This window comes from Nannobrachium achirus (genome assembly GCF_963921795.1).
Source record: "Nannobrachium achirus genome assembly, chromosome: 16".
Taxonomy (NCBI): Eukaryota; Metazoa; Chordata; class Actinopteri; order Myctophiformes; family Myctophidae; genus Nannobrachium; species Nannobrachium achirus.
Genome location: NC_137823.1, coordinates 25,396,242 through 25,540,420, shown reverse-complemented (window position 1 = coordinate 25,540,420; position 144,179 = coordinate 25,396,242). Strand labels below are relative to the sequence as shown.

Here is a 144,179-nt window from a genome sequence, read left to right as displayed (position 1 = left end):
ACTCCTCAGAATGACCTCTTGAACCACGTACGCCCTGAGGCTCAACCCACACTGGCCTTAAGAAAGGTCAAACGCTTCCAGGAAACTAGAGAGATTGATCACACTAAGGGAACTGAACTGGTTGTTTGTCACTGAAAGTATTTCCTCAAGTCAAGCTTCTCAAACAGTTAGGTCCTGACTGTCTGACTGACTTACACTGACTGTGGTCCTTTCAGGGAATTTAGACTTCTCAGAAATACCTCTTGCCTTAAACTAAAGGCTAGTACACAATACAAGATATCCGATTATGCTCTCGCCGACCACTTTTGGCGCAGACATGGGCTGCGATTAGCAGCACTGTGAGAAACGAGTAGTGAGCATTAGGGCATTCACCAAATATTCGAATATTCGAATAGTCGAATATCAAAGTCACTATTCAATGTTGTTCACCAAAGTCGAATATTCGCTTATTTGATTTTTTTAATTGTTTTCTCTTTAAAAAAGATATAGTTTTTAAAGCTTGGCTAGATAGGAAGTCATAAGAATGAGTTGTCAATGCCCCTGGTGGATGAATTTGTTAATGCTCTATACCAGGGCTTCTCAAACCTTTTTAGGCTGTGACCCCCAAAATATTTGAACTGGGGACCCCACCCTGACAAGCACTTGGAATTGTAGGTATTACATTTAATGTGACTCGGTTCCCGCAGATAAATATTGTGAAAATAGCAGATCTACATGCTCACAACGCCTCGCAACGCGAGGCGTTGTGAGCATGTAGATCGGCTATTTTCACAAAGTTCGCCTCTTGCTGACTTAATATTTGACAGTTTGGCCAGTCCTGTCGAATATTCGACTATTCGAATACTTTGAGGTCGAATAATTCGAATTCTAAAAATCACTATTCGTGAATGCCCTAGTGAGCATCAGTTTCAACCTATGAGACAACAGTAGCAGCCGATCCTGCTTTTCTTGTGTCCATGTGTTATTATTGTGTTGTCCATTTTATATTTCCATCAAAACCAAAACAAACAGCAGAGACGATAACAGGATGGCTCCAAAGAAAGCGACGCAGAAAACTAAAAATGTACAACATAACAACACATGGAACACAAGGCGCATCCAAGAAAAGGAGGATCGACTGGTTGACATCTGGCAGAGACGTAATCCTCAGTTGGGTATATCATTCCAACTTTATTATCTGGTTTTAACACAACTCTCTGAGTTTCACACAAACTCCCAGCAGCGCACTGAGTGTGAGCACATGCACCAAAGCATCACCTCTCAACCAATCCCTGAGCGTCATGCTGCTAATATCGATTACCCAACAATAGTCCCTCCCAATGACCAGGAACACAAAACTAAAATAGCTCGCCAGCGGGGTCTTCAACAGGGGGTCCGGGACCCCATCCTCAGAGTTACTACAGGGGGTCCTCCAAATCTTTGTGTGATAGAAACTTCTTTTCCTCCTTTTTTATATTAACCACTTGAACCTAGCGTCCATATTTCTGAGAACTTTGGCCAAAAATAGCAGATCTACAAGCTCAGCGCGAGGCATTGTGAGCTTGTAGATCGGCTATTTCCGGCAAAGAGCTTTGGTATAGAGGGGGAAAAGAGCAGACTAAGTACAGAGTGAAAGGTCAAGTTTTATAAGTATTGACGGTTCAAGTCTGAAAACTCAAATTGACATGAATTCAAAATACACTGATGATTGTGCTGTCAAAAGATGAAACTATGGAATCTATGAAGAGGTTGTGGGGGTCCTTGCTTCATCTCTCTCTCAACTAAGGGGTCCTTGGCCTGAAAACATTGAAGACCCCTGCTCTAATAGACCCCCAGGTGTGGTTATAATAAGCAAATATGTCTTCCTGTGTATTTTTGGTTACTTCCTGAAAGCTGAAAGCCTCTGAGTCAAAAGGCCCAATTGAAATACATAGATATAATGACATCATAAGATTATTCCCTCCCCTTTTCACCATTCAGCAATATATGTGGGTGTGAGTAACTTCTGGGTCACCACCCACCTGAAAACCAGGTATACTTAATGAACAGTGGGTGTGGCCACATAAAAACAATTTTAACACTTTCTGTACACTTTTTTGGGGAAAAGGATTCTCCAAGTATAATCAATGATATGTTGTAGGGGGGAGAAAATCACAGCACAATGTCTTTAAGTTACTTTAGCCTAGCCCTAGCTGACAGGAAAACGAGACAAAAGCCCCAGAAAACGACACTCACCGACACCACAGAGAGGTTCTCTGGTGAACGAGCAGCACATGGAGACATTATTTCTGCTTTATGCGCGGTCGTAAACACAATGACAGGCAGCGGTGTCCAACTTCACATCGCAGCATCCACTGGGACCTGCATGGTGAAACAATCACAAACCATGAAGTCTATAATTTATATACTGTACTTCTCCCGTGTTTCCCAAACATAGTTATCAGAAATTAAACACATATCATAAATATCAGGAACTTAAAGGAGAAAAAAGAAATAGGAAAAAATATGTTCAAAAATAGTTAAAATAGCAGATCTACAAGCTCATGTGTCACAATGCGATGTGTTGTGAGCTTGTAAATGAGCTAATTTCACTCTTTTTGAAATGTTTGGGAAACCCATAGGGATACTCTATTGTGCCAGGAGTCACTTGCAGAAAATAATTGATCTACAAGCTCACAGCTTGTAGGTTGGTGGGATTCAAATAAGGAAATTGCTTGCTTGTGGAGACAAAACAAAGTGGAACCTTAATTTAAAGTGCTGGGGTATGAACAAGGCACATGTATTTTTACTATAGTACATTACAACAACAAGGCAGTTAAAAGACAATCAACATTAACCCTTGAATGAAACGCCAGGGTTCCCGAGGCTATTAACCCTGGCATCTCTAATGTGGCCATATCATTCATTTTAGGCAAACAGGGCTTAATTAATTAATTGCCAGATGTGTTTCTACTACTTTTTTTTCTAAGTAAAAAAAATCCAAGATTCAAAATTGATTTAAAAGTACAAAAGTATAGAAAGTCATTATGCAGAATGTCCCATTTCACAAGTTTTCAAATGTCAAAAATGATTTAGAGAATAGCAGATCTACAAGCTCACAATGCGTTGCCATGCATTATTGTGAGCTTCTAGATCTGCTATTTTCAAATAGCAAAAATGTATTTAGGGCTGAAGTGGAGAACTATAGAAGAAATAGCCTAATTTGGGAGTAAAAGTATAATATTTGCCTCTGAGATGTAGAGGAGTAGAGGTAAAAGTAGGCCTACTGAAAATTGGAAATACTCCAGTAAAGTAAAAGTATAGTCTACCTCAACATTTCAGTAGGCTACTTGAGTAAATTACTTTAATAGTTAGCCTACTTTACACCACTGCCAGACTATGGAACAATATGGCTTCTTCTAGTAACTCCTATTCAGAGACTTTTATTAACCACTTGAACCCCAGCATTCTGTGGCGTCAGTTCAGAAAAAGCTAAGGTATGGCAACATGACTGGTGACACCAGTCATGTTGCCATACCTTAGCATAGCAACAGGCATGATTATTTTAAGAAGTACGTTTTATTTTTTTCCCAGTTTATACGGTTTCTTGGGCTGGATATGGCAGCCTGGAACGGTTGTTCAAGTGCAGCTAAACTTGGCATGTTAGCAATGTGCTACAATTAACAATAATGCATTGCACCTGTGCAGCTGACCTGCGGAACCTGGGAATACCATTCTGTCAAGATGGAGAGAATACAAGTGCGGAGAATATAGTTAAAATACCTTGTTGAAGTGAACATTTTGTTAAATTTTGAATTTGTAGTTATTCTACTGTACCCCCATCATAAACCAAAAATAGCCAATCTGGCAATCTACAAACTCGGCTATTCTGCTATTTCTATATTTGTTTGGCAAAAAGGTTTTGGTACAGAAAGCATCAATCAAATGCAAAATTTAACAAAATGGTCACTTTAACAAGGTATTATAATTATATTCTCCACACCTTTATTCTCCCCATCTTGACAGAATGGTATATTCCGAGGTTCCGCAGGTCAGCTGCACAGGTGCAATTCATTATTGTTAATTGTGGCACGTTTACTATGTTATGTTTATGTCAAGTTTAGACGCTTGAACAACCGTTCTAGACTGCCAAATCCAGCCCAAGAAACCATAGACATTTTGGGGGGGAAAAATAGAATGTACTTCTTAAAATAAATGTATCATGCCTGTTGCTAAGGTATGGCAACATGACTGGTGAAGGCGCGCGTGCAAGACACCAGTCATGTTGTCAACTTGTCATATACCTTACCTTTTTCTGAACTGACGCCACTGAGTGCCTACTTTCTTTCCAATAGTTTAAATGAAGCACAATGTTTGCTGAAAACTTCGTGCGTAATGACGCACATGGCCTGTGACTGTGACTACATGACCCCATGGTCGGATAACCAATAAATGTATCAATTCTCTAAATAAATATTGACTTATTTTAACTTGCCTTGTTCCACAGAGCAGTTTATTTGGTGAGAATTGCACGTGTAGATGACACTGAGTGGAGCGGACCAATTGGATTATCCTCGCAGCTCGCACTGAGCGCTGGACACTTGCGAGTTGGACCCGCCTGTGAAACATGCACGGCTGTAATCAATCAAACATTTTAATAACGTTGTCATTAACCCATATATAAATACCAACCAACGCTGTTTGGACTCAGAAATACACCACCGGTGCCGGTTAGGCTATATTTAAGATGGGAATGAAACCAGTAGGTCTACCAGTCGCATTTACATGTAGAAAAGGTTAATATTATAGGGCAGGCTACGCACACAATACAACACAACAAACGCACAAACACGCACACGCACAGAAGTCCGAGCAGCAATGTGACCCGAGCTGACCGGAGGTTGTGGGCATGAGTGTCATCTGTGTCATCTGTGTGTGTGTGTGTGTGTGTGTGTGTGTGTGTGTGTGTGTGTGTGTGTGTGTGTGTGTGTGTGTGTGTGTGTGTGTGTGTGTGTGTGTGTGTGTGTGTGTGTGTGTGTGTGTATGCGTCGAGCGTGTGTGTGTGTGTGTGTGTGTGTGTGTGTGTGTGTGTGTGTAAGCGTCGAGCGCCGTCTAGTGAGTTCACGTGGCTATGGCACATGGCACAAGGTTCACTTCCCATGCAGTTGAACTGAGTCAGCGCAGCAGCAGCAGCTACACTGGAATATAAATAGGGTTAGTTGTAGGTGTATTCTTTTCATTTCCAACACAGCTCTGTCCAGCCAGCTGTCCCAAAGTGTTTTATTCTATGATTTAAATACTAGCCTATATGATCCAAGCTTATATTCAATCATCCATTGTTGTAGCCTATATCATGAGCAGTCGTGCACGATTAACAAAAGGGATAAACTATGGTTAAACAGTTTGCCTTGAAAGTTAAGTAGTTCACACATAGATCTGAAAACAATTATCTCTCTCTCTCTCTCTCTCTCTCTCTCTCTCTCTCTCTCTCCAGATAGAGAGTGGTCTGGAGTTGACGGGAGGTAAATCCCCACCATGTGAGTGGGCGGCGCGGCGCTCCGGAACAGGCGTGTTTCCTCCCCTCCTCTCATTCAAACGCAGCTGTGCGTATAAAAAGAGCACCTCTCGGCGTCACACCAGATTCTCTCCAATGGCTAGAGGAGGCGAAGACGGATCCACTTGTCTCCTATAATAAGAAGCGCTCCCCCCCTCTCTCTCTCGCAGCCGGCAGGCATCATCCATCCCATCCCATCCCATCCCCATCCTCCTCCGTGCAGTGCAGTGCAGTGCAGTGCAGTGATGCAGGACTCCGGCGGGGTGCAGACGGCCAGAGCCCTGAAGCAGGCTGCCCTGTGCCTGATGCTGCTGCCCCGCTTCCTCCTGGCCGCCACCATGCTCTGGCTCCTGGACTTCTTGTGCATCCGCAGGAAGCTGCTGCTGAGGATGAGCGGAGGCGGCGGACCCCCGGAGGAGCACCAACCCGCGGAGAAGAAGAGGGACCCCCTGGCCCTGGAGGAGGACCCCCCGGTGTGCGTGTCGGACTCCAACAGGATGTTCACGCTGGAGTCGCTGCGCGCCGTGTGGTACGGCCAGAAGCTGGACTTCTTCAAGGCGGCGCGCCTCGGCGGCGCGGCGCCCAACACCGAGGTGGTGCTGGTGCAGGACAGGCGACGGGTGCGCATCCTGGACTGCATCAGGGGCCGCCGGCCGCTCATCCTCAACTTCGGCAGCTCCTCCTGACCGCCGTTCATGACGCGCCTGGCGGCGTTCCGGCGCGTCGCCAGCCAGTACGCGGACATCGCGGACTCCCTGCTGGTGTACATCGAGGAGGCGCATCCGTCGGACGGCTGGGTGAGCTCGGACGCGCCGTACCAGATCCCCCGGCACCGCTGCCTGGAGGACCGGCTGAGCGCCGCGCGGCTGATGCTGTCCGAGGTGCCGGGCAGCAGCGTGGTGGTGGACGCCATGGACAACCCGTCCAACGCCGCGTACGGAGCCTACTTTGAGAGACTTTACATCTTGCGGGACGAGACGGTGGTCTACCAGGGCGGCCGCGGGCCCGAGGGCTACCGCATTTCAGAGCTCAGAAACTGGCTGGAGCAATACAGGAACGATCTGACCAACTCACAGACGGCCGTTCTCCATGTCTAGGTTATTTTTTCTTTTTTTTTAAGCTGCCTGCAGCATGGCCCGTTTCATGCTTCGGTGGCAAAACTCAAACTGTCCAGATGCTGCTACGAACTGTCAACACGAGTCGACACCTTTTATTTTATTGTATTTTATATTCATATGTCAAATGTATAAATACCAGTCATTTTTAAAGACTGTCATGTCATATCATATGCTCATGCCATTAGGCTACTCTCCGATGGACAACAAGTCTTAGAAGAATCATTTCAAACTGTGCAGAATTTCACTTCTATATCGGTATATTTAATTTGTGATCACTTTATTTTTATACTGTGCGCGTGAGCGTCTGATTGTGTGTGTGTGTGTGTGTGTGTGTGTGTGTGTGTGTGTGTGTGTGTGTGTGCGCGTGCATGCGTGCGTGCGTGCGCGTGTGTGCAGGTTTAACAACATCTTTAACTCCAGTGAGTGATGAAGTTCGGTTTTTAAAAGGTTGCAGCCAGAAAACCGATACTGATGTAATTATACTGGAGCAGGGATGATGTTAAACTGGGGGATCCTCCCTCACGATCAACCGCCAAACGCCCTGTAGCCTATAGGCCTACTTATAAAGATGTATATTTCATTGAACAAATGTTTTTTTTGTTGTTTGTTTTATTTTGGTTTGTTTTTTAATAAATGTCAAACATTGTTGAATTAATCTCGACCAGTGGCGTCAGTTCAGAAAAAGGTAAGGTATGGCAAGACACCAGTCATGATGCCATACCTTAGCAACAGGCATGATACATTTATTTTTAAGAAGTACATTCTATTTTTTTCCCCAAACATTTCTATGGTTTCTTGGGCTGGATATGGCAGTTTGGAACAGTTGTTCAAGTGGGGCTAAACTTGGCATAATATAGTAAAGGTGCCACAATCAACAATAATGAATTGCACCTGTGCAGCTGACCTGCGGAACCTGGGAATATACCATTCTGTCAAGATGGGGAGAATAAAAGTGTGGAGAATATACTTATAATAATAAAAATAAAAATTAGCATTTGTAGTTATTTTAATGTAATTTAACAACATAACAAGCACAGCTAGATAAAGAGACATTCATGGATTTATATTTTAAAGTAACTTGTATTCTCCCCCCTGCCATACCACCCAGGGTATGGCAGCTGCATACCCCTGCCATACCCAATTGACACCCCTGATCTCGTCTCGACTCCTCCAGAGATGGTATAACTGCTTCTGACCCCCCCCCCCCCTTTCTGCTGAGAATGAGCTTGTTAATTAGTATTCAGGAAGGAAGGAAATTAGATATTTTCTTGTCTGAGCTGCTCGTCTGAACAGAAAACAAGGATAGACTATAAACTACTTAGGTTTATAGCCTGTTATCTGTGCTCTCATTCCCACAGGAGTGCTGTTGCCTCCTGTTGGATAACAAGTCATCTTGAGGTGATCAACCACAAAATGTTGCCTTTTATAGGCTACTAATAATATTCATATTGTGATCATGATTTCAAGATGATCACTGATTCAGTGAGTCATATAAGTGAGTCATTGCATAAGTGACTGAGTCAGTCACTTATCCAAATATCACTTGTCTTCATGTTTATTTTTAGCATCTTTTTCTGACTAAATTGCTTTGCAATGAAATGGTGGGATTAATTATTACTGATTGGCGTGACACATGAAAATCTACATTAACGTGGCTCATCTTAACCAGTGTTTTCATTTGTTTTTTTCTGAAATCAGATTTCTTTTGGTAAAACCGGATGTCAGGTTTCACTCCAATTAGTCCCCTAATATAAGGGCTCTTTTCAGAATGCCTGTGTGGGGGGTTGGAGAAACTGATAAAAGAATAGACAACCTTGAATGGACTTCGTGTGCACCATGCTAACTTCAATGACCCCCATAACTTGAGTATCGTTGTTGTTGGGCAGAAACTTCTTATCTCCAAATATTCAAATGCTTTTTCATTATTTAATTAATTCCCTATACTTGATCATACCACAGCATCACACAAAAGCATCAAAAGTAGCAGATCCACAAGCTGGAAAGGACGCGCTTTGAGCTTGTAGATCTGCCACTTTTGCTCTTTTTGAATTTGAATCCTGAAAAGTAACAGTTTCGGACCTGAGTTTTACACCCGACAGAGACGACATACATGTATACAAATGTCTACATCTGTACACTCTCAGAGTTACAGACATGTAAGGGTAAACGTGGAACCCCCTCAGTGAACGCTAAGGGTCCCTGAACCCGAGCGTGAGAACCACGGTTTTTAAATTAAATGTCATTCATGTAAGCCAGGGTTCCCCAATAGGCGGCCCGCGGGGGGCTACTGTCTGGCCCCCACCAACCCCAGGAATAATGGTGGTATAAGAGCAGCAACAAAACTAGTATATCATTGTCGGGTGGAAAACCCGTATCTCAAAATGTGTACGTTCTTTCGCAAAGTAAAGCTCTGCTTTATCAAACAAGGCCGTCGCACAAAAGTTGTGAAAACAGCCGATCTACAAGCACACACAACGCCTCGCGGTGCGAGGCGTTGTGTGCTTGTAGATCGGCTGTTTTCACTAGTGTAAGCCATTTTTAAAATGATAAATTCAAAACTAACGGTTTTTGACATACAAGATTTTCACGGGACAACGACGATATCTGAACTGTCATTGGAGTAGCGGGAACGCCACCGTCGCCCCCTGCAATGTTGTGGCCCTCGGCTTGGTACCCTAGACATAATTCGGCCCTTGGGGAAAACTAATTGGGGAACCCTGATGTAAGCTTTGACCTGCAGAGCAGACGAGAGAGTACAGCAGAGAACTCTCAAATGTCTTCAATCACAGGTTCTCAAACATTTTCATGTCACCGACCCCCATCTGAAATTATTTTGTGGTTCCACAACACAAGAGAATTTAGTGTTGCTAAACTTCTTTTCAAAATTACTCTTTTCAGAATTCTTACAAGATCTTTCTAAATAGGCCGAAAAATAGAACTGTGTTAAAGTTGTTATATTGTTCCTCATTAAGCTGAGGACCCTGGACCGCACTTTGAGAAAGACTGGCTTGAGTTAAAATCGTTATATACAATCGTTACGTATGAATACACTAGGGTTCCCCTGGGTTCATTTAACTCTGAGACTGAGCGTAAAGATTGACCCAAATGAGGTTTTCTTATTAGCTCAACACATTTCTTTGCGTATTGATTTGTCAATCTTTGAGACATATGGCAAACAGAAGATCAATGGAGGAGGTCGATATGTTTGCTAAAACATGATCTTTGTAAGCCTTCCAAACACACACTTTGATATATAGCCATTAGCTTGACGTGGAAACATATAGGGGTCAATGATGTGTCTAGACATGCTGTAGGGAGCATCCATTATGTATGCCAAAGATATAATGCTTAATGGACTGATCATTAAACAAACATGACACAGCCTGAGCTAGGTAGACATGTACTGTATGTGTATGGCTCCACGTTTGACGTCTATAACAAATTATGTTTGAGTGTGGGAGTTACTGAGAGAGAGAGAGAGAGAGAGAGCTAAAGGTCCTTTGTACATTTAGAAAGCGTTTCTTATCTTAAATGCATCTGTTTTTTTACTACTTTAATTTTAGGAACTGGCCCTTATCAAATCACGCACGCACGCACGCGCGCGCGCACACACACACACACACACACACACACACACACACACACACACACACATGGTTATGTATTGTCTATTTTCGCTTGTACAAGTCACAAACCAAGTACAGTATGTAGCCAATGTAGGCACTAGCAGGGTTAATGCATGTGGCATATGTTGAACAGCATGCACTGTATATGTGCACACATATGCACCACTCACACACACACACACACATGCACCAGACATACACATGCACTCACACATGCAAAGACAATATGCAAATGCACATACAAATAAACACGCACACACACACGCGCACGCACGCGCACACACACACACACACACACACACACACACACACACACACACACACACACACACACACACACACACACACACACACACACCACGAAGCAGGACAGACATGATAGACATGTGCTAGACATGTTATGTATAATCCAACATTATAATCACATTGTCCACTAAACCTAAATGTATCTGGCTGTGTGTGTGTGTGTGTGTGTGTGTGTGTGTGTGTGTGCGCGTGTGTGTGTGTGTGTGTGTGTGTGTGTGCGTGTGTGTGTGTGTGTGTGTGTGTGTGTGTGTGTGTGTGTGTGTGTGTGTGTGTGTGTGTGTGTGTGTGTGTGTGTGTGTGTGTGTACATCCTGTACAGTGAGGTATCAGCTAACCTGCTGTATAGTCATAACATGAATGCGTCATGTCTCCAGATCTGGGCACCCGATCCCTGATAGCACAGCAGCAACGTGTATGTGTGTGTGTGTGTGTGTGTGTGTGTGTGTGTGTGTGTGTGTGTGTGTGTGTGTGTGTGTACGTGTGTACGTGCGTACATGTTCATTGTTTAATCGTCACGTGATTCAGGTAGACCTCATAGGGCCATGATTGATTCAGATGCGAAGATCTGAGTCTTACGTTTTAAAAGTGACCCACAGACGGCATTATAATCCATGGCTAGTGTTTGCTGCTGTAGGCCTAATTAATTTGGACCATTGGAGTGAACAGAGTTGTCACGACTCTCTCTTTACATGGCTCTGGCTGTGTGGAAACACCAAAATGTCTGTAAATGGTGCATTTATATACAGTAGTGTTTCTATCCAAGGCGCTTTATATAGATTATGCATTAAATACATTCACCCACAAATTCACGTACCGATGGCGGAGGAAACCATGCAAGGCACCAACCTGCATGCTCACCGGGAGCAACTTGGGGTTCAGAGTCTTGCTCACTCAGGGGGAGCACGGATTCGCTCTGGGAACCCTTCTGGAACCCTTTGCTCTCTAATGACGGTTCCTCTACCCCTGAGCCATGCAGAATTAGGTGGTCATAGGTCAAAGTCCAAGATCACTGTGTGTCCATTAAATTCCTTCAAAGTTTTCATTCACTGCATCATCTGCATGCACTAAATATGAGTCTGGACAGACTTGTTGGCATCATATTAAGTTTTTTCTACTTCTCTTTCACTCTGTATACCGTGACCATATTTTCAGCCGCTCAAACCGGTGCGTGAACAACTGTTGCCTAAAACCGGGACCCTCAAAGCAATGCACACGTTACCGTGCATGTGTTGTGCATGCCCATTCACTTTGTTCGTGCACGCGCACATACGCACCGCAGGGTTGCATACAGGCAGTGATTGATTGGCAAACACAGCCTCAGCATTGAATTCAGACACGCAATGTATTTGTTTGTTCATGTTTTCTGATTGGTTAGGTGAGCAGGTTTTCATGAAAAGAACATGATAAATGTTTATGCAACCAATGAAAACAGCTAGGCTACTATTATTTTAATTCTGCCAAAAACTGGGACAATTTTGTAGTGCACTGATTCTTGAGAGTCGGGACAAAAGACTTTCTGAAAAACTTTTTTTGAAAATTCCCACTATGTTGATGAAAGTTATATATTCACAAAGATAAAGATCTGAGCTATTTAACCATGTAAAGGTGCAGGCTGTAGGTTAAAAAACCTTTTTAACAAATTCACATGTTTACCTTAAACACTTGATTTGTGGCAACTCCGTCAGACACAATATAAACTATAAAATGTATAATTATTCTAGCCCAACAAGATTCTTATGTTCCTGATATATGTTGTAATAGTGTTTAGTTACTCTGATATGCAAAGAAAAATAATATATAAACTTCAGACTTAATTTCACACTGTTTTGAATAGGCTACACAGATTTCAAAAGATTTGCATATTCAAACTTTATCTTTTATTTTGCCATTATAGAAAGGAATTCTCTAAGCAAATAAGACACAAGATGATGTAGATCTGATGATCCTTTATTACTTAAACAACAAAAACTGAAGAAATAATTAGTTTTTTCGCTATAAAATAACAAAAACATACAAATGACGGAGTTGACGGGAAAGTGACGGAGTTGACAAAATTGTATTATATTTCAAATTAATGAACAAATATTTTTTTAAACAGGTGAAGGTGAAAATATATTAAGAAATAACAAAAAACTGAAGAAATAATTAGTTTTTTTGCTATAAAATAACAAAAACATACAAATGACGGAGTTGACGGGAAAGTGACGGAGTTGACAAAATTGTATTATATTTCAAATTAATGAACAAATATTTTTTTAAACAGGTGAAGGTGAAAATATATTAAGAAATAACAAAAAACTGAAGAAATAATTAGTTTTTTCGCTATAAAATAACAAAAACATACAAATGACGGAGTTGACGGGAAAGTGACGGAGTTGACAAAATTGTATTATATTTCAAATTAATGAACAAATATTTTTTTAAACAGGTGAAGGTGAAAATATATTAAGAAAAAAACAAACATTAAATAAGCCATTTTAAACTACTACAAAATGCACCGTTTACAATGAAAATATTGTATATGAATTTCTAATTAATGACCTTTTAGGCAGGTGAAGGTGACAATAGATATGATATACAGAAATTTCCTTGTCTTATAATGAACATATTCAACTGTAATAAACAAACAGTTCACCATTTTAAACTATTACAAATAGCACTGTTTCAAAAAATAAATAAGTACATAAATTAATAAACAAACAGATAAATAAACAAATAAACAAATAAATAAAAAGGAAAACAGAAGCCCTCCATTCTTCTCCATCCTCTTCTGTGGTTCTGTGGGTTTAGGGTTACGGTAGAGTTAGGGTTACAGTAGGGTTAGGTTTAGGGTCAGGGTTAGGATTGGGGTTACAGTAGGATTAGGGTTCCAGTAAGGTTGCAGTAGGGTTCCAGTGGTGTTACAGTAGGGTTACAGTGGGGTTACAGTGGGGTTACAGTAGGGTTATAGTGGGGTTACAGGGGGGTTATAGTGGGGTTACAGTGGGGTTACAGCGGGGGTTACAGTGGCGTTTAGGGTTACATTAGGGTAACAGTAGGGTTAGATCAGTTCAATAGTATACACTGCACCTTTAAGATTTTACATCAATCAATCAATCAATCAAACAATCAATAAATCAATCATGTGGACAAGTGATATTTAACACATGTGCTGGAGAGTTAATAATAGGCAGATAAAATCAGCAGACCAAACCCTGTCCATGCTCTACGAATCATAATTATGGTATATTGTAAAATAATGTTTTATGCATGTTAATATGCAGATAAAACCCTACAATAACATTGTACTCCTTTAATATGTTTGAAAATAGTATAATATTAGCACATTATGAGGTTATTGGTGGATTTGTCAACTCTGTCAGTTTACATGACAACTCCGTCAGCCATAAAAAATGACGGAGTTGACGCTGACGGAGTTGACAAAATGGCATGTTTGTTCCCTCTGCAGAAAAGACACAGCAGCTAGCCAGCTAGTTTTTTGGCTAATGCTAGCTGTCTCCATGATCTCACTGAAATACTTTCATTAAATCCACTATGGTTTATAAAATGTATCATAACAGATACACGGAGTTGACATACTCCAGCTGTGACCATGGGAAAATGTACAATGTTCGTCTAAAATATCAAAAAATGTTTAACTTACCTAACCATGTGTGGTGTTGCTGTATTCGCTAGATCCAGGTGAATGAAAAAGGGTCCTCAGGAATATTGCTGACCATGCTATTGTCTGATTTAATGCGGTTTATGAAAAGAATACACGGAGTTGACAGAAACAGAGGACACAACTTTGATAGGAGCATTTCCATGGAAAATATTTCCGGATGTTCATGGCATGCATTGTTTTGTATATATATAACCCTTATCTTTGATTTGATACAAATGTTTTCACAATTATAGAGGTTTTTAAAGTTTTTTGGGGCTGGTGAATACTGTGACCCTATGCTGAGGACAAGAGAAATAACATGGGCGGTCTAACCACTGGTCATACATTCAAACAAATATCCCCCCAAAAAATAATGATCTATGCCAAAACATAACATCAGTATTCAGAATTCCTCTAGATCTAACTTTCTGAGTATGTCAATTATTATTAATTAATGTATTTTTGATATAAATAAGACTTTTCTATGTGGGACATGTTTTGTCCCGACTCTCAAGAATCAAAACTTGAATGATGAAAACGAACATAACTAGTGTTTTAGAGATATTTGTTGGGACACCTGGACACGCAGCTTGAAAAGTCTGGTCATCCTAAGTCTCTGTATTCTCTTTCATAATCAACTTTGTACATCTAATTTGTGAATTAGTACAAATACGTAAGAGATGTGGGGTGGCCATAGCTGAATGGTTAGTGAGCCTGCCAAGCACACCAGAAATAACGGAAGTACAATCCTAGCTCTCAGCAATGTGTCGAAGTGTCTCTGAGCAAGACACCGAACCCCCAACTGCTCCCCCTCCACATTCCTCTGTGGGCAGCACTCAGCTGGGTGAAGTTGAAAACTGAAGTTACCCCGTGGGATAACAGCGTAAATAATGCTTTTCTGTATTGTTGTATATTGAACCTATTGCATCACTATGCATGCTGTTCACGTGATGCACTAGGGTGTACATAAAATAGTCATGGATTATCTTAACCTGAGGAAAAAAACATTGTAATTTGCTTGTGTGTTTTTTTTGCACAGTAAAATGGTAGCAGCAAAGCAGACTGAAGGAAACAGGCCCAAGCTGGCCGACCGCCAAACTCAAGTAACTTGAGTGACTTTTTCTTCAGTTTAGTTTGGTGTGATTGGATAAATGTCAGCCAGGGAGTCACTCTGTCGTCACCGTGTGCCACCAGGGTGGCATCTGCTACCCTGGGGTCACCAAGGCAACGGTTGTTGCTATGAGATTGATTTTATCTGGAGATCTTCCCAGATAGAGATATGTCAACGGTGGGTCGTCTGCTCTCACTGACACAAGACTCACAGGACAAATTAAGTACTCTCTCACGCACGTGCGTGCGTGCACACACACACACACACACACACACACACACACACACACACACACACACACACACACACACACACACACACACACACACACACACACACACACACACACACACACACACACACACACACAATGGACACCACTGTCTCTCAACCAGTGGTTTTTGGCATAATTGCAGGTGGTCCATGGGAAATTCTTTTTCAAAGTTTAAATATTTATATTGTAAAATGTCGAAATGATATTCCATCAGATTTTAATAGGTGTACTGTGGGGGAAAAGCTTGAAATGAAGGACTTAATATACGTATATATACTGTAGTTGATGCCAAGTGTCACACACTGAAAATAGTGTCACACACTGAAAATAGTGTCACACTGGGACGATATTTGTAGCCTGATTTCAGACACAGAGAGTCCACTCTGAGAGTGGGCGGGGTCTATGGTCTGGAACCAGGCAACGATATTTGTGACCTTGTAGATCTGCTATATTCGGTGTGCGACACTATCATACAAGATCATTTACTTGAGTAAAAGTACTAACGTATTGGCATCATGTACTTAAAGTACCAAAAGTAAAAGTACTCATGCAGAATGTCACATTTCACAGTTTGACAAAATATTTCACTAGTAAGAGACCACACCTCTAAAGTTTAACAGTTTATTGAACCCTAGCCTGCATGGGATCGCTTCCAATTTCTGGCTTTTGATCCGGTCGGGACTCGGGAGTGGATGACATCTTACGTCATTTTGTATTCAAAGCGGACTACACTGTGGCCGGAACTACCAACCGGAATCAGTTTAACCCAGTTGTGCGCATGTGCTAACAGGGTTAAAACTGATTCCGGTTTGGTAGTTCCGGCCAAAGTGTAGTCCGTTTTGAATACAAAATGACGTAAGATGTCATCCACTCCCGACCGGATCAACCAACCTGTTTAGTAAACGAATACCAGGCTGAGGCGAGGTTAATTGAACCCAAGGTAGGGCGAGACTCAGGGTGTGGGTGTAGTCTCAGGAGTTGACAGTCATCGTTGCTCTATAGCCTACTCAGGGAGCAGTTGGTCGTCTCTGCTCCGTCACTGCCTGCCTGGATTCAAGGAGAGACAGAAGGAAGAAGAGCAAGATTCGAGGAGGTAGCAGGAGGTTTGGGTGGAGGAGGACAATGAACTTGAAAGCAGAAATAGATGATCTACAAGAGCAGTGCTCACAACCCATGTTTGGTCTGTCCTGAAGCAGAACTGAACACACAAGTTACTTGGTTGAGAGATGAGATCACAGGTGTAAATAGAGTAGTGATCCTACCTGGTTCGCGTTTTTCTTCCCTTTTTCATATTGCGTCATATAAGAACTGTGTTCCAATTATAAACAAATTATCTCAGCGGTTTGACTCATATGGATATGAAGAATCAACTGATGGTGAGAAAACGTTAATGTCACTGTCGCCGAATTTTATATTTTCACTAAAAACAGGCTTTATCAAATATGAGTGACTGACTATCATAAACCATACAGAGCCACCTCGCCGACAATATCGCAAAGACTGTTTGTTTATTTTTGGACCGCAATGCTTATATGAGACGATTTTAAGATGACTCAATGTTATTCTCCATAGAGAATTACTTTCTTGGAACCGGGGGATGAGCGAGTCACGTCATGACTTCGTTACTCTATATAGTGTGGTGATTGCAACATGGATGGGCTGTGGTGAGTGGAGGCAGGTGAAGTGGATATGATGAGTAATTGTGAATGGGGAGCGTATAATGAGTGAAGGCGGGAAGTGATTGAGAACAGGGAGCGGCCGTGATGATAAGCAGAGGTGGTCTCCACTCCTGAACCTGCGTTGTGATCTGGTAGATACAGTAGATGAAAATGTATATCTACCAGCTCACAAGCTTGTAGATAATAGCTGAAGTAGCCTACGATGTAAGGCTGAAGTGGTTTGTTTTGTAATAATCTTGATCTACAAAGTACTGTAAAGTAAAAGTGGAATATTTGCCTCTGATATTGGAGTAAAAGTAAAAAAGAATGAAAATTGGAAATACAGTGAAGTAAAAGTACCTCAAAATTGTAACTTGGTACAATGTGTGATGTCATCAAGTTGTACTTTACAATACAAACCCCAAAATCAATCCTCCAGTTCTAGGCAACACAGAAGGGGGGGGGGGGGACTTTTTTTCTATTTCCACACAACTCCTCTAAGGTATATTAATGACACAGTTCAATATTGAAAATGGGTGGTCTTCCCCTTTAAGAGGGTTCCAGGTGGTCCCCAGCTAAATGTTGAAGAGTTGGTAACCCATGTGCGCACGTAGAGATTTTTGTGGTGATCTAAATTTGGCCTATTGTTAAACAAGAAGTCAACACAATTAGAGAATGTAGAACTAGTAAGACGCCTCAGGTGACAAGCGACCCCGCCCTTTAGGGTAACTGGTCCGATATTCGATATACATCAGACCAGTTACCCATATATGGCAAATGTCCAATAATCAACCTTATGTCACTACTTTACACTGGTGTGGCTTCTGTATTGCATGGATGCTGCTACACATACACACAGTCACCAGTGGAATGAAATTGAGTCTCTGAACTCCGCCTGCATGTGGTGGAGGAGGAGATTGATCCCCCCCGTCCCCCTCCTCCCGTCAGGGGCGTCACAAGGGGGAGGAAAGTGGGACTGAGTTACTAGGGCCCAAGGTGGAGGGGCCTTTATTATTGAATGCTTTAGCTATTGAAAAATATTAGATACACAAGCTCACAGCACGGCACCGAGTGCCGCGATGCGAGCTTGTAGATCTGCTATTTTTTAAAAGTCATGAAAATGTGTGCAAATCTTTGAATACATCTACTTTTTAAGTGAACATTTGTAACAAAATTTTTGCTTCTGGGGGGTCCCTGGAACTAAATATTTTGAGATGGGGGTCTGTGGCCAAATACATATCATTTTGGGGGTCCTTCACATGAAAATGTTTGAGCACCACTGACATAGAAACATAGGTTTTTCAAAAAACCTTAGAAGGATTTGAAATATTCAAAGACTTGCAAGAATTTTCACGATTTTTCAAAAATAGCAGATCTGCAAGCTCGCAGCGCGGCACTCGGTGCAGCGCTGTGAGCTTGTATATCTGCTATTTTTCATTAGTTAAAGCCCGCAATGAATCCTTGTACCCAGGGCCCAGAATTTGGTGTGACACCCCTGCCCCCCGTCCCCCTCCTCCCCCTCCTGCCCTGTGGGCTCCCTGCCCAGCGCTCAGCGGTTTCCCAGAGTGACGCACTTGTCCCTGAGTTTATGATTTGTGACGCGGTTCAGTCGGCGGCGGATAGGGAATACCAGCCGTCTGCCAGCTGTCTGTGTCTGACAGGGTTATACCTCACGACAGGGTTATGCACCTCATGCCAGCCTTGTTTATATTGTGATGTATGAGTTGTGAGATGAACATATAGCTGAGCCGATCTACAAGCTCACAACGAGGCTTCTGCAGCGTTGTAGTGAGCTTGTAGATTGTCTGTTTTCCTTTGTGTGCGTACACAGCCCCGCCGTATGATGGAGGATAGATTAGACGTTAGCGTGGCCATGAAAAATAATCACATTATTGTCTAGGACACTGTCACTGTGTGTGTGTGTGTGCGTGTGTGTGTGTGTGTGTGTGTGTGTATTGTGTCAGCATCACCAAATATAGAAAAATGACAAAGCCTGTGTGTGTGTGTGTGTGTGTGTGTGTGTGTGTGTGTGTGTGTGTGTGTGTGTGCGTGCATGCGTGCGTGTGTTCATGTGTGCATATGTGCTACAATCTTGTGTCAGCATCACCAAATATAGAAAAATAGACACATAGACAAAGCCTGTGTGTGCATGCGTGCGTGTGTGTGTGTGCATATACAGTATGCATTCATGTGTGTGTGTGTGTGTGTGTGTGTGTGTGTGTGTGTGTGTGTGTGTGTGTGCGCGCGCGCACACGTGTGCGCCCATGTGTAGCATGGACACAATAGATGTGTGTGTGTGCTCATGTTACATGGATGTTCAGAACTCTTTGCTTGCACACAAACCAGATGGCTGAACATCCTCTGTCTCTCAACAGAGACACGTCACTGTCTGTGTCCTTTCCCAATTATACACATTAATGTCTAATTATCTAATTATTTCATTACCTCACAGGCAGCACACTTGGTAGTTCAATGGAGGTTGGGCGCTTAAATACATTTGCATCCCTATTCTGAGGCTAACATTTGGCAAAAACATAGGCAATCTACTGTACAAGCATGCCTATTTGGCAATTCAGTTCAGAGAGAAAACCGGAGAGGGCCTAGTATGGTATATCGTCATTGTTGGGCAGAAACCTCGTATCTCCAAGTTTCACATTTGTAAATCTTTTCGCTAAGTAAAGCCCTGCTTCATCATACAAGGCCGTCGCGCAGGTAGTGAAAACAGCAGATCTACAAGCACACAACGCCTCGCGGTGCGAGGCGTTGTGTGCTTGTAGATCGGCTGTTTTCACTAGTTTAAATCATTTTTAAAATGATAAATGCAAAACGAAGAGTTTCGGACATACAAGGTTTCCACCCGACAACGAAGATATCTAATTAGTCATGGGAACCAACGGTTCCTGAACCATGTGGCCCATAGATCAGAGGCCTACAGTATATCCTGTTTTGATGTACAAGCAGTGTTGCAATGGTCCAGTCACGCGTACAAACATGACCCAAGTACCCCCAATCCAACCCTTGTTGCAGAGTGCCAATTAGGAAGGCACTGGGTCCCGTATATAGTCTTTGTTATGACCCGGACGGACGGGTAATTGAACCCCAACCCGACCTCCTCCCAAACTCAGAGCAGACACTTATCTAACCACAAGGCACTGAGCGGGTGTATAGCAGCACAGTGTATAGCCCTGAGAGAATCTAAGACTATAGGGTTTAAGTGGTCAAACGTCATTCTATTTTAAAGGGACTTCGTAGCTTTTTAATCATGACACTTTCTTTTATTTCATTTTAAAGCAGTAGGCGTTTTGTAATCAGTTTCGGCATCAAATGGCTGCTCAGATGGAGCTCGACTGGTAGCCTGAGATCCAGGGTCGTATTTCAATTAGCCTACGTATAGCCACGTCAGGAAGTGACTGGACTTTTACATTGAAACACTGGCCACAGACCAGAAGCCGCAGGTCCGTTTCCCCCGTTTGTGCACGCAGATAAGAGGTTGTGAACAGTGCAGACTGTGTAGCGAATGAGGGGGAAAAAAGCAGAACGTAGCGAAACAGTCTGGATCCCAGGCTACTCAACTGATAATTACCACGCATGTGCAGCGTCATTTCTGAGTTTCACGCAAGCACTAGGCCTGATTTACACTGCAGCCAAATCCAGCCTGAATCAGATCTGTGTCACATCCAGATTGGAATCTGATTGGTTTAAATGGTCACATGGTCACATGGAACCAATACGATTCCAATCTGGATGTTGCACAGATCTGATTCAGGCTGGATATGGCTGCAGTGTAAATCAGGCCTAGGTATCAGAATCACAACTTTATTGTCACATCCACAGGTTTACAGGTGTAAACAGGTGGGTGTTAGTTTTTGTTGTTGTTATTTTCAGAAAAAGAAAATACGGTAAGAGTGGGGGAAAGGGAGAGCAAGAAGAAAAAGGGGGAAAAAAAGTTTGGAAACCTCACGTCTAAAACCTTTCAGAATTAAAATTCTAAAATAACGAAAACAGCAGATCTCTACAATGTGCTATTTTTGCTCATTTTGTGTGACATTGTAGTACAATGACGTATGGGCCATTCATTTACAAAACAAAACATAAAAAGCCTTTTCTGCCCAAACGATATCTACCTAGTGTAATCCAGCTGGTAAGCAGTATATCTACATTAGATACACATAGTGTAATCCAGCTGGTATACAGAATATCGTCATTGTCGGGTGGAAACCTTGTATCTCCAAGTTTCAAATGTGTCCGTTCTTTCGCAAAGTAAAGCCCTGCTTCATCATAAAAGGCCGTCACACAAAAGTAGTGAAAACAGCAGATCTACAAGCACACAACGCCTCGCGGTGCGAGGCGTTGTGTGCTTGTAGATCGGCTGTTTTCACTAGTTTAAATCATTTTTAAAATGATAAATGCAAAACGAATGGTTTTGGACATACAAGGTTTTCACCCGACATCGGCGATATCTACATTAGATACACATAGTGTAATCCAGCTGGTAAGCAGAATATCTACATTAGATACACATAGTGTAATCCAGCTGGTATACAGAATATCTACATTAGATACACATAGTGTAATCCAGTTGGTTAGCAGAATATCTACATTAGATACACATAGTGTAATCCAGTTGGTAAGCAGAATATCTACATTAGATACACATAGTGTAATCCAGCTGGTATACAGAATATCTACATTAGATACACATAGTGTAATCCAGCTGGTAAGCAGAATATCTACTTTAGATACACATAGTGTAATCCAGCTGGTATACAGAATATCTACCTTAGATACAGTACAGTAGCCTATATCCCGTCAGCACTCAGATTGAGACAGACAGGACACACAGTACGTTGGCACCATGCCAGGGAAGTGGAGAAGGCAGTTGTCCTGCTATATAGTGATTTGGGTACGTCGCCAGGCAACTGAAATAAACGGTGGTTTCTGTTGCAGTGCAGGACCTCCGTCACTCAGACACACAATACATAGTACACCAACAATACATAGATAGACACATAGAAATACAATACAGTGCACATACAATGAGCAGCACTGTATATACATTACAGACACATAGACACTTGGATAGACACACAGACACACGCATACACACTTTGATAGACACACATGACACATAGACATACAATACAGTACACAAACAAAGAGCAGCACTGTACATACAGTACACAACGTACTACTGTCAGTGTTGCCAGATACTGCGAGAGAAATAAGCAAACGGGTCTATGAGAACAAACCCAAAAGAAGCGACGAACACATGAGCACTTTAAACGTGTATGCATTGGCTATTTGAAAAGGGTGATCGGCAAGCTTGCGAGCTTGCAGATGTACATCTATTTTCGAACAAAACGAGAAAAAAAGGCTAAATATTTTGAAGGTTTTTCGAAACAGTTTCACAACACAAATCTTGTACAAGGGTCACTGGCACATATTATTATTCGATTGGGGGGGTTTGACAAATACATATTAATTTGGGGACAACATTTAGGATTAGGAAACAAAGCCAAATGTGACTCAAAGGCGACTTTACAGAGAAACAAGCCCAACGTCGCTTATAATAAGCAGGCAAGGCAACATTGCATACTTTATATACAGTCACTTTATGCTCAAGGGAACATAGGGGCCAACAGTTAACATAGGAATGAGTAATAAGAAGCAATAGACAGTAGAGAAGGAAACAATACAATGATTGTTGGTCACTGGAGATGGGGAGGTAACCTGTACAGGTTGAGGGGTTAGACCTGTCCCTCTCTGGTGCGTCACAAGGGGGGGTGGGAAGTGGGATTGAGTTACTAGGGCCCAAGGTGGAGGGGCCTGAAATCATTTTTTTTATACTTTAGCTATTGAAAAATAGCAGATATACAAGCTCACAGCGTGGCACCGAGTGCCGCGCTGCAAGCTTGTAGATCTGCTATTTTTTAAAAGTCGTGAAAATGTGTGCAAACATTTGTAACTCAAATTTTGCTTGTGGGGAGGTCCCTGGAACTGAATATTTTGAGATGGGGGTCTGTGGCCAAATACATATCATTTTGGGGGTCCTTGACATGAAAAGGTTTGAGCACCACTGACATAGAACATAGGTTTTTCAAAAAACCTTAGAAGGATTTGAAATATCCAAAGACTTTTCACAATTTTTCAAAAATAGCAGATCTACAAGCTCGCAGCGCGGCAGGCACCGAGTGCCGCGCTGTGAGCTTGTATATCTGCTATTTCTCAATAGTTAAAGCACAAAATGTGAGTGAATCCTTGTACCCAGGGCCCAGAATTTGGTGCGACACCTCTGGTCCCTCTCAGTACATTATTTATTGTGAAAATACAATGGCAGTTTTTGTTGCATCACTAATCTCCGGTGTATTTAAACAAACTGCATGGTGTCTCCATAGACAAAGTGTACAGTACCCCAGTACTTGAGCCTGGTTACAAAGCAGATTTTACAACATTTGTCTTGGAAATGTACTGAAGTGAAAGTCTCCAAAACTACAAATACAAAGGTAAAGTACAGAACCTACTCGAGTCAAAAGGTATAGGCCTACTTAAATAAATGTATGAGTATGAGTAAACCTAACCCAACTTTAAACAATGACATTCATTTGAGGAGGGGCCATGACCATTCGAGGAGCCATTTTTGAGGCCCCTCGACCACTGGTTTAAAAAAAAAAGAAAAGAAAAAGAAAAAACATTTAGGAAGCAAGCCCAAAAAATGCACTTTAGAAACAAGCCCAGAACCACTTTCCTCTCCTCCTGAGGTTTCTCTTACTCCTGTCGTGTGACAAAAAATGCATTTGTAGCACCTTTGCTGGGCAGAACGCCAAACCTGTGCCCTGTCCCTCCTCTCCAACACCCTCTCTCTAGCACTTTCATTTCATTCCATGCTCCATCAACTTTTATCACCCTGGATGATACGCATATGAGTGGGTCAGCCTTCCCCCTGAAAAGATGCTTCTCATCCTCAAAGACTGATCACATCCACATTGACCATGACAGACAGACAGGACATCAGGTTCATCACATGCTGATTACATAAGTATATAATAAGGCTAAATATTGAGAAAATACTATGAAAATAGCTGATCTTCAAGCTCTGAACCATTTCAGGCCAGGACCCAGCAAATAATCATATTTGAACTGGTGATCCCCCAAATAGGCTAATCATATTTGAGTTGAGGCATGTAGTTTGATTCGGTTCCACAGATAAATATTGTGAAAATAAATATTGTGAAGCAAATCTATAAGCTCACAACGCCTCACGTTACATGGCATTGTGAGCTTGTAGATCAGCTATTTCAAAAATGTTGCCTCTTTCTTGTATTTTGATCAGTTTTAATAGCATAGTTTGTTGATTACTTTCTTTACATTTCCCCCCTTTTTTAAAGGTATTAAAAAGGTCTTAAAAGTACTCAAATTGTCACTTGACCGTCATCTGGGGACCCCCTCAAGATCACGTGGAGACCCCCCTGGGGGTCCCGACCCACAGATTAAGAACCTCTGCTCTATCAGACAGTTAGTCAATCAATTAATTGAAAATCAACATATTTCCTGTGTCCTTCCCAAAAAGAGCCTGCCGTGTATCCAGAGAGCTACTATGAAAACCTCCACCGGCTGTCTGCCAGTCAGTCCCTCGGTCTGTCCATCACGCCGCCACGTCACACTTTTGGCCCTACTCTTATCTCCAGGAACGTTGCCCCTATCCATGCCAAACTTTGCACACACACTCCTTGGCTGGCAAACCACAACCTCTGCCCCCGATTTCTCACATGCCCCTCTTCTAGCGCCACCATGAGGCTGCTTTTTGCAGACGGTCGCTTATCCCCCGATTAGGGAATCTTACTGGTACCATGTCTGACATAACAGAGGCCACATTCTCATAATATAATTCGGTTTAGTCGTGCGAATGGGAGGGGTGAAGTTGCCACATTCTTGCATATTTAATTGCTACGTTTGCGCTCGCACTGCACGTTGTCATCCGAAACAATCGTCCATGTCTGTCCACGGGACATGTATGTATCCAAGCTGCATAATAATGCCTCCTCCGGCTCCATCTCCCTGTGTTTATTCATTCTTCAAGTTCAACTCACAATGTAACCGCAGGACCCCAGCAAAATTGCGGCGCATCTGCGGTCGACGGTCGTAAACGGGCGATCAAAAAAAGAAAACCAGCGGCGGCCGGAGGGACTCGCAAAATCTACCAGCAATAAACCAGACAGCAAATACTTTTGATATACGATTAAGAGGAGGACATCAACGTCCCCCCCCCCCCTCTCTCTCTCTCTCTCTCTCTCTCTCGCTCTCTCGCTCTCTCTCTCTCTGCCCCTCGTCTTGCCCTCCGCAGCTCCGCTGGCTCCCTCTCTGCGCTCCGCGCAAGCGTCTCCATTTGGACATGATTTTGGCACAGAGAGGGCGAGAGACCCACACATCGGCCTATATTATATTAGGCCTATGCTAATATATGATATACAAGTGACTCCAGTGGCACTTTCCTTTTATCTAACTGTGAGCACCTCACAAATAATACACTATGTGCGATCGAGGGAGCGGTGATCAGAAATTAAATCAATGAGTGGAGAGGGCGGCCAGAATGATCAGACATCTAATGATAGCGGACGGTCTGGAGGGGGATTTCCTTTTATAAATAACTATGGATTTAACCCGCACATGGCTCTGCTCTATATAGCCTACCACAATGTTTCATTGCCTGTATTTAAGACGGATGGATTCACACCAACAGGGAAGCGTTTGCGGTAGCGCATCGAAACCACCGTTTTTTTGTGGATTTGCATTCGTTTCTTTTATTCGAAAAAGAATACGGATGCGTCTTCACACATGCCCAACCGTTGTGTATTTTCCAACAATACGTTATAGGATTCGTTTTAATCGTAATAAAACGTGCCTGTGTGAATGCCGCCAGAGTCTCAGTGCCAGCAGACAGTTATCTAATCAGACACAGAGCAGAAGACACTACCGTGTGTTTCCTGCAGCAAGTCACATTCATTTATATAAACATCACCTGCTGCAGCTGATGTGACATTTCCGTGGCTGGGAGTCATAAGCCTGATTTATCCCCATTACTGAGGCCGATTCTATACAAACGTCTTCAAAACCAGTTTAGTGTGGTTGCCTACAGGGCTACAGGGTTAAAAACAGTTTCAAAGGCCCAGACCACTGGCCTAGCGGTTCGAGTTCGGGCACTTAGGCTAAAATGTAACCTGACAGACCGGATCGAGTCCCGTTCCTGACAATCTTTACATCTCTCTCTCCCTGTTTCCTGTCCATCTCCACTGTAAACTATTAAATAAAGGCAGAAAAGCCCCCCAAAATGTATATACAAAATATATCCACCTGTTTCCGCAAGACTTTACTGTAGCATTATCTGCGGGACACTTCCGGTTAACAGCAGACATACAAGCTCACGTCGCGTCGCAGATGCAACCGTTGTGAGCTTGTATAGATCACACTCGGCTGCGACGCCGGAAATGCCGCTCGCCGCTCACCTTCTGCGCAATGCACGATGGGATGTTGGAAAGTTGTGGATATGTGATTAAAATACCCAGATCAGAATACAATTAAAGAGGTGGTGCCATAGTTTTGTCCTTTTTCTGTTTTTGCGACCGTAGGTCGCACTTACTACAGAAAGCTGCTCGAGGTGTCCGTGCGTCCGTCAGTCAGTCCGTCACACCTCACACGTCACACTTTTGCCCTGCTCATATCTCGGCCACCGTTGGCCCGATCCATGCCAAAATTTCCACACAAACTCCTTGCCTGCCAAACTACAACCTCCAAGGACCCCCAGAGTTCCAGGGACCCCCAGGTCCCTGGGGGACCCCCAGGTGTAAAAAAAAATACCAAATGTGCAAAAATTACCAAATGACCACCCCAACGGGGCTGCTCACGGGGAATTCCCGGGGACCACCCACTCCTGGTGCTCCAGAAAGGATGCAAAAATGGTGGCGCCCCCAGTGGAGGACCCCCTGCCACTGCAGCTCACATAAAATGCCGTAACTCGGGCTAGGAGCGTCCGGGAGAGCCGGGGCCGGTACCTAATCGTCCGCCAAGGCAACGCGGACACCCCACCCCTCATTTCTCACATGGCCCTCTTCTAGCGCCACCTACAGGCCGATTTTTAAAACACATTTTTGGCCACTGCTCCTACAGTTTTGGCCCTCAAATCACGGAAATCACTACACAGTATGTCTACACTCATGTCATCAACATGGATCCGGAAGTTTTTGGAAAAACAAATTTTTGCCCTATTTGTGGAGATAAGTGACCTACGGTCGCTTATCTCCCGATTAGGGAGTCTTACTGGTGTATGTGTCTATGAAGTTAACATTACTCTAATAGACCGCGGGTGGGGTTATAATGAGCAAATTCCCACTTCCTGAAAGCTGAGAGCCTCTGAGTCAAAAGGCCCAACTGAAAAACACTGAGTTAATGACATCATATAATCAACCTCTCCCCCTTTACCATACACCCAACACTGTGGGTGAGGCAAACTTCAGCTGGGTCACCACTCACCTGGCAACGAGGTAAAAACCACATAAAAACATAATTGCAACCGTCAGGTCGCACTTACTATCAAAACCTCCACAAACAGTGAGTCAGTCAGTCAGTCCGTCCGTCCGTCCGTCCGTCCGTCCATCCGTCAGTCTGTCTGTCACACGTCACACTATTGCCCTGCTCATATCTCCGCAACCGTTGCCCCGATCCATGCCAAATTTTGCACACACACTCCTTGCCTGCCAAACTACAACCTCCAAGGACCCCCGGAGCTCCAGGTCCCTGGGGGACCCCCAGATGTAAAAAATGACCAAATGTGCAAAAATGACCAAATGAACACCCCAACGGGGCTGCTCACGGGGAATTCCCGGGGACCACCGACTCCTGGTGCTCCAGAACGGATGCCAAAGTGGTGGCGCCCCAACTGCAGCTCACATAAAATGCCGTAACTCGGGCTAGGAGCGTCCGGGAGAGCCGGGGCCAGTACCTATTCGTCCGCCAAGGCAACGCGGAGACCCCACCCCTCATTTCTCACATGGCCCTCTTCTAACGCCACCATGAGGCCGATTCTTGCAAAACACATTTTTGGACACTGCTCCTACAGATTTTGCCCTAAAATCACACAAATCGGTACACACTATGTCTACACTCATGTCATCAACATGGATCTGTCCCATATAGCGCCACCATCAGGCCGATTTTTTCAAACACATTTTTGGACACTGCTCCTACAGATTTTGCCCTAAAATCACGCAAATCGGTACACAGTATGTCTACACTCATCTCATCAATATGGATGTCCCATATAGCGCCACCATCAGGCCGATTTTTTGAACCACATTTTTGGACACTGCTCCTACACATTTTGCCCTAAAATCACGCTGCGACCTAACGGTCGCTTATCTCCCGATTAGGGAGTCTTACTGGTTTTAACACTTTCTGTACACTTTTTTTTTAAAAATCTTCCTCCTAGTATAATCATAAAAACCGATCATCATGTTTTAGGGGGGGGGGGGGGGGGGGGGGCATCTTCAAGGCAATAATACCACAGTTCATAGCAGTCTTATAGCCTGCATGGCGAGGAAACTGTTCCTCAGTTCCATGCTTTGTGCTGGCTCTGAGCCTCCGATAGCTCTTCCCTGATGGTGATTGTTTGAATAGACTGTTATGGTGGTGTGTGGGGTCTTTAATGAAGCTCAGGAGGATTGTATATACAGTAGTGTATATGTCTGTATACAATAATATTTATTGACAGTGTCTCCTGTTTCGGCACTGGGCAGGAATGATTGTATAGGGTGTATATACATCTGTTCTGCACAGAAACAGCTGGAAAGGGTCTGTCGAGGCAGAACTCAGGGAAAAAAGAAGAACATCTTGGAAGGAAGCAGAGAAGATTAGGGGTGTCCCACTAAATTCTGAGCCCTGGGTACAAGGATTCACTGCGGCCCCCCATGAATGTTCTTCATAGGGGGAGGGGGTTTATTTAGACTGGGAACGCATTATTACGCATTATTTCGTGCTTTAACCATTGGAAAATAGCAGATATACAAGATCACTGCGAGCTTGTAGATCTGCTATTTTTGAAAAATCATGAAAATTTGTCTTTGAAAATGTCAGTTGTTTCTGTCAGTGGTCCTCTGACTTTTTCATGTGAAGCCCCAAAATGATATGTATTTGGCCACGGACCCCCATCTCAAAATATTTAGTTCCAGGGACCCCCCAGAAGCAAAATTTGAGTTCAAAATGTTTGCTTAAAAATACATAAAAGATTTGCACACATTTTCACAACTTTTCAATAGCAGATCTACAAGCTTGCAGCACGGCACTTGGTGCCACGCTGTGAGCTTGTATATCTGCTATTTTTCAATAGCTAAAGTATAAACTAATTAAGGCCCCTCCACATTGGGCCCTAGTAACCCAGTCCCACTTTTCCCCACCTTGTCCCCCCCAAAGAGCAATATACATCTGTTTACTTTATTCATATTTGATTGTGGGTGTCCTTACAGTGATGTTATTCTTATGAACCTATAGAATAATTAATTGTTTACAAACATTGTGACTGCATGGACACACTAGGCATCCGTTTCTCACATTCTGCACAATAAGTACTTTCATTATTGGTACTTTAAGTATTATTTTGATGGCAATACTTTTGTGTTTTTACTCAAGTACATTTTGAATACGGTAATTCTACTTGTAACAGAGTTTAATCTACATTGCCGTAATGATATATTTTATACTTAAGCAAAACATGTGAGTTGGCTACTTCTTCCATTCCATCACTGTAAATGATGCATTACTCCAATGACCAGCCTATACACAACCCGATCAGCAAAGCACACTCTGATTAATTAGACCAAACACACCATTTACACTAAGATTTGGCAGCATGGATTGATTGCATTTCTACTGTGTGTTTGTGTGTGCATGTTTATGAGTGCTTTGTGCGAGCTTGTGTGTAACGCTGGAATTTGATTAGGCCTAATCAATTCAGTTATTGTAATCCTGAACTTGTTTGACAGATATCAAAAGATGATTGTGTTACCGGTATATTTATCTGCTGATCACACTGAGCACTATAACTATAATATATTTTTTGGTTGAGTGGATGGCAAAGCTCACACTATATTAAAAAAAGATGGTGAACAAGTTATAGTTACAGGAGTTATAGCTCCTCCTGGCACCCAAACTGTGGAATAAACTCCCTGTTGCACTTAGAACTATACAGACTCACTTCCTAGCTTCCGCCATGCACTGAAGACTCACCTCTTCAGACTCCACCTAAACCCATAGCACTACTGTAACATAACACTCCCCTTCCCTCGATGTCCACACATGAAGCTAGATAGCATTTTTTTTAGGTTTTAGACTTTATTTTTTATAGGTGTGTGGTCTACCTATGTTATTATATATTTTTCTAGATTGATATTCCTATGCATTTGTTGTATTGTTGTTGATGTACTGACATATTATCTTGCTTATAATATAGATGCATTACCTGCTTATTGTAAGTCGCTTTGGATTAAAAGCGTCTGCTAAAATGCCTAAACTGTAAACTGTAGTTATCTTTATAGTTCTAGTGCTCAGTGTGAACGGCACTTTACATTTTAACTGTTAATGTTTGAGATTTTTTTCAATGAAGTAAGTAACTTACACCATCAGGTGCCAAACCTCATTTTCTTGTGATAATGATTATTCATTATTCAAAAGTTAATCACAGATATGACTACGATTAAATACTATAACTATAGGCTGTTTTAGCATAATATAGCAAATTGTAGAACATATGTTTTCAATCTAGTGCAGTTAAACTACATCTTGTCCTTAAAAATCGAACCTCTGTTCGAAGTGGAGCTGTGTGTGTGTGTGTGTGTGTGTGTGTGTGTGTGTGTGTGTGTGTGTGTGTGTGTGTGTGTATTGCAGTTGATGCTCAGGGCAGGCTAGACTCAACAGCACCTCTCTGGTCACCCAGGGTTACTACATACAGGCTACATACAGACCCACAGACCCACACACCCACATACCCACATACCTACACACACGGCCACGTATAGGGAGCTTGTGTTCCACACAGCTCCAAAAACGTGCATGCAAATGCTTGACACTCTGCATAATCATACACGTGCCACACGCCCTGTGTGGCACAGCTGCTGCTGATCAACTGAACATCCTGCTTGTTTACATGACAGCAAAAAGATGTGAGCCCATCTCTCCGTTTCTCTGCCCGTAGACAGATTTATACGTCGTCGCATGACGAAAATAGTCGATCTATAAGCTCACAAAGCCTCGCAGGTCAGCTATTTTCAGCGTGTGACACCATTGTATAATGGAGCATAAATGATCCACAATAGTGTATACTTCATTGCCCGGGGTCCCCTAGGGGCCTGGTCCCCTCCTTTTGCCCTCTACACCAAATCTTTGTAGAAGATAGCCAATGTCTGCCTTAATTTCTTGCCAATTGTTCGCCTATTATTAGTGTGGTTTAACCAGACTATAGTAGGCTACTTGTCCGACTTTCTTCCATCTTTCTGGATAAACTTTATTTTGCCACGCTACTCCTCCGGCAGTTTTGGTGGCACCAGCACTTGGGCCTTAAGTCAAATTGAAAGCAGCTTCCTTCGGGACTCGTTTGCTTGCATTTTGCTAAGAGATACGTTATATTGTATAGTTTAATTTATTAATTTATTAGTGAATTCATTTTCTCTATTGACTTGAATGGGAAAATGCTAAAATGTAGCTTTTCCCAAATATGGAGATGACTGACACAGATGTCTTTCTAGTTACATGCCCATGCTAGATGTGGTTAAGCATCTCTCTCTCTCGCTCTCTCTCTCTCTCTCTCTATAATCTGTTGACCCGGGGAGAGCACATTTTGGGGCGAGTGTAGGCCTGCTGTATCCGAAATACATCTTTCTCTCTCTCTCTCTCTCTCTCTTTCTTTCTTTCTCGCTCAGTTTTTTCCTCCCAAAAGTAAAATGACCAGCTGTGCAATCAGGAAACACATTCTGTTAAAACTAAATTACATTGTTTTGTATTCAGTGGGTTGAATAATCCAGAGGGTTTAACCGTCTGTGTGTCAGGTTAAAGCTTGTGTCACTGCTACTCACTGACCTGCACTCACCTGTTACACATGTAACTGCACCTACATGTATAGGGACCATGATGGACAAAGAATAGAGTGCGATCAAGAACAAGAACACAGCAATTTGGTGCCACACTGGTGGCACAATCTCAAACAAGTCCATGGCCTACAGGTAGTCAGGTCCATTTGACATAACAGAGAGTCCAATATGCCGAAAAAGGGGACAGGGAGAATAATGCATAATAATTATATCGAGCCCTACTTTCATACATAACGCTGTCGCTGTCGGGTGGAAACCTTGTATGTCCAAAACAGTTAGTGTTCAGAAGAGTGGACAAAAGGAACCTGTGTTCTAAAGGATCCAGCGTAAGCATTTGTTAATTCTTTTCTTTGGTTTATAAAACCTGCAGACAGACAAGCTCACAGCAGTTTTGAGCTTGTAGATCTCCTATCAGTGCACATATATGTTCCACGATCTACTTGCATGAATAAATAAATGAACTACAATGGTCAGTAGTGAGATAACTTATCTGTTTTTATTTTTTGCATTCCTATAGCCAATAATTTTGTGGTCAGTAGAGACTCCGGAGAGTCCACTGGTGATCAAATTATTGGCTTAATTTTTGTGACAAAAAAATCAAAAATATTTTTTATTGGGTGAACAATAACTTTAGGTTGATGTTCAATAATTTCAACACGTTTTACTGTGGTAAATTAGTGATATTTATAAGACACTGGTTGCCAAACTGGGAACTGGGGTCAGTAAACAAAACAAGTGTAGCCTATACAGGGTACAATTAAAAATGTAACACCAAATTGTCAAATATTATGATGCAAAAACATTGTGGAAAAAAGCTGATCTAAAAGCTCACAACACCTCGCATTCAGTGCAAGGCCCAGTTCGAACAGGGATATTTTGGGGGGCCTGGAAAAAGTCTGGGAACCCTTGATATAAGATACTTCAGATACTTCTGTTCATCTCCGTGCCAGCATATGCACTAGCCCCTGAACAGTGTCTCTTTCTGCAGCTCCCTGCGGGCCTGGTCGGTGGATGAACGTAGGCTCTCATCACAGAACACTCACCCACCTCTCAGAGACCAAATGCTCATGTGCTCTATTATTGAGTGGTGGTGGAGAGAGAGACAGACAGAGAGAGAGAGAGAGAGAGAGAGAGAGAGAGAGAGAGAGAGAGAGAGAGAGAGAGAGAGACTAACACACATATTTATATTTATTTCGTATAATAGCACTCGCCCCAAAATAGGCTCGCCCCAAGTCTAGTCCGGCAATCTCAGAACAGTCGGGGGGGGGGGGGGGGGGGGGGAACTGAGTTACCGCCGGGGCCCAAAAGGTGGAGGGACCTTAATTATTTTATACTTTAACTATTGAAAAATAGCAGATCTACAAGCTCACAGCGCGGCACCGAGTGCCGCGCTGCGAGCTTGTAGATCTGCTATTTTTGAAAAGTTGTGAAAATGTGTGCAAATCTTTGATTTTTCAAAGATTTTGAGATGGGGGTACATATCATTTTGGGGGTCCTTCACATGAAAAAGTTTGAGCACCACTGACAGGTTTTTCAAAAGACCTTAGAAGGATTTGAAATATTCAAAGACTTTCATGATTTTCATGATTTTTCAAAAATAGCAGATCTACAAGCTCGCAGCGCGGCATTCGGTGCCGCGCTGTGAGCTTGTATATATGCTATTTTTCAATAGTTAAATAGTTAAAACTTCAGTTTGACCTTGTGTGTCCCTGGCTGACACATCACCAGTTACATGTCCCTGCTCCTGCATGTAAGCTTTCACAGTGACCATGATGTCCCCGAACCCTACTTTTCAGTTCAGTTTAATTTGTTTTCAGCATCTTTGAACAAAGAACAGACTGCAATCAAGGACAAGAACACCGCAATTTGGTGCCACAATCTCAAATAAGTCCATGGCCTATACAGGTAGTCAGGTCCATTTGACATAACAGAGTCCAGAAAAGAGGACAGGAAGAATAATGAATAACTACTGCATACGTAACGCTAACATTGACAAAAAGAACCCAATGGATCCATTGTAAGCGTTTGATAATACTTTTCATTGGTTTATAAAACCCACAGACCGACAAGCTGTCTTGTCTGTCTGAGTTTTGAACGCCTATCAGGCCCGGATCTACCATGGGCACGTGCCCAGGGGCCCCTTGGCATCGGGGAGCCCTCCACGTACAGTGGTAAAAAAATAAAATGAAGCCAAGTCAACTGTTTCAAACTCGTCCAGGCCGTGCACTGGCGCAGTGCCAACTGTTGCAGAAAATGTTATAGGACCTATATGCCTACTGTGTCATTGTGTTCTAACGGGCGTCCAGTGACGGGCTGCCGCCGCAGTGCCAGTGAAAAACAGAAATAAATCTCGGAAAAACAAGTGAAAAAAAAGGAGAACATTTTGCACACACATGGGGGACCCCTTGGAGCTTCAGTGCCCAGGGGCCCACAGAGGTGTAAATCCAGCCCTGGCGCCTATTTTGTGTGACACTGTAGTTCAGCCACCCCCACCCACACCACCCCCAGTAATAATGGTGGTATAAGAGCAGCAACAACACTAGTATATCGTCATCGGGTGGAAATCTTGTATGTCCAAATTTGTATGTTCTTTCGCAAAGTAAAGCCCTGCTTCATCATACAAGATCATCGCACACAAGTAGTGAAAACAGCAGATCTACAAGCACACAACGCCGCGTTGTGTGCTTGTAGATCGGCTGTTTTCACTAGTTAAAATCATTTTTAAAATGATAAATTCAAAACGAACGGTTTTGGACATACAAGCTTTTCACCTGACAACAACGATATCTGAACTGTCTCCCCCTTCAATGTTGTGGCCCTCGGCTTGGACATAATTCGGCCCTTGGGGAAAACTAATTGGGGAACCCTGCTGTAGTTAGTATGACGAAGTAGGGCATCGTCTTCGCATTGGGTTCTGTGAAGCTGTTATTTATTTTTCCCGAATTGTTTCCACCCAGTGTGGAATACAATACATGTAGATCTCACCAGAGTATGAGCAGGCGGGTATCTCTGTTGGTCTGCCTATGTGAGACTACTGTAATAGCCGGCCACGCTGAAGTATAATGTAATAACAATAATAGATGCTAGGGAGAGGAGAGGAGAGGAGAGGAGAGGAGGAGACCAACTGAGCAATAGACACGTCTATTAGACGTTGGTCTAAAATTGGTCTAATAGAGGTATAGATTTGAAAGTTTTTTAGACGGCTAAGCTTAGACTAGACGTTATTTCAACGGCTATATAGACGCGGTCTATTTATATACGTCTATTAGACGTCTAAAATATAGACTGTCTAATCTAATCAACGTCTAGTCTAAGCTTAGACGTCTAAAAAACTTTCAAATCTAGACGTATATTAGACGTATTTTAGACGAACGAGCCTTTAGAGGTATATTAGACGTCTAATAGACCGAAAATGTTTAGGGGAGAGGAGAGGAGAGGAGAGGATAAAGTGGTATCGCTGCGAGGGTGAAGGTATGAGTCATCACGGCTGCTAGTTCCTCCGTTGAACCATTCATCCAGGAGCTGAGGAACTATGCTGAGTCACACACGCACGCGCACGCACACACAGAGAGAGTTATAAAGTATTGCAGCTGCAGCTGAAAGCCTTTTTCCCTAAAATCCTGATTGGACGGAGGAGGAGTCACAGTGGGGTCGACGCTCAAACTTTTGAGCCCTGTTTCCATGGTGATTGGGTTCTGACATCTCTCCCGCAGGGTGACGAGATGTTTTTGGATACATCTCGTATTTCTTTTCCTGCCGACCTCGCACCGGCCACTCTGTGGGTCGGTTCTGGTATTCTTGTATTTTGTTTTACTGAATATTTTAGGTTAGAAATAACTTTAGAGTTAGGCATAGTTAAGGTTGAGTTAAGGTTGAGGTTAAGATTAGGAAGAGGTAAGATTAGGAAGAGGTGGGGGCACGGTGGCGCAGTGGTTAGCGCTTCGCCTCACAGCTAGAAGGTCCTGGGTCCTCCCTCCGCGTCATCAGCGGCCACACCCTAGGTGGGGTTGGCGATAGGGCCTTTCTGTGTGGAGCCCATGATTACATATGCAATTGGCATTGGGTGAAAATGGGTTACAAAATCGTGGGATAAAAATTATTATTAAAAAAAATAAAAAAATAAAGATTAGGAAGAGGGTTAGGTTTTGGCACCGTTGCACTGAGGTTACGGTTAGGAAAAAGGTTAGGTTTAACCACTTATAGGCATAGTTTACAGAGGTTACGTTTAGGAATACCAGGCAGAGACCATTCTACCATCACTCGCCGGATAGACGCCCGGGGCGACTGTGTTTTAGGGGCGAGCTTTCTGGTATTCCCCAGCAAGACTCCAGCCCTGGAGCTGGATGGGTGTGACCAACTGCCCAGCTAGATGCTGGGCAGTGAGAGAGAACCACTTAGAGCAGGGGTCTTCAATGTTTTCAGGCCAAGGACCCCTTAGTTGAGAGAGAGATGAAGCAGGGACCCCCTACAACCTTTTTCCATATAGTTTCATCTTTTGACAGCACAATCATCGTGTTGCAGATTAAACCTTTTCATAGATTTCATAGACATAGGGAGGGATGCTAGGGTTCAAGTGGTTAAAGTAAAAAGAACAGTTCCTATCACACAAAGTTCTGGCTGACCCCCCACCTCTGTAGTAACTGTGAGGACCCCCTGTTGAAGACCCCTGACTTAAACCCTATATTCACTTCATTAACCGGGGTCCCCCAGGCGTATATACAAGGCCCCCTAATTGTTTTCCATCTGCACCAAATATCTACAAAGCTGGTTGCGACGCGGTGTGTGAGCTTGTTGTTGCTGTCTGTGTGTGAAATGATCGATCTACCCCCAGAGGAGAGAGATGCTAGAGTTCATGCGAGAGAGAGAGAGAGCAACACGATAACATTTCAGCTGTTCACTCTAACGATTACCTCAGCTCTCAGAGCAGGAAAACCTTACAGAGAAAGAAAGAGAAAGCGTAATAAGTGAGTGACAGATACAGACTTATTACAGTATGTGTATATTGTGGTAAAGGTAACAGGATAGGTGGGAACCAACCCATTTAGAACGGGTACACATTATTGTGTATCATTATTTTCTGCTTTAACTATTGAAAAATAGCAGATATACAAGCTCACAGCGCTGCACTCAGCTTGTATATCTGCTACTTTTCACTGGTTAAAGCATTCAATAATTCTAGGCCTAAGGAGAATACCACTATTTTTCAACATTGAACGATGTCATGATATACCTTTGACCTGTTGTGTGGAAATCAGATTAGTATTTATTTTTTGGTGGAAATGTCGATGTGTGTCCCTGAACAAGACTCTTAATTGCTCCCAGAGCGCCGTAGAATCCAATGGCTGCTCACTGCTTCTAGTTGTTATAAGAAGGGTAAAAGCAGAGGACGATTTTCACGTACTGTATATGTATATATTCATATAATGTGACAAAAAGAAAGTGAGGACTATCTTGTAGATCAGCCATTTTCACTATTTTTGAAATGCTCAAAATAAGGCCTTCAGGTTGATAGTGGTTAATCTTTCCATTTTCCACTTTCCATTTTCAGAGACGCATCGCGGGGGCCGTCAAAGGAATGTTTCTTATTGGATGATTGGGAGGCGATGGTGTTGATGTGAGACAGTGAGTTAATTGTCTAACAAACTCAGTAATTAACTAGAAAAATATTGTTCCTTCGAAACAATTGTGGGCTCGCTTCAAGCCAGAAAACAATGGCTATAAAAGCACAAAATGTCAAGATCGCAGGCAGTGCTCTCTTTGACGTTACTGACGTCAAAGATTGGTCCATTTTGTTCCAAAAATGTGTTATGCAAAAGTTGACCCGCTGGTGGCGCTATAACAGGCCAATGTGAGAAGGTTGGTATCTGTTCCTTGACCTATTGGGAATGTGCTTGCAAGATTTCACGCACATCCCAGGCTGTGTTCATGATTTGAGGTGTTTTTGGCTTTGGATACTTTATCGCTGCTTGCAGCTATATTTATTATTATTATTTTATAATTTCTTTGTGTGCACTTCATAGGCATGTTAGATAAAGGTCCTTAGATTGCGTGTAGAATGTTTCATGCAAATTGCAAAAAAAATCCTAGAATAAAAACGGGTTTAAGTGTTTTACAAACTGCTCAAAATTATATAGCGCCCCCCTTTGGCCATTTGGGGTAAGATTAGTTTCAGTGATATTTGAACTAACCCTCTACACTATTTTGTCATGAAAATGTGACTTTGCATGTATGTTTTAGAGGCAGAAGAATAATTTGCATAAAAATGCAATATTGTTTGAATTATTTAAAAAAGCATGTTTCAATGTTAAAGAAATCCGATCTGACAGATCTTTAGATATCGGTCCAAAGTTCACGTAAAAAAAGTTTTGTGCACGTGACGCGAAAATTCCAGATTAAAAGCGGGTTTACGCGTTTTACGAACTGCTCAAATTGGCGGAAAATCGAAGGGCGGAGCTTACTTAACAACGACACAGATGTCTTCCGCTTGAGTCAAAGCACGCGTGTAACAAGTTGCATGTCTTCAAACGAAACGAGTCATGACTTATGCCCGTTTGAAGTTTGAATTTTCAGACGCTTCATATAGCGCCCCCCTTTGGCCGATTGGAATAAAATTGGTTTCAGTGATACTTTGACTAACCCTCCACATCTTTGCCAAATGCCATGAACGTGTAACTTTGCATGTATGATTTAGAGGCCGAAGAATAATTTCCATAAAACCGCAATATTGATTGAATTATTAAAAAATTATATTTCACTTTAAAAAAAATCTGGTTGATCAATCTGACCGTATTGGTCCAAAGTTCATGTGAAAAAGGTTTTGTGCACTTGACGCGAAAATCCCAGGAGGAGATAGATTTTTACTGTTTTTCATATACTTCCGAATTGTGGGAGACCTAAAGGTCAGAGGTCAAAAGTTAGAGGGTAAAAGTTGTTCGGCATGAGGAGACGCATAAGTGTATACAGGTTTCATGGCTGTATGTATAACACAGCATGAGCTATACCTGTTCAAAGATCGCACTTTCGAAGGCTTCCTACAGCGCCACCATTTGGCCGATTGCTATAAAAAATAATAGCACACTTCGCCACTGTAAACTGAACACATTGATGTTTTTATTTTCATTTTCTCACTAAGTATGTAGGAGTAGAAAGGAACCGAAATCCCGTCTACTGTTGATTGCCTGCCTGATAGATAAACTAGAAAAATATTGTTCCTTCGAAACAATTGTGGGCTCGCTTCAAGCCGGAAAACAATGGCTATAAAAGCACAAAATGTCAAGATCGCAGGCAGTGCTCTCTTTGACGTTACTGACGTCAAAGATTGGTCCATTTTGTTCCAAAAATGTGTTGTGCAAAAGTTGACCCGCTGGTGGCGCTATAACAGGCCAATGTGAGAAGGTTGGTATCTGTTCCTTGACCTATTGGGAATGTGCTTGCAAGATTTCACGCACATCCCAGGCTGTGTTCATGATTTGAGGTGTTTTTGGCTTTGGACACTTTATCGCTGCTTGCAGCTATATTTATTATTATTATTTTATAATTTTTTGTGTGCACTTCATAGGCATGTTAGATAAAGGTCCTTAGATTGCGTGTAGAATGTTTCATGCAAATTGCAAAAAAAATCCTAGAATAAAAACGGGTTTAAGCGTTTTACAAACTGCTCAAAATTATATAGCGCCCCCCTTTGGCCATTTGGGGTAAGATTGGTTTCAGTGATATTTGAACTAACCCTCTACACTATTTTGTCATGAAAATGTGACTTTGCTTGTATGTTTTAGAGGCAGAAGAATAATTTGCATAAAAATGCAATATTGTTTGAATTATTTAAAAAAGCATGTTTCAATGTTAAAGAAATCCGATCTGACAGATCTTTAGATATCGGTCCAAAGTTCATGTAAAAAAATGTTTTGTGCACGTGACGCGAAAATTCCAGAATAAAAGCGGGTTTACGCGTTTTACAAACTGCTCAAAGTGGCGGAAAATCGAAGGGCGGAGCTTACTTAACAACGACACAGATGTCTTCCGCTTGAGTCAAAGCACGCGTGTAACAAGTTGCATGTCTTCAAACGAAACGAGTCATGACTTATGCCCGTTTGAAGTTTGAATTTTCAAACGCTTCGTATAGCGCCCCCCTTTGGCCGATTGGAATAAAATTGGTTTCAGTGATACTTTGACTAACCCTCCACATCTTTGCCAAATGCCATGAACGTGTAACTTTGCATGTATGATTTAGAGGCCGAAGAATAATTTGCATAAAACCGCAATATTGATTGAATTATTAAAAAATTATATTTCACTTTAAAAAAAATCTGGTTGATCAATCTGACCGTATTGGTCCAAAGTTCATGTGAAAAAAGTTTTGTGCACTTGACGCGAAAATCCCAGGAGGAGATAGATTTTTACTGTTTTTCATATAATTCCGAATTGTGGGAGACCTAAAGGTCAGAGGTCAAAAGTTAGAGGGTAAAGGTTGTTCGGCATGAGGAGACGCATACGTGTATACAGGTTTCATGCCTGTACCTCAAACACAGCATGAGCTATACCTGTTCAAAGTTCGCACTTTCGAAGGCTTCGTGCAGCGCCACCATTTGGCCGATTGCTATAAAAAATAATAGCGCACTTCGCCACTGTAAACTGAACACATTGATGTTTTTATTTTCATTTTCTCACTAAGTATGTAGGAGTAGAAAGGAACCGAAGTTCCCGTCTACTGTCTGACTGACTGACTGACTGATAGATAAATAATGACAATATCTAAAGTGTGCTCGCCTTATAGGCGAGCCCACAACTAGAAAGGGGTGCTCCGTGCAGCGCCTATCACCACCAGGCTTGGTTGCCTTCCCAGAGCTGTGTATGTCGTGGGTTGTCAGGTTTGTGATGAAGCTGCTGGGGAAAACCATAAGACTGCTGAACTCCAGTAGTGGGAAAAGTACTAAAAGTATCAATACTGCAAACTAGAAACACTTTGTTACAAGTAAAAGTTCAAAAAAGTTCAAATTTGACTTGGAGTAGAAGTAAAAGTATTATTAAATAGTAAAATAGTAAATAAAGTAAATTGGAAATACTCCAGTTAAAAAATTAAAAACGCGAAATTGTACTTAAGTACAGTACTTGAATAAATGTATTTAGTTACAGTACTTTACACCACTGCTGAACTCTCACACACACACACACACACACACACACACACACACACACACACACACACACACACACACACACACACACACACACACACACACACACACACACACACACACACACACACACACACACACACACACACACACACACACACACACACACACACACACACACACACACCTTGGCCAGTGATTGGAATATTTTCTTTATCTTTTACTTGCATTGTTGAGGAAAGTCCAAGCATTTCAGAGACTGGTCCTGGCTGTATTGTTGGCCTGGCTGATGGGACTCTCCATCTGGAACCTATCTATCAATTCCACCATCTACGGCATACATGGGCAACTGGCGGCCCGGGGGCCACATGCGGCCCTCACCTTCACTTAATGCGGCCCGCAGGTCAATACCGGAATACTGATATATTATTGATTTCAGCTGTTACAATTCCAAACATGATCTGCTTTAATTACGTCAGTCTATATTAGTAGCTTAATGACTAACTAGTATAGTAGTATTACAATGTATTTTTTATGTCCAATGTATTTGTATTTAGGTTCATAAAGTTAACATGAGTATATAACTAAATGTGTTTGAAATTAAATCAAAATGTTATATTTCAGGATTCCAACTAAAAAAATAACTAAAAATAATTCAGGTGTACAATTTAAAAGAAGCGATCTACAAGCTCAAAACGCATCGCAGCGCTGCTATTTTTACTTCTTTTGTATGAGATACTAGAATGACAAAGTAGGACGTAGTAATATGCTATGTGGCCCTCTGGAGTGAAGGTGGAAATATAGTGGCCCTCACCATCATCAAAGTTGCCCACCCCTGATCTACGGTATATCCTCATGAAACCAGTCACGCGTCATTCTTATAGCGTTAAATCTACATACTGTCGGGCAAGGGTTCCCAAACTTTTCAGGCCACGACCCACCAAAACAATGATATTTGAACTAGGACCCCCACCCTGACAGGTAAACGGAATCTCAAAACACGCTTGCCCTCATTCTTTTCCACCGGCCGTGTGAAAATAGCCAATCTACAAGCTTGGAGATCAGCTATTTTTCACAATTTTCTTATATTATTTGACAATTTGGCCAATGTTTGACTAGTTTTGATTGTATAGTTTGTTGATTACTTTTGATGCAGTAATGGCCTTTTTTCCATTTCATTTTGTATTAAAAGGGTCTTAAAATTGTCCCTAAACTGTCCTGCCCCTCCCAAAATCACGTGGAGACCCCGTCCCGACCCACAGGTTGAGAACCACTGCTCTACACCTAGAGAGGGGTAGTGTTGGGCTGCATGGGCTACTCAAGAGTTTGCAATCACACTAGTCAGTGTGTGCATTTCCTCGCTGCACCTGGGGTGGCAGGGGTCATCGCCATGTTGGCTTGTGGTGGACAATTTTGTTAAAGTTCTATTTTTTGACACAGACATATAAAGTGACCAGGCAATAATGTTAAACACATAAAGCCATTCACACATAAAGCCTGAATGGCCAATTCCAGTGGTCCGCCGGAACGGTGGTCCAAAGAAATTGCCCGTGAGCCACCCCGTTATAGAGGGGTCTTTTTTTCGGCTACACAGGAGGCGGTGCGCCGCCGCCAGGGGGTCCCCGGAGCTCCGCGATACTCCCAGGGGTCCCCGGAGGTGGTCCGCGAACTTGGGCCACTCGGCCATCCCAGGCAGAGGCCCCAAAGTCGGATGGGAGTGGAGCGGCGGCCAAGTCTGTAACTCTGAGTGTACAAATGGACATTTGGTTCCATGTGTCCACTCTCAGAGTTATGGGGTCCTTGCACTAAAAACATTTGAGAACCACTAGTACTAGTAGTACTATAACGTGCCTAGTGTCTAAGTAAATCAGTGTCATACATATTCTGAAGAAAACCTGGATCTGACGTTCAGTAATTGGGTCTTATGATGAAAATAAGAACATTATAAATGGTGTGTAAAACAGAAAATCTAGAATTTGCCATGGACACATTTGTCCATGTACAGACATATTGATGACCCTTGTGGGGTGGTCCTGGTGCCAGAAACTGACTGTTCACTCTGGCTACTATCTGGCCTACGGCAGCGTGTAGTGGATCATCCAATCCTCAGGCCTTAAGCAGGGACATGCTGGGCCCCTGATTCAGCCCGAGAAAAAGATTTGGAGAGGCCCTCATTGCGTGCTATAGAGAGAGATCTCTCTCTATAGCACTGCTGCTACTCAAAGATTTGTGACAAAGTGACAAGCCAGTGGGCCAATTACATGAGTTATATTTCGTCGTTGTCGGGTGGAAACCTTGTATGTCCAAAACCGTTTGTTTTGTATTTATCATTTCAAAAATGATATAAACTAGTGAAAACAGCCGACCTACAAGCACACAACGCCTCGCACCGCCTCGCACCGCGAGGCGTTGTGTGCTTGTAGATCTTTTGTGCGACGGCCTTGTCCCGCTTTTCCCAATGGCCAGCACGTCCCTGGCCTTAAGACTCCTGAACTCAACAAAGTAATAGAAACTGTAACAGGATTGCGGCTTACGGACTACCACAGATTCCGCTCACGTTTTGTGCTGCCATTTCTGTATTTTGGCATTTTCAGTAAGTCCAACTGTCTGACCTTTAATGCCAACACTGCAGCCACAGTCTGCACCCTGTGCTGTTTATATACTGTACATAACAATTAGTCTATCAAATAGAAAGATAAACTGTAAAGGATTTTTAGAAGTTGGCTATACAGTATAGTTTATGCAGAATTATATAAAGATTGTTTATTTTGCCTATTTGAATGGCTACTTTGTTTGTTCCCTTTAGTATAATGTATCATTTTTTGTATCGTTTTATTTGATATTTTGCTACCCACACTGTTAAGTTTGAAGTACAAGAACTGAAATGACTAGAATGCTACAAGCTGTATTATGAGATGATGAATGTAGGCTACTGTAGATAGTCAGCTGATCTCAGTCAGTTAAATCTTCAAATTTAAAACCTCACATTTTCCCATGTTCAACTTAGGTAACCGTGCAGGTAGGTAGTCGGCAAAGAACGGATACTACAAATATTTGAATATTAAGCCAGCCCCAGATATCCAATTAGTACAAAAATAGGCTACTGAACGTACAGTAGCTACTGTATGTTGATGCTTTTGGTAGTTTTGTCAACCTGCATTACTTCAGTAATTCACAAGATGGCGCCAGAGGATTCTATAGAGTAGAGTGGACCAACCAGGGCCAAAAGGGTCTAATGACCAGGAGACCTTGAGGGCATTTTAAAAGGACTTAAAAGTGTATCTAGTGGTGGACAAAGTACTCAACCCCAGTACTTGAGTCAGTATAGATAGTATAGATACTCAACAAGTAAAGGATGCTCAGTAAAATGTGTACGGTAATTGGGTTAAAGTACTGGAGTATTCGCTTTTAAAGATACTTACATTAGGCCTGGGCCACAGGGTAGTGGTATAGGAACATAGGCTGGTAATCCAGCCCTTGCAGCGTTGCAGGTTCGAGTCCCGATCCTGATGACCTTTGCTACGTGTCGCCCCCCCCATCTCTCTTCCGTTTCCTGTCAGCCTACCTGTACACCTATCAAAAAGGCAGAAAAAGCCAAAAAAAAAAAAAAAAAGAGAAAAAAAAAAAAGAAAACTTACATCATGTATTAAAAATATAAGATCTACAAAGATTGGCTATTTGAAATATGGCCCAAGTGGTTAATTCATATTAAATGTACTTTTTCATGGAGTGAACGTATCCAAAAATACAAATACTCAAGTAATGTACGATAGTAATTTACTTCGATACTGTCCACCACTGGCGGATGATCTGTGTAGTCTTCAAAAAGGGGTCCTCAGAGTAACTACAGGGGGTCCGCCAAATATTAGTCATTGGGAACATTAGCCGAAAATAGCAGATCTCACAACGCCTCGCACTGCAAGGCGTTGTGAGTTTGTAGATCTTCTATTTTCAGAGAGTTGGTGTAGATGGAAAAAAGAGCAGACCAAGTACAGAGCCAAAGGTGAAGTTGACTACGGTAAATATTGAGGTTTAAAAAGTCTGAAAATACATATTACCTTGAATCCAACATCTATAACTATTAATTTACCGAATGTCTGTCTGTCCGTCCGCCGTCTGTCCGCATGCTGACATCACTGATATTAAACAGTGTCGCCACCATGGTAACAGCCGCATGCTGAAACAATGTGCAAATAATGTCTGAGACTCAATCAATATTACGTGAAATGCATGCCAAATTTGGGAAATATTACAGTGCGCAATATTGGACGCTACAATAGCGCAAGTGTCCCACAACAACGCAATGCAGTAGCTGCGACATACTGCACATGCCATGCAGCGACCAATCCTCTGGCATAAAACCAATGACATGTCCAACTGCTATTCAGTCATGAAATGAAGTAATGAAGAAACAAGTGACCAAATTTGGAGATGACTGACATCACTACAGTGCCCAAATCTGGAGATGACATCACAGACTGGCCTGGAGCCCTGACAGGGAACGCATGAAAGGGACACAGACAGACAGACAGACAGACAGACAGACGGATACAACGGGTATTGCACAACTGGACGTCAATGGTGACTTTTCTGCCCAACGGGCACCGGTCTGGGTTCTCCAACATTACTTCTGAGACTCCTCAGGGACATTCAATAACTGTTGACAACACTCGTATACTGTGCACTAGGGCATTCACGCATAGTGATTTTTAGTATTCGAATTATTCGACCTCAAAGTATTCGAATAGTCGAATATTCTACAGGATTTGCCAAACTGGCCAAACTGTCAAATATAAGTTAAGCAAGAGGCGAACATTGTGAAAATAGCCGATCTACATGCTCACAACGCCTCGCGCTGCGAGGCGTTGTGAGCATGTAGATCTGCTATTTTCACAATATGTATTTGCAGAACCGAGTCACATTAAATGTAATACCTACAACTCATTCTTATGACTTCCTATCTAGCCAAGCTTTATAAACTATATATTTTAAGAGAGAAAAAAAAAGTGAATATTCGACTTCGGTGAACAACATCGAATAGTGACTTTGTGCACTCATATACTGTGCAAATCACCAGGCACAGGTCTAGTATTAATAGAAAAGATCATGTGCAAAGAAATCAAACCAAAAACATTGAAGACCCCTGTGTAGAGCAAATAAGTACCGAGAGGAACCAGTTTGAACAATTCGGTCCAATAACGAGACACACAAATGTTTTTTAGGATGAAAATATAAAACTCACATGTTCTCTTTATTTACTGTATATAGATAGATGTACACCACTGGAGATTTGGATAAAAGCACACAGAAAAAAGCTAAACGTATGTTGAATCTCAACACATATGTCTGCCCGGTAGCTGCAAACAAAAACAGAAAACGTCATGTTACAAATCGATTAAAAATTTAAAATAAAAACTATCCAAATTCTATGCGGTTTCTAAATGCAAAAAAAAAAAAGCCACATGTGTTGAAGTTTGTGTCATACCATCTATCTGCAGTAATCTGTACACGGGGGGGCTATTTCTTTTGTAGAAAATATGGAAATCTACCATGTAATAATAGATATAACATAAAATAATAGTACATAATATGTACAATATTAGATGAAGCCATTTAGTACAAGACAGTATACTAAAGGACACTTGCAATAATCATTCTTTCAAAAGGAAAAAAAAAGAAAGAAAAAAGCTTATGTAAAATGAAAGAGCTCCATCAAAGCTACAGTATTATTATTATTAAAGCCATTAAATGAAGAACAGACTCTAATGGGACTCTGATGACAGCCGTGTAAATGTGACAATAACAGCACATCACCAGTCCCAGAGGATGGAGAAATACTGAGGATCGAAGGGAACTACCGTTTTGTTTTTCGTCAAATCAGTGAACGAGTCGCTGCTATTATGGGCTGTGGTTTTGGTAAAATATATAACAAAAAAAAATTAAACTTAAGTTAACGGTTAAATGTTATTAAGACATGACAATAAAGAGTGGAAAAAAACGTAAAATAAAAAACAAATAAAATAGGAAGCAGGAAAACCAATGAGATTTTCGCGTGGGATTATTTACAATTTGCACATTCAGCGGAGAGACACTGACAGAGAAGCTTCTTGCAGGCAATGACCACAAAAATAAACGGAGGGAGAAAACCTTGCGAGTATCCAGTAGGACTTTCAACGGACGTCCAAAGAAAAAAACACTCTGTAACTGGTGGGGTTTTGCTGGGATGGCTTGGGAGAGGGGGCATACAGCCAAGGTGTGCAGGTCTGACGGGCGGTAAGTTTAGTATACTCCATCACACGACAGTGTCACCTGCCAAAAGAGTCTATACGAGCTAATAAATCCGCACTTTTTTGGGGGTGAGCAACACTGTCATCCTATGGCGTAAATTGGGGTTCAGGGAGATGGATGTAAAGAACAAATACAAGAGGGTCAGGGATGTACAACGGATGCGTTGAGAGATTGATTGCCTCTCCCACGGAGACTAGGGCTGCGTCCGAAGATTCCATACCAACATACTATTTAGTATGCCGAATTGTCGGGGTAGACTCAATCAACATTACGTGAAATGCATGCCAAATTTGGGAAATATTACAGTGCGCAAAACTGGACACTACAATAGTGTAAGTGTCCCAAAACGCAATGCAATCCAATCCTCTGGCATAAAACCAATGACATGCCCAGCAATAGTTTAACTGCTATACAGTCATGAAATGGGAACATGTGTGTAGTGCCTCTGCTTTGACACAAGATGGGGCACTTTCCCAACAATCTGTATGGTCTGATTAGTAAGTCTGAAATTAAATATAGTGTATGCACTTAAAAGTATGTTGAAAAATGGCATACTGATTAGTATGAAGCATGTGAATCTGGACGCAGTGTAGCTCTTTAAAACGTATTGATAGGCACACACACAGCAAGGGGGGGAGGTGGAGCTGCCCTCCCCCGCTTTCACAACACAACAGACAGCATCGAGGATTTTCCAAATCGTTTTTTTACTCGTTTTAGTTGCGTTCTCTTCAAGTTTCACCAGGAAGTGCTTCTTTGCTGAAGTGGTCAGAGGGCGTGGGTTAAAGTCCTCTCCTCGTCTCTTAAACGTCACCACTACACATCTTGTTTTGTTGGTTTTAAACAAGGCTGGTCAAAGCGTCTCAGATGCACTCTGCTAGTTAACGAGGTGAGTGTACCCACTAACGAGGAGCTCCAATCCATGGGGTGGGCCCCGTTCGGAAACCAACGTTGGATTCTAAACAGGAGCTGCTCTTCTCTTCTACCCTCTGCTGAGCCAATACCTCCCTCCCCCCCTTCCTCCCCCCCATTGTACAGTTAAAAGGCACTGTGAACTGAAAGGCTTGTGTACAACTTCTTCAAAAGCAAAAGCATACCTCACCACTTAAGCCATCTGATCTCTTAACTAGCTAGTTGGGAAAGGGTTCTCTGCTTGAGAAGAGGAGATAAGTCGTCACCGGGAAACCTGCCTCCTCGGCTCGGCTCAACGTAACGCTGTGCTACTGAGCAAGGCAGTCAGTCAGTCAGTCAGTGGGAGGTTGTTAACACTGGCTACACGTCTCTGTTCCCGTTAACACTCAACCTAAAGGACAAGGTACGGCGACTCTCTCATAAGTATGACACTGAGCTGGAGTGTGTACTAACACAACTTGAATGGCAGGCATGTACACAACGGGTGACCAGATAATGACCCCAATGGATTCAAAAGCGTGAATGTTGTCTCCTTGACAAAATACCCTCTCATATTTAACCACTCAACAGACACCAGTGAAGCAGGGGGAGATTAAACCTGACGACAAAGTAATTGTTTGAGCCCCCCACCCCTACACACTCTCACACACGTTCGCTCGCTCGCTCACACGCACACACAGCAAATTATTGCCTACAGTTTTGTACAGATCAAAACAAGTTGGAAATTAAGTTAAATTTTAAATCCTACAAGCGCCATTTAAAAACTAAAAAGGTGATTGACAGAGAAAGTAGAAGTTGGCACCAAGCCTACGGTTCTCCATTTGAACCTATAGAACCTGGACCTCCATCAGACCATCGGTACCTGATTAACAGAACCACGTCTGACACCTCGGTCCAATTGAAAGTTCCAGCAGTTCTAAAGAGTGATGTCCAAGGGACCGCCTCAAGGGTTTCTTGACACTGAGAGGGTTCCAAATGGACCCTTACAGGTCTGTAACCCTTGTGTGTGTGTAAAATGGAACCAAATGGACCCGTTACAAGGTCCATTTGGCAGGGATACTCGAAATTAAAACATTTTGAGAACCACAGAGTCAGATCTACGAATATTCAGCAGAAGACAAAAGAAACCGATATCTTATCAATAACAGCAACAAAGATGAAAGCGTTTGTAATATTCATACCCAGACTTTACAAACAGGAAATTCATATTTAACTGATTGCCCCCTGCGTCACTTTGACCCATATTCAATTCAGCTAAATCTCTCTAGTACAATCGGGGAATTTTCTTTGGCTATTAAGTCTACATACTTAGTAAAAGCGACCCATGTGTTTCTGACTGATTGCTGATTGGCAACGAAAGGGATTTTATTTATTTTCCTTTAACACCCAAATAACTTTGGGAATTTACTAAAACATCTTATAAATTAGGTTAACATGGAGATGTCTATAAAGGCTGTTGGTTAAACAATTAATACAAAATATAATTATACTACAGTTAGGTCCGATTTAGCATTTTTATTGGCTGAGTGGCATTCTCTTATAAGTGCCAATGTTTCATGAAAACATCACTCGGAACATATGCACTGTTTACTAATCAAAACCTCCACCACCTGTAACTTTTGCATTTTAAAGTGTCTAAAATCCTACATACTATACGAGCTAATATAGTCGTGTTATTGGAACTTTGGTGTAGTTCCAATAATACGCTCCAGGTGGTGCTATACAAAGACACACACCATCAGCATAGACTGATGCTCTATGACACTACAAGTGTATCCTTGTTTAAATAGCATCACTGCCGGACAGAAACCTTGTATCGCCGCTATATCATTTTTACATTCATTAGTTTATACTCGCATGACTGTGTCACGCAATATTTATGAAATGGTTTAATTATGATAGCTTTTGCCTATAATACGTATAATGGGCAACATACATATACCAGTGGTGAGAAGTGGTTAAATTCTATCTGTGGGTTTTATAAAAATTTACCAATGAAAGTTTGTGACACAAGCTTATGACATTGGATATAGTGGAACACAGGTTCTTAAAGTAACAGTTTTGGACATACAAGGTTTCTACCTGACAGACGAAATAAAATAATGCTGTGTAAAACGGGCGTTTCAAAAGAGACGCTCGCACGTTTAGAATAAATAACGTCTGAATGAAGTTTACTTTCCATTCTGTTTTCAATTAGAACCAAATGCCTTCATCATTTCAACAGGTTAACTTTCTGTATATAACGTGCCAGGGGAATCTAACCTGTGGTGATTTGGTCACTAGCTTGGCTGCACTTTCCTGAAATAGCAGTCGGTTAAATATTCAGTCACGTTTTGTACAGACCCAGGTATGAAAACATAAACAGCTGTCTTGTTGTCACTGTGGGGAATGATGATAACATAGCTGAATTTAAAATAACGTTTTAAACTTCACTTTTTAAAAGTGACGTTTCTTTTTAAAACCACTACACTTGGTTGTGAGGATCCCCAAAGGTTATACATTAGGGCCTCTCTTGTTTTCATTGTACACTAAATATCTTAGCTGACAAGAGTAAGCTCACAAGCTGGTTGTGAGCTGGTAGACCAGCTATTTTGCCAAATGTTAAGACCCAGAAGAGGGACGACATACTGTAGGGTTCAAGTGGTTCAAGCTCAAAGTGAGGTTTGATTTGGGCGACATCTGTTGAAGAGGAGGCAGAAGAGAGACCACTCACATAGAGGACAGTAAACAGAAGACCTGAGAGATGACTACATCCCAACAACATGAACGACAAGATATAAAGAGAGAGAGAGATAAGAGAGAGGCGGGGGAGACAGACAATTAAAAAAAAGAAAGACTACCATTCGTTGAGGGGGGTTTCAGGGTAAAGGGCGTAGTTCTGATCATGCAACAGTCCAGAACTACTGACATCTTTACTGGACAATGACTAGGTGTGTGTGCGTGTGTGTGTGTGTGTGTGCGTGTGTTGTGTGTGTGTGCGTGTTTCAACAGAGTTACATCTGAACCAGGCTTCTCTGGTCTCCAGTCGAGGTTCTGTATACTAGTGGTCGAGTCGTTTCGGTTTCGGTTCAGTTCAGTTGAGTTTGGTTTGGTTGCGTTGTGTGCGAGCGAGGTGCTGTAGTTGTATTGTTGTGCTGGCCCCTGTGTTTTGTTGCGTGTTGATGCTGCTGCTGGTGTGTTTAGTGTGTGTGTGTGTGCGCGTGTATGTGTGTGTGTGTGTGTGCTAGTGTGCGTCTGTGGTGATCATGTCCTCGGCTCTCCGGTGGGTCTCCAGCGCTTTGACCGTGTTCAGGTCAGAGGGAAGCTCCGACTTCCTCCTCATTAACGGAGGACATTTACGCGGGTCTCTCTGGATCTGAGAGAGAGGGAGGCAGGGGGGAGAGAGAGGGGGAAGGGGGGTGAGAGGGAGAGAGAAACAAAACTCTCTTCAGTCTTCAGAGAAACTTGATGCAGCAATAATAAATTGAAGATAAAAGCGGGTCTGACTGCCAAGGGATGGATCTGACCTCGTTCTGAGAATGCTTTCTACTTTGGCTGTGTACAGCGGAACTGAAGCACGCTTTCAACCTGTTCATTAAAACAACATTAAGCGTCTGTGTGTTTTTCTTTTTGAGTACACAACACAACTAAACACAACAAACTTAGCTCGCGCCACTAGGCTCCAATCAAACACACTGATGAATGCTCACGTCAAAGCTTTTGGCTTCATGTCAGTTAGTTTTTTTTTTCTTTTTTTTTCTTCTACAGTCAAATTGAATATTATATCGCTGTGTAAACCTTCCAAGTCATCTTCATGTAGCGGCCAACACAAGAACAGTCATCTCCTTGTATATTATTTTCTTTTTTTCCATTATGCCAATTGATTCCCTCCTCATTTACACATTGTGTGTATCATCACTGCATTCTGTTGTATCCTACAAAAAAGGTCATCATGATGACTCCCGCCCAACACTCCCTGCTGACAGGTGTCGCCCAAGCCCACAGAGATACGTGCAGTGATATCACCCTCCCAGCTTGAGAAAGCTTGGCGCACAGCTACTTTTAACAATGCACCAACCAAGCGCCATCTCCTTGTACATTCTGATCAAATGGTGTTGAATAACTTCCTTCTGCAGTTACTACTTTCAGCACATTGAAACTGACTAAAAGCTGCATATGAAAAAACTGAAGTAAATCTTTCCATTAACCAGCACAAACACCATTAACACCCATCTCATGCCAGTGCCAATATCAGTGACACCACTTTCATCCCAGTGTCAACACCGGTAACATCATAGGACCACAATGGAAACAAGTCCCCCAGGACCCATTTTCTCTTTTTAGCTCAATGTCTGACTGTACCTCGTGCCGTTTACATTTCTGTCTAATAAAGTATTCAATTAATCAACCAATCAATCACTATCCTACCTGTGTTGCTTCTTCCTCTACGGTTTTCCTTAGCATGCTGACATCGTCCAGCAGCAGTGCGTCTGTCTCTATGTCCATGGGACTGCCCAGGCCTGTCGAGTCCACGTACACCAAAAACTGGACAGGCAAGGGGACAGCATGAGACAGGGGGTCCCCATGATGGACAGAAAAGGTTAACAGCATGGGACAGGGAGTTACATGAGGAACACCAGTTTTGACCAGAGTCAGACATGTACTGGCAAAGTTAAAAAAGATGTTGCGTTCAAGGTGTTTAGTGTTCACCATAGTGACAAAATGGTCTCTTAAGACTTCACCACCACAGACAGGTGTCTACGACTAGAATGTACCGTGTTCACTTTGGTGGCATTTAAGAGAAGTTTTTGGTGGCATTTAAAACTTCAAGCACAGTACACCGTGCTTTACAGTTCCCAGCTCGATACGTGGGAACAATGATCGTATCATTCAGCCCAGCACAGCACAGAGGGTGTGTAACAGGTTGATGTCACGTACATGATGGGGGAAAAACACCACCATTATGACATTGAGGTAAATCTTTCTCGAGTTCAGACTCTACATTGACCAATTCAATGTCGGCTGTGTGCAAAGTAGGGATGGGACAACATGAAAATTACATAACAATAACTGCAATTAACGATATCGCGATAAGCAAAATATGCTTAAAATGTCACTGTTGTCAACCACTTCTCCAGCATCCTATTCTGGGGAGAACCATTCGCCAAGCTTGGAGATCTGCTATTTTTGCAAAATCGTTTTGTGGGGAGTGAAATAAGAGCATACCAAATGCACTTTTTACAGGTCCGTTTTATAAAGTATAGAGAGTTTAAGTGGAACTGAATTCACAGCTAGCTCAAGAAAAGCGAATTCATCCTAGTGTAGGAAGGAGGACAATTTCACAATAAATCAAAATCTATTTTTTATAGACTATAATCATCCCATCCTTAGTGCAGAGACTGAATGAGTCTGAGGGAAAGCCTGCAGTCTTTCTGAGAGCTCTCTCTCTCTCTCACCTGTGGGTTTATCTTTGCCAGATTCTCAATCTTCAGCCAAGCGTCTTCCCTCTCCTTATACTTGGCTTTCTCTCTGGAACACCACACACACACACACACACACGCAGGCACGCACACACACACACAAAATAATGTAAAATGCCCCCATTATTTTCTGCTGACATTATTTAACACTGTGTTCTTTATGAGTTTGATCTTGTGTGTTTACTTACTTGCTCTTCTCTGCCCTGAACTGTTGTGTGCAGTCATCAAACAACTTCTGGTTCATCTCCATGAACAGCTTCAGAGCGTTGTAGATCAACCCGTGGATAGTCCTGCAGGGGAACAGCGCGCACGCACACACAGGTTTTTGAAATCATAATACATTTTGGGGTTTGAGAACTACTGATTTGGAGGGCATTTATAGAATCGGCCTCATGTCTTAATGGGTTAAACCAGTGGATCTCAACCTTTTCAGCCCGCAACCCCAAAAAGAATCATAATTGAACTGGGGACCCCCCCACCCTGACGAGCACCAAGAGTTGAGGAATTACATGTATAACACGGTTCTATTGTGGAAATCGGCTATTTTCACAATTTCTGATTTGTCACTTTAGAAATGTGCTATACACTAAAACGTTATGTTGGTTTGTTTACTGCTGAGTGAGAAATCATGTGTTGCACATCATAAGTTAATCATCTGGGGACCTCGCAAAATGATTTGGTCCCGACCCACAGGTTGAGAACCACTGGGTTAAACCATCTGCACTTCTTAATTTTTTTTTATCCCACGATTTTGCAACCCATTTTTCACCCAGTGCCAATTGCCTATGTAATCCTGGGCTCTGCTCTCCCTCTGCCGCGCCTGGGGAGACAACGGACTGACCTCATGCTTCCTTCAATGCATGAGTAGTCCAAGTTGTTTCTTTTCACCTGACAGGGGGGATTTCCCTGGGATGGACGTAGCGCGTGGAAGGAACACGTTATTCCAACCAGTTCCTTTCCCCTCCATCAAGCGCCCCGGCTGGCCAGGGGGAGGCATTATTGAGACCAGGATTACTGCATGTTTTTGTGAGGGTATCAACCCTAGGAGACACGGGGAGAACATGCAAACTCCACACAGAAAGGTCCTATCGCCGACCCCACCTAGGGTGTGGGCGCTGATGACGCGGAGGGAGAAACATGCCCCCAGCACCCACAGCGTCCCCCGGCGGGAATCGAACCCAGGACCTTCTAGCTGTGAGGCGAAGCGCTAACCACTGCGCCACCGTGATTCAACCATCTGCACTTCTATCAGTTGATATAAACTGTGACTGACTTGTTCCAGTGTGTCTTGGAGTTGCGGTAGAGAGCGGGGAACATGATGGGGAGGATCCTGGCAGCGTTGTCACTGATCAGACTCATGATGTATTCGTTGTTCCAATAGTACAGAGCCCGCTCTGCAACCTGGAAACACACAGCAGGGCTTTTAGAAGGCCCCGTTCTTCAGACTGCAGGCAAATCTGATTTGTCTCTCAAATCAGTCAATCTCTGAACTTCAGGATCGACGGTCCACACCGTTATTTGCAAGCGATCAGATTTGCGTATTCATCTCCTCCGTACCTATTAGGGCATTCACCAAATATTCGAATATCAAAGTCACTATTCGACGTTGTTCCCCGAAGTCGAATATTCGCGTATTTTTATTTTTTTATTGTTTTCTCTTTAAAAAAAGATATAGTCTATAAGGCTTGGCTAGATAGGAAGTCATAAGAATGAGTTGTCAATGCCCCTGGTGGATGGATTTTTTAATGCTTTATACCAGGGGTTCTCAAAACTTTTTAGGCAGTGACCCCGAAAATAAACATATTTGAACTGGGGACCCCCACCCTGACAAGCACTTGGAACTGTAGGTATTACATTTAATGTGACTCAGTTCTGCAGATAAATATTGTGAAAATAGCAGATCTACATGCTCACAACGCCTTGCAACGCGAGGCGTTGTGAGCATGTAGATCTGCTATTTTCACAACGTTCGCCTCTTGCTTACTTAATATTTGACAGTTTGGCCAGTCCTGTCGAATATTCGAATACTTTGAGGTCGAATAATTCAAATACTAAAAATCACTATTCGTGAATGCCCTAGTCCACACCGATATTTGCAAGAGATCAGATTTGCGTATTCATCTTCTCCATACCTATCTGCATTGGTTGCTGTGGTAACGACATGTGCATGAGTCATGATGCGACGCATTTTAAACTTGTTAGACCGGCAATTTCTTCTGGCAGGGCGACACTTGTTGAACGGCAAAGTATGAATAAGGCTTCAGTGTCCGAGTGTCCAAACTGGGACACATCTTCAGGCATCAGATTTGAATCACATTTAAAACCACCTGGCAATGTGGTTCAGATCTGATTTTCCATCTGGTTTTATGGCGTTTGGACTTGATCAAACCAATCTGATACACACACACAGAGGAGGTTTACCTGGAAGTGTGGACTGGACACACACTTGGCCAGCTGTCTGAATAGGGGCTCCATGACCTTCACAAACTCAGACGGCTCGCTGACGTCTAGGATCTCCTCCAACTCGTTGAGGAACATCACTTCCTTTGGACTGTGGGTCTTTGGCCAGTACTTCAACAGAGCCATCACCGTCTGCACACATGCACACACAGATGAGACACGACACACGCACAAACATAAAGGCAGGCAAAGTGGCAAACAGACACACACACTCTGTGAAGCGTTCCTCTTGAGGTAAACATCTTTCCCTTCTTTCCTACAGCATAAAGGGCAAGAGTGTCCTGGCGAGCTGTGTCGCCCTGGACCGCAGCTCCTCCTGCCCAACACTCCCTAGTGACAGGCATCGCCTGGTTAGGGCTGTCACGATTCTGACCTTTTACGTGACGATTAATTGTCACTCAAATAATTGGGATTAACAATTTAATTGTGTTTTTTGTCATTGACAATTACATTTCTGTTTGGCTTGTAGGCTTTGAAGTTGCTCATGACAGATTTTACCCAAATTTACAAAGAAATGCCTGACATTTGACAACTTTATATATAAAAAAGAACATTGATAGTGGAAATAGCTGATCTAAAAGCTCACAAAACGCAATTAGCCTACGCCTGGTATCTGCAAGAGACGCATCACACGCATTATATTTTTTATTTTGATATCTTTACATTCACTAAAATGTAAGTGCAGTTTGTAGGAAGCTTGCACAAAATCATTTCACACAATCCTTTATACCTGGGGTAAACTTGTGACGGGACGATAAACTAAAGTAGAAAGACCTTTCTCACAGGATAAGCATCAACGAAGGGACAGAATTGTATTTCAAACCACCTAGGTATGCGTTTCAAATCTGATTGACACAAACTAGTTTCCATGTGTTTTTTCTTTTTTTCTTCTTTTTTTTTTGCAGTTCAGAACCAATCTGATTCCAAAGTGCATAGACCAAAAATCTGATATGGGGTGCCAGTCTGAACATAACCATTTCATGCAGTCTTACCGGTTCTGTAAGTGTGCTGTCCTTCTCTAGAAACTGAACCACACAGTACGCCAGCTGGCAGAGAGATAGAGACAACAGATTAAGTAAATGACAGCCTTGTTAATTGATAATAAAAACATGTTGAAAATGAAAGACACCATGAGGAAGCTGGGAAGTCACCTGTGGGTGGTAGACACTAAGAGACTTCACTTTGTGTAAAGGCAGCAGGACTTTCAATAGGAAGATCTTGTGCTCCTCTTTCAATGGCAACGCAAAGCCATTGATTATGCTGAGAAGAGAAGAGAAACACCACACGGTGAGAACGGACAAGGTGCAACAGAAAAGAAAACAGCTTGGGTGTTTTCGTTCATTACTGTAAAACAGTATGGTCAATGGTCAACTGAGCAGTGCCAGACCAAATCTAACAAGGCCGTTTTTTATTATTATTATTTTTATTTTTATGGCAGATTCCTCTGGTTTCCAGGTAAAGGATTCATTAATTGAGGAGTTGTAACCCCATCAATTGTTCCAAGGATTAACATCAACACTAAAGTGCCTCTGAATGGGTATTAAACGTTGGTTAATGAAGATTAGCTTACCTTCCTAATATTTCCAGTAATTCTGCTATTCCATTATGATGCTCCGTCTCATAAATGAACCTGAAGGGAAACACAAAGAACGTTACAATCCGTCCATCAACTCAGAACATCTAGCAAGTCCTTGATAAAGTAACTGTAGCAGGTGTCTATAGTGCACGTGACTCGCAGTCTCACCTATAAAATATGTTATTAATGTGTTTCCTGATGTAGGCTCGCAGACCCAGGAATTTGCCATAGATTCGGTGGAGAGTGGTTTTCAGGAAGTCCCTCTCCCTGGGGTCTTCACTGTCAAACAAATCTAACAGCTGACAGGAAACAGAGGAAAAACAAACTTAGCTGGAGTAGTTTACCAAAACTGTAACTTATTTGCTATCAATTATTATTTCTTTATTTTTTTGTCACATTCCTAAGTCAATCATTTTGATGGCTGTGTCATCGGTCTCCTACTGAAGACTCCGCCGGTCAACTAATTATTGGCTTAGGAATGCGACAAAAATTAAATCTCCCATGAATTCAAGGCTCGATAGAAATGAACTCCTTCAAAAAAAAATTTTTAAATCAAGACTTCCCACTACAAATCATTGCTATTATTTCAGTACATAGCACCAATGTGACCTCTGCATGTGGGATTCATATCCCACATGTATCCCTTCCGTTCATTTGTAAATCATTGCCGTCAGGCAGAAAATTTGAAATATCCAGAAATTTCATCTCCATATTTTTCCAACTTGATCCTACTACAGCGTCCAAAAGTAACTTTTGCGCAACACTGTCATGCAATGAAGTTGTTGCTGTCGGGCAGAAACCTTATCTCCATATTCATTTTGTTCCCGTAAATTAATGCCCTATTTGATCATACTACAGCGCCATATACTGTATCAGTATTAAAAGTAGCAGGCCATTAATTTATGAACCAATAGTTACAGATATAAGGTTTCTGCCTGACAACATGTTCCTGTATGGCAACCACACATTTTGTTCTGTGTCATCGTGCATCTCTACATTTTTTCCCTCGTTGAAGTAAAAAACAAAAAAAAAACAAAAAAACATATAATAATAAACTACACTGTATAATATTCAATTTTGATATGAAGCTCTCACCTGCATTACAAATTTCTGGTCAATATATTTCTTGGCTATATTTGGTTGAAAATCTGGCGACTCCAAGAACCGGAGGAAGAACTCGTAGACGAGCTGCAATAAATAAACAAAGACGGTTATGTCACAGTAAAGCAGCATTTATAACTGACATACAGTGTGTTGCAAACAGTTGTGTGTGTTTTAGAAGAAAATAGAGGCCAGCTGAGTCACCTGCTAGCTAATTTGTGTGTGTGTGTGTGTGTGTGTGTGTGTGTGTGTGTGTGTGTGTGTGTAGTACAAGAGCATGCATGTTTGTACCATGTATTGTATGTGTATGGTATATGTTAACACCTATACTGTAGTTCCACTCCCAGAGTGTGGTTGCGTCTGTGTGCTACCTGTAGATGGGGCCACGCAGCCTCTAACGTTGGCTCATCCTCCTCTGGGTCAAACTCAGCTCCAGTGGGGTTGGATGATGGCGGCAACGTCCTGAACATGTTCACTGCAAACTGGACACAGACAAGAAAGACAGGTCACAACCACAGTCTACTGCTGGGCACTACAGTAGGACCACACAATTCCTATTTTAGTGAGCATTTGGCTAAAATAGCTAATCTACAAACTCACAACTCTGTGCAAGCTTGTAGAGTGGCTATTTCCAAAGGGCATGAAAACCTTTTGTAGTTTGTTTTATAGTTCAAACGTTAAAAACGACAACAGTTTATGCTAGCTAGTAAGCAGAACAGCTGCAGCTAATCATCAAATTAATAATGGGCACATAGTTCAAATTTGTATTCATGATGCATCTGTTTATTACCGCATAATTGTATTCTTTCTGTGAATAAAAACAGTTGATAACAAAAATTATAATAATGGTCACACCATGTGTTAGATTTAGGCCAGTGTGAGACCAGTACCACACACACGGCAGGTACTGACAAACACTATTCATTTAGAAACAGGATTGCTGGATTCACATGAAGAAAGGAGAAAGTCCTCATGCCCTGAAATTCAATTTGTATTGTTGCAGCATGAGAACATGCAGCAGAGAGCTTTTTTTTATTATACCCCCCCACACACACACGCACATACACACCAAAACTAATGGCAGACTTGCTTTCGTCAGCAAACAGGTTAACCACATAAGGACTGCTTTATACAGTACTTGGTCTATTTTTCGTTAGATTTTTCTTTTCTCCTTGCTCCGCTCCCCACCCCCAATAAAACAACCAAACGTTGCCAGCTACTACATTGTACAAATGAAAAGTTGAAATGTCACAGATTAAATTAATAGCAAGAATTAGTTATTTTGGAGAAACAATTACATTATGATCAGTTGACGCTTTGCTGCGTCAATGGAGCACACTGGTCACGCAACAATAAGTGTCGGATGAGCATCCGTTTGTAACTTGATGTTTAGGTTTAGGTTAATTTATTTCGGTACCAGTTCATACAATCATTACAGTACATACAGTTATTTACGATATATCACATGCTGGTCCGAAAAGGTATAGGCAGAAGCCGCAGCTTATAGTGCCTACCCCATTTAAGAACAAAATCAAATATCAGAAATCAAATATCACTTATTTTCAAGTATAAAAGACTGAAGAAAACAAAACAATTTAAGGCATTTGCTATTTGAAAGAGAAGAGAAAAAAATAAAAATAAATGGAACAAAACAATCTAGTTCAGTGCTGTAACATGTGGCAATATGGAAGTAGAGCCACAAGGTGCACCAAACTATACCACTTTCTTTTTCTCTCTCTCTCTTTTTTTTTTTTTTTTTTTTTTTTTATGATTTAACATACTACATGATAAATACATAAGTATGCATAAAGCATTCTCATATAAATACATACATTTACATGTACAACTTATGACTCACACCCACTAGAATACCAATGTTATTTTTTTTTGTATTCATACATATATTACTTTTTAATAATAAATGTGTTAATATATAAATATATTTATGTATGTATATTTGCTGATATTTGTTTATAGTTAAGATGTAGTTATAATTCTTATATATATTTTTTATAATGTTTTATATTTATTTATTGTCTTAGTTTTAAACATTGTTTTAAATGTATATTCTGATGTGCACATTTTCAATTCCGTTTCTAAGCTATTCCATAGATTTACCCCCCTTACAGATATGCATCTGGCTCTTGTGTTGGTCTTTGCTGTTTCCCCTTCAAAAATGCATGTCCCCCTTAGTTGGTACTGGGTCTCTCGCACTTTGAACAGCCTCTGCATGCAGGGTGGAAGTTTATTATAGTAAGCTTTGTACATTATAGTAGCAATCTTTAAATCAACTAAGTCCTCAAATTTTAGAATCTGTTTATTAATAAAAAGTGGATTGGTTGGTGCTAAGTAGTCTGATTTATTCAAAATTCTTATGGCTTTTTTTGGTAACATAAAAATAGGGTTTATAACAGTTTTATACGCATTCCCCCATACTTCCACACAGTATGTTAAGTATGGAAGCATGAGGGAGCAGTACAGTAGATAGAGGGTGTTATTATTTACAATTGATTTCAATTTATATAATATTGCAATTGTTTTGGATAGTTTTGTCTTTATGTTTGCTATATATGGTTTCCAGCTGAGTTTATTATCTATAATTATACCCAAAAATTTGTGTTCATTAACTTGTTCAATTTCCACATCTTGTATTGTTAATTTCACCGGTTTGTCTACTTTTCTATTACAAAAAAGAATATATTTAGTTTTACTGAGATTTAATGATAGTTTGTTAATGTCAAACCACTTTTTGAGGATTTGTAGTTCTTTTTCCACTGCATGCAGAAGCTGCTCAAGATCCCCTCCCGATTTATATAAGCTAGTGTCATCTGCAAATAATACATATTTAAGTTCAGTCAATACTTTACCTATATCATTTATATACATAATAAACAGTTTGGGTCCCAGTACGGAACCTTGAGGGACTCCATGGGTTATGTATAGTGGGTCTGAGTCAACGTCATTTATATGTACATATTGTCTTCTTTCATGTAAGTAACTTTCTAGCCACTTATTGGCGACTCCTCTCACACCGTACCTTTCCATTTTTTTAAGAAGTATTTTATGGTCAATTGTATCGAAAGCTTTCTTAAGGTCAATAAAGACCCCCACAGTGTATTCCTTATTTTCAAGGCCAGTTGAAATAGCCTCAACCAGTTCCGTAACTGCCATCAAGGTGGACCTTTTTGACCTGAACCCATACTGGTGATCGCTTAAGAGTTGGTGTTTGTCAATAAAATCATCAAGCCTTGCAACAAATAGTTTTTCGAGTATTTTTGAAAATTGAGAAAGCAGGGAGATGGGTCTGTAATTTGTAAATTGATGCTTGTCGCCAGTTTTGTAAATGGGGATAACTTTAGCCGTCTTCATTAAACTGGGAAATATACCTGTAAGAAATGATTGATTACATATATATGTGAATGGTGTAACTATAGTTTGTATAATATCCTTAATTAAAATCATATCAATATTTGTGCTATCAGTGGATTTTTTACTTTTGAGATTCTTTACAATTTTTAATATTTCGGTTTCATCTACACTTTTAATAAAAATTGAATTTGGGTTCTGTTCAATCGTTTTATCCTTCAAGCCATCCATATCTCCCGGCTCTTCAATTTCATTTGCAAGGCTTGGTCCTACATTAACAAAAAAATTATTAAATTCATTTGCAATGTCTTTAGTTTTATTTATAGTTGCTTTATCTTTAATGAAGTAATTTGGATACCCACTTTTTCCTTTCCCTTTTTTTATTATGTTATTTAATATTTTCCATGTTCCTTGGATGTTTCCTTTATGCTGTTCTAGTTGCTTTTGATAATAGTTCTTTTTATTTACTCTTATTATGTTTACTAATTTATTTTTATATGTCTTATATCTATTTTCCGCTTCCATTGTTCTATGTTTTATGAATACCTTATACAGTGTGTTTTTCTTTTTACAAGCATTTTCTATACCTTTAGTTATCCAAGGTTTCTCATTCCTGTGGACGTTGGTGTTTAGAGATTTTTTCAGAGGGCAATGTTTATTATAGAGTTCGGATACAACTGAGGAAAGGAGTTCGTAGGATTTGTTTGGGTCATTAGTTGCATAAACCTCATTCCAGGTCTGTCTGTCTAGGTCCTCCTTGAGGGCAGCCATGGCTTCTGGTGTTCTATGTCGTGTTACAGTGTAGGTGTTGTTGTTTGTTTTGGTTTCTAGCTTGAGTACGTTTTGAAAAATGGCAAAAACAGGAAGATGATCACTAATGTCGTTTATCAATAATCCAGCAGTTATTTGGCTCTCGAAGGTATTTGTGAAGATATTGTCGATCAATGTCGCAGTATATCTGGTTATTCTTGTTGGTTTGATTATTGCAGGAAATAAGCCATTTCCATACATAGTGTCGATAAATGCTGTTATTTTACTGTTGCCATGCGGGTTAAGGAGGTCAGCATTAAAGTCGCCACACACACAATGCATCTTATTGCTGTTCATTTTACAAAAAATATTTTCAAGGTTATGGTTGAATGTGTCAAGGCAGGCTCCGGGTGCTCTATAGATACTACTTACGACTATATTTCTTGATTTTTCGAGAACAATTTCTACTGTTACACATTCAAGGATGTCATCTAAATTGGTTGTCATGCTCTTCACCATACTGCATCTAAGATTGGTATCAACATACAGAGCGACACCTCCTCCAGTTGTGTTGGTCTTCCTATGTGTTGTGAACAGTTCATACCCCGCTAGCTCCTTGTTTTGTACTTTTTCCTCATTAAGCCAGGTTTCTGAAAGTGCGATGACGCTGAATTTTTTGTACTTGGACAATAGTTTTTTTATTTTACCGAAATTTTTATTTAGACTCCTACTATTGAAATGAATAATTGAAAAAGTACCTTCCATTTTAACATGTTTATATTGTTCCTCAGTGTAATACTCACAAGTATTATTTAGATTATTATAAAAGTTGTTATCAGGGTCAATATTATGGCCAATTTCATGTTTCTGGCTTTCCATAGAGAATGACACTAGTAGACTCAGCCTGTTGGTTTGTCGCGGCTAGTGTGAACGCAGCATGAGACTGCAGGTCAACAAACACATGCAGGTGAACGTTTGTGCTCCTCCCTCCCCAGTATGGCACAAAAGGAGGGCAGGAGACCCTGTTGCGTCACCACGGCTCTCCATTTACAGCTCTGACAGCAGGATCAAGTCTACAGCCTGCTAGCATACACAGTCTTTATGTCCAGAGAGGAGTTTGTCGTGTCAGTCTGACACACTTTGATGATGAAAGCCAACAGCGGACTTCAAAGTGTCCCCATTGTTAACTCTCAAATACCTGGAACGCCCCCGAGTCGTGCTAGATTTGAACCACTTTAACCATTATTTTTATGCTTTAACTATTGAAAAATAGCAGATATAAAAGCTTGTAGATCTGTATTTTTGAAAAATCGTGAAAATGTGTGCAAGTCTTTGAATTTATTTGACCCGATCTTTGACCCGACTTCTAAATCCTTCCTCTAAATCAGCTGTTCTCAAACTTTTTCATGTTAAGGACCCCCAAAATTACATTTATTCGGCCGCAGACCCCCATCTCAAAATATGTTGTTCCAGGGACCACCCAGAAGCAAATATTAAAGTTACAAATGTTAGCTTTTAAGTAGATATTCAAAGACTTGCAAAAAAAAAATCATGATTTTTCAAAAATAGCAGATCTACAAGCTCGCAGCACGGCACTCGGTGCCGCGCTGTGAGCTTGTATATCTGCTATTTTTCAGTAGTTAAAGCAGTCAATAATCCTAGGCCTAAATGGGTTAAGCAGTCAGCCCTCAGAATATATTTTCATGCTGATTTGGCATCTGTCTCTCTTGCATTTTCCATTTTCCCCTTTGGGCTGATCAAATGAGAGGCGGGACGAGGGTGAACGGGGGTGAATCTGCAGTTTACCGTGAGGTATTGAGGCAGGGCTTTGATAAACATCAAACATCAAAAGGGGTTTTAATTTAGCCCAGAAAGAAAAAGCTGACCTGGAAAGCCGGAGCACCCAGCCAACAACAGCCTCGCTGGAAACCATTCAAACTAATGAAGACACAACAGGCATCCTCGCTGTGTGGATGTTGTATCACGTTCAGCTCTAAAGCTGGGCCCCAATCTTTGGTACTTAATTAGGAACCTCTAGTACAGCTGCTTTTCTATCCTACTAGGACCCCAAATGATGCTTGTTTTCTATCCTACCGTGACCTCTAATATTGCTGGTTTTCTATGGCTGGCGTTATTCTGCCAGGACCTCTAGTGCTGCTTGGTTTCTAACCTACTGTACCAGAAAAAGCTTATTGTTTCTCCCTAACCAAAAAGTACAGTTTTGAGCATAGTTGACAAGTTCTAAGTAAGTCAAAGGAACAGTGGTTACACTAATGAACACAATTGTCAGAGGGTTTGAATAATTTTGAGCACAACTGTACATTTTGACCTACAAAATTAAAGTTTGATTTTAGCAGCATCACCCAGCCCTAAACCCTTCTGTTACAGGTTTCCCGTTCGTTAACTCTACACGGTCCAGTCCAAATACAGTGAACCTCTTTAAAATGACCCACGCCAGAGCTTCTGCTAAAACTACTAAACACCACATTTTCAGCAAACAAACAAGCTGAACACCTCCAGTAAGACAGGACAAGACTCACACACTAGTAATAATCGATGTGCCGTAGGTTTGTGCTAAACGGATACCTGCTGACTCAAACTGGGTTCATTGACACCGACATGTGAGTTTCCTGTGACTCCGTCAGGGGGGGAAAGCTAAGTAGTATGAAAATAAACCACCGAGTTTGACTGCCAGGGGCGACCACAGGAACGCATCTCCTCTTATACGCTGCAGAGATCAAAGACGCATCGACAGTACATGACAGCAGTGTCAAAATGAACCCTTACTGTATACCAGGGTTCCCCAATAGGCGGTCCGCAGGCCATTTGCGGCCCGCGGGGGGCTACTGTCTGGCCCCCACCAACCCCAGTAATAATGGTGGTATAAGAGCAGCAACAACAACACTAGTATATCGTCGTTGTCGGGTGGAAATCTCGTATCTCCAAATTTGTAAGTTCTTTCGCAAATCATACAAGGCCGTCGCACAAAAGTAGTGAGTTTTCACTAGTTTAAATCATTTTTAAAATGAGGAATGCAAAACAAACGGTTTTGGACATACACTATTTTCCCCCGACAACGACGATATCTGAACTGTCGCTGGAGTAGTGGGAACGCCACCGTCACCCACTGCAATGTTGTGGCCCTCGGCTTGGTACCCTAGACATAATTCGGCCCTTGGGGAAAAGTAATTGGGGAACCCTGCCTTACTGTATACTGTAGAAGTGTAGATCCATTTCTATACTCTCTTCAGTCTCTCGAGGTGGAGTGTTTTATATATCTCAGTCAGCTCGGCATACCATAATTGTGTTGTAAATTATTTCACATTTACATTTAGAGGGGTATGATGTTGCGAGACCCGAAACCCTGATGAGCTTGGGCTACATCACTGATGATACGTCCCAGGTGCATCCATGCAATGTTTTTTTTTGTTATAGTCATTCTATTTATAGTGACTCATAGGAATAGACTACGTGACAACCAGGATTAGTCTGGTGACCACCGGAGAGACGGGTGGCAGCCGGAAAGTAGACAGCACCCGGGAGCAGGTTGGGTTAGCGCCCCAGCCTGTGTCTTCCGTGAGGAGTACCATTGCGGCTCAAGAATCCACCACTCGTGAGTGAAGTGTCTGGGGCTGGAGTCTGGTGCAACTGCAATACTGACACATGTTGTGTACCACCCATCCTAGTCCCCCCCAGCCCCACAGAACTGGCCTCTGCTGCAGTGCAATATACTGACCATGTGCACCACCTCTGGGTAGATGGGCTCTGTGATGACGTTGCGGTTGTGGGTGATGTACTCCACCATTTCGCTCAGCGCCGCCCGCTTCACCTCCTTCCATTTCAGGTCGCTCAGCGGGTCAGAGACAAAGTCGAACAGGACGCAGCACTGACGCAGCTTCTGGATGAAGAGCTTCTCCTGCTCCGCCGGAGGAACGTCTGCAACGAGAGGAGCGGAGGAGAGATGGGTCAGTCTTAGCATGGTGGGACGATAAGCCATATTATCGTTTATCGTGATAAAAAAAACACTCACGATAATCGTATCGTGGAGATTTAATTTATCGTGATATCGTCCTCCGTCATACACTGGGATCAATTCACCTTTTATTTGCCAAGATGAATATCCAGCACCACTTAAACCCTCTATTGGTAAAACGTACTTATGATATACTGTACGTACTTGATGCAGTCTTTTTTTCACTCTTATCAAATGTCTTTGCCAAAAAATAGCCGATCTACAGTACAAGCTCACAACGCGTTGCTTTGAGACGCGTTGTGAGCTTGGCAAATGTTCCACCCCGCGATAATGATTTTGATTATCGCGATAATATCGTAAATCGTGATTTCTTTTGTCACAATAATCGTGATAGGAAATGTTCATATCGTCCCATCCCATATCGTCCCATCCCTAGGTGGGAGGAGGTGTGAGGGAGATCGTTGTGTGGTTCATCCGAATAGAACAGACCAGAGAGACTTGCCCTGATGCTCTGTGCAAGGCAGAGTGATAATCCTATCTTATGCTATAGAGGTGTGAACCTGCACTGGCCTCAGCCGGATTTGATTACAATTCACTAGGCCTGCCACAAATGTTCTTACATAATTGAATGATCATTCATCCTGCATAATCGTTTCCATTCCATCTGTATAGAAAACAGACGGATGAAATTAACAGAAAAGTCATATTTCCATTATTATTGCCATGCTTGTTTAACCACTTCCAACCTGGCGTCCCTATTTTGACTTGAGCATTTAGGGCACCATGTATTTACATTTTCTTTTAAATACCCAAAATGGCAAAAACGCATCGTCAACTAATATTTCATGATTGTGACAGCCTTGGCTATGATTAACCTTAAATGATCTAATCATGATCATTAAATTCTACTTTTGTCTGTTATACAAACAGTCTGATAGATGTTATGAATTAATGTATTAATTGCTTTAACATGACATGCATACAATCACTCTCCTTCAAACACAAAACTGTCTTTCCATTAAATAAAACTGTAAACCAGCCAGGCAGGTATAGTCTACTAAAAATGTTCGATCTTCAAAAACAAATCAAATCTTTCTGCAGTGCATTACAATTTTACAAGTGTGCTGCTTGCCTTGTAATACAGAAATAAGGTTTTCACCTAACAGTTCTAGGACAGAGCACTTCACAAACATGTCCGACTTAAGCTCTACACGGTACAATCAATGTAACCAATGGACCTGTGAAGCCCGATTATACTTGGTGTACAACGGCCCCACCTCACCGAAATAGCAGATGTACAAGCTCACAACGTGGCAATGCGTTGTTGTGAGCTTGTAGAACAGTTGTTTCAGTTGTGGGCATGTACTTTAGATTGCCGACTGTGTGTTCTGTTGTTGTACATCAGTGTTAAATGAACACTGAGCATTTTACTGTTTAGGCAGGGTGTGTTTAATGATTTGTTGCTGATCTCAGCTTTGAGCTTACCCTCAGTCATGTCTTGAGTTGCATTAGCCTAGCATGTAGCCTAGTTATGTCAGCGCATACGACTTTGCTCCTGGTAGTAAAAGCAAAGTCAACAACAACAAACGTTAGCAGGCTACTGTAACTGTATGATTGATTATGGAATGTCATGTCACTGTGTCGATGCAAAATAGACAGATAAGGAAGAACATCTCACACTCCATCTCTCACTCCATTGCCACAGCATTGAGCACAACTCATCATGACAGCAACACCTCACCTCACATCATCTCGTCTCACCTCACATCATTTGCCGCAGCCGCCGTGACACGGCACAACACAACACAGGTGAGCTGCAGACTATAACATGCAACAGACTGCAACATGTAACAGTCCAAAAAATGAGATCAAACGCCCAAGCTCAAATTAATTGCAACCGTCAGGTCGCAAGTTACTATGACAAGTTCCACCGGCTGTCCTGTCTGTCTGTCTGTCTGTCTGTCTGTCTGTCCGTCACATCACGTCACACTTTTGGCCCCACTCTTATCTCCGCCACCTAACCATGCCAAACTTTGCACACACACAACGCAAAGTGGTACACAGTATCTGTCCCATTTCCCATATTCCCTCATGATTGGCTACGATTGCCTTCTAAAGTTTGTGTATGGTCGCTTATCTCCCGATTAGGGAGTCTTACTGGTTCAAGAGCGGAAAGATCTGGCAATAAGATGATGATGGGAAATTGACAAGCAACTCCAGACATTATGCAACAATACGGTAAAGGCTGCTGGAAAACCCAGTTTGCAGCGTCAGCCACTGTTGACAACCATCCTCTCTGTTGCAGATCATTTGTCAACGTGTGCCTAGTATCAACGCCCCAATAAATCACCCAGAGTCACTCTGTCAACACTCTATGTCTCACCTCTGCTGTACAAACACAAGATGATTTGTGATGATTTTATGAATATGGATTGGATGGAGAGTTGGAGACACACCTGTTGGTCTTTGTGATCATTAACTTCTAAAGAGTGATCACGAACCCCCAGAGCTGAAACTCACTCAATCACTGTCAGTGAAACAGCCAGGCTGCATGCATGCATGCAGTGTCAGTGATCAAGCCAAGATGTGTGCATGCATAACTGTCAGTGAGACAGCCAATAGGGCCGTCACAATTACAAATCCAAGTTGAACTTGACATAATCACAAATTGCACGCCACGGGCAGATATGACAAATGATGCAGATATGACAAATGACTTAAATGTCAGAACTTACTGACAGATTTAATACTTCCAAGAAAATGTTAAATTGCAGAAATAGCTGATCTACATGCTTACAACACGACACAAAGTGGCGCGCTGTAAGCTTGTAGATCTCCTATTTCTTCTATTTTTGGAAAACGTTTGAAACTATGTATGAAACCTTTCAACATGGAAACTATTATGTCGATCACAAATAATTGCGATCAGACGATTGTGTAAGAATTGTGACAGCCGGGCTGCATGCATTTCATACATAACTGTCTGTGATCCAACCAAGTTGCTTCCATGCATAACTGTCATTGAGCCAGCCAGGCCTGGCTGCGTGCATGCGTGAGCAGCTGATGTGTGGCCAAATCGATGTTCAAGAGCGAGCGTGACCTGGACCAACTACTACGTCAAATGATGGCACCATCTGTGAGCAGCAATCTGAAAGCTGGCTGCAACTGGAGGGAAAGCAGTTAAGCTAAAACTTTGAGTGAATACCATAAGAGTAAAGTATAGCATCTTAGTCTGTAAAAAATACATTTAACCAACCCCCACCCCATGTGCAAGAAAAGGTCTCGTTGTAGGCATAACAATTGGCAAAAGACTACATATACGTCTTGATGTTGGGTCGTCTCTGAACCAGATGCTAAAAGAAATTCCTTGCATGAACCTCATACAAAGCAATAAGCCGTTTCTGATTTTGAAACGCAAACCTGTAGGAACAGCTGGCTACATAAAACAGCTGCACTATTACAAACAGATAACTTGGCGAGAACAAACCGTATAGCACAAATCTGGGTGTGATCATGCATAGTGATTTTAAATTGGACAAACAGGTCAACTCTGTGATCTAATCCAGCTTTTTCCAGCTAAAGATCTTATCTAAGGTCAAGTCCTTTTAATAATTCTGTGATTTTGGAAGGGTTATACATGTTTTCATTTCGTCTCGGGCTCGGCTACTGTAATGTTGGTGTTAGCCAGGCCTCCCTCTCATGCTTGCAAGTCAGTCCAGAATGTAACAGCACATCTTTTAACAGAGACACAGCAAGCGAGAGAGCGTTTCACACACATACGCAAGCGAGAGAACATTTCACACACATACATTTCTCCCTTGGCCCGGCTCCCTGTACATTCTAAGGACTGATTGTTGTAAGACTTTATTGTTTGCCTACACCCTGGCAGTGTTTTTTTAAACGTGTTTTAGAAAAACAATTTGGATGGATTTAACCTTTACCAACTGTAAAGTACCGCTATTCATCTCTGACCTTGTTTGGGTGTTCAAGCCGGGGGTAAGAATAGATTTGTTTATCGTCTAAATAATTAATGTGCGCGTTGGGTTTTCTCTCTCAATGCAGATGTGGTTTCTGAGTCGGTCAACCTATTCTCACTGTGAACAATGGGCATGTTTAAGTTACCATAGTGACAGGACTTTGGACCAGTGTGACCGCGGCTAATCGGAGATGCCTGCAGGCGTCTGCTGTTGCACTGGATACACGGGGTCAGCTCGAATCGTCGCCCAGCTGATGCTACTAGGGGTGGGACGATATGAAAATGCCATATCACGATTATTGTGGCAAAAGAAATTTACGATATTATCGCGATAATCAAAATCCATTATCCCGGGTTAGGAACATTACCAAACAAGAATTGACACACAGTCAATATAAAATCTGGTGGATTGGTGTGTTGAAGTTAGTGTTGGTGTTCTTTCTCATGTATATTTAATAATATTCTAACTTACTGTAGGCTATATGTCCAAATGATGATGTTTTTTTTACCACATAACATCATGACTTCACAATGTCAGGTATCTTAGGAAAAGGCAACGTAGGCCTATATCATTTTGTTATCACATAAGAGCGACGCACTAGTTACATGCAGTTTCTCATATTTAACTACTTTGACACCTGATCTACCGACACTACAGTCCAGTTGGTGGCGGTAATGCACCTTTAAGGTTACACCAACCACCAATAAACCCCAAAGAAAAGAAGAAGCAGCAACCATGTGACACCAAGACAGCCTATGGGCAATAGGTCGTGTAAAGGTAGCGCACTCACACACAGGAAAGAAAGAAATCTGTTACCAGATTTAAAAATAGCAGACCTACAAGCTCACAACGCGTCTCAAAGCGACGCGTTGTGAGCTTGTAGATCGGCTATTTTTTGGCAAAGACAACTGATAAGAGTGAAAAAAGACTGTATCAAGTACGTATATTATAAGTACCTTTTACCAATATAGAGGGTTTAAGTGGTACCAGATATGCAGCTCGGCAAATAAAAGGTGAATTGATGCAGTGCATGACGGAGGACAATATCACGATAAATTAAATCTCTGCAATACGATTATCGAGTGTTTTTTTATCACGATAAACGATAATATCACGGATCGTCCCATCCCTAGATGCTACTAACTCAGGGCTGCCCAAAAGGTAGATCGTGATCTACCATCACAAAAGCTGTGCAGGTAGATCACATGACATGCCCTAAAAATATATCATTAAAATGCAAAGACACATATTTATAAACAATTCTGTCACATCTGTCACTTGAATTAAGGTGACTGGTTGATTGACATAAAAAAGGGGCCTGTCAGCTCACTTCATGGCTTCTAAAGTAAGCAAACCACCCAATGCAATATGTTTTCAAGAGTCACTGAGTCAGTAGCATTACAAATTACCCCCAAAACCTATCACTTCCATACAGAATGGTATTTCCCTCACTCTTTCCCATTTCAAGTGTGTTTGTATTATATGTAACGCCAGTGCCGCTATTCCAAAGCCACCTCAGGTACATTTTTATTGGGGTGGGTAGATCGTGTCGAGCTGGTCATTTTAAAAGTAGCTCTCAAGTCAAAAAAGTGTGGGCACCCCTGTACTAACTGATCTACTGTGGCCAAGAGTTGAGTCGGCCTCCCTGACAGAGATGTGACGATGAAACATGAAACATGACTAATGACTTATTGTGGACAGCGACCAAAACATGTTGGATTTACTGGACAATCCTTAGTTTAAATCACGTCCATACACTCAAAATACCCAAAACTCAGTGACGGTGAACAGCAGCTGGACATCTTTGGTTTGAGATGAAAACTAAAAGAATGGACAGGCGGTGGGAAGCGGTTCAGAGCAGCAACAGGGTGCACTCTACAACAAATGGCTCATCACTGTGACGACAACACACGCACAGACAGAGAGATGTTCCCACACAACAAACCTCAAACTGACACCAGAACTTGGTAGTCAGAACACAAGGCCATAAAAATTAATGACCTGGGGGGGATCAAAAGCAGAGGCGTGGATTAGACTCCCTTATTATTTCAAAAGATTACAACATTTCATCAATTAAAAACAATTCCAACATTTTTCAAAAGCATTATATACATTTTTTTAATAAAATAATTTCCATAAATAAATAAAGGAGAAATTGAGAAGTTGTGAAAATAGCAGATCGTCAAGGAGGCACGATGCAACGCATTGTGAGCTTGTAGATCTGCTATTTTCACTAGTCAGGGAAAACGGTCTTCATTTCTCTTCTGGTTCTTGAGCTAAGAAGTTTGGGAACTACAGCCCTAGCAAAACAAACCCGGTTGACATCATCCCCCGTGTAAGGAAGGAGGCTGCTGTCTGCTCCACTGTACTGAACCCCATTTCTGAACTCTGAACACTATTTGTTTTTCTTAGAAAACTACACCACCTGCAGGATGTTTTCAGTACAGCACTAGGCTTAGCTCAGTTAATTAGTGCCAATATAGGGTATATGGTTCAGCTTGGTCACTAGCAGCAGTCTAGCAGTTCAGTTTGGCTGCAAACACACACAGCTCTTCAGCCTTGGGCAACATATGTCTGTAAATGATGTTTGTGGTTGTTTATTATAACTTTTTCTGTATAAGTGAACTTACTATACCTACCTGTACTTCACCTACCTGTTGATGTGGTGCTTTTTGGTAATATTGTAGATCGGCTATAATTCATGATACTGTAGCTGTACTCTGAAAACACAATGTCATACAGTATACTCACCTACATACCTACCTGCATACCATATGCTTACCTTTTATTTTCTGCTAACCTGTAAGGGAAAAAAGAAATGTAACATTTGATTGAGAAAAGCTTATGTTTGATGTTATAATACTGTATATGCAGCACAGAGTGCTTTATACTTACATTTGAAGTGACTGACAGAATGTTTCTGTATGTTTCTATGTTTTGTCAGTTTTACAGTTTTCAATACCAGTTTTCAAGTAAAGGGAAAGTTGATTCAAGACTGGACTTTTATTGAAGTTGTTCGCTAGCTGTTTATCTGTTGTTGAGGACACAAAAGAGAGAACAGTATAGTAAAAAGACATCAGCGCAGCGGGCGAAGACAGCAAACTAAACTGAACATTACACAACCAGGAGCAAAATGGAGCAGAATGTCTATGAGACAAGATCACAAGTTAACTCAGCAGCGACTTCAAAACGATCTAACACTTCTGCTGCAACCAAAGCCAGAGCCAAAGCGGAGGCAGCACAAGTCAAGGTCAGATTTGCTGAACGAGAGGCTGAACTCATGAGACAAAAAGCTATGATGGAAGCTGAGCTGTATGTATTGCATCAACAGAAAGAGGCAACAGCTGCCTCCAGAGAAGCAGAAGTGTATGAAGCAGCAGCAGATATGGAAGAGTACCGGCGTGATATGTTGGCAGAGATGAAGGAAGAGGACGCTGCTCAGCGCACCAAAGACTATGTCGATAAACATTCTTTGGAAGAGCACGATCTACACCATCTTCCAGACTCTCACATGCTGTCAACTCCAATCAACACAGCAACACAAGAATTAACACAGCAGCTTCATCAAATGCACTTGACGCCGATCCGCAATGCTGCAACACAGCAATCAACACATCAGCTTCAACAAATTCAATCCCCCTCAGTCAACATTGCTGCAACACAGCAACAAACACAGCAGCTTCACCAAGTGCAAGTGACTCAAATCAACACTGCTACCCAGCAGTCAACCAAGCAGCGTCATCCAAACTACACTCAAGCATTCTCTGCTCCAAGATCAACGCATGCCAATAATGCCCAAAGTCTGACAAGTCGCATGCCCCACAACCAACACGATGCCTCCTCTTTACACCAGCGTACCTTACAGGCTTCACAGAATGCTGATCTTGTACAGTACTTGTCAAGAAGAGAGATCGTGAATTCAGGTCTGTTGCAGTTTGACGACTGCCCAGAAAATTACTGGGCCTGGAAGTCATCTTTCCAGCATCTTACAGCAGAACTACAGGTGACTTCAAGGGAAGAGCTCGATCTACTTGTGAGGTGGTTGGGTCCTGAGTCCTCTCCTCAAGCGAAGCGTATCAGGGCAGCGCACGTATACAATCCAGCAGCAGGAGTCCAGATGATCTGGCGACGGTTAGAAGACTGTTATGGCTCCCCTGAAGTTATAGAGCATGCCTTGCTGAAAAAGATCGAGAACTTCCCCAGCATAACAAACAAAGACGCTCACAAGCTAATGGAGCTTGGAGACATACTACAAGAGGTAGAAGCAGCCAAGTCCAGTGGCCAGTTGCCTGGGCTGGCATATCTTGACACAGCAATGGGAGTCAGACCTATCATAGAGAAACTTCCCTATGGTTTGCAAGAGAAATGGATCGTACAGGGCTCCAGATATAAAGAAGATAATCGGGTCTCATTTCCTCCCTTCGAATTCTTTGTGTGGTTCATTACCAACCAGGCGAAGATACGTAACGATCCGAGCTTTGCCTTCTCTATGTCTATAGGCTTACGGCCTGAACCTCCGGGAAATAATGCACGCAAGATACCTGTGACCGTGAGGAAAACCGAAGTGACATCAAACCCCACCACTGCAGAAAATGCAGAAGACAAGAAGCAGGAACCCGATAAGCTTTGCCCAATCCACAGTAAACCACATCCATTGTCCAAGTGTCGAGGATTCAGAATGAAGTCCCTTGAAGACAGGAACACATACCTGAAAGAAAACCGTATTTGCTTTCGATGCTGTGGATCCACTGCACATATGGCCAAAGATTGCAAGGCAACGGTTAAATGCAGGGAGTGCGACAGTGAGAGACATATCTCGGCCTTACACCCTGGGCCCGCTCCCTGGCCTACAGAGGTGCCCCCTACTCAGAGAGAGGATGGCGGGGAGCACGAAACAAATGAAGAAACAGAAATCACAAATAAGTGCACTGACATCTGCAACAAAGATCCCAGGCCAAGGTCCTGTGCCAAGATCTCCTTGGTGAGTGTTTATCCAGCCAATGACCCAGATAACGCTCATCAAATGTATGTGGTCCTTGATGATCAGAGTAACAGATCCCTGGCAAAGCCAGAATTTTTCAATCTCTACGGCATTCACGGAGAGGTAATGTCTTACACACTGAAAACATGTTCAGGTGTAATTGAAACTGCAGGGAGAAAAGCAAACGACTTTGTGATGGAGTCACTTGACAAGAAGACACGAGTAACGCTCCCCTCACTCATAGAGTGCAGCAGGATCCCAGATGATAGATCTGAAATCCCTACTCCTGAGATCACAAAGCACTTCCCACACCTAAGGCCCCTCATAGGTAAGATACCTCCACTTGAGCCTAAAGCCCCCATCCTTCTCCTACTGGGCAGAGACATCTTAAGCGTGCATAAGGTACGTGAGCAGCGCAATGGCCCAAACAACACACCTTATGCACAGCGGCTGGACATGGGCTGGGTCGTTGTGGGAGAGGTCTGCCTTGGAGGAGTTCACAAGCCGGCGAACGTTAACGTCTACAAGACAAATGTGCTACCAAATGGAAGAGCATCATTCCTAAGCCCCTGTAGTAACACTATCTACCTAAAAGAGAAACCTGAGTTCTCAGCTCTGCAACCTTCCAAAACCACCGGTAACAAAGACTTATTCCGGACGAGAATGGATGACTGGCTCATCTCAGTTTCGGATGAGGTCTCTGCAATCGATCTCTTGAGGCGCTCTACAGAAATGCTGGCAGAGTCGAACCTAAGGCTCCACAAGCTTGCCTCAAACAGCCCTCAAGTCATGGAAGCGTTCCCTCAAGAGGACAGGGCTAAAGATTTAAAAGATCTCAATCTGGATGCTGACAACGTACCTCTTCAGAGGAGCCTAGGATTAAGTTGGAACTTGTCGACCGACAGCTTCACTTTCCAAGTGTCCCTGAATGAAAGACGAGGGATTCTATCCACAGTGAATAGCCTCTATAACCCGCTTGGGTTTGTAGCCTGTAAAGAGCTGCAGATCGACTCAAATGACCCACAGATCAAATCCTACCTGACGGACCAAAGCTGCACTTGGACATTTAACGCACCTCATTCTTCTCACATGGGAGGAGCGTGGGAACGAATGATAGGTGTTGCAAGACGGATCCTCAACGCTTTGCTGCTGAAGACACCCAAAATACGTCTCTCTCATGAAGTGCTAACTACACTTATGGCCGAAGTCATGGCTATAATGAACAACAGACCCCTGGTTCCGATTTCCTCTGATACTGAGGTTCCTGAAGTTCTTTCACCCGCCAGGCTTCTTACGCAAAAAGCAAGTGTGACGCCAGCACCTCCAGGAGACTTTGAACTGGGTTGTCTCTACAAAAGCCAATGGAAGCAAGTCCAGAGTCTGGCGGATGCCTTCTGGAAGAAATGGAGACAAGAGTACCTTTCCACGCTGCAAACTAGGAGAATATGGAAAGCAGACAAGCCAAATCTCCAGGAAGGGGACGTTGTCTTACTCAAGGACAACCAGGTGAAACGCAATGAGTGGCCAGTCGGACTCATTGTTAAGGCCATACCCAGCGACAACAAGAAAGTGCGCAAGGTTACAGTAAGGACAATCAAGCAAGGAACTGCAAAAGAATACTTGCGCCCAGTCTGTGAAGTAATCTTGCTCTTACATGACAAAGGACAATAGTGGCATGAATGTTATTATGCCAGGCGGGGAGTGTACTGAACCCCATTTCTGAACTCTGAACACTATTTGTTTTTCTTAGAAAACTACACCACCTGCAGGATGTTTTCAGTACAGCACTAGGCTTAGCTCAGTTAATTAGTGCCAATATAGGGTATATGGTTCAGCTTGGTCACTAGCAGCAGTCTAGCAGTTCAGTTTGGCTGCAAACACACACAGCTCTTCAGCCTTGGGCAACATATGTCTGTAAGTGATGTTTGTGGTTGTTTATTATAACTTTTTCTGTATAAGTGAACTTACTATACCTACCTGTACTTCACCTACCTGTTGATGTGGTGCTTTTTGGTAATATTGTAGATCGGCTATAATTCATGATACTGTAGCTGTACTCTGAAAACACAATGTCATACAGTATACTCACCTACATACCTACCTGCATACCATATGCTTACCTTTTATTTTCTGCTAACCTGTAAGGGAAAAAAGAAATGTAACATTTGATTGAGAAAAGCTTATGTTTGATGTTATAATACTGTATATGCAGCACAGAGTGCTTTATACTTACATTTGAAGTGACTGACAGAATGTTTCTGTATGTTTCTATGTTTTGTCAGTTTTACAGTTTTCAATACCAGTTTTCAAGTAAAGGGAAAGTTGATTCAAGACTGGACTTTTATTGAAGTTGTTCGCTAGCTGTTTATCTGTTGTTGAGGACACAACAGAGAGAACAGTATATCCACCATGTTTAAAACTGGTCATTCATGTCCGTTCGCCAATGACACTAGACCAACAACAACTCAAGAGAGATGACTGACTCTTCTTGAGGCTGTGTCCTCGGGTCTGCTCCTCCCGTTACACAACAGCACTAGGGTTTCTGAACGGGCCTAAAATATTAAGGGACACGCTGTGTGTGCTTCACACCGTCCTACCTCGCTCTGCATGGCTTGGATCATGACCTTTCCTCTTGCTACAGGCTACAGTGGGGACTGTTGGGAATACGCACTTGCAGTACCCCCTGAAGACCTGAGGTGGATTCTACAAAACATTTCTTCTATCCAAATCCTTTCTGAAAAACCTATGTTGCTCTATCAGTGGTGCTCAAACGTTTAACCCCAAAATGATATGCGTTTAGCCCAGGATCCCATTCTCAATATGTCTTTGTTCCAGGGACCCCCAGAACGGGCCAGAAGCAAAGATTTGAGTTAAAAGATTTTGAGTTAAAAAAGTTTGCTTTAAAAGAATATATTCATTCATTCATTCATTCATTAAAAAAATAGATCTACAAGCTCATAGCTTTTATCCATAAAATACTTATTCACACCAAATACAGTATTAATAATCGTAACAATATTGCTGCCAACAACATCTTTCTGATATACGACTCAGCCATTTGCTTCCATCTCCTGCCTCCCAATTAGTATGACTTCTATCATCATCCGTCACTCCAATACACAAAATATTTGACCACTCATCACCTATACTGTATATGCCACTAATGGCAACCATGCTTTTACAAATTCCGCCAAGAAACTCTTTCGAAAAGCGACAAACAGCGGTTCATAGACAGGACACGTGAATAGTTAGTTCTACAATCTTTAGTTCTTATATGGGACGCACGTCGCACACACAAGGTTCCAACGTGTGCCACTACTAGCGAAAGTTAAACCACCGTTCTTGGTCCAGAGCGATATCATTATATCCAGTTGGATCTATGCATAAAAAAATGCAACGTTGGCACAAAATCTATCCACCCGTTTCAGCGAGAATTTACTGTACAATTATGTGTGGGACACAGCCGGAAAACAGCAGACATACAAGCTCGCGTCGCGTCGCAGATGCAACTGTTGTGAGCTTGTGGATCACTCTCGGCTGCGACGCCGGAAGTGCCGCTCACCTTCTGCGCAATGCACGATGGGACGTTGGAAACTTGTGGATAAATATTAACTTAGTAACTTAGTATTTAATTGCTTGACTTCTAAAATAATCAAAATGTGTTGCTCTGAAATCGTAGCCGATGAAGAAACACATGGGAAAACATTGACCACCGGACATACATCTACAGTCAGTCACATTGACCACAAGACAATGCTGACTATCTACAACAGTAGGGATGTCAAAAATGGACCTTTATCAAAATCGATTATTCTATAGCAATAATCGAATATTATTCGAAAATCGATAATTAATTATTTTTATTTATTTTTTTATAAAAAAAAAAAAAAAAAAAAAAAAGCTTCCGTTTTTCTTTTTTTTTTACTGGATTTCAATGCACATTTACATATGTACAACATGGCTCTTCAGGTAATTGGTAGCCTAACTACTACTCTTCATCTTTCTTTTTAGTGTGCCAGTGTACTGTTCACCTAATCTCTCAAGAACAGATTCTGTGATGCTTTACAAATACAGAGGACGCTGTTTTCCCTTTTCTTTGATGATGGCCACCAAGTACCAAACAATCAAGCCTGAATCAATCACACCTGTGTCTGAGACAGGGGGGGAGGGGAGTGTGTAGCAGGCAGCTGCCACTCTGCTGTGCTCCTTCACTCTGTCTACACAGTTTACAGTTGTTGCTGGTGTGAATAATAAATCAATGGCCATGTACTATTATCATTAATACTATTGTTAGCCTATATTCTATATTTTGGTTGAAACTAACTAACTAAGCCAAAAAATAGTATTAAAAAAAAAAAAAAAAATATTAATATTTTTTCGATTTTCGATTATGAAATATTAAAATCGAATATTGATTAATCGAACGAATATTCGAAAATCGATTATTCGGTGACATCCCTAAGTCATACTAGATGGGACAATATAATTTCTCACAATAATCATATCGCAGAGATTTCGAGTTATTGTGAAATTGTTGTCGTTATTAGCTCCTGTTGAGCTGCAAATTTAGTACCAAAAATGGACCTGTAAAGAGTGCATTTTGTACACCCTTATTTCACTCATAAATACACAAATGTATTCGCCAAAAATTGCAGATCTACAAGCTCGCAACGACCTGCGTGTTAGCTTGTAGGACGGCTTATCATCGTGATATTATCGCTAATCGCAAACATTTTTGCCACAATAATAGTGACATGGCATTTTCATATTATCATTCCCTCCCAAAGACATACATCTATCAGTCATATTGACCACAAGACAATACTGTAGATCAACAGTCTGATCTACGGTCAGAATGAGTAAAAACCCACACCCAGTGTGAAGTGCACAGTGCCTTTTGTGAGTTCATTTAATTAAACGTCCCGCGAATCTCGCCAATGCCTAGCTTTGCGCGACGGACAGACATACAGTAAATACACTCAAAGCCAGATGTAGGAGCGGTCAACACTAGGCCTGGGGCGGTATCGACATTTTGTTACCGCGATTACCGTCTTCCCATTTACCGCCGGTACTGCGGTAATTACCGCACCCCCGTATCTATTAATTAAGGTTCGGCGATAAGCCAAAATATTGCAATCATCTTCCCAAAAGTCGCATCTCCACAGCCTGACTGCCCGAGTTATACTTCTCCGTACAGCACAGCGGGTATGGCTTTGAAAGGAGCAGATCTACAAGCTCACAACACATCGCTTCTGCGACGCGTTCTGAGCTTTTATATCTGCACTGTCGGGTTACCATAGTAACGTAGGCTAGCTACTTAGCTTTTCAGACACAAACAGCTGTGTGAACAAAACAGAAGAGGACGGGTAGTCAGATCGTGTACAGTGATTCTGTAAACTCACGTCGTCTCAACTCTCAAATCGCAGTGATTGAGTGCTGCTATATACAGGTTTTAGTTACAAGACTTGACAGAAAAGGTTATAAAATCTCCGACGCGCCGACAGACGGGGCACAACGTGCGACGCGGTTACGACGCGGTGGAAAAAGTAAAATGGTTTCATTTTCGGTTTTAGTCCACACGGCCCGCGCTCCGCCAGTAATCCGTATGAATAAAAAAAGATATGCCACAACACAATGTATGTATTCACATCCTTGTGTCGTGTGGATTACAGAGAAAGTTTACGCTGCTTTGTACTCCTCTACGCAGGCTGCCCTGTGTAGGTCTGACTGTCTGTGTCTGTCTCTGAGAGTGAGAGTGACGTATGTGGCTTCCAAACTGTGGTACACGGCCCAGAGCAGAGCGGCATGGAGCGCATGCGGTCCTCGCTTCTCCCCCGTTTTAAAACTCGCTGGTTTTCCAATAAAAAATAGACTTTTTTTGTCTTTTTTTACCGTGGTAAGCACACTGACACCGCGGTAGACCTCGGTTTACCGCGGTACGGCGGTTACCGTGTCAGGGTTTCCTGCAGGAAAAAGTCTTGACCAGGGGGGATCTCATGGCGCACGAGCAAAGCGTGTGCGAATTTTTTTAATAATTAATTAATTAATTTGAGTAATTAATTCACTTAATTTTTAATATTAATTCTTATTTTTGCCATATAAAAACACATGAATGTGCCCATGATGACAGAAAACACAACTAAATTAATTCCCTTATTTTAGACTAATTCTTATTTTTGCCCTCAACATAAAAGGAGAGGTTGACTCTTGTCTCTTGGCCAGGTGCTACAGATTGGCCCCCCTGGCCAATAAAGTGCTGCAGGAAACCCTGCGTGTCCAACCCTAGTCAACACCACTCAAAAAGTGGGTAAAATCTGTTTTTGTGCAAGCTCTATCAGCCATCAGTCATGCCGACAACTGGGAGGAGTTACCTTGATATGGGTCAATTCCATCCTCCTCACCTAATGAGGGTAAACACAGGCCTGTCCAGTGCCCATACTGTTCTGGGTATTTGAGTGGACCTATAGTTTTGACAGGGGGACACGGACACCTCACGATATCAAGCTACTTACAAAACTACAAATGGTCTGTGTTTTGTTGGTTGTGGTCACTGACAGGCCAAAAACAAAGACGTCCACGGCGTGGACTTCTGCAATATTCTATAGGCGTGGACTCCACGCCTATTAGAAGATTGCAGGCCCAGGTCAGGCTACATATTAGAATCATTACCAGTACATTGACACAGACAGGGCCTTGCAGGCAAAGCAATATTGCTGAGTCAAAACTATGTCATCGACAATATCCAAACAGATGTTAGCCTACACACTGGACTATGGAAGTATGATGAAAGCACAACAAGATAACAACCGACATTAACAAGCCTTCCTGTTCGTATTACCTCCTGCCGTATAACACAGCCACATAAATAAACATGTGTATGTGTATAGTACATGCATGAACAAAATAACAAATAAGACACTGCCATTTTACATGTAAATGGTCCTTCTGTTAAAGTGAACACTAACTCAAAGACTTCTGACAAAACAATGAATGCAATAATTTCATGAAACGAATTACAATCTCTCACACGTTGTAAGGAATCAGAGATTTGTTCTCTTGAAGAGACACTAGAGATGCTTCGATAGCGATTCTTTGGGCCAATACAGAACACCGATCAACTGGAATCAATCGATACAGATACCGATATTCCCGATCACAGCGTCCAATCCATAAATTCTTCTAGCAGCATTTATATATTTAATGATTTTTCTTACAAAACATTGACATTGTATATTAAGTATAAACATTAGGAGATAGCAAGCTGAGGTCCTTTAGTATCCAATTCAACTTGTAGGAGTTGAAGCTGAGGTTACATTCAGTCCCACAGATAAATATTGTGAAAATAGCTGATCTAGCTTGTAGATCGGCAAAGCCGATAGAGGTAAAGCCGATACCGATTAAAGCCGATAGAGGCATTATCGGCCGATCGATTGCGATCACTCAATCGGCACATCTCTAGGAGCAAATGCCTGGTCTTCCTCATTGACCAGGCCTTTTCAAGAAATGAAGCAAATGAAAAAAATTTAATCATCTTGTTTTACAGGGTCGCTCACAATGTAATGCACGCAAATACAGCATGACATCAACAACAGGTCAAACAGTTGCACAACAGAATAGTGATATTTCTGCTGAATAATGCTGTATCAAATACCAATATACAGTACTGACATACAAGTGCATTAGTAGTAGAGAGATTCTATAACACAACAAAGCTGTCTGAATGAAACCAGTTTCTAAGATTATGGATAGTGTAGTCGATAATTTGTGTAGCCCTAAGGCCTAGGCAAACAAAATAATCTGACTCCGGATACGCAGTTGAAGATGGATGGATAGGCAAACAGGAATGATGTTGGCTCACACATGGTTGCTTCATAATGCATTTTCTAGCCAAGATTGATCGTTCACACAGAGAAGTCACTGTGGAGCCAAAACATAAAACCTGGGAGTTATTTAACCAGTGCAAAAACAATTGCGACAATAGCAGATCTACGAGCTCATAACATGTTGCTATGCCCAATATACCGTATTTCCATCATCCGACGAAGTACCGTATATAAGGGTTACGTGCTTAACCCTCGTAGGGTCTTCGGGTCACTTTGACCCGGTTTTACATTTTCAACATCAAGAAAAAGTATGTTAAAATATGATTTTTTCCATGAAACTTCTTCTGCTTGGCTTATTTACTGTACTAAACATGTGATATTAAAATGGTACATGGTACATTTGCAACACCCCCCTGTATCAACATATAACACCCAGGGTCTTCGGGTCACTTTGACCCGGCCATTGAAAGTGTATGCTAAATGGTTAATATTTAGACCATTTCTTTCTGAAAAAAATAAACATTGGACGTATGGATTTTCGAGTACATAATTTGCTCACCATTACAAACTACATTGATAACAATTAAATCAATATCATCTCCGCCAGGCCGGGATGGCCAAAGGTGAGGGATTATGTTTTCGTTGCTTCTGTCTGTGAACAGCTAATCTCAGTCACCGCTGGACCAGTCAGTGTGAAACTTTACATGTACTCCCCCAGGAGGCCTAGGAAGATATCCAACCCCAAATCGTCCTGTTATAGTGCCACCATGAGGCGGAATTGAGCAAAACAAGTTTTGGGGGATATTTACAAGACCGATTTTCTCTGGTCATTTGATCAATGTCATGACCTACAGTATGTGTCACATTTTCTATTCAGATTGGCCATGATTCCAAAAATGCTTACGATTTTTGCGGGAGTGGCACATTTTGCTACCAAATGGGAACTTCGTCCCTATGCCACTTTACAAATTCCAAGTTCCACAGCATTCCGACGTGATTTGTAGCATTTATTTTATTGTATTTTATTAGCCAATTATGGTTTACTCTCTTTTTCTCCCCAATCCTTATGCCAATTGATTCCTCCCCTATGTTGTCACTGCTGTTGTATCCTACCGAATCACCTGACCGTGAGGAGCCCCCACCGAGAGGACGTAGGGCCTTCCCCCTTCGTCCTACTCCTCCCTCCAAAAACCAGCTGCCGCCCAGCCTGGCTGTAGGAATACATGTAGTGACAATTATCACCCTCTCCGCCCAGCTTCCCTTCCCTCGAACAACAATTATGTTTGCATAGATGCCCCACGATTGATTCAAATCCACAACCTCTGTGGTGGTGGCTGGGACACTGTGCCACCCGAGCACCTGTAGCACTTTGTGCAGATCAGTCTCATGGTGGTGCTATAAAAGACAGATGTGAAAGATTTCTACTGGAGTTTCTTTCTAGGCCTCCTGGGCGTATGTGTGCCAAGTTGAGATTAGCTGTTCACACAACGGCCTGATGGTGGCGCTATAAGAGGCCAATGTGAAGAATTTGGGGAGGAAGTTCTTCCTAGGCCTCCCGGGAGTGTGTGTGTGTAGTTTCACACTAATTGGTCCAACTTGCCTGAGATTAGCTGTCCACAGACAGAGGAGTGAAAACATAATCCCTCACCTTTGGCCATCCCGGCCTGGCGGGGATAATAAAAAATATGTATTGAATTGTTAGTAAAGTAGTTGGTAATGACAATCAAATTGTGTTTAATATGATTTTTGGGGATTTCTAACTACTTTATAATGGTTTAACATGAGCCGGGTCAAAGTGACCCGAAGGCCCTGGGTGTGACTAAAACACGAGGATCCTACGAGGGTTAAAGGGGGACGTTAATGGGAGGGTTCCAAGTATGGCCCAAGGGGACCCTGGTCAACGGAAGGACATGGGGTTTAAGTGATTTAACAAGGGTTTTCCTCAGAGCTGAGATGCAGGCTTCAACACCATCCACCCTGCATTCAGCAGCACACATAGTGGACTCTTTTTACAGAGCACTACAGCTAATTCAATTGATAAATTAGTCTTTCTGATTAAGGTAGGCCAAAGAGCAAGCACTGACAATAGTCAATAGTAGTTGTCAACGGTTGCGAATTGGTACACCTAGGCTGAACCAAACACATACCCTCTATCAATCTGTATCATTATTAGCTGCGTTTATTGCTATGACACGTCTGTTCAAAGGGGTCTACTAAACTCATTGCCATTGAAGTTCAGGTGTTGTAACTGTGTGTGTGTGTGTGTGTGTGTGTGTGTGTGTGTGCGCGCGTGCGGCGTGCGTGTGTGTGTGTATGTGCAATATGCTGTGCATACGGGTATGTGACAGAAGGAGCAAGCGGTTCCCACAGCTCTGTCGCACAGCACCACACATGCATACACAACAGACATTTCTCACACACACGCACAGACAACAGGCTGTGACCTCACTTCCTTTGACATCAGGTGGGGGGATGGGAGAGGCAAAAGGCAGTAAAACAACCCCAACACCCCCTCCTCCCCCGGCTGAATCTGAGCTATGCATGCACTGCTCTAGGAAAAGCCTTCTCCTCGTTGACATATAAACACTGTGCTTCCTCCCGAGACACACAGACACACGGGCCGGGCAGAGAGACAAAGAGCAGAGCGCTAAAACACGCTGCTACCTCACAGGGAAAAGTCACTACGTCTCTAACAACAATCTGCTTTTACCGGCCACAGTCGGTGATGTGAACGCAGCAACATTAACATTCATATCAACATCAACTCAACACACACACGCCCGCGTGCGTGCGCACACGTACACACAAGCAGGCGGCAAAACAAGGCAGCACGCTGGTGGTGGTGGTTCTCTCACCTCTAAAATGCATGAGGGCCACGGGCGGAAAAGGCCCGTTTGAGCTGGGAGCGTCCAGAACCATGCCGCCAGCAGCTCCGGTGCCTGCCAACATCCGTGAGCAGGAGGCAGGAGGAGGGCTAGAGCACGGGGGCAAAGCCCAGGCTAACGCAGCAAACAAGCCTCCATTTTAGCACAAACACTCGGAGCAAGAAAATGAAGCTTCCCCCAGTGCTGGAGGGAACCAGCTAGTTAGTGATGTCACCCCTCACAGGGGCCGCCTGGTTGGCTGGGCCGCGGTCACATGGTGCTGGCTGTCAGAATGCATAAACATGAGGGAAGGGGTTGGCTGCTGGGCGGGCAGGAGAGGAGAGAAGAGGAGGGGGGGTGCTCTGACTGTGATTGGTGGTCTCCCGACCTGTGTGCCCACTGGTGGGCCATGAGGATATCGATAAATAATTGGCAAACATTACGAATGTAATGATGATATAATTAATTTGCTGCCAAGTGCCAACATTGTTTTTCGACTTTGGTTGTTGGGGGTCTTTGACATGAAAAGGTTTGAGCACCACTGTTACAGCAACTTAGAATACATTTGCAGAATCGGCCTGAGGTCTTAACGGGCTAAAACCTTGAAAAATGTGTTTTTATTGCTATAATGATAAATAGAAACGTATAGTATAGTATAGTATATGTTAGTTAGTTCCCTTGATCTAACCTCGCCTACCAGGCTTTCTGGGGGAAAGCCTGGTGTTCGTTCACAACAGGCCGTTTGGTTTCCGCCAATCCCAATTAAAATGCTCGAGTAGCCTAGTATAGTCTTTCCAGTCGCTACGAGTTGGACTAAAAGATGCATATACCAAACTAATTTTTCAAAAGCAAAACTACTCCGCATCAAGGAGTTTATTAGGTAGGCCCTAAAAGTATGTCCTTGAGTGCAGGGGAATTATTTTGGGTTGAAACTGTTTCCAGTGGATAGTCCCGGCCAAATTGTAGTCTTTGAGTACTACAACATGACGTGTTGTGGTTTCCGCTCCAGACCGGTTACAAGCCCGAAAAGTGAAGTGATCCCAGACTACCCTTGATCCAAGCAGGAACACAATTGTTTAATTGATAATTAAAATAAACATGCTCTAAAAATACACAGAGCCCACCCAACACGGCAGCCACTGCAAGACCATGTGTGTTAAGTGGTCAGATGAGTGGGCCCTGAACGCTTTCAATATTATTTTCACATGGGCCCTGATCCAGATAGGTTAATGGGGAACTAATGCTGTCTAGATCAAGCTGGGTCTGCTTTGGGGGGTTTAAAGAGAGTACTCTCGAAACTCTGAGCATGCTAAACTTTATTAACAGACAGATCGCACCATCAGTTTTGGCCTCCATTCCAAAAGCTAAATGCTTTAAATGCTTTTGTAATGGAGCTGGGTGAGTTTTGCACATTTCAATATTACTGATGCAATAGGGTAATGCTCAACGAAACCTTGTTTAGCCAAGATAGCCTTAAATGTTAAACAAATGTTTACACTGTATAAGATGTATGATTTAGCACGACTACGCCAGTTACGCTGGATGACAGGTATACACACAATGCCTCCTACAATGTTATTCATCATCACAATAACAAATGTTTTATTATACTTCCTCAATATTACGTGGTGAGCTCTGTCTACTGGATGCTCTACAACAGTGGCGGTTCTCAAACTGTTCCGCTCAAGACCCAAAAGATAGACTTTGGCATCTCCCTGGGAACAAAATTTGCTAAAATAATACATTATGAATGAACCACTAAAACTCCTAGTTTAAAATGTTTTGAAAAATAGACAAACTTGTAGATATTGTACTGTAGTTTTTTTTTTTTTTTTTTAAGTTATTTAAAATGTATTTTTGGGGTGGAGCTTCAGTCGATTAGAAGTGGGAAATCGGGATCCCTACTTCCCCTGCCAGGAAAAGATTGAATTCCTAGCATCCCTAGTCTAGGTAACATTCACTGAAAATAGCCGAGCTTGTAGGGTTTAAGTGGTTTTAATTAAACATCCCTTTAGATGAGACTTCCTAGCCAGGAGGTTGGGCTTGTTTTTGAAACCCCATTTTGTCACTCTGAAAGTATGAATTAATATCATACAATATATGAAAACAAATCTTTACCTATAATTCCATGCCCAAAATTGGGACTTCATTTTGTTAGATTTTCTAGATCAGTAAACGTAACAGTACTTTATCATCAAATAAAAAAAAGGTGAACTACAAAACACTTGCCCACAGGCAACCAACCATGATTTTACCACCTTGGTAGACTCGGAAACCCAGGCGTCTTTTGGCAATCGGAAAGAAAAAGAAGGCTGGGCGAACCCATTAAAATCACTGTTGGCGGAAGTGTAGAATTTCCCTAAGCAATCAGATGCCGACGTCCGTCGCACCGAATTCGTTGACGTCATGACGCAGCAACGTTCTCTGCGCTGAGCAGAGGAGCAGAGGGGGGTGGGGGGGGGAGGAAAACACTACATGCTATTGCTATTGGCCGGAAACTGCGGAGAGATTCTCCGCCCATTTACATACAGAAAGTGTCTGCGTTGCCTCAGAGTGCCACCTTGGTGGCTTTAACACATCACGGTCAAGGTCTGCAACTATACAATGTCCACCTCCGAACATACCAGTAGCCGGACAGTCACACACAACACAAATAAAACACACAGCAGTACCACTGAAGTAACACATTCAGTTAAGAAAGTCTTAAGCACACAAACAGCAGGTATGAAAGCAGAAATCAGCAGAGGTCGGTTCAATGCAACAGAGGACAGGAGACCACAATGCTCACCTGGCCTCCTGTGAGCCAATAGGTGTGTAGTGGTAGTGTGCAAGTATTCGTGTTTTACGTGCATGTGTGCGTGCTTTCAGAGAATCTGTGTGCAAATGTGTGTGGGTGGTACTGGGTGCACATATGTTGCATACAATAGTTGTACTTGTGTGTGCATGCGTGAGTATTATTTGCCTGACAGATGGCTCACCAGGAGAGCAGCCCTAGCCCAGGTGTGTGTGTGTGTGTGTGTGTGTGTGTGTGTGTGTGTGTGTGTGTGTGTGTGTGTGTGTGTGTGTGTGTGTGTGTGTGTGTGTGAGAGAGAGATTGAGTGAGAGAGAGAGAAACAGGAAGTCTACATGTGAATACACAGGATGTGTTTGCAGGACGCCATCTCGGTTACAGCAGAGCGGCGTCATGTTGAGACGAGAAGCACCACGACGTAAACCTCACATTTAGATACAATATTGCTCATCAAGCCATACATCACGCTATCAAACAGAGCTCAGTGCTATGAAAATAATAAAAGGGTACTTTCGTTTTCTGCCTACTCAACTAAAGTTTCAATTTCACAATCTTCAAAGTTACATTGACCCACATTAGTGTAGGCAAAATGTTAATCCTGCTAATTATCATTATAATACCAAATAGGGGTGCCACAATACTGAACCGAACCGGTATACCGAACCGAATGGCCCTGTACCGAACCGAACAGCCCATACAGAATGAACTGAATTTCTTAATTTTTTGGGGTGTGGCCACATAAAAACATAATTTTAACTCTTTCTGTACACCTTTTTGGAGAAGATCTTCCCCTAGTATAATCATAATAACTGGTTATCATCTTTAGAATGAACAGAACATTTTGTAATGTTTTACTGTACCGAAACCGTGAGCCAAAAAACGAGATACGAACCGAACCGTGGGCTGACTGAACTGTGGCACCCCTAATACCAAACACATATTCTCTAACCCTTTAGGTGTAATAAAATGGGAGTGGACACAAGAGCGTCCAAATGTGCGTATAGTTCCACACAGATTTCTCCACCACGCCATGAAAAACAGGTGTAACGTTTTGTCATACATCTTGAGGAAAGCCCTGCGTAAACGGTGTGCGTGCTGCGTACACACCCATTTACAAGTGTGGAGGCTACGCAGGCCTTCTTCACGCGGGACATATGGCCCCTGGTCTCATGTGAGTAAAGCCGACTGTCCCCCTGGTCATGGGGCACTCTCCCATCAGAAGAGCCGTTGTTCTTTCTGGTGTAGGCGCGCTCTCACCCAACCCACTCACTGCCATTTGCCTGCGGCTTCTCCTTTGGCACATGAGGCCAAGCAGCGGCTTTCTATAAAGTCCTCTCAAGCCTGAATCACACACAATCTACAAGATCGAGCTTGTAGATCTGCTTTTTATATTCCCGGCCGGCACATGCCACGAACCAGGCATCACTGCATCCCCAGCTGTGGAGAGAGAGTGGAGACCTTGTGAGGCATCATGGGTCCAGGCCTTGGTTGTCGGGGGATGTGTTTTAGTGCGACTTTCAGAGAATTCACAGCGTCAACGGCGGCAAACTGCACTATAAATAAACAGTGGAACAATTTCATGGGTCTGCTGATCCTGGTCTGCTGTAAGAAGAAGTGCTTGAGGCTCAAGTCTATTTAGAGAGAAGCGCCTATATCAACACACTATCACCTTAAAAAAGAAACAGAGAGAGAGAGAGATCCAGATAGACTACTTTAACTGTAGTAGTCCATATAATAAATCCTATTTTATACTTTTGCCATTAATAGCGTAAATAGATGATCTACAAGCACATAATATGTCGCAGTTCGACGTGCTTTGCGTTTGTACCCGTATGTCCACCCACCGTCTATCTGGAATATGCGACTGCGACTACATATCCTGTGGTGGAAAATCTAATAAACAGCATACATTTGGGAAAACTGAATCATTCATTCCCTAAATGTGCCAAATGCCAAAGCCCATTTGCAATTACAGAATATTGATTGATTGGTCAACAAACTAAAGGGAAAAATGGATGTGGAATATGGACTTTGTTAATTTTATAGTAGGATAATGCCATACCCAAAGAGGCACACACCAGGGGTTAAAGCGGTTAGTATTTATTTCTTATCACTGTCTTTGGAGAGAGCACATCGATTTCTATGCAATACCGGATAATATGCTAATAGTTTTTCTGTTTTTTTCTAGCCAGGCGCTGTAATAGATAGAGCCCACTTTATCGAAGGCCTTGGTAATACCATTCCAAGGTATTACAAACAATATGTAATAATAAACTGCCTGCAACACTACAACATTGAAACACAACCGTTCTGAAATGCTCCTCAAAGTCTCGCTTGACGCTTCAATGCTTTGAGCTGCACGCACATCGATAAGGGTTTGATTAGAAGCATGGTCGATAAAAATGGACTGCATTTATATAGGAAGTGCATTTATATAGCACTTTTCTCCAAAAGCAATTCTCACACACCGATGCCCTATGGTGGAGGAAACCATGCAAAGCACCAACTTGCTCATCAGCAGATAGAAGTGCAGTGTCTTGCTCAAGGACACTTCGACACATAGCCAGGAAGAGCCAGGGATCGAACCTGGAACCTTCTGTTTCCAAGACGGACACTCTACCTCCTGAGCGACTGCCGTTTATACCCACAACACCATGGGTTTAAACCTGCATGACTCTACATGTTCAGTTACTCACCACCAGGTGGAGACAAACACAGTAACAACATATATTATATACACATACACACAGGTGGCAACAACTGTTGCACTGCCACTTCAGATGATGAGATGCAATGACGCAAACACAGACAGTTGTTTTACAGGACTGATTGGGTGGATCGTTTCCATTTCCATGTTTACCAAGAGATGTAAGCCCTGGACACACACTGTTCGACACCATCTGTTTTATGACATTTATCCTCCTGAGGCATTCAGCTATAGACAGACAGTGGGAACAGGAGTTTGGGGCATGTCCTCCTTATTATGTCATTATAGGCACGTTTCTAAATTTGTCTTAATTGTATATGATTTTTCAGAAGTGTTTAAATACCTGCCTACACGTTTTTGACTTGAGGGCTACTTTTAAAACGACCAGCTCAACATGATCTACCCACCCCCAAAAAAAATGTTTTACCTGAGGGGGCTTAGAAATGCATTTGGAATGGGAAATAGTGGGGTTAAAAGTCTTCATCCCATTCTGTATGGAAGTAGGTTTTTGGGTTCCTTTCAATGCTACTGACTCTTTAAAACAAAGTATTGCATTGTGGGGGTTTGCCTACTTTAGAAGCCGTCTTGATGTCAATCGATTAAGTCACCTTAATTCAAGGGACATCTGCCGAAAATAGGGATTTTGTGATTTTTGTTTATAAACATATTTTAATTATATATATTTTTAGGGGCATGTCATGTGGTGTACCTGCATAGCCTTTGTGATCTACTGGTAGATCACGATCTACCATTTGGGCACCCCTGCCGTAGAAGATCTACTTGCATTGTGATGCTTGCAATGTGTCACGAATGGGACATGTTGTGAGCTTGAACTATTTAATATCAATTAGTTGGTTTAAAGTTTTATTTCATTTTATTGTTTTAAAACACATCTCAGCAACAGGGGAAAGTGCTTGTGTAAAAGTCATCCTCTCCAACCTGCTGTTCTGCAGCGCTGCCTGGGATATCGGCCTAAATGTCAGCTACTGATTCTATAGCTGCTCATATCAGCCAGGAGAGAGAGAGACAGAGACAGAGAGACACACACACAGTAAACGATATTAGTTCATGTCTGCCAGACGCTGCTTATCTGAGCACCAGCATCCTGAAGCGGCAAGGACCAGTGGCATTAGGGCCTTATCTGTGGATTACACCCTAAATATAGTACCTTGGGTTAAATCCAGCACAAAGTCCATTCCATCGACATTATGTCCCCTGCTTGTTTCAGTGTCTTGCGTAACACCGACTGCTGTGAGCTCTCGGCTGGTTAATATACAGACGGCGAAAGTGGCCGTTGTGCACGCTCACTCACACCAGGCGGCGCGGAGGCGACGCATGGTTTGAGCTTGCAGATCTGCTATTTTCCGTGCGTGAACTGTCTGGCGACGGAGCATAAATTAGCCTTGGGAGGAAGGGGGAGCCGTCGGTGGATGTTCAGACACATCTGACCGCGGGATGGACGGATGGGTGGGTGGGTGCGTGGCAAAGCGAGTACAGTTTGTTAAACTGATGTGGGCGAATATGTCCGTCTGTGTCATCACTCATCATCAGCAATATGATTTACATAAGATAAGAGAATGCAAGGTGTTACTTTAGGCTCATCCTGACTGAACCACACAAGTAATAGCCTTGTAGCAATTATTTGAGATTATCACAATTATTTCTACAGAATAGTCGAATCATTTCCATGTGAGAATTAATCTATTGCAATTGCAAAATAGCAGAAATAGGGCATCTACAAGTTCACAAGACTTGTTGTGAGTTTATAGATCAGCTATTTCCACCATCTTTGAAGGTTTTTGAAAGCCTAAAATGCATGGCCATGTTTTTGGCCATAGTGCAACATAGAAGTATGAGTTATTATATAAAGTTATTTGTCACATCTGCCCTGTGCAGTTTCAGTTCACAAAGCCTAAAAAGGCAAACAGAAATGTAATTTGTATTTAAATGTTACAAATGGTCAATTCCAAAAACACACAATTAACTCATTAATCGCAGTTACTCGCGCGACAATTAATCGTCAACCAAAATGTCATTACCGTGACAGGCCCAAACACCAATTGGCACAGCACCAGGCCAGGCTGTAAACGTACAGATTCACATGCCTGTAAAACCTTCATGTTTACAACTCTCTGCAGACCATCAGAGGCTGTGTGTGACGTCTCTGAGGTCATTATGTGATTAGCTTCACTAACGGCAAGGCACGCGCGCACACACACACACACACACACACACACTACACCACTTTCAAAGTTGTGAGTTCTCATTGCAGTTCACACTTCACACAACTTCCTTGCCTTGTATATCGAGTGTCTTTATTGATTCATTGTGGTTTACAGCAGCGCTTCTCAAACATTTTCATGTCAAGGAGCCCCGTTCTAAAATAGCAGATGTACAAGCTCACAGTGCGGCACTAAGTGATGGCCTGTGAGCTTGTATATTTGCCATTTTTGAATAGCCAATGGATGAAGCGGTTAAAATGATTGTGCCGCTTTATTAACGACTTTGGCTGGAGACCCCCAAAGGCCCCCTCTTTGAGAACCAATGGTTTACAGACTACATGACTGATCGGCAAGACGGCAACAGGGGGTCACACATTACAAGATGTTTTCAACAGGAGACATCTCTGAAATATTAGTCTGATCTCGAAACAATATTCAAGACAGGATTTTTCTTTTCAGAAATGGCTGTCTGCAAGAAGCAGTCCCAAGTAGTTTGTGTGCAAAATAAAAATAAGAAAGAGAAAAGAATGTTAGGGTAATACAACGCCGCCCCATTGTTTGCCCTGGTCACAACACTTCATACTACGTGATTTTTGGACTCACTGACAAGTCCAGATATTTAGGCCGCAAAAATATCTTTTGGCTGTCTGTGACAACATCTGCGAGTGTCTCAAGCATGTTCAGATTGCGTCTTTGTCAGTTCACACAGAGAAATCGATGTTCCCGGGAGCGCGCGCCAATTTGCCTCTGATCTAGGGATTTTGCCAGCTTTGTCCAAAACCCGTTGGCGAGTGAAAAGTCAGGGCTACAATCGTGTAAGTCTGAACTCGGCTTACGGTGGATTTGTTTCATTAAATACCTTTGAAGGCCGGCAGCTTCTGCAGCTCTCTGTTGTTGCTGAGGCTGAAACGAGAGGAGCTCTGCCTCTTGTCCTTCATCTTGACAGGAGTCTGGGACACCGACAGCTTCCCCTTCAGCAGCTGAGTGGTCGGAGGAACACTGTTGCTACTCTTCCGGTTGGACCCCTGCTGGGACGAGACACAAAGACAGTCTGCGTTAATGACTTGGACAACAAGACAAGAGAGGCTGAGAAAGTCAGAGTCAACACACTCGAGGGGCAGCCAGGACAATGTATTGATTAGGGCTAGGCACATGGATGAAATCGAATATCAGAATATGCATAGCGATGCATTGTGAGCTTGTAGATGGGCTATTGTCACCATTTTGGATGAATATTTTTAAACTTTCTATTCAAGTATAAAATAGGGTGATTAAATTTAAGTGGAGATTTTCTATTTTTTAAGCCAATAATTTGATGACCAATGGAGTCTCCGGAGACAGTCTAAAATATACTGATTGTCTTTATGTCTTTAAACTACAGTATGTATAAATAATATGTTACAGTAAATGACTAACTAAAATCAACTCATGTGTATTATTCACCAGTCTGATTCCAGAAAGCAAACACAATGTTGTCTGTATTGAAAAGGTCCTCTTTATCCCATGGAGATACTTGATTCATATTAACTGGGAGTGCATTATTATAAATTTGTATAAATGCATACCTTTAAGAAGCAGCTTCATCACTGTTCTAAACTAATATGCATTATGAAGGTGTACCGTATTAACGATATTTAAGCTAACATAAGACCTATGCGTAAACAGGTATTTAGCAGACACTAATCCAATTCAATTTACTAAGTGGAGGATCAGAGTAAATAGTCAAGTAAACAGAGTGTAAAGAAAACAATTAAGTGCATCAAATAAAGTAACTAACCAAGTAAATCAATATCAACCCGATCATCCGTCTAAACAACATGCTATCTAAATAACATTTGTGGACAATCAAACAGTATAATCCAATTAACATATGATATGAGCAACAGTCAGCGCACAACCTCATTAGTGTTTCTAAGTAATTATTATTGCCCTTTGTTCCAAGGAATGGAAACCTTCATGATACAGCTACAATGACATAATAGGGTAGACAATTGTTTGCTTCCATGATTGTGGTACCAGTTTACGGAAGGCCGTTTCCTGTTTCAGAAGCTTACTGAAGGTAAGGGGCCGGGGGTGCCATGAGGTTTAGTTAAAGGGGAATTTCGGAGGAGTGCTTTTCTTATGGCAACCTGATGTTATTCCATCCATTAAATAATATAGATGGGAGGGGTCTATTGTCAGTTTGTCTTGTTCAGCACAGACAAAAAACTCTTCTGAGACATTTCCACCATTATGAAAGTCAGATATAAACAAAACAAAACAATGTTGAGCGAAAATAGCAGCTCTATACCAGCTCACAATAAATCGCATCATCACGCACTGTGAGCTAGTATTTGCGCTTGTTTGTCATACTATGACGAGGGGTTAAAAGCTCCAAGACTTGTCTGGAGAACTGCATCGGAAGACTTGACTAAAAGCTAGCTTAACCCCTGGGGCCAAAGCAATCCCATGACGGTTTGTCGTTGTGTGGATGTGGAATCTAGTGAATGTGGGCCGTTTCTCAAGGCTGGTGGCATCTGCCTGCCAGCTAGGATCCATTCATCAACACGCACCTGACAGCACACAGGGTCAACTTCAGCCACGGTCTGCAGCCTGAGTAGCCTCGCGTCGCCAGACTTTCCACACAGCGGAAAAGGCCTGGCTTTCGTTCTGAATTGACCAGTGTGATAGGGTCTAGAGCCCACCCACTAATATCTGTGTTCAGTGGTATTGTTACTCCACATGAATGCCAAACTGGAATAAAACATGGACATACCAAGAAGGAATACCAAGAATTACTTGATGAATCTTGACGGATTCATAAGATTTCACAGGTAGTTAATATGGGCAGCCGCAGGACCTGCCACTATGACACACCTGGTTTATGAGGCAAATTATTCTTTTTTTTTATCACAGACTGTATCATATCTGTATGTGTCCGCCTATTCTCTCTAGACCGGATGACAAAAATGCTACAGGGTTTAATCCCAGCCAAACAGTCTCAGGGGAGTCATCAAATTCACTTGATGAAAAGACAACACCACCACACTCATGTAGGCTGCCGTCAGTGGCACTGGAAGACAGATGGATCAGGTCAGACAACAAGTACATGTACAGTAATGGGCTAGATTACACTCTCATGTGACCCAACATAAGGCCGACTCTGCTTCTTGCCAGTTCGTTAACTCAGTTGTTCTAAACCTTTCTGGGACACGTGTATGTATTTAAATGTGGTTATGACTTTTGCGCTTTATTTTACAAGTTGGTTGGGAGTCATTTATCTACACGGACAGAGGAAGTTGTCGCTCCTACGGACACTATAAATGTTACTCTTCTGTTGCCCGCAGCATACAACGCTGATGACAGTTTACTCCAAAACACGTCCGTTGTTGCTGTCTGCTATGCAGTAGGGATCACGATCACGATGATTGTGACAAAAGAAATCGCGATTTACGTCGTGGCGCGACGCGTTGTGAGCTTGTAGATCGGCTATTTTTTTGGCAAAGACATTTAATAGAGTGAAAAAGTACCTTTTACCAATTATAGAGGGTTTAAGTGGTATCGGATATGGAGCTCGGCAAATAAAAGTTGACGATATCACGATATTAAATCTCCACGATACGATTATCGCGAGTGTATTTTATCACAATAAACGATAATATCGCTTATCATCCCATCCCTACTATGCAGCACACCACGCCGACTTATAGAAAAATAAAAAGCGTCTTAATGGACAGTGCCCGTGTGTTCTTTGAGTGCTTATTGTAAAGTTACTTTCCAGACCGTGCACCAGGTAAGAAGTTTAGTATTGTTGAAATGAGTTGAAGTTGTGCTCGCACCCCTGCTTTAAAGCTGGTGTGTGAGAGCCCACTGTGCTGCCAAGCAGGATTGACCGTGACAAAGAGAGAGTGGCCATAGGTGGCACATGCAGAGTTTACAAGAAGGGAACACAATCTGCCTCTTGTGACAGAAAAAGATCCAAAACCCGCTGGCAGCAGAGACCACAGGCAGGCACACCTGCTGTCATACACACAAATACAAGGCCATGTTGTGCAGTTGACCTTATGTCAATACAACTAAATAACTGAAAGGACAATCTCTTGTGCATGAACAATGTTGATGCAGTGGGGTAGATTGACGTGTTGGCTAGCTGCATAACCATTTTTAAATCTAAATTAAATACCCATTTTTATAGAAAAGCCTTTTTAACCCCTAGCAGAAAACGTATGCTATCCATTCTCACTGATATTTTTATTGTGTTGTTTTTGCTGCTGTAATTGTTTATGATTTATGATTGGATATTTGATTTTAAGTTATTAAGCACTTTGTAACTTTGTTTAAAAAAGGTGCTATATAAATAAAGTTTATTATTATTATTATTATTTTTATGTCTGAGTTGCATGACAAATATTATTATTATATATGTGTTCGTTGACTAACAAACAAAATAAGAATTAAGCTATGATGACTAAAACTAAGACTAAATATACTGACAATCTCGTCAACAAATAGGGAGGGAGGAACAAGTGGAGAAGAGATCCAGTAGAACTTTTATGGTTGGTTGAGTGCGGGTTAGGGTTAGTGCGGGTTAAAAATATCAGATCTACAAGCTCACAACGTTTTTCGGCACACAGCCCGATAGCCAAGTATAAACCAGGCATAATGACGCCATCACAGCCCGCCAAAATACATTCTAGTAGACTAAATCAACAGTAGATTTAGTCGACTAAAACTTTTTTTTTTATTACTAAAATATGACTAAAACTAAGTGGAATTGTACTCAAAAGACTATGACTAAAACAGAATCCGAATTTGCAGTCGAAATCAACACAGGTCTAGTGGCGGTTCCAAGAATCAGAGGCAGAGAGGGGCTTAGAGGGGGGTAATACAGCAACAGCTTGCCTCCCGGCTATTTCAATTTGACCCACGGTTGGCGCATTAGCAGATCGAGGAGTGAGGGCAGATAACCAACCATGGGGATTACCAGACAGAGAGAGAGAGAGAGAGAGAGAGAGAGAGAGAGAGAGAGAGAGAGAGAGAGAGACAGAGACACAAAGCGAGAGAGAGACTTAAGCTCCACACACACTTTTTGGAATATCAACACACAGGTTTGGGAAGGAGGCACTCAACCCTTCAAATGCTGCATGCTTCCCTGTGTCTTTTCCATGTCGGTGTGACTACATCACCGGCGGGCAGACAATCTGTGTTGCGTTCCTGCTACAGCAACATAAGAGCACAGAATGACGGAATCTCACACCCGTTGGACATGCTAGACCGATTTAAGGCAAAGAGAAATAAGCCGTCTGTCAGAGATGACGTCAATCATCAGTGCAATCATAACCGACTGGCCACACCACACCTTTATAAGGGCTTCTCTGAAAGGCAGTAATTTTTCCCTCTTCCCTGCTGTGCCAATACGGAATAAAAAAGAAATAATCAAGAGTTTTATAGTTGTTAGTGTGAACTTTGGAGAGAACCTCTTCCCAATCTGAACAATAGCAGTAATTCATAATAAGCAATGATGACCAGCTCTCAGTTTCTGTTTTGGACTAGCAAAGTTGCTTATGTAGACAGCTAAAATAAAAAAGGAGTCTGGCAGTGACTTGCAGGGAAACGTAATCTAAATAAAATCCTGATGTCCATTCATACATCTACGCAATCTCATTGCTAAATGACCATGATTCCTTCGACGTCACGCTGCATTCTCGTGTTGACTTTATTTGATTCTAAACAATAGTTGCAAATTGTCAACGTCATACAACTCTCCTTTTATGTTGTCTCATCTATTCCTCATTGACTGCTAAAGATACTATAGTAACAAGATACCCCAGGACCGCTCATGTCAAAGGACTCGATGACAGAAAGTTACGTTTTTCAAGCTGAAGAAATGAATAAATCAACCCACAGGGCGAGAGAATCAAGTCATGCTTATACTTTAAAAAGGAAGAATCCAGTGTGGATTCAGAAGGAGTCATAGTTTACAACCAGCGCTTTCGAAGCAACACAAGGTACCACTACCACTCGCTACAAGCACCTGATCATCAACATAAAATCATTTAGCATTGGACAAAAAAACCCAAGCTGCCAGACCACAAAAAACCTTGATAAACGCAAAGCCCTAACCTAAACCTATCACTGCTATATGAATCAACACCGTTCAGATTGAGATGTTTAAGAAAATGATAAAGATGCTAGACACGTAATTATCTATGGCTTCTAGCGAGTCGGAACTAGTGTTGCGTTGTGTCGAACGATAGAAGACAGAACTGAATAAAGCATAACTCGCTCGCTCCCTAAAAGACCTACAATTCCACAGCGTGTCACATCACAATGCCTTGTGAGCTTGTAGATCTACCATTTTCATCAAGCAAGCAACACCACTATGCGATGAACATAATTCATAACCATTTTATACGTTGTCGTACGACAGTGTCGTGCACAAATAACCGATCTACGAGGGAATGTAGATCTGCTATTTTTGAAATTCCCATTTCTGACATGCCCAAAATATGGATGCCAGGGTGAAAGTGGTTAAATGGCAAACCTAGTTACTCATCAAACCTTGATACATCATTAGACCACAAATCAATCTGACTGCCTGTAATCACAAACAGACTTAAAAAATGTATAAAAACTAATACTGTGGGCTAACTAAATCTTATGGAGTAAAAACTCTGAGCATGGCAAATTAAATACATACTGACAGATTCATTGATTTCGATGTATTATTCATATCATCAAAGCATCACAGGGAACCACACTGCAACCTATTAACACACTCCTACACGTCTCATTCAGACAGTGTTATAATCAAGGGTTAGGGATGTTAATGATTAACCATTTTACTGTTTAACCCACTATGACCTGAGGCCGATTCTAAAAATGTCTTCTAAATCCCAACAGTTTTCTGAAAAACCTATGTTGCTACTGTATGTCAGTGGTGCTCAAAGCGTTTTCATGTCAAGGACCACCCAAAATTATATGAATTTGGCCATGAGTTGTGGACCCCCATGTCAAAATATTTTGTTCCAGGGAACACCAGAAGCAAATATTTGAGTTAAAAAATGTTTTAACTTTAACACATTGTTTTTAAGTAGCAGATCTACAAACTCATAGCGTGGCTGCACAAGGTTTATGTGGACAGTGGTTTGTGTGGTAATTGTAAAAATGTTCAATGACGCTATTTTTTTTAATTCTGTTTACAGCACTGCACGTCAGCCTGTATAAGCCTGCGATTATTAATTGTCTTGTGTACTGTATACTAGTACTATACTATATGTTAATCGTCTTGTGTATAGGCCAACTATTTCGAATGTAAAAAATAAATCTGTTATCGAAAACAAAATTCATTGTATTGGTCATTTAATCTCTCAAAGCAGATTAAATAGTGCATCCCCTTAATGACTGATTGACCTTTAATGAATTTTAATTAACGCATGCATGCTTAATGAGGGATTAGCCTACCTCATGCTCCGGACTGTCCATTCCTGCATTCTTGACCACTTTTCCACTTTTAGGGGGCTCCTGAAAAGAAACGGTTAAACTTCAGTGGACTTGATAAGAGGTATTATTAGGTTGTGGGCCTATAATAATGGTGGTGAGACACAATGAGTAATGACATGCAGCCATGCACAGAGCAACACACTGCAAGGCTCAGTAGCACATAAACGTGCATTCATATCTGAACACTCTAAACTCCACCATGTGACACAACCACAAATGTACTTTGATTAAGAACCGTTTTAGTGATTCTGTCTTAGGGACCCGAATATGAAAAGATGCTTTTGTTTGGTAAAAAATAAATATATGTAACAGCTTAAGCCCTATTTTGTACACATAAATCTTTTAAAAATAGAACTAAGGACACTAGTTTTATTTTATTTTAGTATGTATTTATTATATACTTTGGAAACCAAGCTACGGACCCATTTGAGGCCCAGACATCACTTTGAAAACCACTACTTAATCACGGACAGTAAGCATTCACTTCCAGTGGTGTAACTAAGTACATTTACTCAAGTACTAGTAGTAGTATGTTGAGATATTCTTTACTTTACTGGAGTATGTCCAATTCTCAGTACTTTTACTTCTACTCCAGTACATCTCAGAGGCAAATAATTGTACTGTATTGTACTTTTACTCCACAGCAATTATAGACTATTTAAAACTTTAGTTCCTAGTTACTTTGTAGATTTTGATTATTATTACAAAACATACATTAACCACTTCAGCCATATACACATTTGAAAATAGCTGATCTACAAGCTCACAATGTGTCGCAATCCAACACATTGTGAGCTTGTAGATCTGCAATGTTTTAAAGGTTTTTAGACATTTTATACATTTGAAAACTTGAACATAAGTACTTCTACTTTTGGTACTTTAAGTCCATTTTGATACCAATACTACTTTTACTCAAGTACATTTGGAATTCTGGACTTTCATTTGTAACAGAGTGCTTCTACATTGCAGTATTGATACTTTTATTTAAGTAAAGAATGTGAGCCACCAGCCCACCACTGTTCACTTCACGCCGGTTGGATTGACACTTTCTAAATGTGCAAAGAAGACTTGCAATGCCACAAACAAACACTTGGTGGTTGATAAAACACGGCGTGTATGTTCGTATTCACATTTAAAACTAGTTTATTTAGACTTATAATAATAGTAGCACGTTAGCAAGGTGCTAACACGTTAGCATGCTAGCCACTACTACTAGCTGCTGCTTATGGGACTTATATCTGTGCATACGTAATAAAATATATTAGACCTCAGTTTATTCCTTAAATAGAATCACGCAAAGCTGCCTTAAACTTGAATTAACGTGGCCATAAGAGCCTTTGAAACACTCCCGTTACTCACCTTGTCTTTTTTGGTTTTATTTGGCATTGTGTGTACAGTACACTCACTCCCCTTCAGACAGAAACAGACTACAGACAACTAGAGATGGGACGTTCGTGAACGAATCGAGTCTTTTGAACGGCTCTTTGAAATGAACGATGGGATCCGGTTCGCAGTAGGGAGCCGTTCCTTTCTGAAATGAACAGTGGTGGGAAAAAGTACTCAAATTATTTACTGAAGTAAAAGTAGAAACACTCTGCCACAAGTGGAAGTTCGGAATTAAAATGTACTTCAGTAAAAGTACAAAAGCATTGTTGGTATCAAAATGTACTTGTACCAATAGTATTATGTTTCACTTCACAGGTTTACCAATGAAAAAAGTAGAAAAATAATTTGAAAATAGCAGATCTACAAGCCAGGGGTGGGCTGGCCATCTGGCATACAGGGCATTTGCCCGGTGGACTGGTAGGCTAGGGGGCTGGGGGGGCTGGTGACAAAAAAAAAGAAAAAAGAAAAAAAGAAAAATCTATAAAAATATCAGTCTATAAAAATATCGGTCAAAAATATCAGTCAAAATATCAGTCAAAATACTTTTATAATGAGAGTGGTATCGTCCTAATTCTGCTCTGCAAGCATTGTTTGTTGTTCGATTTGCAGAGTTCTGTGTGCAGAGTCTCAGTTTGGTGTCTGTGTCATGCTATATAGGCCTATAGCCTACGCCCTACTGCATATTGAGCAATCAAATACAACTTGTTTGTCCAATTCTCAGATCAATATGCTCAATTATTTTCCATTCATTAGCTAACTAGCCAAAGTAGAGTATCGGTAGAGTACCGGTAGAGTATCTTCGTGTGTGCTGAATGCTGATTGTGGGGGCTGCTGGTCTGGCCAAGATGCCAGGGTTGAATTTTAGTCCCAGTCCGTCCCTGCTACAAGCTCATAATGCATCGCAACGCGACGCATTGTGAGCTTGTAGATCGGCTATTTTCAAATGGCAGAATTGATTTGTGATTCTAATCAAAATCTCCTGGAAACTACCGCCCCGTTTCCATTCTTAGCTCCATATCCAAAGTCATGGAGAAAATAGTCTACTAACAGATTGCAAAATATCTCGATGAGAATAATCTGATTTACGAGTTCCAATCTGGATTCAGAAAATCTCATTCCACTGACACATGCCTTCTCTATTTGACTGACCAAATCAAACGCGAAGCGGATGACGGCAAATATAGCGGCATGGTCATGATGGACCTCCAGAAGGCATTTGACACCGTAGATCATTCTATTCTGATTGAGAAAAAGCCATCGGTCTTGACAGCGCAGCAGTGAGCTGGATGCAATCTTACCTGGTGGGGAGGGAACAGGTGGTGGAGATTAACGGTACCCTGTCCCCCCCCCCCCCCCTCCCAGTAAGCTGTGGTGTTCCTCAAGGTAGCATACTGGGGTCTCTGTTGTTCCTAATATACGTGAACAACATGGCATCTGCTTGCGACTGCAACCTGTTCCTGTTCGCGGATGACTCGGCTCTCCTAGTCTCGGGCAAGGACCACTTGCAGGTTGAAAAGACACTTAACTCTGAACTAAGCAAGATCTGCACATGGCTTAACGACAAAAAATTATCAATTCACCTGGGAAAAACTGAGTCCATCCTCTTTGGATCAAATCATAACCTCAAAAAAGTCGATAACTTCACAATCAAAGTGGGTGACAAGGTCATAACACGAAAAAACGAAATCTCTTACTTAGGATGCATCCTTGAAGCTAATCTTTCCAGCGAAAAGATGACTTCTAAAGTAATAAATAAAATCAACCAACAAACTCGTTTCCTACAGAGGATCGCCCCAATGGTCAATTTCAACACACTGAAGACCATAGCTGGTGCAATAATCCAGCTCCTCTTTGACTACGGAGTCCACGTATGGTATCGTGACGCCCCACAAGCCCTTAAAACTAAACTCCAAACAGCCCAAAATAAACTAATTAGGGTCCTGCTTAACCTTCCCTATCAGACTCACCTCACCGCTACTCACCAGTTAAGAGTGGGGTGGCTCAGAGTAGATGACAGAGTACAGCAACTTGCAATGGGCCTGGTGTACAAGATACACTACACCACTATGATACCCAAGTACCTGTCAAAATACTTTATAAACATTAAGGATATCCATAATTACAACACCAGAGGCAGCGCTACAGATCACTTCCAACCCAGAGTCAAAACCAACAAAGGGTCAAACTCGTTTTTCTGCTATACCACCAAAATGTGGAAAGCCTTACCGAAGGCCATAAAGGAGTGTGGATCACTAGCATCCTTTAAAATTGCCCTGAAAAACCACTTACAGGCAGCAGCCGTTCGCAACTGGTAAAAAAAACTAACCTAGCCCAACCCTACCCTCCCCTGCCCCTTCTTTATATACTGTTTGTTTAGACATACTGTTTTCTTTTTTTCTTTTTCTTTACATATCGACTGCATAGTAGCCTACTGTGTTCTATTTGTCTGTCATTCAATGTTATATGAGATACTTTAATGGTTTCCAGTGGAAATAAGCTTAGTCTTTTCATGGATCTCCTTTTAGTAGACCTTGTGCCAGTGAACTGTACCGTCATGAAACTGTACCGTTTCCTATGCAAACTTCTAATAAAGTCTTCAATCAATCAATCAATCAATCCTAACTAAAACGAGTCTTTTGAACGGCTCTTTGAACGGAACGGATCCCAGAGATCCAGCTCACTTCATAGAGCCATAAATCCCATCTCTACAGCCAACCTGACACAACTCTCGGCTGGCTGCTGCTCCTCCACTCACTGTCAAGTCAAGGGACTCCCTCTTTTCCAGGTGTTTCGCCTAGGTTGGCGTGGTTTGGAGGCTTAGGCATCTTTTCTGTTATTGATTATTCATGCCAAGGAGACTTGAGTTCAATAATATTTTTATTTATTTTTTTGTCGCATTCTTAAGACAAAAATGTGATTACAATAAATGTACCCCCATTCGTTCCGGATGGGGACCCAAATGGATTCGGGTCCCCTTCCGAAATCAATGGGGGTAAATTTACTCTAATCAAATTATTGTCTTAGGAATGCGACAAATACCAAAATAATATTATTGAACTCAAGTCTCCATGGCGTGAATAATCAATAGAGAAAAAGTCATTTTGGGGGTGAACTACTCCTTTAAGGTTAGGACAGTCCACAGTCAGGCATAGTGTTTGTGAGGTTAAAGGAGTAGTTCACCCCCAAAATGACTTTTTTTCTGTTGATTAGTCACGCCATGGAGAGTTCAATAATATGTTTTGGTTTTTGTCACATTCCTAAGACAAAAAATTGATTCGAGTAAATTTACCCCCATTAATTCCGGATGGGGACCCGTTTCGAAACGGGTCCCCATCCGGAACGAATGGGGGTACATAATTGTTATCACATTTTTGTCTTAGGAATGCAACAAAACGTCTCCATGGCATGACTAATCAATAGGAAAAAAGTCATTTTGTGGGTGAACTACTCCTTTAAGGTAAAGGTTAGGCATATAGTTTTACTGAGGTTAGAGCATAAAACCACGCCCACCTGGACGAAACACCTGGGAAAGAGGGAGTCCCGTCAAGTCAAGTCACACACATTCTGACACACACAGCACTTCCGGGCGCCGCCACCAGGGCCGGCTAATGTGTTTCTTCTCTTGGCGGGTTGCATGCCGCCTTTTGCTTATTTATAAGGTACACACTCCATCTAGTGTACAGGAGTATGTGAGGGGTTTGTCTCTGTAGTCCCAAACTACAGCTTGACACCCAAAAGAGGAATTTGATAACTCCTCCTCAAGCAGGACCAAATCCACTAGATCTGCTATTTTCACTAGATTTAGCAGATCTACAAGCTTGTAGATCACAGCTGACTGAGCTAACATGCTTCTTACTTCTTAAACATGTTGAGCCAAACCCTAAACCTTTCCTAATTGTCTCCACCAGCCGAAGGCTGAGGGAGAGTATGTTTTCCCCTCCGTCCGTCCGTCCGTCCGTGCGTCCGTGCGTCCGTGCGTGCGTCCGTGCGTCCTCGCAGTTTGTTACCAGCTAATCTCCGGCGCCGTTGGCCCGATCGCTGCCAAACTGAGCACACACACTCCCTGGATGCTAATTCAGAACCTCTGCCCCACATTTTTTAAATCAGCCTCATGGTGGCGCTATAACAGGCCGATTTGTGTGGCCTGGTGGAGACCTGTGCTCGGAAGAGCACTGCTTCTAGTTTAATTTGATTTTTTTTTTTTTTTTTTTTTATTATTATTTATCTTTTGAAATAAAAGGAAAGGACCACAATGGAAGCAAGCTCTTTACAGAGCCTTAGTTATCCTTTTAACACCATTGGATAATCGTACCACTGTAGCCTACTATTTGCAAACTGTTAATAAAGTATTAAATCAATCAATCAATGGATGGATGGATATGGTTAAATTATGTAATAGATAATATTAGATTTTTGGTTGATTGAGGCAGTTTGCATATAGGCCTACAGTAGTTCAGATACGGTCTACTAGGATTTAAACTCAAGAAAGCACTATGACTTGTTTACATTGGGGTCCTTTGTACTCCATTTATTGAGACATTAAATGACAGACAAATATAACAATACTATGGAAAACGTAATATAACAGTCAGAAATAAGACATACAAAGATCACACACTAGAAAATACTGTTCCTGAAGAAACAGTGTACGCTATAGGCCTAATGATGATGATGATCTATAGAACCACATCATGTCGCACATCATTATATCGTCCAATCAGAAAAAGGACCAACGGATAGGGATTAGGGACGTATACACACAGTCATGTATTGGAGCGGCTAGCACTGTTCAAAAATATGTGGAGTAAACAGGTCGGGGGGGGTGGGGGTGGGATTGCGGTAGGCTTTGGCTTTGACTTTTTACAGGCCAGTTTCGAGTTGCCTTTAGGGTATGGGCCTGGCACTGGTGATGACTCGGAGGAGAGAACGCGCGGGAATCGAACCCAGGACCTTCTAGCGGACAGCTAGAGACGGCTGAAGTCTCTGAGAAATTTGGGGAGGGGATTCCCCTCCAAATTTCTGAGAAAATAGGAGGGGATTTTTTAATGGCCAGTGGTCTTGTTTTTCTGTAGAACGCTCCATTTTTTAAACACCTTGTCAGTTGTCACTATATGGCAAGTTTAAATCATCTTTGCTTGCATACACCTAATACAGTAGAATGCTTTGATGTATATAGGGGCTTGTGTTGTTGTGTCGCGCTAGCCTGGTAGTACTGGAGGAGAGAGCCTGGCTGCACTTGCTCAAACGGTGTCAAGAGGGCCTCCACAGTGCCTGCCAGTATACGGCACAACTCTGTGTGGCCAGCAACAGTACGTCGCTACCGCCTGCTTGGTCCAGCAGCATCCTGGAGAAGTCCTTGTACAGGCCAAACAAAGCTGTACCCGTCTCTTGGAGCAGTGATGGAAGCAGGCCTTTGGCACAGCTTGCACCTTATGGATGGGGAACAGGGACGTGCAGAGAATGTTAAGAGAGGCAGGGGCTGAAACTTCTAAAAGGGCCTTTTGGTGAAAATATTGAAACTAGCAGACCTCCAAGCTCACAACACGTTGCAGCACGACGCGTTGTGAGCTTGGAGGTCTGCTATTTTCATTACTTGATACCACACTAAACTAAGAATAAAAAAGGCAATACTGGAGATGTGGCATACAGAACACTTATTTCTACACAGAGAGGGCATTACTTTCAACATGAGACGCTGCATTCAAGTTCAGGAGAGTTTGGACAAGGCAATTCTCTTGAATGCTGCCTTCAGCTACGGCATCGAGGGAAAAGAGGGAATTTGCATTTCTTTCACCATAGTGAAAACTGCATTCATAGTCTGGAGAGGGCACTTTTTACAGGAGGATACAAGGGCAGGGGCTCAAGCCCCCTTTGATGTCTATGTATGCACGTGCCTGATGGGGAAGCTCACCACAGTATTGGTGGTGCTTGTGAGGGAACCACAGATGTAGTGCTTCCCATCATGACCCTCACCAGGGCGACTGGGCTCCTCAGGGAACCCTGGGGCATGGCCAAATCCCAGTACCACGCATGACCCTCAAAACATCATCCAGAATACACTTTGGTCACCAGGCGCACATCTGGCTTAGACAGCAACAGCATAAACAGTTGTTGTTGTCACTAATAAATGAAGAAAAAAAATCACACCAGTGCAAAGTGAGCGCTGCTCACTTCGCATGGTATCACACACGACACACATGCATATCTCCTTGTATGGGCCATTCTATCCGTGACATTAGTTATCTCCATACATGGAGTTCCGTGCTCATACGAACATACAAACAAAGCCAGACAGACGTAGGACCGGTTAGCACCGCTCAAAAATGATGATCTCCAAATTGCTCCCCTGCCAAACTAACAAGACAGGATCTAATAACAGTGGGTCCCCTCCCCTGTGGATTCTGACTTAAAGGGATATTTCACTTTCAAAAAAAACTTTTTATCTGATTAGATTTTATCATCTAATCAGGCTTTTATGAACTCCAGAAAAAATAATGGGTGTTTTTAATGAATCTATCGTGGTTAAAATGGAGTTTGAAGTTACAATGGGTGTGTGTGGGGAGAAAAGCCCATAAGGTGTTTCCCTGTTGAAAATGGAATATCCATTTAATGACGTCAGTCCTCTATGGTATATCTGACGTATGACTCCAAAAGTGGGCAAGGTTTGAGCAAGGTCCTCAACTCAAGTTAAATATTTCAGTAACAAAAACACAAAGAAGAATTTGTTGCTGATTGGTCCAGCTGCAAGATTAGTTCCGGACAGACAGACAGACAGACAGTAATGAGAGTCAACTCTGGATGACGTATTGCCGGTCTGATGTATAGAGGGGTAATATGACATGCTGTGGACCAATGGGACGCTGTCTCTCTCTGAAAGCTGTATTTAAAAATGCGTATGAAGACAGACAGACAGAGTGCAAGCAATGCCACAACAATGGTAGCAGGAGCCCGGGACAAAGAGGAACCCCGGGGAAAAGGGTTCGATGAGAAATGCATATTCTGCAAAATTGTGAGCAAAGATCAGGGCGGGGACCTTCTTTATAGTGATGAGGAGATCTCCTGCTTTAGAGACATCAAGCCAGGAGCCCCCCACCATTACCTGGTGGTTCCTACAAAACATGTCGGGAACTGCAAAACCCTCAGCAAAGAGCATGTACCAATGGTGGAGAGGATGGTGGAGATGGGGAAGGAGATTCTGCGGAAGAACGACTTCACAAACCTCGGTGACGTTAGGTTGGGCTTTCACTGGCCTCCATTTTGTACCGTCCGACACCTCCACCTCCACGTACTAGCGCCTGTCAGTCAAATGGGCTTCATGTCCCGCCTCTTTTACAAACTGAATTCCTTTTGGTTCGTCACGGCAGAGCAGTTGATTGAACTTCTCAATTCTAAAGGATAAACCAAATGACCACTTTGTTCGGACCACTTGAGTTCTTGGATTGCATCTTGACCAGGGTTACATTCTGATACAGAGGCTGCACCGACTGGAGACTACTGAAAGGATAAAAGACCACTTTGATTTATACCTCGAGCCAAATCTCGCATTCTTTGCTGCCACTATTCTTTTGATACTAATAGGATAGGGTAGGCGCTAACTCTTTGTCATGTCGCCTCTGGTGTGGCGCGAGGGAAACTTTATTGTCACATGATAGGTTTACAGTTGTAAAACAGTGGGTGTCAATGACATCACTCATTCTACAGTATGACCCATTGTCAGAGTACTTGGAGGCCAGTCTATGCAGTAACATGACGACTTAAGTCATCTCCGTATTTAGACATATAGTGAGACAGAAACGGTACTTGAGCCAATCAGTGTGGAACGCCATATTTACCCCATTTGAGCATTTCCATATTTGGGCACAGATAGCATGACACGGATGACAGACTAGATATACTGAGGGTCATGTGACCTACCGTGGACCAATAGGGGACATCCTTCCTTCGAAAGCCATGCTGGGATTTAATAATCAGTTCAGGTCAGTCCAGTTCAGTTTGAAGGGAAGGGGGGACATAAAACAGAGCCACAACAACAACAACACTGAATCAGAGAGCAAACCAAAGCGAGGTTCTTCCAAACCTATGCAATGCACAGGTGGTGATGCTGGAGGAACCACGCCACAGCCTAGGGCATAGGACATTTGGTCAAACATTCCTAGGGTCCCCGGGGGAACCCAGTGACCCTGGTGGTCGGGGTCGTGATGGGAAGCACTATGTCTGCGGTTCCCTCGCAGCCATCACCAACACCGTGGTGACCTTCCCCATCCATAAGGTGCAGTTCCGCCAGCAGCTGCACGGCGTGGTGACCACCGAGGCGGTGAGGCAGCTGCAGCGGGAGGGGCTGAGGAACCTGTACCGAGGCCTGCTTCCTCCGCTGCTTCACAAGACCATCAGGGGTGCAGCCATGTTCGGCCTGTACGAGGACTTCTCCAGGACGCTCCTGGGCCGAACGGCTGGTACCGGAATACCAGAGCTGGCCACGCGGAGCTGTGCCGCAGCGCTGGCAGGCACCCTGGGTTGCGTCTTGACACCGTTTGAGCGCGTGCAGACCCTCCTCCAGGACCACCGGCACCACGTCCGCTTCAACAGCACGGCCCAGACCTTCCGGACACTTCTGACCGAGTACGGGGTCAGAGAGTGCTACCGCGGCCTGGTCCCCGTGCTGCTCCGCAGCGGTCCCAGCAGCATGCTTTTCTTCGCATTCCGCGGACCCCTAAAGGAGCGGCTACCCGAGGCCACCAGCCAGACGGGCCACTTTGTCAACGACTTTGTGTGTGGAGGGGTTTTGGGGGCGTTCCTCGCCATCATGTTCTATCCACTACACGTGGTGAAGTCGCGGGCACAGTCCCAGGTGGGCGGGCCCTTCCAGCCCAGCAGTGAGGTGCTGAAGACGGTGTGGAGGGAGAGGGGAAGCAGCATTGTCAGGCTGTTCCGAGGCGCTCATCTCAACTTCCACCGCACTCTCCTCTCCTGGGGCATCTTTAATGCCACCTATGAGCTTCTCCTGAAGCTCATGTGAGAGTTGACATGGGACAGAGTGGGGATGAATAGAATGGGTATGTTTCTGAACATGACTGAAATGCTGACACCTTGTGGCAAGCGGACGGTCCTGCTTAATATTGAGTCAAATGAACATTGAATTCCTAAATGAGACGACAAGTACACAGGTTGGCTGAGACATAACCTGGATGTGATGGAAATTGTAATACCTGAGAAACCCAGTGGCGTATTAATTAATTATTAATTCCTGGCAATGAATGTGTTAACTACAGATCATGGCAGCATTGGCAGGTGAAGCACTGGCCCAAACAAAAGACTGCATGCTAGCTGATGGCTTAGAGAGCCTACAGCGTACGATTCAAAAAGTTTCAATATCAAAGACTGACTGGAAAATCATATATATCCTTGATTTTGTTTCAATACAGGTAAATCAAAATTGATACACGTTTATGCACCAGTTAGAGTGCGGAATTCCATATACATTGTAATGATAATTTTGGAATTGGCTGCATGAACAGTATGTTGTTGTAGTATGTTAGTTGACAATGCTTCAACTGGAGGGGGCTGAAATATATTGCAACTGGAATATTTGTGTTTTGGGGGGGGGGGGTTCCATCATTTTTGTTCCATCCATTACAGTAAAATAACAAAATGTTACAGTTTCAATTAAAAACTATAGGAACAAATGAAATACTCATATACAGGAGGACAGTTGCTGTAGTTTGATTAGTAAGTTGTTTAATATGTGAGTGTAATTATGGAGAGAGTGCTGTCCATTAGAGTTCTCAAAAGGCCTGAAAATTAAGGCCCGGCCCTAACTGGGCTTGCAACGCATCGCGGATTTCCACACAATTATAGAAAAGACACTATAGCATAGAGCCCTGAGGGAAACATGGGGTTTAAGTGGCTATGAGTCAGTGTTTCTCTTACCTCAGGATAGAACACAGCTTGAACATCCATGGCTTCTTCAAGGTCCATTCCCTCAGTCCAGCCCGGAGGAGCAAAGATCTAAGAGTTTGATTTATAGAACAACGGACGCAAAACATTATTTTTTTTATGAAGGCTTGGCAGCAATGTAAGTCAAATTAATTCTTAGCATACAAAGTTTAAAACTGTGATTGTATCAAACATAAATATCAAACATATCAGATAGTTTATCTATATTTACCAAATTTCCTTTTTACCAAAAGGAAATGTCTATATTTATACTGTAGGGCAGGCCTAATCTGTCTGACCAGAAGCAGGGATAACATATCCCCAGCTATAAGAATTAATGACCAAAGAGAAAAATCAATCCTGCTTAAATGAATCCATTGAATGTTCTAATGCAACAATATAAGTGATCATGTCACAATGGTACTTACACTAGGGAGTACCCACCCAGCTTCATGACTATTGATGCCTGTCATGAAAGGTATTTTAAGTTCATGGTTTTGGTACAGTTCATCCACAGGTTTTGTCAGGAAGTGTCCATCAACGTAACCTTTTGTATAGTTGTGTTATCTGTAAAGAATGTCAAAGACATTCCAAGGTGTCTCAGACATTGTTTGGTGATCACTGACTTACCGGTACATGGATGGTTGTTGGGTTGCATCTCTCACTCCTTCCCACCTCTCAGCAGGCTGGGGAGGCCTCAGTATCAGAGGACCAACAGGTGGCTTGGCAAAGGACACTCCCAGGTAGGTATGGACCCTTGAATCCTTCCCCTTTACGCTCAAGTGCTGTCCTCTCACATGTTTTACATTTTTTTTTATCATTTGTTTTAAAGTTTGAAAATAATTGCATGTATGCCCATGCATGCTCTTTTGTTCGCTTCAGGTGTTATAAGGGTTTTATAGCTACAGTATCATCACATTCTCAAACCTATGAGCTCCTGGGGATGGGATTCTCACAAAGACTGCTTTTCATACCCACAGAAAGTGTAGCTTTTTATGTTACAACTATTGACCATTACATAATCTCAACCGTGGGCTATCAGACAAACACCTTTTGGGGGGTGAATCATTTAAATGCATGTATCTGCTCCGGGACTCTTTCCTTTTTTCTGATAGTTTTTCCTTTCTGAGCGGTGGTCACACAGTCTCCTAAGAGTCCGATGCTACACACACACACACACACACACACACACACACACACACACACACACACACACACACACACGGAGATATCTGTCTGTCTACGTCCATTTTATGCCCATATATGCAGATCTCTGTAGGACCCGTTTTGACCATCTGTTTGCCTGTGTCCATTTATGCTCATATATGGAGATATCTGTATCTGTCTGTCTGCATCCATTTTATGCCCATAGATCTCTGTACCTGTTTGTCTGTGTCCCTTTATGCCCATTATGGAGATCTCTGTATCTGTCTGTGCCTCCGACTGTGTTGCAGACACAGTGCCGGTTCCCCCTTTAATGCAAACCCCATTATACCTGTTGTCATAGGACCCGTTTGACCATCTGTTTGCCTGTGTCCATTTATGCCCATATATGGAGATATCTGTATCTGTTTGTCTGCGTCCATTTTATGCCCATATATGGAGATCTTTGACCATCTGTTTGCCTGTGTCCATTTATGCCCATATATGGAGATATCTGTATCTGTCTGTCTGCATCCATTTTATGCCCATATATGGAGATCTATGCAGACACAGTGCCAATGAGTCAGCGCTTGTGCCGGTTTCCTCCGAAACAGCCTGATATCAACAATCAGCTCCGCATACGGTGATTCCGAACGTTTCGCACCGGTTCGGAAAAAAACGCGTGTCGTGTCGGGTCGAGGCCAGGCACGGCACTCCGTGCCGAATCTGAAGCCGATGGGACGAACGGTTCTCGAGATACGCGGATTACATACACACACATACCGTACACACACACGCACGCAGAGACTTCTCGCATTTATTGTAAGATGTTACTGCTACCCAATAACAGACCCATGTGAATTCACCCAACTGCTGAGTAATTCCACGAAACCGGTACGATTTGGACATTTTTGGGGGGGGAACATTTGATCGAAATGAATTACCTTTCTGAATAGCCCACACCATTAAGGACATATTTAACATGCACAAAAACATATTTTCCCATCTCAGGCATTAAATTTATATTTTTATGTGGAATAATCCATTTAACAGGGTTGACATTGATAACGGGGTGTAGATCTGCTATTTTTCTATTAAAATCGTGAAAATTTGAATTTTGAATGTCTTTTGAATCCTTCTAAGGTTTTTTGAAAAACCTATGTTTCTATGTCAGCAATCTGGCCAGCCATCGTCAAAGAAAAGGTCCTTTTCACTTGACTGGAGCTCAGTTAGTCTGTTCTTGAGAGACTGCTATGTCAGTGGTTCTCAAACCTTTTCATGTGAAGGACCCCCAAAATGATATGTATTTGGACAGGGACCCCCATCTCAAAATATTTAGTTCCAATATTTAGTTCCATTTAGTTCCCCCCCCGAAGCAAAATTTGAGTTACAAACGTTCGCTCAAAAAATACATATATTCAAAGATTTGCATACATTTTCACGACTTTTTCAAAAATAGCAGATCTACAAGCTCGCAGCGCTGTGAGCTTGTATATCTGCTATTTTTCAACAGTTAAAGCAGTCAATAATTCTAGGCCTAAAAAAATCTGAAACTTTTGTGTTAAGTGAAACCACAGAGTTGATAGGTTTCAAAGTCCTTTTAAATAAATACTGTGTTTCAAAGCAGCATACTGGAACTAAGAGGTTGTCAACAGACTGTTGTTGTTGCTGCAAGGGAAATGTTTATCTTTGTCATGTATTACACCTATCATGATGGGCAATTTGCTTTATTGTTAATCTCACACAATTATTCATCTAACAGAGCCGTGAATTCAATCTTAATGAATATTGATAAAATGTGTGTGTGTGTGTGTGTGTGTGTGTGTGTGTGTGTGTGTGTGTGTGTGTGTGTGTGTGTGTGTGTGTGTGTGTGTGTGTGTGCATGCATGATGTCGCACTTGAATTCTCGTACAGTTTTTTTGATTGATTGAAGAATTTATTAGAAGTTTGCAATAGGAAAAAGTACAGTTTCATGACAGCACAAATCACTGTTACAAGGTCAACTAAAAGGAGATCCTAGTAAGCTTCATGGCTTATTTACACAGGAACCACTTTATGTATCTCATATAACATTGAAAGACAGACGGATCAGTGATTATAAAAAATATACCACATTATATCATGAAAAGAATAACGTGTTAAGATTACATTCCCCTTCGCAGATTGAAAGTCAAATGTTTCAGTTATCAGGAAATGAATCACAGAAAAGTTTGGACACGAACCACAAATAACATTTTTCTGCTTTTTAGGCAGTGTTGGACAAAGTGTAGCCTATATACTCAAGTAAATACTAAAGTATTCAAAGGGGTAGGAAAGTGGGACTGAGTTACCAGGGCCCAAGGTGGAGGGGCCCTAGTAACTTTAGCTATTGAAAAATAGCAGATATACAAGCTCACAGCGCGGCACCGAGTGCCGCGCTGCGAGCTTGTAGATCTGCTATTTTTGAAAAGTCGTGAAAATGTGCGCAAATCTTTGAATATATGTATTTTTTAAGTTAACAGTTGTAACTCAAAATTTGCTTCTGGGGGGTCCCTGGAACTAAATATTTTGAGATGGGGGATCCTTCACATGAAAAAGTTTGAGCATCACTGACATGGAAACAGGTTTCTTGGCACACATTTTCACGATTTTTCAAAAATAGCAGATCTACAAGCTCGCAGTGCGGCACTCGGTGCCGCGCTGTGAGCTTGTATATCTGCTATTTTTCAATAGTTAACATTCATGGGGGCCCCGCAGTGAATCCTTGTACCCAGGGCCCAGAATTTGGTGTGACGCCCCTGCAAGGATGATCACCGCAAGACAGGTGTGCCTGAAGCATAAAGGTGCTCTAACAACAGTTATGTTTGCAAAAAAAGAAAGTCTTTCTTTTTTTGCAAACATAACTGTTTGCAAAAGATTATGAAAGGAAAAAGACAAACAGACAAAGTACAAATCTTACTGTACATGAACACCAAGGACCTCGTGATCTTTCATGGAAGCCAGAGCGTATGTCTGTGTGTACAGAGTTCAGCTATAACATTTGGTCTTTTCTTAACAAATACAGAAATGTACATATTATCAATACAGTACAAAGGTTCTGTAAACAGATTCAATAAAAGTTAGATTCAAACCAAAACACTGCACACTGCAAAGTGTTTACATTTAGCCTGTAAAAACCACTGTAATGTTTAGAAACATTACGACCTTACCTCTGTGGAAGTTTGCAGCCTTAAAGGAGTAGTTCACCCCCAAAATGACTTTTTTTCTATTGATTACTGGAGACTAGAGTTCAATAATATTTTTTGGTTTTTGTCACATTCCTAATACAAAAATGTGATAACAATAGATTTACCTCCATTCGTTCCGAATGGGGACCCGTTTCGAAACGGGTCCCCATCCGGAATCAATGGGGGTAAATTTACTCGAATCAAATCTTTGTCTTACTCCTTTAAGGGCCGGAATGGCAAAGAGCGCATCTCCAATCGCCTTGCTAAGCCCATCTCTAACTTTCACACCATCCAATGACGTTGCCATGTATTCGTCAGCCAACAGCTCTGTTATCCATTGGTCTTCAGGCTAGAAAGATCATAGACAGAAATGGCATCGACATACAAAACACCTTGGAGGTGGTGAAAGGAAAGGGGGTGAGGTCCAAATGGAGCTCCATGCTGGACAACGCTGCACACTGTCTCAGCGGGTAGCTATAAAAAGGCACACTTTGAGCCTCCTGCTGATCCACTGAAGTGCCACACAAGTGTTTCAGTTTCATTTGTACCAACAGCGAGACTGAGCTCGGAGCTCTGTCTAATACAGCAGTGGTTCTAACCCTTTTCAGGCCGGGACCCCCAAAATAATCATATTTTAACTGGGGACCCCCTATAAGCACTAAGAGTTGAGGCATTACATTTTGTATAACATGGTTCTATTGTGAAAATAGCAGATCTACATGCTCACAACGCCTCGCAATGTAGATTGGCTCTTTTCACAATTTCTGCTTCTAATATTTGACAATTTGGCCAATGCTTAATTTGCAATTTTAGAGGTATTAAAAAGTCCTTAAATTGTCACTTTAGAAACGTGCAGATACCCTCCATACACTTAAACCTTAGGTTGGTTTGTTTACTGTTGCACATTAAGTTAATCATCTGGGGACGCCCCCGGGGGTCCCAACCCACAGGTTGAGAACCACTGTAGTCGGAGGATGGTAGGTCTCTCTTCACTGGTTCCTCTCCGAGCATTAGTCAATTACCATCATACCAAGAGATACACATTTTGTAGGATGTTCAAAACAATTATGTTAAATATTGAGTGAGTTTTTTAAATCAAAATTTCGCATCCACTGGGCCAAGCAAAGCGCTCTGATTGGCTACTTCCCCCGTTGTCTCTTCTTGGTTGGTACATCGCTATGATCAGTATGCCCGAAACTGAAGGTTTTGTGGTGCAAAAACTAAGTGCGATTAGATTAGGCGTCCCAGCCCTAATATATATATATATATATATATATATATATATATAATAATTATTATTATTATTATTATTACCCATAATAATATATCTTTTTTTTGCATAATACCATTTACCAGAAATTGGGCAAGATTTACTCACATTGGGGTATGTGAACATGGCCAGGAACGGTGCAGCCTCTTGTCGGTCCATTCCATTCTGAGAACCCAGGGAAATAAGTATATTCCAATTTAGCCCAAATCTGCATGGTTAGACATGGGTTTCTGTTATGTGTGACGATCAGTGAGAGAGAGGGGAGGGAGAGGAGCATGAGGTGGAGACAGAAGGAGGAAGAGAGCCAATGCTGTGTGTGTGTGTGTGTGTGTGTGTGTGTGTGTGTGTGTGTGTGTGTGTGTGTGTGTGTGTGTGTGTGTGTGTGAGAGAGAGAGAGAGAGAGAGAGAGGTTATATGAACTTACCGTAAGTTTAAAAAGCCATCCACCTTCACCACTACTGAAGCCAGTCATGAGAGGCACATTGTGCATCTTATGACTTTGTAAAGCCTCCATTCCAGACGTGAGCAGGAACTGTCCATCAACAGTCATTCCAAGCCATAGTATTTCTTTCTATAACACGACACCTATGACAGTTTACAGTAGGAAGGCTTCAAACAATGCTTATAAATAAATAAATCATCTCTGTTGGACAGAAACCTTTTATCTCTGCATATTTCATATTTTTGAGCGGTGCTAACCACTCCTACAGTACGTCTTGTGTAGGTCCCTATGTTCGTATGAGTGTCCATATGAGCACGAGACTAACGTCACACGAGACGTAATAGAAAGTAAGCAGAGACCGACATCACCACAGCTGATGACACGGACAGAACGGCCCATACAAGAATATATGCACATGTCGTGTTTGATACCATGCGAAGTGAGCACCGCTCACTTCACACAGGTGTTATTTTTATGTATTTAATGGCGTGTTTCATACTTCGTCATGTGACGGTGTGACATATTTGCGACCGTCAGGTCGCAGTTACTGTCAAAACCTCCACCAGCTGTCCGTCAGTCAGTCAGTCTGTCACACGTCACACTTTGACGTCACAACCGTTGCCCCGATCCATGCCAAATCTAGCACACACACTCCTTGCCTGCCAAACTACAACCCTTCAATTGTCACATGCCCCTCTTCTAGCGCCACCATGAGGCCCATTCTTGCAAAACACATTTTTGGATACTGCTCCTACAATTTTTGCCCTAAAATCACACAAATCGGTACACAGTATGTCTACACTCATCTCTTCAACATGGATCTGTCCCATTTAGTGCCACCTTCAGGCCTTTTTTTTAAACACATTTTTGGACACTACTCCTACAGATTTTGCCCTAAAATCACGCAAATCCTTGACTTTGATTGCTCATGACATGTACAATGAGGCAAGTAGGCTAATGATGAATGTTGTTTAATGTTAACGTTGTTTGTTTCATAAATAAAACAGTACTTACAGTATATGCTACTATCTATCTATCTATCTATCACAAACCATGAACAAGGCATGACTGGTGTTAAACATGGTAAAACCTTTATTTCTGGGTCCCACCATTTCAAATAACAGTATCAATTATTTTCAGAATATTTACAGTGTTAGACCACGCAAACAAATGCTGGAATGTCAATAAATAACAACAAAAAAAGAATGCTTTGAAAGCAACTCAGCATACAAAACAAGTAAAAGAACATTTCTTTTTTTTTTTATGAAAAAATAAAAACAAAAAATTCCCCAACATCTCAAGGAATGAAAGTGAACCGAAAATACAAATAGAAATCTAACAGACCTTCCTAGGGAATGATTGTTATTCAACAGTGTGTGGATGCTATGGGGGTCTTTAGTAGCTCAGAGGGACATTCCAGGTACATCAAAATGTCATTTTGTATAACACTATTACCCTGACGCTAGCGGGTAGGAACAAACAGCAGGGGGGGGGGGGGGTCAAACTAATCGACCTCCTCCATCCTGGACGCGTCGTCGTCCCCTTCCAGAAGGGGCATGTCCTCCATCACGGGGGCAGCAGAGGCAGGCTCGTCTGAGCCCAGGTCATCTTCATCAATACCTGGAGCAGAGACGGAGGAAGAGGGGATTAGTTTTCTTTTCTTCTACTGCCATTTCACAAGAAGGGCTTTCCATTTTCTACTTCTAACTACTCAGTTTAGCCCATTTAGGCCTAGAATTATTGAATGCTTTAACCAGTGAAAAATAGCAGATATACAAGCTAGTTCTGCTATTTTTGAAAAATCGTGAAAATTTGAATTTTGACCCGATTCTATAAGTGTCTTTTGAATCCTTCTAAGATTTTTTTTAAAAACCTATGTTTCTGTGTCAGCAATCTGGCCGGCCATCGTCAAAGAAAAGGTCCTTTTCACTTAACTGGAGCTCAGTTGGTCTGTTCTTGAGAGACTACTATGTCAGTGGTTCTCAAACCTTTTCATGTGAAGGACCCCCAAAATGATATGTATTTGGCCACGGACCTCCATCTCAAAATATTTCGTTCCAGGGACCCCCCAGAAGCAAAATTTGAGTTACAAATGTTCGCTTTGAAAATACATATATTCAAAGATTTGCACATATTTTCACGACTTTTTCAAAAATAGCAGATCTACAAGCTCGCAGTGCGGCACTCGGTGCCGCGCTGTGAGCTTGTATATCTGCTATTTTTCACTGGTTAAAGCATTCAATAATTCTAGGCCTAAATTTAAACATAAACATAGATTAGAGCGGAGCATTAAATGACCGTCTGTCTCTTTCTCTGCAAATGTGTCAACCAGTGTTTTAAACGCCTGGTTTGCCTTATTTCTAATAACATCATTCATCTATATACTGGGAATGTAAACTGAACAACGGACTGACAACTCAACAGCTTTAGGAGAAGGATGATGTCAAATTAAAGTTTTACAAGACACCCTTCCCCTCGGTCAATAGATTGTTGTGCAGTGGGGTATTAAAAAAATACTTTTACTCAAGTATATTTTGAATTCTGGACTTTTACTTGTAACAAGGGTATTTCTACATTGCAGTATTGATACTTGTACATAACAAAAAAGGGGAGAGTGTTTTCTGCTGGTGTTTCAGTCCGAGTGTATCAAAGGGTGCGTTCGGAAATGCGGTTCTGGTTAGGGTTAGGGTTAGTTTTAGGCATAGTTTTACTGAGGTTAGGGACTGAAACACCAGCAGAAAACACTCTCCCGACAAAAAAGCTATGAGTTCCACCATTGACACTCACCCAGTCCCAGTTTGATCATCCTGTAGATGCGGTTGGAGTGAGTCTGAGGGTCGTCCAGGGTGAAGCCAGAGGACAGCAGGGCCGTCTCAAACAGCAGGATGACCAGGTCTTTGACCGACTTGTCGTTCTTGTCCGCCTCCGCCTTCTGCCTGAGGGTGGCCACGATGGGGTGGTCCGGGTTGATCTCCAGGTGCTTCTTGGCGGCCATGTAGCCCATGGTGGAGTTATCCCTGAGGGCCTGGGCCTTCATGATCCTCTCCATGTTGGCTGTCCAGCCGTAGGTGCTGGTGACGATGCAGCAGGGAGACGACACCAGGCGGTTGGACACGCTGACCTGTGGACGGACAAGCATAGACCGTTTTAGGGGTGTAAGAGTCTGTCGAATTGATTAGACAGAAATAATATTTTTGTGATTGAATAATATTTAGTGATCTATCATGTCAATATTTCAAATGTGTGCTATTTGCCTTTGTGCTACAGTATGTGCTCTATCATGTCTTTGTTCCGTCTGTCTTCTTTACTGCTGGCTAAATTAACTTTGACAATATGATGATGTATCATTCTGTACTTTATTACCTTATTTTACCACAATTTTAATTGTTTTAATTGACCAGATTCATTGAATCTGAATTGAATGGAATCTGAAAATAATTTAAACTGAGCTCACAACGTGCTGCGTTGCAACGCTGCTATTTTTGCCGAATGTTCCCCCCGGAAAAGGCGCGCTGGGTTTCAAGTGGTAACTCACAACAGTGGTTCTCAACCTTTTTAGGCCGTGAGCCCCAAAACAATCATATTTTAACTGGGGGACCCCCCAAAATAATTTGAAGAAGACCCCCCTGGGGGTCCTGACCCACAGGTGGAGAACCACTGACTCACAAAACAATCTCAGCCACGGCAGGAAACTCACCTTCTCCACCTTCTTCTCCAGGATGTCCTTCATGATCTTGCAGAGGTTCTCAAACTGAGATTTCTTCTCCTCCTGCCTCTTCTTCTCGTCCTCGTCCTCGGGCAGCTCCAGACCCTCCTTGGTGACTGAAACCAGGTTCTTTCCCTCAAACTCCTTCAGCTGCTGCACGCAGTACTCATCGATGGGCTCGATCATGTAGATGACCTCCAGGCCGGCTTTACGCAGGCGCTCGACAAAGGCGGAGTTGGCCACCTGGTCTTTGGTCTCGCCTGAAACACGGGGTACCACACAACGTTACTTTTCACCACAGAACATCGGACATAAGGGAATGTTGTTACTCCATTACTCACATTCACATGGATTAAAGCAATAATTATACAACAACTGGCCGCAATTATCACCAGGGTTCCCACACATTTTTACCAATTAATTTCCAAAACTTTTCCAGAATATTTAACCCGATTTCCAGGACTATTTTATATAACAATAATTCAGCTCAATAACGAGTCACTTACTCCTATGTGTTATGCCCAAAGACAGGTAGTGTATGCCAGTGGTTCTCAACCTTTTCAGGCCGTGACCCCTGAAATAATCATACCGGTATGTGAACTGGGGACCCCGGCACCCTGACGAGCACTAAGAGTAGAGGAATTTTGTATAACACGGTTTTATTGTGAAAATAGCCGATCTACATGCTCACAACGCCTCGCAACGCGAGGCGTTGTGAGCATGTGATCGGCTATTTTCACAATTTCTGCCTCTAATATTTGACAATTTGGCCAATGTTTAGTTTGTCATTTCAGAGGTATTAACAAAATCAATAACCAAAGACAATGCATAGATATTTTTTCCAGGACCTTCCAGGACCCTTGATCAATTCCAAAACTTTTCCAGTACTGGAAAAATATTTTTCTAATTTCAAAATATTTCCAGGAATTTCATGACCGTGGGAACCCTGTGGATTAAAGCAATAATTATACAACAGGTAGTTCGAACTACCTGACCGCAATTAGCCCTATTCACGACCCGCCCACTCAGCAAATTTCTCAGCTTCCCCCGGGTGCTGACAACAATTTAGAAGGGGAAACTATAACAGAGATAGCTGGACTTAAAGCCAACAAATAATTATTTCGAACGGTAAAGTAAATTATAATGCTTTGTGCCTATTACTATCTTGTGTTCTTGATCATGCTAGCCGTATTTTATACTTTACTATTCGGAAATTGCATTAAATGTGCGATTTCTGTGTTAACTCTATAGGCTTAGCAGGGTTTTACCCCTGGAATGCTGAGTGGGCGGGTCGTGAATAGGGCTAATTATCACCTCTTTCCCAACCAACCAACGTGGTGATGGTCCATCACTGCGCCACCCGAGCACCCATGACGTGACATGCAATTCTAATGCTGAATAAAAGCAGACATTCATGCGTTCTCACCGGTGATATAGTAGATTTGTTTCTGGGTGTCCTTCATGCGCATGACGTAGTCCTTCAGGGAGACGAGCTCGTCTCCAGAGGCGGAGGTGTAGTAACGGAGCAGCTCCGACAGCTTCTTCCTGTTCTGAGAGTCCTCATGGATTCCAAGCTACAAAAACAAACACACACAACACAGAAAGCATGGATTAAAGTCAAATGAAATCTCACGACTGAAAATGTTTGTAATGTTGTAGTCCTAATAGGGCTGTCACAATTATTACATAATCGTCTAATCGTGATTATTTGACATAATCGTGATTATTTTTCATAATCGTCATAATCGTGAATGTTGAAAATGTTTCATATACATATTTTTTTAAGTAAAAAATAGTGGAAATAGCAGATCTACAAGCTCACAACGCGTCGCGATGCAACGCGTTGTGAGCTTGTAGATCGGCTGTTTCCACTATCAATGTTATTTTTAAAGTAGTAAGTTACAGTATGTCAAATATGTCAGTTATGTATTTGTATATTTAGGTTGTGTGTCATATCTACCATATGCAACTTCAAAACCTAAATGCCAAACAGAAATGTAATTATCAACGACAAATACACAATTAAATCGTTAATCGCCAATTATTTGAGTGACAATTAATCGTCATGTAAAATGTCATAATCGTGACAGCCCTAAGTCCTAATGTGCGATTTGTGAAACAGTGTGAAAAGGAGCAACCCCACACTAGTCTAACGCAGATTCCTAAACAATTGACACAATATGTGAAGAATTATGTTTTAGTAATATTGTTCCTTCTACATACTGCCAACCATGGCCACCGAAGTCACAGAATGGCCATTGCTTGCTAACCATTGCTTTTATGAAATATCAGGGACTTTTAGGATTTTATGGAAAATGCTTCTAAATATATTGCTAGTTTGACCACTACAAATGCTTAAAATTAAAACAGCCTACACTGGACAAGCTCTCAGTGCGCAACAGACGCATTGAGAGCTTGTAGAGCTGTTTTTCCTGTGCAACATGCTTCGACAGAAGCAAACCCTATTAACATTCACATGTAAACATTTATTAAGGCTTTTTCAAAACACTATCTTTTTTCCACCACCTAGAGGAGACAAGAGGATGTGTATTTAATCATTTGTCACTGATAATTACATTAGTCATTAAGCCAAAGCTTTGCCTCCACCTAGACAGACCATAAGGTGGCAGTATCCCTCTAAAAGGACATTTCAAACAGATTATCACAGGGGATCAGACAGGTGGCTGTTGAAATGCAGACAGATGGCTGTTTAAAAGGTCAGACAGACAAACTAGAACCATTACCTAGAATCACAGTGCGTTTGATATATATAGTTTTTAACATTTCTCATCTATTTAATTCACCAAAGAGTCCTCTGAGATCAAGTTTCAGATGAATTCTGAACATAATATTCAGAATTTAATTCATGCTGACGCTTCAGATTACAATCCATGGAGTATACAGTAGCTACACACAAAATGGCTGCCAGAATGCCAACATGAGAGCGCTGGGCCTTTGTGTTCTTGTTCTTTATTACCTTGATATTCTCAGACAACGGTACTATTCTCTGTATTTAATTACCTTGATATTCTTAAAGAACCATTGGTGGTATTTCTTTATTACCTTGATATTCTCAGAGAACGGTACTATTCTCTGTATTTAATTACCTTGATATTCCTTAAAGAACCATTGGTGGTATTTCTTTATTACCTTGATATTCTTAGAGAACTGGTCGTAGCATTTCTTGTAGTTCTCCCTGTCCTCTGCCAGCTCAGTGAACAGGTCCATGCATTTCTTCACCAGGTTCTTGCGGATCACCTTGAGGATCTTGCTCTGCTGCAGCATCTCTCTGGAGATGTTCAGAGGCAGATCCTCGGAGTCCACCACGCCCTTGATGAAGTCTGCAGAGAGAACCGACAATGGATGTTTGTCATTTTCATTCTTCAGCGTTCAATGAACAAAAGGTTTTCAAGTTCAACCATAACGTTCCTGGTCAACTCAACATCCATACAGTAGTTGTGGAAAGGTCAATTGGAAAGGCCAATGGAGATTGTCTTAAAGTTATTAGAAGCAAAACAAGATTCTACGGAGCATACAGGGAACCGCTTCACTGTACTTCTATGGCTCCAAGCCTTAAACACTTAAACCTACCTTACAAACTTCCTAGACTAGGTATCCCAGGGGCCTATACTTGCCCCCCCCCCCCCCCCCCCCACCAAATCTCTTCTCAGAAAAATAGAAAATCTATTGTGCAGACTTTATATTTTGGGGGATTTTGACTTCTGTCCTGCACCTGGCCCTTTATTGAGGGGATATGCGTGCTTTCTTGTTTGTTAACTCATACAGTGCCCCGGGCCACAAGTGGCCGCTAGAGTGCCAGAAATCTCTCTATAGACCTTCGCTCTAGCTTCCGTCGACACTGTCCCAAGTGCCTTGGGATTTCACTCCAGCCAATGCTATGTGGGACGAGAGGAGGAAGCTAGCTGACACGTAGCCAAAATGCTAACCCCTTTAGAAGCCCGATCTAAAGCTATTTCAGTCGCAAAAAACTTTCTCTTTGGGTCTGGGAACACAATCCGGAGAAAATCCTGTCTAAAGATGTGATTTATTATTGGAGTGGGCGGCGCGATGCGGCCGTTAGCGCGACTACGGCCCGTGTATGGCCGAGTGTTGGCCCGGACCATGGATGGACGTTTAGACCGGGGCTTCGTTGAGGCCTCCGATTAAATAATTCATTTTATTAAATATCCCGGACTACTTCGGGATAGGCACCCCGGAATACGTCGCGCCGCCAACAGTATAGATTGAGGTTTTTTTGGGGGGCTCTAAACTTTATTTTAAACCATTTTCAATGGAATAAATCGTCGGACCATCTAGCGTCTCTCGTTGGCTAGCGCTGGACGAGCAAGGACCACCCACGTTGCTCCAAGTAGCTCGGGGTAAGTAAAATAGCAAATAAAATATTGTATTGGATTGAAATAAAGCCGAACTTGTTCGGGATAGGCACAAAAAGGGTTAAGTCAGTTTGAGGAATCACTCCGGTCCTGTTCATACTCACTGAGGTATTCTGGGATCAGCTCGTCACAGTTGTCCATGATGAAGACCCTGCGAACGTACAGCTTGATGTTGTTCTTCTTCTTCTTGTTCTCAAACAGGTCAAAGGGCGCGCGGCGAGGAACAAACAGGAGGGCGCGGAACTCCAATTGACCCTCCACGGAAAAGTGCTGTGGGGGAAGAAAAAGGATATTAAACCGCCTTGTACTACAGTACTATGGAGGTTGAAGTTTCATTTTGAAGACTAGAAATCTATATGACATTAAATTTCAGACGTTAAAAAGGAAATTTATTTTAAATAAATTAAATGCATAGTCAGTTTAAAATCTGTGACTATATCTTGGTTTGCGCTTGAAACTTTGACAGACCACTTATCCAAGCTGTGTGGTCACGGTTAAAAAATAAGATGTACAATAAGATGCAGCAAACAGGCATAAAATAAAATTATGTCATTTTTAAAATATTTTTGTTCAGATTAATATCTTCTTTTAAAATAACACAGGAAGTAGTTACAGGTGTACATATACAATATATAAAGAATAAATCATGTGGAGAAATGAGCCATCCACTAGGGCTGTCACGATATGACATTTTACATGACGATTAATTGTCACTCAAATAATTGGCGATTAACGATTTAATTGTGTTTTTGTCGTTGATAATTACATTTCTGTTTGGCTTTTAGGCTTTGAAGTTGTACATGGTAGATATGAAACATAACCTAAATATACAAAGAAATTACTGACATATTTGACAACTTACTACTTAAAAAATAACTTTGATAGTGGAAATAGCCGATCTACAAGCTCACAACGCGTCGTGATGCGACGCGTTGTGAGCTTGTAGATCTGCTATTTCCACAATTTTTGACCTTTTTTTTTTTTATATATGAACATTTTTCAACATGGAAACGATTATGACGATTATGAAAAATAATCACGATTATGTCAAAAAAATCACGATTAGACGATTATGTAATAATTGTGACAGCCCTACCATCCACAAATATCTATTCCTTTTCTACATTCCCATCCTCCTGGGATTACCTTGACGGCCAGGTGGTCCTCCCAGTCGTTGGTCAGACTCTTGTAGAACTCTCCGTACTCCTCGTTGGTGATGTCGTCGGGGTTGCGGGTCCAGAGGGGCTTGGTCTTGTTCAGCTCCTCCTGGTCGATGTACTTCTCCTTGATCTTCTTCTTCTTCTTTTTCTTCTCCCCGCACTTGTCGTGGTCGTGCTCGTGGTCGTGCTCCTCGTCCGAGCCCACGTCCTCGATCTCGGGCTTGTCCTCATCCTTGTCCTCTTCCCCGTCTTTGTCCTTCTCCTTCTCCGCCTTCTCCTCTTCCTCGGCCTCGTCGTCGCTCACCTCCTTGTCGCGCTCTTTCTCAAGCTGAAAGTGAACACCAAAAAAATAAATCAAAAATCAAAATGAAAGCAGAGTCAGCAACTGCCGTAGTTTGAGAAAGGTTCCACTCATTTGGAAGTCCTTCTGTTCTAGAAATAACAAGTCGTGTCCTAGTTAAGATAATCAACAGACCTTGTTGTGAACAGTTTCACTGAGAAACAGAAATAGGTCTACCAACTGTATCTGCGAGCAAAGTACTGGCACACACTGTATTTTGGGGGAACCAGCCGCCTTTGAAAGTGCATCATTCCATACACTATTATGTGTTTTGTGCATATGTATCCCAGCCAGAAAGTTGTGTACTTACAAAGAGTGTGATGGGGTAGCCAATGAACTGAGAGTGCTTCTTCACGATTTCTTTGACCCGCTTCTCCTCGATGTACTCTGTCTGATCGTCCTTCAGGTACAGGATCACCTTGGTACCCCGTCCCATTGGCTCAGCTAACAGCGAGAAATGCAAAACAAACACACAGGTTAGTGTGCAGAAAGACACCTGAGGCACCAGCAGCAATGACAATTAACAAACTACATTATGAAGTGCAGCTGCTATGGGCGAAGAACTAGATATTATTTCAATTAATCAACACATAACCACAAAGTTTCAAAGGCATAAGTTAACACAACATGTTGTAAAGGGGGGGAGTTCAGTAAGTAAGTGTTACTTACAGATGGTATCTACTTTGACGGTGAAGGAGCCTCCCGCTGAAGACTCCCAGATGTACTGCTCGTCATCGTTGTGCTTGGTGATCACCGTCACCTTCTCTGCCACCAGGTAGGCAGAGTAGAAACCCACGCCAAACTGACCGATCATGGAGATGTCCGCTCCCGCCTGCAGAGCCTCCATGAAGGCCTTGGTGCCAGACTTGGCGATGGTTCCCAGGTTGTTGATGAGGTCGGCCTTGGTCATGCCGATGCCCGAGTCGATCAGGGTCAGGGTGCGCTCCTCTTTGTTGGGAATGATTTCGATCTTGAGGTCTTTGCCAGAGTCCATTTTGGACGGATCGGTGAGGCTCTCGTAACGGATTTTGTCCAGTGCCTGAAGAAATAAAAAGTCAAGGGTTAGGGTGTGAGACTGGAAAACCAGACAAATTAATTATGTAAAAGGGAAGAAAAAAAACACAATGAATCACTGACATGTTGAATTAAAATATTCAGTTTGAAGCTGCACTCCATAACCATCTATTCACGGTTCCACCTTGGATTCAAAACCCCAGGACGATATAATCACGATAAATGAAATCTCCACAATATGATTTATCACGATACACGATAATATCGCGTATCGTCCCATCCCTAGAGTAGAGACTTACATCTGAGGAGTTGGAGATGAGCTCCCGGAGGAAGATCTCTTTGTTGGAGTAGAAGGTGTTGATGATCAGGGACATCAGCTGAGCGATCTCAGCCTGAAAGGCAAAGGTCTCTGCCTCCTCCTCCATTGGCTGGTCGTGTGCCTCTGGCATCTGGAACAGAGTACAGAAGAAGCCGTGAATTTTAAGTTCATGTTTTGTATTCTAATGATTGTTAATCACTTTAAACATGGTGGTGTCCTTATTTTGTGCATTTCATCCAGGGAAAAAAGGAAAAAAAAAGAAGAAATCCAATGTCAAATATTTTCAAGCAATTTCGAAAACTATTTACAATTTCAAAAATAAATAAAACACAGCAGATCTACAAGCTCATGTTAGGGTGTGACATGTTGTGAGCTTGAAGATGAGCTCATTTCAATATTCGTTGTACAATGATGTATTGTATACAATACAAGGCTTAAAGCCATCTATGTTTGTGTGTTCATATGATATAACTTATATAATATACAATAGGGCTGGTTGTATTTTGTGTCTCTGCTCTTCTATTGAGACATTTAGATGGCGTCAAAGGTCATGTCTCACCTAGACACAGGATTGACCTGATGGTCAAGATAGTAAGGGAAAGTTAGCCTCTAGCTACATCAATCTGGGAACTAAATCTAAATGACTAGCTTTCTTCACAAATGTGTTCTACTAGGTGTCAACTATCACCTCTGAACTTTGTCAAACCCAACTCCCTTGACATACTTTGTGGGAGCCAATCAAAGTTATTGGGTATCCCGAGGGCCTGGGATTAAAGGGGAAAAAATAAAAAATGGCCAATATGAGCGTATGAGGTGTGTAATTTGGGTATTTTTGGGCTGCTGAATCCATTCCAACCATTATTTTTCAGTTAAAATGACTCCTTGGCCATAAAATAGGCCATGAGACATATAATATTGGCAATAAAAAAAAGGTTGGAGTAGTGTTTGAATTCATGAAAACTATTAAAAATCAGGGGGGTAATCACACATGACACACAGGATAACATGATACAATCTGACAAGGAACATTCAAACACAGGGTTTAAAACATAGGGACTAACAGGACACAGGTGAACTCGAATGACAGGATTGGCTAAGCCTTAGCCAATTAGGCCTTTTTTATGGCCAAGGAGTCATTTTTACTTATAACTAATGGTTGGAATGGATTCATCAGCCCAACAATACCCTAATTACACACTTCATACGTTCATATTGGCCATTTTCTATTTTTCCCCCTTTAATCCCAGGCCCTGGGTATCCCGATACCCCCAACTTTGATTGGCTCCCACAAAGTATGTCAAGGGAGTTGGGTTTGACAAAGTTCAGAGGTGATAGTTGACACCTAGTAGAACACATTTGTGAAGAAAGCTAGTCATTTAGATTTAGTTCCCAGATTGATGTAGCTAGAGGCTAACTTTCCCTTACTACCTGAGCAAGTAGGCTGGCTCTATTGGCTCCATGATAAAAATTGTGCATGAAATGTTCAAATCCGGGGTAGAAGAGGAAAGTTACACAGTACTGCTTTAAGTGGTTAAGTTTCAAGTTGAAACATTTCACTCTATACAAATGGTCACGGATATCATTATCAAATCTGACTGATATATGCACTTATTGAGCCGAAATGACATTTTATTTGTTCCCTCTGACATTTTTCACTGCCCAAGATTTGTCTTATTACAGCCAAGCCCAAGGGAGTTATTAGTTATTATAAGAAGCCATTCCATGCTGGCCTAGACCTACACTCATAAACCTCTGTAACGGATAGAATACTGATGTCATTGTCCATTGGTCTCCACTCCGGCAGGGTGAGTCACTACCGGTGATGTAATGCATACTGTATAATATACAGTTACCTCACCTACCTATGGCTCTATAATGCAAACACATCATTAATCCCTGTATGACAGTGAGACACGGCTGCAACAGGTCGATTACTTTCTCGATTTTGTCAACTAATTAAGAAGAGTTTATATATATATATATATATATATATATATATATATATATATATATATACTGTATATATAATTAAACATAATTTAGCAAAATAGGGATCGACTATTAATCGAGTATTTTTTAAAATTATCGCTTATTTCGTTTTTATAATCGATTAGTCCGATTAACCGTTATACCCCTACTGCAGAAGCTTTTGCATTGTAGCAATTAACCTGTGTCGCTACTAATTAGGAGTTCAGACGTGTAGGTGTCAGCTGTTGTGACAGCCCAGCCTTTCTGTTCTGCTGCGTTCATTTCTATCATCACACAAACAGGATGAAGAAATCTGCCTGATTCTGCAGTCCGACAAGTTATGTTACAATATCTACTGGTGTAGGCTTAAATCTGACTGTGTAATTGCAAGGGCATTTGGTTGTTTAATTCATTGCTAGAATAACATGAGATAATATAATATATATTTTATTGTGCAGCCAGGGAAATTTGCCTTGGACCTAAGTCACTGTGTTACACATAACACATACACTTGCATAGTACATTATATCATACATGCATGAATGCAATGCATAATGTATTGTGTCACTTGAGTGTAGAGATAATAGTTCAATAGAATACATCAGTATAACAAAAGAGACAAAATAATCAAAAAACTTTAAACTAAAATATTTTAGTACTCATTATAGTACTCCATCTAGTACATCCATCTGTTACCATTTTTATACCTTTATGGAGGATGAATGGATGCTTGCACTTGTTCAAGAATTATTTCAGCAACTCCAAGGTAATTGTAAGAAACTGTGGTATGCATTAAATCAGTGGTGTCCAGGGACCCCCAGGGGGCCTGGGGGGGGGGGGGCAGCAAAAGTAGATAATGTATAATTATTTTAATCACTTTATCCATTTATATGCTGGCTATTAAAAAAATAGCTAATGTACAAGCACACAGCTCATCACTTAGTGCAGCACTGCATGCTTGTGCATCTGCTATTTAAGGAATACATATATCTGGGCCAAATACATATAAATGTGGGTGTCCTTTCCATGATAAGGTTTGAGAACCACTGCATGGTGACAGCAGCCATTCATTCATTGAAGTTAACTGAAATAATGGTGTGGGGTCTCATTTGGGTTAATCACAATCAGCCTTAATTCCAGAGCACATGGCTGTTAAGGTCAGGTGCATTCAGCAACATTACAACATTCTCAGGTCAGTGGACTACTCCCCCTAGTGGCTCCATCCGCAAATGACAAGTTTCTAGAAGCTACCAGCACTCTCCAGCAGCCAATGAAAAGGAAAGCTCAAAGCCCAGGAAAACCACAGCAACTCATCATTTAGAGCCAAATTTAAATAGAAGATGGCCAGTGTTCTTTATTAGGACTTTTAATTGGAATTTATTAGCCTACATTTTAATTATAAGCCAAAGAGGCAGCAGATTAACGTTAGTTGGGACTCTTAAATCCTGGTTGGCAAGTATGCATGTCCATGTGGCTGCAGCCTGCTTTAAATTCCTAGTAATTAAAGACTTAATAATGACATGGCTGCACAACTCACAAGACTAGTGTGCCATATAATTAAAACACCAAACATAAGTTTAGTTAATGGACGTTTATAGGGTTTCAAAAATGCTCAGTGAGAGTTTTCCCCCTCACAATAAATGTTAAGGACATTATTAATCGACAAACTATTATAAAATGTATGTCAATGTCGAATAAATAAAGATTGCCTCAAGCTCAGTAGTTGTCAAACACAAAGAATTACCAAAGACAACATTTATAGAAGGTTTGTTTAATTACGAAATAAAATAAGAAACACATCAAAAACAAACAAAAAACAATATATTATCTTGGCATAATATTATCCATTCATTTACCTTGTTCGTCAATAAATTGGTCGAGCTCCGTTGGGAATGTTTGGCGGCGGTCCGTCGCTCACAGACAGCCGGGTAGGAGAGATGCTGGCTCGGCTTTGAGCACCGTGGCTTTTATCCCTCCGACGGACTGTTCGAGAAAATCCCCCGCTTCCAGAACCATCTAACCCGGCGTAGGAGCCAGCCTGAGAACCATCTGGAATGTTCCCTTGTTCTGCACGTCGATAGGCCCGCCGCCCTGTCAATCAGTGCGATCACCCACCCCCACCACTTTGTTCTGCATGTTGATAGGCCGACCACCCTGTTAATCAGTACGAGCACCCACCCCCACCACCTGACTGAAGCTCTACGCTTCGGTCGTAGGACGGTGTCGAGCCGCTCGAGTCTGTGACGGACCGTGATAGGCCAGCTGCGGTTGTCAATCATATCATATGGGTTGTCAGGGGAGAGACCATGAGATGATTTTACAACCGAAACGAAAGTCTAATCTAATGTTTAACAAACATAGTATAGGCTACTTATAAAAACAGATGGGAATCAAGTTTGTAACGAGGGAACTAAACTAAACAAAAGAGCTTTGATTTGCTGGTATGATGACCATTCAGGCTATGCCAGAGACTACTGCAGTCAGTGTGACCTTAAACACCACAGTGACTTCACTTGAAAGTTCCAGAACAAATATGTTTTTAGGAAACCAGATTAACTAGAAAGGTCCTATCATCTAGCTGTCAAGCAAACCAGGCAGCTGCATCATGCAAACATTATGAGAAATAATAAGCTAAAGAAAACAAGAGAGAGCATCTATGACATTTCTTCTTAACGTTTTATTACAAATCTGTAGTTTTCACAAAAAACATGTAACTGCTACAAAAACAATGCAGGTAATTCAAATTCCTGTTGACTTGATATTTCTAGAAAAGAGTTTTAGACTATTCAGTTCCAGCGGATGTTTACGGTACTATGGTAGGGGCATTTGTATCACAAAGTCAGACATAACCAATCTGTTAATATTACTTGGAGATGCCTAGTAATATTTACAGATATTAACAGGCGTCTATTGACGCCTAGGCTAGTAGGCATCAATAGACAGCTTTAAAAAAAAAAAACATATTTGGAAAAAGAAAAATATAACTTAAAAAAATTAAGTTAAAGTACAAAGGAAAAAAAACAGTTGATATCTTTAGTCAACTTCCTCCATTCTTGATGTGTCATCATCTCCTTCCAAGACGGGCATGTCTTCCTCGATGTCCCTACTGATATCCTCCACAGCCGAATCATCGTCATCGATGCCTGTGTGAAAGAAAACAAATGGCCTCCATTAAGAACGACACGACAGAGATGCACTTATTAAACACTTAATATGGTTGACTGGAGTCCCTCAGGGCTCTGTACTAGAGTATTTTCACTCTACATCGTTAGAAATCTCCTGCTGAAAATAGCTGATCGACAAGCTCACAACGCGTCGTCGATCCGTTATTTTCAGCCAAACCTATTGCTATATTACGTTGCATTTATGTCTTTTGTCATGTGATTGTATATTTTGAATTGCCTTTCAAGCCTGGGAATAATAATAATCGAACATACTCAAAAGAAATCCACCCTTATGTTTAACCAATTTCAATGTGTTTTAACCAACGTGTTTCAACCATTATATTTGGGGAAAATCTTCCAGCGACGTGTCGTCGAGCTTGTAGATCGGTTGGTTGGTTGAACCGTTGCACCCCAGAGACAACACTCACCGAGACCGAGCTTGATCATCCTGTAGATGCGGTTGGCGTGCGTCTGAGGGTCCTCCAGTGTGAAGCCAGAGGAGAGCAGGGACGTCTCGTACAGAAGAATAACCAAGTCCTTGACTGCTTTGTCGTTCTTGTCCACGTCAGCCTTCTGCCTGAGGGTCTCGACGATGGGGTGCTCGGGGTTGATCTCCAGGTGCTTCTTGGCCGTCATGTAGCCCATGGTGGAGTTGTCCCTGAGGGCCTGGGACTTCATGATCCTCTCCATGTTGGCCGTCCAGCCGTAGGTGCTGGTGACGATGCAGCAGGGAGACGACACCAGGCGGTTGGACACGGTGACCTGTGGATAAGGGTGGGGGAAAATTAAACGGTTATTATCACCAGAAAATACAGTGCATATTGTCGCTGTCTGGTGGATACGTCCTATGTACAAAACTGTAAACTTGAAATGGAATAAAGAACCTGTGTTGCAAACTTGCAATAGATCTGATGTAGTAAGAAGTTCTTTTCAATACATTTAATTGGTTAAATATTTATAAAACCCACAGAAAGATTTAAACACTTTCAAAAATCTAATACTAGATTAGATTTTTTTTATTGCTTTTATTGATAGAGACAATAGACAACATCTATTTTTGCTACATTTGTGTGACACTGTAGTATGACAAGGTAGGGCATTAATTAACGGAAAAACGTTACAGTTGAAATATGGAGACACGAGGGTCAATCAAAATATAAAAAGTTACTTTTGATATTTAAAAAAGACAAAAGGTTTTACCTTCTCAATCTTCTTGTCCAGGATGTCCTTCATGACCTTGCAAAGGTTCTCGAATTTAGTTTTCTGTTCCTCCGACTTCTTCTTCTCGTCCTCATCCTCAGGCAGCTCCAGACCCTCCTTGGTGACTGAAACCAGGGTCTTGCCATCGTACTCCTTCAGCTGCTGCACACAGTACTCATCGATGGGCTCGATCATGTAGATGACCTCCACGCCGGCTTTACGCAAACGCTCAACAAAGGAAGAGTTGGCCACCTGGTCTTTGGTCTCCCCTATGAATGCAGAAATGATAATCAGTATCATCATAAGATAAAATATGAATCTATTTTACACAAACTTTTAAAGAAAAATAGCATAGGAAGAGTTTAAACGGCTAACCGGTGATGTAGTAGATGTGTTTCTGGGTGTCCTTCATGCGGGAAACGTAATCCTTCAGAGAAACCATCTCGTCAGCAGAGTTTGAGGTGTAGTAACGGAGCATGTCGGACAGCTTCTTTCTGTTCTGGGCGTCTTCATGGATGCCAAGCTGCAAGATGGTAGAAGAAAATACTGTGATCAATACTGACTGGCTGAGCCTTTTAGGCCTAGAATTAGTGAATGCTTTGACCAGTGAAAAATAGCAGATAGATCTGCTATTTTTGGAAAAAAGTCGTGAAAATGTGTGCAAATCTTTGAATATATGTATTTTCAAAGCTAACGTTTGTAACTCAAATCTTGCTTCTGGGGGTCCCTGGAACTAAATATTTTGAGATGCGGGTCCGTGGCCAAATAAATATAATTTGGGGGGTCCTTCACATGAAAAGGTTTGAGAACCACTGACATAGTAGTCTCTCAAGAACAGACTTGGGCTCCATTTAAGTGAAAAGTACCTTTTCTTTGACGATGGCTAGTCAGATTGCTGACATAGAAACAAAGGTCTTTAAAAAGAAATCTCAGAAGGATTCAAAAGACACTTATAGAATCGGGTCCAAATTCTAATTTTCACGATTTTTCAAAAATAGCAGATATACAAGCTTGCAGTGCTGCACTCGGTGCCGCGCTGTGAGCTTGTATATCTGCTATTTTTTAAATAGTTAAAGCATAAAATAATGATACACTATAATGTGTACCGTTCTAAAACCGTTCTAAACCACTTGAACAAATATTTCCGGGTGGATATCTGGTGGCATTTCTTTTTTACCTTGATATTCTTAGAGAACTGCTCGTAGCATTTCTTGTAGTTGTCCTTGTCCTCGGAGAGCTCAGTGAACAGGTCCAGGCATTTCTTAACCAGGTTCTTGCGGATCACCTTGAGGATCTTGCTCTGCTGCAGCATCTCTCTGGAGATGTTCAGAGGCAGATCCTCGGAGTCCACCACGCCCTTGATGAAGTCTACAGAGAGAGGAAGGCAAAATGCTCAGATGAAGTCTATAAATAATATTACTCAGTAGTCAAGGACCCAGTCCCTGATAATGGGAGAGGACCTGTGATGTTCTGCCGTACTTTTTATTTATGTTTTATCTATTAGTTTGGTCATTAAGGTCCACAGAAAGAGAGGCCTGCTCTGCCGGAAACATCGCGAAAAAAAGTTATGGCCATTTGTATATTCACTGTCCCATCAACTTCACTATACAGGAAAATAATACAAAAAATAAATGTGCTTTAAGTAGCATGTGAGGGGTCAAACTAGGGGTTCTTCATGTTCTGAATCCATTGCAAGCATTTGTTTTGCATGAAAAACATTCCTTGGGCAAAATTTTGGCCCCCCAAATTTTTAAAAAGTGATGAGTCATCAAAAAATCTTCACTTTTCACAGTTTTTGGGGGCCGATATGTTGCCCTAGGAATGTTTTTCATGCAAAAAAAATGCTTGCAATGGATTCAGAATCATGAAGAACCCCTAGTTTGACCCCTCACATGCTACTTAAAACACATTTATTTTCTTTTTTAAATATTTTTCTTTTCCTGTATAGTGAAGTCGATGGGACAGTGAATATACAAATGGCCATAACTTTTTTTCGCGATGTTTCCGGCAGAGCAGGCCTCTCTTTCTGTGGACCTTAATGACCAAACTAATAGATAAAACAGAAATAAAAAGTACGGCAGGACATCACAGGTCAAACCCTATTCCTTGAGCTTTTGGCCTTGTGGGTCCCTGACTACAGTTTAAGAACAAGTCAGTAATTATAAGAACAAGTTGAAAATGTAAGAATGTAATTAGGTTTAACTGCCTTCAGAGTGTTATATGAAACGAACCCATATGGTACCCAATTTCTACAATCTCCAACTTGGGGAGTTTGGGATCTTCATGTATGACATTTGCCCCTCAGATACTAAACTTTAACCATCTGTAACCTAAGCCTTAAGGCCTAAACACAACCCACTGTAATACCTAAAACTAGGTTGGCCCTGCTCTGCTCTGTAAGGCAACGTGGGAATGCTAATACAGATTCAGGAGTCACTTCTCTCATTTTAATTGTTTGATACTCACTGAGGTATTCTGGCATCAGATCGTCACAGTTGTCCATGATGAAGACCCTACGAACGTACAGCTTGATGTTGTTCTTCTTCTTCTTGTTCTCAAACAGGTCAAAGGATGCTCTCCTGGGCACAAAGAGCAGGGCACGGAATTCCAGCTGGCCTTCCACTGAGAAATGCTGCAGAGACAATGAACATTCATTTCCAGTCGTTAGCTCACTGGTTTTCAAAGAGGGGGGTCGCCAGTGGGCGCAATTAAAAAGAAGAGGAAAATGAAAAACAAAAAAATAAAAACAACCTGGCGTCCCTATTTTGGGCATGTAATTGTAAAAAAAGAAAAAAAAAAAAGTCTCAAAATCTTGAAATTTATCATCATTATTATTATTTGGTCCCCATTTGCACAACAGGAGCAGTGGTCGTAAGGGGCAGCACCCAGGCAACTTAAATCCAGGTTTACGCGTCTTTTACATCATCAATTCGACATAAAGGCTGGGGCCGCCCGCGACGTGAACCTGGACATTCGGTTTGCCAGGTTGCCTGTCTACCCATTCAGAGAACGTATGGCTGCCCTTTAGGAGCTGCCATTTTCCTATTTTTTCTTTTATGCCTCTTCTTAATAGGAGGACCGCAGCCATATTCTATGGCTATTTGGGACTCCTTGGCATGGAATGGTTTGGGAACCCCTGCCTTAGCTGATAACTAAGAGAAAGACATGTTTCTGCCAGTTATGTTGTTCTTGATGGCTTGCCAGAGACCCAAATTATTAGGAACCAAATGGACCCTTTACAACTCAGAGTTATGGGTGTCCATGGCCGAATGCATACCAAACCTTAAAAAGGTTACAAAGTTTGAAAATGACTGGTATATTACTTAATGTGGAGACATGAGCCATCCACACATATCTATTCCTATTCTACAAATCCCATCCTCCAGGGTTTACCTTGACGGCCAGGTGGTCCTCCCAGTCGTTGGTCAGACTCTTGTAGAACTCTCCGTACTCATCGTTGGTGATGTCGTCTGGGTTGCGGGTCCAGATGGGCTTGGTCTTGTTCAGCTCCTGGATGTCCATGTATTTCTCCTTCTTCTTGTAGGTCCTCATGTTCTTCCCTCCCTTGGAGTCCTCATCCTCGTCGGAGCCCACGTCCTCGATCTTAGGCGCGTCCTTTCCCTCTGCGGCGTCGTCCTTCACCTCGTCCAACTTGGCTGCGTCTGGATCCTCCAGCTCTACCTCCTTCTCCCTGGTCTTCTCCACCTTGAACAAAGAAGAGCACACAGTTAGTTGTTAGATTAACTCTGAGAGTATCAAAACGGAACCAAATGGACCCGTAAAGGGCTGGTAAAAAAATGGAATCCTCAGTGTTAGGGTTTAAAGGACAACTTTGGGTTCATAATTTAGATAGTCATTAGAGAAAAGAAAAGATGAGTGTTAAAATGTTTTCATTTACTGCTTGATTAGGGAGTCTTACTGGTATATTTTATTGAAATGTATTGTTAAAACCGTGAAGCTCTATATTATGATAGTAATCATTTCTATGCTGAGTGTTCGTGAGAGAGAGTCAACCAAATTGACCCGTAAGTTAGTTTCACTTTTTTTTGACAATTCTTCGGTTAGGGGCTTTCTTTTATGTTCGTTTCATTACATCGAGATGCAGCTTTAAGATTGAGCAGCCATAAAAGCTACAAAGTCCTTGATTGAAAGCTTTGAGTTATGATGAGATGTTCATTCTTTGCTTATGCGTTGGATGGGCCATTGTGAGAGGAACTTACAAACAGCGTGATGGGGTAGCCGATGAACTGGGAATGTTTCTTCACCACCTCCTTGATGCGTTTCTCCTCACAGTACTCACACTGGTCCTCCTTCATGTAGAGGATGACGTGGGTGCCACGGCCGATGGAAGGGCCTTTTAAAACAAAAGCATAAAATAAAGAATTATCACAATGCAAGCTGCTCAATACCATAACCTTCATGTTCACCATGTTTATCTTTTTTTTATTTTATTTTTTTATTGGTGTGATGTTTTTAATGTTGTGTTTTTGTTTGTCTTCTTATTGGACCTAGTGTCTGTCAATAAAGAGTTGATGATGATGATATCACTATACTAGCCGTGGTTCTCAAACATTTTAATGTGAAGGACCCCCAATTTGGTATGTATTAAGCCACAGGCCCCCATAACTGAGGGCATACAAATGGAACCAAATGGACCCATAGGAGACCATTTGGGGGCACCTGCTGGCCTACTGGTCCAGGCGCATACCTCTTGGGCATTGCCACATAGGCATAGATTCCTGTTAGTCTACTGTCCTATCCATTAAAGGCATAAAAGCCCAAAGAAGAAAAAATAAATAACCCTTTGAACCAACCAGTCTTACTCTCGGAATTACAGACTGGTAAGGGTCCATTTTGTTCCTAATCCTACCTATCAGTCATTTAGCTGGTGAACCCCTGAAGTGGAGACCTGTAAACTCACCACTATCTACTTTGACGGTGAAGGAGCCTCCGGCTGCAGACTCCCAGATGTACTGCTCGTCATCGTTGTGCTTGGTGATGACCGTCACCTTCTCTGCCACCAGGTAGGCGGAGTAGAAACCCACGCCAAACTGACCGATCATGGAGATGTCCGCTCCTGCCTGCAGAGCCTCCATGAAGGCCTTGGTGCCAGACTTGGCGATGGTTCCCAGGTTGTTGATGAGGTCGGCCTTGGTCATGCCGATGCCCGTGTCGATCAGGGTCAGGCTGCGAGCTTTCTGGCAAGGTCTGACTTCAATCTTCAGCTCCTTGCAGGACTCAAGTCTGGCTGGGTCAGTCAAGCTTTCATATCTGATTTTGTCCAGAGCCTGAGAGAATGGAAGTGCAATGAGTGGTTTGTAGGAAGAAATGATATATTTGATGTGTATTTCAGTGGTTCTTAACCTGTGGTTCTCAACCTGTGGGTCCCAATGTGATTCTAAGGGGGTCCCCAGAGGACAGTGAAGTAACAATTTAAGGACTTTAGTTTGAAGACCTTTTTAATACTTAAGGGGGGGAGAGAGAGTAGTAAAATGAAAAATGCCCATTAGTGCATCAGAATTAAACAAACTATACTACACTTACTATATTAGACGATCTATAAGCTCACAACACAAGGCATGTGAGCTTGTAGATTGGCTATTTTCAGAATATTTGTCTGTGGAACCGAGTCGAGCTAAATGTAATGCCTCAACTACAAATCTCAATTCCAAGTGCTTGCCAGGGTGGAGTTCAAATATGATTACTATTTTGGGGAGTCTCGGCCTGAAAGGGTTGGGAACCCAGGTGTATTTCATGGTTGTCCCCCCCCTTCTCAAAAGTAACTTGGTGAGAAAACTGATATTCTACTTACATCTGAGGAGTTGGAGATGAGCTCCCTGAGGAAGATCTCTTTGTTGGAGTAGAAGGTGTTGATGATCAGGGACATCAGCTGAGCGATCTCAGCCTGGAAGGCAAAGGTCTCCACTTCTTCCACCATGGCTTGGTTGGCTGGCATCTGCATGATGAAGAGATGTGTTTGTTTGTTAAATTATGATCGAATTAGAGAAGTTGATTTGGAGAGTGGTTACTACTGGCTAAATGTTGAAAAATGACTGTCAAAAATAAACAAAAAAATAATAATAAAAAATCTCAGAAAGGAGAACTTGAATTTGTTGCAAACTTCTCCCTCACTGCAGCAGCCTCATGGCCATTACAAGCAGACTAGTAGCCTTGTGGTGGGGGAACAGCTGATACGGCACTAGATAATCAGTGAGTGGCCTGTTGCACAGGCTCCATCTGTCAATCAAAGCTTCACCATTTAAAAAGAGGTGGAGTTTCTGTTACGTGTCACACCAGGCTGCCAACAGCTGCCCAGTGTCATTTGACACTCAGCAGGCAGACTGGCAGACTGGAGAAATCTAATAATGTAACCATTCAACTGGAGATAAGGTATATATTTATGTATAAATCGAAGAATAAAGTAAAATGGTGTAAAGATATAGATATTTTTGTCATAGTTTAGTCTGGTGTGTGTATGTACAATAATTCATAATTAATTGTTAAAGTTCAATTTAGTACTTTATCATAAATAAATCCATTCTTTCTTGTACTGTTCCTGTGATTGTCTTGTTATATTCAACCCATGAGATGTATGACTCTGTCACTCTCGAATGTCATTCCTGCTGTCTGTCATGTCTCCTCTCATGAGGGCCCGTGCTCTTTGCCATGTGCTGCTTTCTTCCATGCCACTCTCTCTAACAAAGACATTCACAGTAGAAACACCATATCTCTCCTGGATAACCAATATGATCTATTCATTTCTGTAGGCGTGTGTTGCCTGGAACGAGTTATGCTTCACTTATACCAACAGTTTCAACAGTTTCAGAACGCAGTACAGTATGTTCCTCCACTAAATTTGTATTTAACTTTCAAATGACCTGACCTGACTCATCATACACTTCAGTTGAGAAAACCCAATCTCACATTGAACTGACGTACCTTGATTCTTGAAGTGTGCTCTTCTTGTAGGCCTTGCTGTGTCTGTGTTCCTCCCTCTTGGATGGTAATCCTCCAAGTAGTAGTCTAGTAGTCAATGGCGAACGTGTGGCACGCCTCCACCTCTTTATACTCTGGGAGTGGTTTCTAGAAGAACCCCTTCTGAAACTTCCAGAACAAATGGCTGCCCGCAACACTGGAGTATTGGCCGTGGCAGTGGGGGTGGCTGGGAGGGTGGGTGGGTGAGGGGGGATGCATTTCATGTGCCCTTGTAAGGTTGTATGGTCACAAGGGGTGCCTGTCACTCAAGAGACAGGACTCTTCCTGATAGCTTGCAGCATGGCGGCCCACCCTCCTCCC

The 144,179-nt window shown here is 42.1% G+C and overlaps 5 protein-coding genes across 6 annotated transcripts; 2 read left to right on the top strand and 3 right to left on the bottom strand.

Annotated features, from left to right (window-relative positions):
- Positions 1-5,757: 5,757 nt before the first annotated feature.
- On the top strand, positions 5,758-6,609 carry dio3b (iodothyronine deiodinase 3b; the record flags this gene model as incomplete). Its single annotated transcript, XM_080744006.1, has 1 exon — positions 5,758-6,609. One exon carries the CDS (start codon positions 5,758-5,760, stop codon positions 6,607-6,609), a length of 852 nt encoding a protein of 283 aa, XP_080600132.1.
- Positions 6,610-46,729: 40,120 nt separating this feature from the next.
- On the bottom strand, positions 46,730-103,648 carry LOC308301353 (serine/threonine-protein phosphatase 2A 56 kDa regulatory subunit gamma isoform-like). 2 transcript variants are annotated; one of them, XM_080745314.1, is made up of 16 exons: positions 103,598-103,648; positions 102,200-102,259; positions 95,616-95,781; positions 67,155-67,354; positions 59,674-59,784; positions 59,297-59,389; positions 58,370-58,500; positions 58,196-58,255; positions 57,777-57,885; positions 57,618-57,671; positions 56,587-56,757; positions 55,439-55,566; positions 54,354-54,455; positions 54,142-54,214; positions 53,114-53,230; positions 46,730-52,061 (listed from the first exon to the last, which is right to left on the bottom strand). In XM_080745314.1, exons 1-16 carry the CDS (start codon positions 103,622-103,624, stop codon positions 51,930-51,932), a joined length of 1,734 nt encoding a protein of 577 aa, XP_080601440.1. In that variant the 5' UTR covers positions 103,625-103,648; the 3' UTR covers positions 46,730-51,929. The 2 variants fall into 2 exon arrangements, with proteins under 2 accessions (XP_080601440.1, XP_080601439.1); XM_080745313.1 differs by lacking the exons at positions 95,616-95,781; positions 102,200-102,259; positions 103,598-103,648 and adding an exon at positions 87,028-87,205.
- A 6,910-nt stretch (positions 103,649-110,558) lies between these two features.
- LOC308300927 (mitochondrial nicotinamide adenine dinucleotide transporter SLC25A51-like) lies at positions 110,559-112,640 on the top strand (the record flags this gene model as incomplete). The annotated part of the gene is made up of 2 exons (XM_080744824.1): positions 110,559-110,847; positions 111,781-112,640. The coding sequence occupies 2 exons, from the start codon at positions 110,559-110,561 to the stop codon at positions 112,638-112,640; spliced, it is 1,149 nt and encodes a 382-aa protein (XP_080600950.1).
- Positions 112,641-121,108: 8,468 nt separating this feature from the next.
- hsp90aa1.2 (heat shock protein 90, alpha (cytosolic), class A member 1, tandem duplicate 2) lies at positions 121,109-134,440 on the bottom strand. Its single transcript, XM_080745312.1, has 11 exons — positions 134,376-134,440; positions 130,532-130,681; positions 129,888-130,257; positions 129,529-129,662; positions 128,865-129,206; positions 127,823-127,988; positions 126,475-126,665; positions 124,751-124,898; positions 123,316-123,584; positions 122,406-122,739; positions 121,109-121,238 (listed from the first exon to the last, which is right to left on the bottom strand). Exons 2-11 carry the CDS (start codon positions 130,679-130,681, stop codon positions 121,123-121,125), a joined length of 2,220 nt encoding a protein of 739 aa, XP_080601438.1. The 5' UTR covers positions 134,376-134,440; the 3' UTR covers positions 121,109-121,122.
- A 1,112-nt stretch (positions 134,441-135,552) lies between these two features.
- Positions 135,553-142,845, bottom strand: hsp90aa1.1 (heat shock protein 90, alpha (cytosolic), class A member 1, tandem duplicate 1; the record flags this gene model as incomplete). Its single annotated transcript, XM_080744610.1, has 10 exons — positions 135,553-135,662; positions 136,112-136,445; positions 136,884-137,152; positions 137,259-137,406; positions 138,061-138,251; positions 139,350-139,515; positions 140,277-140,588; positions 141,104-141,237; positions 141,805-142,171; positions 142,696-142,845. 10 exons carry the CDS (start codon positions 142,843-142,845, stop codon positions 135,553-135,555), a joined length of 2,181 nt encoding a protein of 726 aa, XP_080600736.1.
- Positions 142,846-144,179: the final 1,334 nt, after the last annotated feature.

What these genes read in the sequence shown, in the direction of transcription:
- hsp90aa1.2 (XM_080745312.1), bottom strand. Translation starts at nt 130,681, where the DNA reads ATGCCAGAGGCACACGACCAGCCAATGGAGGAGGAGGCAGAGACCTTT. An exon ending in CGTCAAAGTAGATACCATCT is followed by an intron (nt 129,663 to 129,887) that starts GTAAGTAACACT and finishes TCTCGCTGTTAG; the next exon opens with CTGAGCCAATGGGACGGGGT. An exon ending in AGTTCTCTAAGAATATCAAG is followed by an intron (nt 124,899 to 126,474) that starts GTAATAAAGAAA and finishes TTGTTTTTGTAG; the next exon opens with CTTGGAATCCATGAGGACTC.
- LOC308301353 (XM_080745314.1), bottom strand. Translation starts at nt 103,624, where the DNA reads ATGCCAAATAAAACCAAAAAAGACAAG. An exon ending in ACAGCACACTTACAGAACCG is followed by an intron (nt 56,758 to 57,617) that starts GTAAGACTGCAT and finishes GCATGTGTGCAG; the next exon opens with ACGGTGATGGCTCTGTTGAA. An exon ending in TCCAAGACACACTGGAACAA is followed by an intron (nt 54,456 to 55,438) that starts GTCAGTCACAGT and finishes GTTCCCCTGCAG; the next exon opens with GACTATCCACGGGTTGATCT.